Here is a 144179-nt window from a genome sequence, read left to right as displayed (position 1 = left end):
TAGAATCGTAAACAAAATATCGAAATGTATTTCAAATTCATAGCAATTGAATGACCACCAAAACCAAAAAGAAAAAAGAAAGTTTCAAGGAATAAAACACCCTTAACATACCTAGAGCGAATTTTGCATAGACATTGAAATGAAAAGGTAAGGCAAAAAGATATCCAGTGTTATAAATAACTAAATGAACAGAAAACACATTCACAATAATGGATAAAATGACTTCAGGAATCATAAACAAGTTAAATCACAGGCAGCAACAAACCTACTTGAGACATTATTGTTTGACATTGAATAAAAGCTTCTTCTACGGTGTAAATCGAGTTGACGAACAAGCACACAGCAGAAGACGGTGAAATCAAAGGCGAACCCTAGATTCGAAGGTTTGTTCGGAGGAGATTCTAGGGTTTGAGGTAGGAAGGAATTTAATCGGTGAGAAAGGTTGGAACGAAGATTTAATCAGTATAAATAGATAGAAATCGATCTCAATCGGTGAAAAATGAAGGAAAAGACAAAACAATCGGTCAAAAGGTGAGAGATAAGGAAAACCTACGGAAGATGAGGTTTGGTGTTTGAGGCGACGCTCGAGGCAGCAAATAAGATGTAGTTCGGTGAAGAGCTAACACTAGTAAAAAGTGTAGCATATACGCTTCGATTATCCAAAAACTGAAGCGTACAAGGTTATATACCTCGGTCACCATCCAACCCGTGGTGGAACAGCTATATTGCTTCGGTTAAGACAAAACCGAGGCCTATACACCCCTGCTGCTCAGTCTGAGAAGTCTGAAAAGGGCTTGAGAAGTCTGACAACTACCTACTGCCTCGGTTTTCCATGAAACCGATGCCTAAACCCCTTCCTATTGCTTCGGTTAGGATGAGATCGAAGCCTATACACCTCTGCTGCTCACCTGAAAAGACCGGAAAAGTCTGACAACTCCCTACTGCCTCGGTTTGTTAGGAAACCGATGCCTAAACCATGTCCTATTGCTTTGGTCTGCAGGGGAACCGATGCCTAAACAACTGCACACCTGCTCCAACTACTGGTACGCCTGCTCCAGCTTGTACTTGCCAGACCTAGGGCATCGGTTTAACACTGAATCGAGGTCTATTAGCCACACGTTCTACACTGTTCTTGCTTTTAATCGATGTTGTATGTTGATATTAGCTCGCGTGTGTGAGTAACCGAGGTAGTAGCTCATCTTCATATTTTCAAATCTCGCAGAACCTCCATTTACGTCGACAGCTTCTTCTTCCTCGTATACGGTCTTCTTCATCCTCGTACACTAGTGCCACTCCTTGGCTCGTTGCGCCACCGCTTTGCTGCCAGTTGTCTCGCCTGCCTCTGTCTTGGTAGTGCCACTACTCGTCGTCGTTCTTGGTCGCGCCTCCTCCCTTCGCTGTCACGCCATTGGTGCCTCGCCGGTGCTACCTTCGCCAATGGTTCTGCTAGTGGTCTCGCCTACCTCGATCTTGCCAGTGCTCGCGCATTCCTACTCGTCCTCGTTCTTGGTCGCGCCTCCTCCCTTCACCGTCGCGCCACCGTTGCCCTGCCGGTGCTTCCTCCGCCACTGCTGCCTCCGCCGGTACTGCCTCCTACCTTGTTTCAATCTTGTTGTCTGCATTAAGGTTAGTTCATTGTGTTTTTGCTGATAATAATTGGTGGAGGCTGAAAGAGAAACAAATTGTATATATTGGTTGTTTTGATTTTTTTAATTTTGTTGGCAATGTATTGCCTGTTTGTTGTTGGCAGTGTATTGGTTGTTTCGCAGTTGGATTGTTAGGATAATGATGGAGGATCATCTAAGCTTAACAGAGGACCTTTAACAAGAGCCATGTCCAAGAGAATCCAAGAGGAAGAGGGAGCATTCAATACCTTACTTTTATGGAGTATTACTTACTAAGTCCTCTTTCTCTTTGCTAAATACTTTTACATTGCTTTTGTAGAATATTAATAAAAGGGAGGAACCATGTCTATGCAACTCCAAAAGGCTGCCACGTAAGAAAACCAAAGAAGCACAAATGGATGGTTGGTGTCCACGGCCTTTGCACTACGTCAACGCCCAAAGACAACAACTCCATCTTCTTCAAATGCTTTGTTGAGTTGGCAACTATAGCTTGCTCCCCAAGCTTCCTCCATCTGTTTTACAGCATGTGGATCTTTAAAATAACTTGCACAATACGTTTTAGAAGCTCTCCTTCTTCTATAAATAGAGAGTTTCATCACTTGTAAATGTAACTTGATTTGAAGTAAGGAAATGCTGCCAATTTTCAGCTTTTACTCTCAAGTTCACCCTTGTGCATTGTTATCTTGCACCTCCTCTAGCTTCTTTCCCCTTTGGAAAGCTTGCTGAGCTAGAACTCTATCAAACAGCCACTCCAAAACACTTCCAGCATATTCACAAACACCTTGCATGCGTCCATAAACTCCACTGCATTTCATTCAATCCGCTGCCAGTTCTCTGCTTCGGGAAGCTTCTTCTGCATTTCCTGGAGTTGCTTCCATCAGATAAGTAGTGTGTTACGCACTATTCGGAGTTAATTTAGAAATGTACAGAGTAGTGATTGGCACGTTGAATTGTAGATTGTTATTTAAAAAAATAAAAGCTGAGTTTCAACAAACTTTGAAGGCTGGAGATTTGGGATGATTATGGTTCTAAGCCTAACACTTAGAGCGATTGAAAATGTATTTTATTTTTTATTTATTTTTGAAATTGAAAAGAAGAATAAGTCTTTTAGAGCATAGGGATTCAAAGAGTGGAAGCGAAGTTAGTTAAAGAAGTAAAGGGAGAATGGAAGTGCACTGCACTGTGTCCCTTTGTCCCCTTTCAACAACAGATTTTGAAGGCTGAGTATTTTTCAAGGAATTGATTCAAAGAGTGTAACTCAAGGTAGTTAACAAAATATAAGACATAAAAAAATAACAAGATAGATAGATTTTGAGACCAATTGAACGCATTTGGTGTAGATAAAAATAAGGAAAAGTAGACAAAAAAGAGAGAGTTAATTTTGGATAGTTTAGTTTAGAAGAAATAACAAGAAAGAAATTTAAAAAAAAAAAGACTTGTTGGGTTTTAGATGGAAGGAAGGGAGATACGTTAATTTAAACAATATTCAAATAAGGTTTGAGAAACATGTTGTAAACAAGTGAAATAAATTCAAGTATCTAAACCCTAAAGTTAATTGAAATGACATTATTTACCCTTGGTTGAATATATTACATGTTGCATATGTAATTATTTGTTTGCTTGAATATATATTGTTGTTGTGAATTAGCCTTAGTTTCCCGTTTGAGATTCAATACAAAAATCATTTACTATCTCCAGATTTTTTGAACAAACATACTTTTTACAAATGAAAATAGAGGAGATGGTAATAATAATTTACAAGTATTGAATCTTGAATTGTCCGGTTGGACAGTTTAAGAAGAGTAATAACTTTTTCATAGTTTATTATAACATATCAATTTTAATATACATGTCTTAAATTTCACGAAAATTTGTCGTTGTGTTTTGTATTGATCTTCGGGTGCATATTTGATTGTGATTTATAATCACTTTCATTTCGTGTAACCTGAAGACCAATGCGAAATGCTGGCAAAATTTCATGAAATTTAAGATATGTTGTTTAAAATTGATATGTTTAATAAACTAAAAAAAGTGAATCTTCTTGAATGGGATAGGGTCACACCTTGAATACAAACACGATCAAAGTGATCATTCAAGATTATTGAAATTGTGTAAACAATTTCAGTAAACATGCGTACGGATAGAGGGTGGATTAATTTACCACGCATCAGCACTGAGTACGAGAGAGGGTAGAAGAATTTATAGAGTTTGCGCAACGTAATGCGAGTACAAGTGGTGATGATGAAGTGAAGTTTAGATGTCCCTGTGTGAACTGTTTGAATAGGAGGAAGTTGAACGCAACTGATATTGGGGAACATCTTATCTGTGATGGTTTCATACGAAGTTATACAACATGGATATGGCACGGCAAATTAACAGAATTTCCAACTGTCTCTCCAACTGAAAATGTTTATGATTCCACAATGGATATGGAAGATCAAGCAGAAGAAGACAACTTAGAGGACATGATCCGCGATGTTGGCGCAGAAGCTTTTGCCGAAGCGCATGTGTATGAAACGATGTCCACTGATGCGGAGACTCCTTTGTATGTGGGTTCAACTAAGTTCACACGGTTGTCAGCGGTGTTAAGGCTCATGAATTTAAAGGCGAGCAATGGATGGAGTGATAACAGTTTTACAGAATTGTTGCCGTTGTTGAATGAAATGCTGCCAGATGGAAATACGTTCCAATCGTAATTATGATGCAAAAACAATTCGTTGTCCGATGGGTATGGAATATAAACGGATACATGCATGTCCGAATGATTGCATATTATATAGGAATGAGAATGAAGTTTTGATAAAGTGTGCAAAATGTGGGTTATCACGATACAAGTCAAAAAACAACGGTGAAGATGGTGGTCACACAGAAAAGAATGGTTTTGCTTTGAAAGTAGTTTGGTACCTTCCACTAGTTGCCAGACTTAAGCGTTTGTTCGCGAATCCCAAAGACGCTAAAAACCTAAGATGGCATGCAGATGAGAGAACAACTGATGGGTTGCTTCGTCATCCAGCTGATTGGTACACTACTAAACATCCAGGGAAAAACAAAAGATGGAGTGAATGCGCGTTTGGATTTGGTTGACATGAAGATCCGAGAAGAGTTGCCACCGAGAGAGATTGGTAAACGTACTTATTTGCCCCCTGCATGTTACACAATGTCCAGACAAGAGAAGATAAGTTTTTGTCTTTGTTTAAAGAGTATCAAGGTACCACAAGGATACTCTTCAAATATCAAGAACTTAGTGTCAATGCAGGACTTAAAGCTTGTTGGACTGAAGTGTCACGATTGCCACGTCTTAATGTTACAGTTGTTACCAGTGGCAATTCGTGGAATTTTGCCCAAAAAAGTTAGGCAGACCATAACTCGATTGTGCTCATTTTTCTCGTCAATTTGTAGTAAAGTCATCGATCCTACAAAGTTAGATGAACTTCAAAGCGAAATTATCATCATCTTGTGTCAGCTAGAAATGTTTTTCCCTCCATCCTTTTTTGACATCATGGTGCATTTACTTGTTCATTTGGTCACAGAAATAAAGTTGTGTGGACCAGTATACTTAAGATGGATGTACCCTATTGAGCGTGATATGAAGATTTTGAAAGGGTACGTCAAAATCAATATCGTCCAGAAGGTTCAATGATTGAAAGATATATTGCTGAAGAAAGTATTGAGTTTTGCTCTGAGTATATGACTAAAGCAAATCCGATAGGAGTCCCTCGGACAGCATGGTTGAATAGATATTCTATAAGTAAAAGCATCCGAGGTGTGAATGTGGTGACGAAAAGTCGTGAAGAATTGATGCAAACACATCTGTACATATTAAACAACATAGATGAAGTGATCCCATTTTTGGAAGCACACAAAGCCGTTGTAAAGGACAACTATCCACGACAATCAGAGAAATGGCAGTTGATGGAGCATAACAGAACATTCTTGTCATGGTTCAAATCTGAAGTTTCAAAAGAATCACGGTCCTCAGAGACTTTGTTGTGGTTAGCAAATGGCTTGAAGTTTGATGTTGTATGTTGTACAGGCTACGAAATTAATAATTGCACATTCTATACAAAGACTTTGGATGATGAAAGCACAGTACAAAATAGTGGCGTCAGTCTAGAAGCTGAGTCGCTACAGTTTTCCACATCCAAAGATCAAAATCCTGTAGTTGGATCCATGAGATATTATGGTAGAATTGAAGAGATATGGGAAGTTGATTACACTAAGTTTTCCGTTGCACTCTTCAAATGTAAGCGGGTAGACAATAAGAGTGGAGTCAAAATAGATGAATCTGGTATGACACTTGTTGATTTTCGAAAGGTTGGTTATGGAGACGAACCGTTCATCATGGCATATCAAGCAAGTCAGGTTTTTTATGTCAATGATTCTGCGTCTGACCATTGGTATGTTGCTCTCCAAGGAAAAAGGCAAATTGAAGATAAAGAAGAGAATCTAAGTAATCTTCATATCGCTGACAACCATCCATTTAAAACGATAATAAATTTGGATGACGACCCTCTTATTGATGATATACAAGCAATACGAGAAGATCACAATGAGGGAATATATATATATGACCAATCCATATGATTATGTATGAATTTCATGTTTGTGTAAATATTTATGGCTTTTGTTAAATAATATATGTTATTTTATAAGTGTTTTATTTATCTTTCATCTTATTTATTGTGACAGATATATGGCTGAGTCACCTCATTCGTCAGGCGATGAAGTCCCCACCACTTCTAGACGGATGAGAGGAGCAACGAGGTTACGACAGCTTATACTTATAAGAAATGCAGGTGAGAGGACACCTGTCATTATTGACGTGGTCACTGGAGTTGCATCTGGCCCAAATGCAGATGTATTTAGGTCTTACCTTGGAGTACTAGCACGTGATCGTATCTCTATACTTACTCCATCCTTTGACCATGTTTCTGAGGCTGATCGGAATCTTATCTGGCAAGATCTATTGGTAAGTTAAGCAATATTGCTCCAAATTCTATATTCATTATATTGATAAATCTGTATTGATATAAGGTTATTACTTTCTTTGTTGCAAATAACATTTGATATGCCAAACGTCGAGAGCTTAAGGAATAGGTGTTTATCTGCAATTGCAGAAAGATTTCGAGGGTTTAAGACAAAATTGACGTCTAGATATATATTTGGACCAAAAAGTAATGAAAATCCATGTTCCAAATATTCAGCAATTGACGAAGAAACATGGCGTCAGTTTGTAGAGCTTCATTCATCCGAGGCGTGGCAGGTAAGTGCAATAAAATCATTCAATTCATCATTCATAATTTTGTACTATGACAATTGTTTCATTTTGTCACAGGAAAAAAGGTCAAAAGCACAGGGAATAAGCGCTCAGAATAAAAATCGACACCTACTGTCTCGTGGTGGATATAGGAAGCTTGAAGAAAAAATAATGAAGCAGAAGTTAGATAGTGGACTTCCACTTTTTGAGGGTGGTGACCCTCCTTCTCCTCCTTCACCACCATCTCGGCACGAGAAGTGGAAGTTAGCCCGTATAAGACCATCGGGCTCCTACACTTTCGAGTCTGCCAGAGAAATATCTGAAAGAATTGTAAGTTGTCATTTCTTATATTTTTACATTAATTTTGTTATATATATTACATAGATCTTTCTAATGATTTTGAACTTTTGTTATGTGACAAGACTCCTTGGTTGAGCAGAGCTTCCAAGGTCAATTCACACAAGAAGGTCGTCAGGATATTCTTGCCACAGCTATTGGACGACCTGAGCACCCAGGACGGGTGTGTGGTGCTGGGACTGGCATAGGCATACGACAGTTTTTTGGGTCTTCCTCACGTCCATATTCATACGAAAAGATGAAGGAGGACATAAGAAAAGAGATGACGCAGGAGATCACAAAGAAGGTTCGGGCAGAGTTGTATGATGAAGTTGCTGAAATGGTTGCGCGCCAGTTCCAGCAACATTATGAAGATTATGGCAATCGTCCTCCGCCATCTCCTGTAGCGGAACTTGTTGTGCCCTCTACAGGTAAACTTATTTATTTTTGGTTACTAATTTACTTTTTGCATAACCTAACATTTAATTTGACAGGTAGAAGCAGTAAAGGAAGTTGTTCAGCTGCCGGTGCCCCAGGGGACGACATGGATGAAACTCGTCCATGTCAGTTATATAATCTTTCTGATACTGGGACCATGCTAGTGGCTCGTGGTACAGTTTATGAGACAGCCACTGTAGTGCATGGTGTACAACTTTCAGAAGATGAGTTCAAGGTCACGGTGGATGAATTTGTCATAGGAGATGTCGTTCTTCCTGTGCCTACAGATGAGTTCTTCACTGTGGAAGAAGCATTTATGTCCTTTGTCGCCTGGCCTAGACATTTGGTTGGTGATGTATCTAATCCCCCGGTAAACACTCGTACTATATACTTCTCAATTTTAATATTTACTTATAATTGACGTTATAACATAACCATTTTTGCATTTAACAGCAGATAGGTCAAGAGGGAAGTCCTACACCGAAGAAGACTCATTTATCTGAGGATGACCCTCTTGGTGCATTAGACGAGCTTGCTAAAATCATTTCAGATGCGCCGATGATTTACACTGGGATTCTACTACATTTGGAAGAGAAGCTCAGATCCCATTGTACTTGCATCATCAAGATGTTAGGGAGCTTGCGTCGGGTAGAGAAGAAATTAATATTACACTCATTCAGTTGTGGATGATGTAAGTTTATGAAAACTTTTTTATAAAAATTCTATTTTATCGACTTACTTATATCAGATTATTTCTTCATTTTAGGTATATGTTTGATGTTAGTAACAAGAAGGGGTTCAACGATGTATATGGGTTCATTGACCCCTCCACTAGTGCAGAACGGGCTATAGACGTCCGTTCTGTGGGCCTTTTGACGTCCGACTGATGGACAAATTTATGAACACCAAAATATGATGTCACAAACTTGTTTTTCAATCGGCAAGTGTGACCGAATCGTTCAAGTAATAAACTTGGTAAGACCAAGTATCGTTCTTCCCAAAGGACTCACGGCCTAGTTTAGTTGTGTGGTTTCTTGATTAGCTAAGACTTAAAGACGAAATATTTGGAGTTTAATATGCAAGACAGAAAATAAACATGTATGCATGAAGTTTTGATCAATGGCAAAACGCAAAAGATAAACACTTTCAATGATATTAATGTATGAATATGTTGTTGGGGGTCAATTTCATCTTATCCACTCTCATATATTTTAGGAATTCAACATTCAAATCATCATTGTTAATGCCACTCTCTAAAGTACCTTTCTAGAAGGCTTCTCCCTAATCACGAGTTCATACAATTCCTAACATTCCTAATGATCAGTTCATAAGTGCAGGAGCTTAACGACAACCAATACCATATTGGGAGAAATTCCCCGGATCTAGACTTCCCCGTACGTGCCCGTATCGACAAAACCAATAATCATGCATCGAATGAGTTAAACAATGCAAGCATTAAGCAAAGAGGAAAAACCCTAACTAATGATGAAAGAAAGCATAAGTCTTAATTAAAAGATGTAAAAACAGATTCCATATATGAGAGCTTCACAAGATTACATTGATTCCCCAACAAACATACAGAGTTTAGTTCACCATATTCATGGTGAATCTAGATGAATTACAATGAAAGAATGAAAGAATAAACCCTAAAAGGGTGAAGAGGAAGCCTCAGCATCCAAGATCCTCCTTCAAAGGGGTGGAAGAGAGAGTGTTTGCTTCGTTTCTGCCAAAGATACCTAACCCTAGGAAACCCTAAAGCTTAAATACCATTCGTAAATTACAAAAAATTAGGTCCAAGCCCATTAAAGTGCCGCTCAGCGGTAAGTGCGTGTCTTGTTTTCTCCCCTCAGCGGCCATTTTGCCCCTCAGCGGATCTCCCGTGAGTGCCTGAGTGCCGCTCAGCGGTAAACTGCCGCTGAGCGGTGACTTTGGCTTCTCCTTTTGCACTTTTTGATGTCTTTTCTGATTTCATCTCTCTCCTTCTTCACTTCTTTCACCAAATTCACCTTAAAACCTGCACAAAAACACTGAAATCAAGCATAAACCTGTCCAGCTCTCTTATTTCTAAAAATATGAAGAAAAGCATGATTTCAAGCTAGTTTCTAAGTGTAAAGGTTGCTTTTAGTGTCAATTTTAATCATAAAAATAACAGTTTTTCAACTGTTATCACAACCCCAAACTTAAAACTTTGCTTGTCCTCAAGCAAATAAGATGTAACTCAATCTTCAACCAATTCATATGATGGTTCACTCATTCAAAAATCCTCTTTTTCAAGATAAGTAACAACTTCACTCAAACTTATGACCAAGAATTCAATCAAGATGTGCACATGCTTTAGTGTTCACAAAGTCATTTAAATTCCAACAAATGCTATTTTTCATGAATGATCAATCAATTAAGCATGGATGTTCATGTGTTCATGGAATATTTCCTCACTAAGTCAAGTGTTTTACTCACACTCAAGTGTATAAGAGGTAATCACTCATTCACTCTACTATCACAATGTCACATGAATCAATTTTGCCTTTCATTTTACCACAATCAAAAACATTCACAAGGATGCATCATCACAAGGACTTTTCTATGGCTTATAACGTGGCTGGGCTAACAAGAAAATTGGTTTTTCTAGATCACAAAACCCTTGAGTTAAGAGAATCATACAACACAATCATCTTATTCTTTCCCAACTTTCTTTTGCCTTTGCATTGAGCTTTGCTTCTTTTTCTTTTCTTTTCTTTTTCTTTGCATATTCTTACTTTTTAGCTCTTAGCTCAATGCTTTTCATGTTTTCCCAACAACCCCAAACTTGAACATTTAACAATACCACACAAGATCTTCTACTTAACTCAAGGTAAAGATTTTTCAATCAAAGGTTTCAGTGTATGTTCAAGGCTAAGGGTTCAAAAGGATTGAACACAAAGTGTTCTCTTTTAGTGGGCTAATTTTTACAAATTTGGCCAATAAAAAGGTTTCCAACAAACGGCCTTGATCATATGAGGCAAAACAAGCAATTGATTCAATCATAGAAAACCTGGGCAAAATCATTCATGCTTTCAAAGTAATAGCATTCAACAATAACAACTCTGGAGCTCAAAAGCTCACATATCAGCTCATTCACATTTGACATACACATCCTGCTTAATTTCACAATCACAATCATGATATCATGCATTTGTTCACAAAGCTTGTGAATCACCTGTATAAGCATTTTAATGTGCACATCATCTCAACATCAATTAATCATAAGCATCATTCTGTATTACTTATCACACAATCACAGTTAATAGCAAACCATCACAAGAAACCAGGTTTTCAATAGAGTACATCAAACCCTAATCTAAAAACAAAAACAAATAAGTTCAGAAAACTTAAACCACAAAAGCATAATCATATGATAGCATTTATCAGTAAATGCTATCTCAGCTCCTCATCAGTCTGAGCTGTCCTCTGTATCTTCCTCTTCCTCTTCATCTTCATCATCTTCAAATGCATCCTCCTCATCAGCTTCATCTTCTTCCATATCTCTAGCTGAAGCTTCAGCTGCTCCAGCTCCTCCTCCATGCACTGGTTCTTTTGGCCAAGCTACCACATTATGGAATTCATCCATAGAGGTGTATCATACATCCCCACAATCATCTCAGCAGTGGCCACCTGCCCTCTGTGAATGGACTGCAACTGAACACCTATAAGAGACATATACATGTCCCTCATCTGGAATGGTTTTGCTTCATGTGTATCAGCAGATGTCTGGCTCTATGCTGGCCCTCTCTCTCTACGAGCCCGGCGTGGTGGAACTGGCTGAGCTGCATCCTCACCTCCACAGTACTGTCTGTAATAGGCCTCATCAATAGCTTTTCTTGGCCTCTCAAATGGTGGAACAGAAGTGTCCACCCCAGCTAGCTTGCAAAGGTGAGTGATCAAAGAAGGATATCCTAGTGGTGCTTTGTTGTTTGAGGTGTTAGCACATACACTAATTTCATCAGCTATCACCTGCCCAATATTAACATTTAAATTTCTGATAGCACAGTAGATGAATAGTGCCCTGCTGAGAGTAATATCTGACACATGTGAACATGGCTGAATGTTGGCATGAGAAAACGCCATCCAATACTTTGCAAGAGGAGTCAAATTCGTCCTCCTAATGTTAACCACTGAGCCAGATCTATTCCTTTGGAAGTGTCCTCCAGGTATACACAATACTCTCTCCACATCCTCATAACCAGCACCTTCCTCCATGCAAAGAGAAAACTGGCACTGTTCACCAGCCCATACAGTGTCCAGGAAGTTATTAATAGAATCAGGATCATACCTGATAGCATGGCCTCTGACATAGCCCAAATAATTCTCAACTGGATAATCACCAATCTTCTTTGCATTGGTGTAGAATTCCTTTACCACAGCTATGTTGGCAGGTGCAGGATAAGTGGCTAGCTTTCCCCAGTCATTCCCTAACACTTGCTCTCCAAATTGAGGAGCAAAGTTAGGTATCATTCCAACCTTTCTCTCCATCAGAAGTCTCCTGTCCTGAACCAACCTTAAGTGCTTCTCATGTTTCCTAGAGAGGAACCTGCTAGATTGGGGTTGCTCTGGTTCCTTTTCCTTTCACTTGGTTGCCATGGTTTTCAATCTTTTTCCTGATGAGGATGCCATTCCTACATTCAAAACACAAACAAAACCACAGAACATGATGTTAATCATTAGTAAAACACAGAACACAACTCCTTTCGAAGCTAAACCACCGCTGAGGGCCAGAATTTCCCCTCAGCGCCACCAGTGCCACATTCCAACACGCAAAAATTCAGAAAAACCAAATCTGGCAGAGTGCCGCTCAGCGGCATTTTACCCCTCAGCGGCATTTTACCCCTCAGCGGTAACTCTGCAGATTTTTGAAAATCTTGTTTTAAAGTTGTCCTAACTCCACCCAAATGCAATTTTCAGTTTTCCAGTTCATAATCATGCAGTTTAATCGGTTCAAACATCAAATATATCATCAAATCATGCATAGAAATCAAAACCCCTAAATATTCATGCTTTGACAATCACATTCAAATTCAAGAACCCTAGAATGAACAAAATGCATTTTACTTACTTGGGTGGAGATACTAGATGCAATAAGAATGCTTCCAAGCTAGAATGCTCTCTTCCAACCCCAAACTTTGATGACACACTAGTGAACAAGTGAGTGAAAGAGAAATTTTCTTAAGAGGTAAGAGTGAAAAGATGTGGAAAACCTTGGAGAAGGTATGTGGAAGTGTTTATGCAGAGAAAAGCCTGAAAGTATGAGACTTTGCGCAGCTTAGAGTTTAAAAATACCCTAATGGGCTCGGGTCCCGCTAAGGGGAACTAAAGCCCATTCTGCGAGAGTACCGCTCAGCGGTAAATTACCGCTCAGCGGCACTTTCGTGATGTGCTCTTCTCCTTCTTTTCTTAACCTACGTGCCTCCCATACATGCCCCTCACTGGTTCCCTGCAATTCAATGTTTAAAATGCTTATGCAAACCCTAACTAAAATAAACAAACAGAAATATTCAATCAACTGGGTTGCCTCCCAGGTAGCGCTTGTTTAACGTCACGAGCCTGACCCAAAATCCACCAACACCCTTTAGTAGGTGCAAAATTTTCTTACCAACACCCATCAGTAGGTGTTACATCCATAGTATCCTTCAGTAGATACTTAACCACCTAGCATCCTTCAGTAGATGCTATCTCCAACAAAATAATTACAAAAATAATGTTCACAAATTAAAAATTACAAAACCAAATCAAAAGTCTTTAAATTCACTGGGTTGCCTCCCAGCAAGCGCTCTTTTAATGTCATTAGCTTGACCCAATAAAGTTCAAGTTCCATCTTCTTTATAGTTGATGTTGTCATTCCACCAACTCCTCAGCTGTTTCCTTTGAACTGTTTTGGTCCTTCTAGAATATGGAGACTCTATCTCTATCATCTCCTTCTCTTTAAAGCCCTTCACAACCCACAACTTGTTCTTGATTCTTACAGGTGTGCCAAGTTGGAGTCTTCTTTTCTTCCAGTCTCTAGGAATTTCTTCTCCTCTTCCAATCTCTTCTTCCTTGGGTACCTGAAACAACAAACAATGGTTACCTGAAACCTCAAGATTTTCCTCTTTACGGCTAGTCATGGGTGCATCTCGAAATGCAGCTTTATAACTAGCTTCTTCCTCCTTTGCTTGCGTCTCATCTTTGAAGACATCTACCACCACTCTCTCCTCTTTGTCCTGAAGCACCACTATACCTTCATTTACATCTATGATAGCCCTGGCCGTTTTCATAAACGGTCTTCCAAGTATGATAGGTATCTTCTCGGTCTCCATCTTCATCACCACAAAGTCTGCCAAGAACTGAAGTTTGCCAACACAAACTATAATGTCCTCTACAATCCCACATGGCTCCTTTGAAGATCCATCGGCCATTACTATTTTAACCTTTGCAGGTTTCACTTTAACATTGCCGATTTGCTCCAGTAAAGAATAAGGTATCAAGTTAACACTTGAACCTAAATCAAGAAGAGCTTTCTTTACCTTTTTCTTCCCTATAGTACAAGGGATAGAAAAACTGCCTGGATCTGATGCTTTAGGAGGGAATGACTCTTTCTTAACAGTTATACACTCTTTTACCTCATCATCTCTACGTCTCTTCTTTGTAGAGATTTCTTCATCAGATTTTGTGTAAACTGCAATTTTCTGTAGAATCTGTTCCCAAGGTGCTTCATTATCCACCATTCTGAATAATTCTGTGAAGTCCATTTGTTTCTCTTGATTTATTGGAAAAGGAAAAGTACTTTTGCTCTCTATTTCTCTTCTTTCCTCTGTTTCTCCTTCTTCTAACTCAATTGTCTCTTCATTCATACTCTTTACCACTTTGCACTCTTCTCTGGGTTAACCTCAGTATTAGCCCCAAAATTTATGTTTGGCCTTTCTTCCAATTGCTTGGTAATCTGACCCATTTGAATCTCCAAATTATTTATAGCAGCTTCAGTGCTCTTTTGAGAAGATTCAGTTTTCTGTATGAATTGCTGAAGAGTTTCTTCCAACCTTGTTGATCTTTCATTAAGCATAGATAACTGTTGCCAAAAGGTTGGTTGTTGCTGCTGCTTATTATATTGATTTGCTTGCCCAGTTTGTCCTTGACCAATGCTTGGATGTGGTTTCCACCCTTGATTGTAGTTCCCTTGACGGTATGGAAATTGATTGGCCATAAAATTAACGTCCTCTAAAGCTTCAACTGGAAAGGCACATTGACCATTGATATGATCACCTCCACATAATTCGCACAACTGGGTTTGTACCTGTGCAGCAGTTTTCAACTCTTTAGGTAATTGTGCAAGAGTTTTAGTCAGAGTCTCCAGCTGTTGAGTTAGAATTTTATTTTGAGCTAGCAAGGCATCATGTGTCTGTAATTGGAGAACCCCTTTTTGTTCCATAGGAGCTCCTCTCTCACTATGCAGCTCATTATCACTAGTAGCCATGTTTTCTATAATTTCTGTGGCTTCCTCTCGAGTTTTCCATTTAATATTGCCTCTTGCTGAGGCATCAAGCATCATCTTGGTTTGTGAACCAAGCCCTCCAAGGAAAGTTAAGACTACTTCCTGTTCTTCAAAACCATGCGTGGGTGTTTTTCTTAGCAGACTTTTGTATGTATCCCATGCATGCCCCAGTGATTCTTCCATGCCCTGCTTAAATGAAGATATCTCTTGCTTGCCTTTTGTCACCTTTGATTGTGGAAAGTACTTGTTCAAAAACTTTGTTACCACTGCTTCCCACTCTGTGAAACTTCCTTCTGGAAAAGAGTTCAACCAAAGCTTAGCATTGCCTCCCAATGAGAAAGGAAACAAACTAAGTTTGATCGCTTCATCTGGCACCCCATTGATTTTGACTGTGTTGCAAATTTCATTAAATGTAGTAAGGTGCTCATATGGGCTTTCATGAGATAACCCATTAAATTGATTGCTCTTTACCAGTTGGATCAGTGCTGGTTTGACCTCCATATTGGCTGCATTGACTCTAGGTCTAGCTATGTTGTTAAAGTGCTGAGGTCCAGCTATATTGGTGTAATCAGCAAGAGTTCTTCTGATGTTATTGTTCTCCATATTTTCTGTGCTATTGTCAGAACCTTGTGGTGATGGTTGCAACAAAGTTTCCGGAGGAGGGAAAAGTTCTCTAGATGTTCTGATTCTTCTCCTCCGTCTACTGTCTTCTAATCCTTCAAGCAAAGGTTCTGTTGTTTTCTTGCTCCTAGTTCGAATTGCCTCCTGCATACACAAGAACACAAAACCCTAGAAAAGATTTGGTTAGCACAAAAAGATATAAGAGAAGATATAAGATTCAGAAAATAAAAACAGAAAACAGAAAAACAGAAAACAGAAAAATAAAATAAAATAAAATCAAATAAAATACAAACTGAAAACAAAAATAAAAATAAAAATTCGAAATTTAAATTAAAAATAAAATAAAAAAAATAAGTCAAAGATAATCAATAATCACACAAATTAACCAGTTAAACCACGAGTCCCCGGCAACGGCGCCAAAAACTTGATGGACAAATTTATGAACACCAAAATATGATGTCACAAACTTGTTTTTCAATCGGCAAGTGTGACCGAATCGTTCAAGTAATAAACTTGGTAAGACCAAGTATCGTTCTTCCCAAAGGACTCACGGCCTAGTTTAGTTGTGTGGTTTCTTGATTAGCTAACACTTAAAGACGAAATATTTGGAGTTTAATATGCAAGACAGAAAATAAACATGTATGCATGAAGTTTTGATCAATGGCAAAAAGTAAAAGATAAACACTTTCAATGATATTAATGTATGAATATGTTGTTGGGGGTCAATTTCATCTTATCCACTCTCATATATTTTAGGAATTCAACATTCAAATCATCATTGTTAATGCCACTCTCTAAAGTACCTTTCTAGAAGGCTTCTCCCTAATCACGAGTTCATACAATTCCTAGCATTCCTAATGATCAGTTCATAAGTGCAGGAGCTTAACGACAACCAATATCATATTGGGAGAAATTCCCCGGATCTAGACTTCCCCGTACGTGCCCGTATCGACAAAACCAATAATCATGCATCGAATGAGTTAAACAATGCAAGCATTAAGCAAAGAGGAAAAACCCTAACTAATGATGAAAGAAAGCATAAGTCTTAATTAAAAGATGTAAAAACAGATTCCATATATGAGAGCTTCACAAGATTACATTGATTCCCCAACAAACATACAGAGTTTAGTTCACCATATTCATGGTGAATCTAGATGAATTACAATGAAAGAATGAAAGAATAAACCCTAAAAAGGTGAAGAGGAAGCCTCAGCATCCAAGATCCTCCTTCAAAGGGGTGGAAGAGAGAGTGTTTGCTTCGTTTCTGCCAAAGATACCTAACCCTAGGAAACCCTAAAGCTTAAATACCATTCGTAAATTACAAAAAATTAGGTCCAAGCCCATTAAAGTGCCGCTCAGCGGTAAAATACCGCTCAGCGGTAAGTGCGTGTCTTGTTTTCTCCCCTCAGCGGCCATTTTGCCCCTCAGCGGATCTCCCATGAGTGCCTGAGTACCGCTCAGCGGTAAACTGCCGCTGAGCGGTGACTTCGGCTTCTCCTTTTGCACTTTTTGATGTCTTTTCTGATTTCATCTCTCTCCTTCTTCACTTCTTTCACCAAATTCACCTTAAAACCTGCACAAAAACACTGAAATCAAGCATAAACCTGTCCAGCTCTCTTATTTCTAAAAATATGAAGAAAAGCATGATTTCAAGCTAGTTTCTAAGTGTAAAGGTTGCTTTTAGTGTCAATTTTAATCATAAAAATAACAGTTTTTCAACTGTTATCACCGACCTCCAACAGACGTCTATGCGGGTGACGTCTATGTAGACGTCCGTTGTGCCAGGCCGGACGTTGATATAGACGTCCGTTGTGTCAGGCCGGATGTTTATATAGACGTCCGTTGTGTCAGGCCGGACGTCTATATAGACGTCCATATAGACGTCCGGCTTCTCGACCCTTGACGTCTACTTGGCTGTACTGTTAGTGGTAGGGCTGGGGGGTTGGACGTTCGTTTGTGCACTGCCGGAACGGCCTAAGAATGTAGCCCAAAAACAGTCAAAGGGAGGGAAATCGAGGAGGGAACGGCATAAAACGTAGCCCAAAAATAGTCAAAGAATCCGCCCAAGAACACGCAAGAGACTGCAAAAAAACGTACCGAAAACGATTTTTAATCGGTTCAAATCAAAGGTATTTCATCACAAAGCAATGTAATCGGATTGAAAGTTAATTTAAACGGTCCAAAAAAGAGAAAACACACCTAGAAAATCAATGGAGCAGACAGCGTTCGCGGGGGGAAGACGAGCGTAACTGCTCGCGGGTTCGCGTTTACAATATTAATACTGTTATAGACGTTCGCGCCCTCCCAGGACGGACGTTCAAGTGGCTGACACATGGGGAGTTGAAACGTTCAGTGTTCAGCCTAGTGAACGTCCGCCACCCTCCCACGGACGTTGATAACAGTTGAACAACTGTTATTTTCATGCTTAAAATTGATACTAAAAGCAACCTTTATACTTAGAAACTAGCTTGAAACCATGTTTTTATTCATATTTTCATAAATAAGAGAGCTGGACAGGTTTATGCTTGATTTCAGTGTTTTTGTGTAGGTTTTAAGGTGAATTTGGTGAAAGAAGTGAAGAAGGAGAGAGATGGAATCAGAAAAGACATCAAAAAGTGCAATAGGAGAAGCCGCAACTGCCGCTCAGCGGCAGTTTACCGCTGACTGGCACTCAGAAGCTCGCGATGGATCCGCTGAGGGGCAAAATGGCCGCTGAGGGGAAGAAACCAACTCACGCACTTACCGCTGAGCAGCACTTTACCGCTGAGTGGCACACTTATGGGCTTAAGCCTAAATTTTCTGTAATTTTAGAATAGTATATAAGCTTTAGGACGTCCTAGGGTTTGTATCTTTGGCAGAAACGAAGCAAACACTCTCTCTTCCACCCCTTTGAAGGAGGATCTTGGATGCTCAGGCTACCTCTTCACCTTTTTAGGGTTTTATCTTTCATTCTTTCATTATTGTTCATCTAGTTTCACCATGAATATGGTGAACTAAACCTTGTATTGTTGTTGGGGAATCAATGTAGTCTTGTGAAACTCTCATATATGGAACTTGTGCTTATATCTTATATTTAAGACCTATGCTTTCTTTCATCATTAGTTAGGGTTTTTCCTCTTTGCTCAATGCTTGCTTTGTTTAACTCATTCAATGCATGATTATTGGTTTTGTCGATACGGGAATGTACGGGGAAGTCTAGATCCGGGGAATTTCTCCCAATAGTATATTGGTTGTCGTTAAGCTCCTGTGCTAAAAGAACTAATTATTAGGAATGCTAGGAATTGTATGAACTCGTAATTAGGGATAGGCCTTCTTGACAAGGTAATTTAGAGAGTGGCATTAACAATGATGAATTGAATGTTGAATTCCTAAAATATATGAGAGTGGATAAGATGAAATTGATAAACCCCAACAACATACTCATCCATATATTCCATTGAAAGTGTTTGTATTTTGTTTTAGCCATTGATCAACCTCATGCATACATGTTTATTTTCGTCTTTTGCATAGTAAAATCCAATTATTTTGTTCTTAAGTCTTAGCTAATCAACGAATCACATAACTAAACTAGGCCGTGAGTCCTTTGGGAGAACGATACTTGGTCTTACCGAGTTTATTACTTAAAACGATTCGGTCATACTTGTCGATTGTTCAACAAGTTTGTGGCGCCATATTTTGGTGTTCATAAATTTGTCATCAGACGTCTATAATACTATAAACGTCCGCGCCATCCCAGGACGGACGTTCAAGTGGCTAACACATGGGGAGTTGAAACGTTCAGTGTTAAGCCTAGTGAACGTCCGCCCCCCTCCCACGGACGTCTATAATATTATAAACGTCCGCGCCCTCCCAGGACGGACGTTCAAGTGGCTGACACATGGGGAGTTGAAACGTTCAGTGTTCAGCCTAGTAGACGTCCGTCCCCCTCACACGGACGTTCATAATATTATAAACGTCCGTCTCGCCCCAGGACGGACGTTCTAAGGGCTGACCATGGGGACTGAAACGTTCACTTGTTCAGCCTACTAGACGTCCGTTCCCCCCAGACAGACGTTCATAATATTATAAACGTCTGTCTCGCCCCAGGACGGACGTTCTAAGGGTTGACCATGGGGACTGAAACGTTCACTTGTTCAGCCTACAAGACGTCCGTCCCCCCCAGACGGACGTTCATAATATTATAAACGTCCGTCTCGCCCCAGGACGGACGTTCTAAGGGCTGGCCATGGGGACTGAAACGTTCACTTGTTCAGCCTACTAGACGTCCGTCCCCCCAGACGGACGTTCATAATATTATAAACGTCCGTCTCGCCCCAGGACGGACGTTTAAGGGCTGACATGGGGAGCCTAGTAGACGTTCGTCCCCCTCCCACGGACGTCTATAATATTATAAACGTCCAGCTCGACCAAGGACGGACGTCTCGAGTTTCACTTATTTACGAATATGCCACCGGTCAATTATATACGTTGGGGCTTTTTTGGACGGACGTCTATGGGGGGACGTTAAAAGCCAATTCTGCACTAGTGCTCCATACTCATGAATGAAATAAATTTGATGATATCCAAACATACATCACCACCTGCTTTGGAATGGGGAAGGAGATATATTTTATCCCTTATATACTTGGGTAAGTGAAGTTTGTTAACTTTAAAGTTTCATTTATTAATTTTAGTATATGACAATTAAGTTATTACCAATTTAAGGTGTCATTGGCAACTACTTGTGATCTCCATACCGAAGAACACTACTGTCTGGTTTTGTTCATTACAGAAGTCTCCTCCCCGCCCTCTTAGACATGTAGTAGATTGGTAAGAATCTCAATGTTTCGACTTTTTTGTTTTATAAATGTATACTAAAGGAATTTCTTTCAATAGTTCCCTTGCAACACATATGATGTTATCTGGGAGATCTACTGCTATAGCTAAAAAGCTTGCATGAGTTGCCCTTAAGGTTTGGTATTTTAGTCAATACTTTGTTACATTTGGTTCCATTCAAATGATGTTACTTAACATTTTATAATTATGATGATATATTGTAGTGTAATAGACAAATGGGGTCATATGAATGTGGTTACTACGTTATGTTTTGGATGATGACCATCATTCGTGCACATTACACCAATGGATGGGAAACGATAATATTTAGGTTTGAATTTTATTTTCTCTATAGTTTGGATTTCATATACACTAATTGAAATCATTGTGTTTTATGCAGAGATTTAATAGGACTGCTCCAATTCCAGAGAAGTCAATTCAACTTGTGAGGAAAACACTTGCTAAATATGTAATTCATTTATATAATAGTATGTAGTAGATATTAGGATATAGTAAGTTCTAAGTTTATGTTTCTAAGGTGTTTTGTGCTTTTCTACATTATTATAAGTTTAACTTTGTACATTGCATTGATTTATGCTTGAAACTTGATTTATGATTACATTGGATTGATTTATGCTTCTAAGAAGTTGATTTATGATTCCATTCAATATATTTATGTTTTAATATAATTTTCATTTAAAATATACGTTTATGCATTATTCTGGACTGTTCTGGCTATAAAAATATATGCAGGTCTGTTTCTGTGGTTGGGAATGTTGCAGAAACAGACCTCATTTAAAAAAAACAAGGATATATGCCTCAGTTAACGTCATAACCGAAGTAGAAAGACCCCTTATGGCCTCGGTTATGGTCACACCCGAAGCAAAAAGTGTTGCGGATGAGAAAAAAAAAGTCTATTGTCTCGGTTCCAGCTACAACCGAGGCAGTAGAGTGGGACATACTGCCTCGGTTCAAGGGAACCGAGGCATAAAGTCCTACGAAAAAAAAATTAAAAAAATCAAAAACTTTACTGCTTTGGTTAAGGCTGAACCGAGGCAAAATCCTCTCCTTTTATGCCTCGATTCTGAACCGAGGCCAAAAATATTAGACTTTTTGCCTCGCTGAATATGCCTCGGTTCGAAAACCGCTGCCTATAGACAAAAATAACCGTTGTCGTTTCCCCTGACTGTACTAGTGTAACGCTAAATCGAGAGTGCTTCGAATGAAGATGGATTCGATGATGGTGAGGGAGGAGTGATCTTGGAGGAGTACCGATTTAGAGATGAAGAGAGGAAGAAAGGAAGGAGAGGAACGAGAGTGAAAGGGAACGTGAAATTAGAGATAGAGAGGCAGAAATATTATGACTGATTTCTAAAATCAAGAAATTTCTACACCTTATGACAGGTGTTCAAATCTACGTAATATTAGATTTTGAATTTATTTACAAGTTTGCCACCGCATTTCATATTATAACTTATATACAAAACTACGTCATAATATGTCTCATACTTATTTACAAGTTTGTCAGCACGTTTCATATTATACCTAATGCACAAAAATACATTATAATATGTCTTACTTTTATTACGATTCTGCCATCCGTCAGATAATTTTTATCTGTCATAAAAGTATTTTTCCATTAATTAAATCTTATCATGACTAAATTAGTTGTATTCAAAACTAAGCTGTCAATAAATTTCATTTAAATGTTGTGAAAAAGTTGATGACTGGGGAAGAAGTTTTAGTCGGCGTGCTTTCATGAAGTTGAGTATGGTTCTGTAGAAGCAAAAGTTTGTATCTGTTTCATACAAAGATTTTGCTTTCGATGGCGGCGCTGCATGGTTTTGCAAATACGATGAATTTCCTCTGCCTTGTTAAGTCAAACAATCTCGTGTTCTCAATTATGGAAAGTCAATTAAAGCACTAATACAATATGATAGGAATTATCATTGAACCAACCAACTGGGAATATAAAAGGAAAATAAAAAAGTTTAAAGAAGAGGAGAAAAGAATGTTGTCAGAGAAGGAAGAATTTTCAGAAGATACTGATACCATATTTTTCATGTTTTTTTCAATACAAAATCTTCCCACTTATCAATGATTTTTTTTTATGTGCCATGTTTGACATGTGTATTTTCTGAATCAATTAGGTCATGAATTATTTAATAAGGATAATTGACTGTTTGAAAAACAATTATTCTAACATAATAGTCATTCAAATCAATTGTGTCAGATATATTTTTAAACTGAAAGAAAAAGTTAGTTTAATTTGATTTTAAATGGGATTAACCAATCATTTTTATTTAATTTTAAAAAATAAAAGTGATTAAAAATTTAATTTGAAAATAATTATTTCAAAAAATAAGTACATAAATAAATTTAATTTTAAATTTTAAATATTCTAATTTAATAAATAAATTATAATATAAATATATTTTTTTAATAAAATAAAAATGTCATAAAAAATTTTGAGCTATGATTTTTTTTTAAACGAACTGACCCTCAATCAATTTGTGGAACGAACTCATTTTAAGTTGTGAATTAAATAGGTTAAGATAAAGATATACTCATTTTTATGTAAGTTTTTTTTTTAACTTAATATGTAAATGAATTTGAGTTAACGAATTTAAATACATTTGAAGATAAAATTTGTGTTGTTATTTTAAAGTAATTTAAACGTGGAAGTGAAAAAAATTGAAAATAAAAAAAATTGAAAATAAAATTTATGAAATTTTTGTGTGTGTGTTTAAAATTTAGTTGTATTTTATTTAGATATACTATGTGTATGACCCTGGATGATTTAAATGTGTGTTTAAAATTTAAAAAGAAAATTAAACCAAATTAAACTCAATTGAAATTGAAGAAAAAGTTATTAGTTTTAAGTTAAACAAAGTTTAGAGTAAATTTTGCTTTTATCTAGATTTATCCTAGTAAATTACATTGATATGATTAATTGGATAAGTAGCTAAGTAGGTAGGAAATAGCAGGAGAAAAACGAGGAAGTAGAAATGTGAAAACAAATATTATTTCTTGTTATTTTCGCAAAAGAGTGTGGAAAATTCGCCAAAGAAAAATACCCCTGAAGACTTTTTTGATAATATTACCAAAATATAATTGGTTATTGACTCAAACTCTAATGAATATATCTTTTGAGCTTAAAAAAATTAAAATTTTAAAAAACGAAAAGTCAGTCAACACAAATAATGTAGTTCAACGAATAAATTATGCTTCCGTTATTGTAAAATGCCAAAACTATTACAATAATCTATTTTATTGGATAAATATGACCAAAATTTCATCTTATATTCGAAAAATAAAAATAAAAATATTATTCATCGATTATAATCAACAGGGAACAGTACAATTAACGTCATATCATAGATTAACAACTCAAATTACACAATAATAAAACCTTGACCAGTCAAATAAAAATCTAAAAACTACAAGCAGAAATCTAAAATGGATTATTAGAAACAAAATTTATTTGATGAAATAACTTTAATTCGTGTTTTGAATTTTTTTTAATTAAATTGCATTTTCGCATGAAAATTTGGAGTGAGCCACGTAATTGGAATCAATCGCATCGTATATGATAAACATTCAATTAAGCAACCAAGAATAATAGTAAGAAAACGCAACACGCTAACACTAACGCGTATAATTTAAAAAATAACGAGTTTTTTTCCATATAGATTTAAACTAATTTATACATAGATTAAGGATAAAATTTTAAAAATAAGATGGAATGTCTTCAAAATAGCTAACTATACCATTATCTTAATATTTAATTTCTAGCTTCTCCTTTGAAATTTAAACACTTAGATTCGTGTTTATTTATAATAAATGCCTCCGTATGCATTAATCGCGCTCCACAATTGGTGAATATACTTAATATTTCATGATGTTTTACCTAATTAAGAAAACAAATAGAATATTTATTAACGAGAATAGTCCAAACCCTAAACTTCCAATCGGTTATTTAACCCTAAACCTTTTATTTAATTATGAAAAGTGCATATGTGATGTGACATCTTTCAATAGTGGACAATTTTGAAAAATTATTAAGAAAAGACATATCCAACTTCATGCTAGATCCTCGTCATCAATAATGTGTCTTCTATATAAGAAACTCACGTTCATTCAAAATTCGAAAAACAGTACTTTCGATTTGAAGACAATAATTACATAATTTGTTATTACTTGTTTGTTTGAGTGTGATCCTTCTACATGGCATACCCAAACCCTCATTATCCACCGCAGCCCACCACCTCCGTTCCGATGCCGGCGGTTCCAACCACCGTGATCGGGCCCCAGTTCTGCGCTCCGTACCCCGTGGATCTGGCGGTGGTGAAGAAGGTGATGACCATCGCCGACGGCAACTTCGTGGTCACCGACGTCAACGGCAACCTGGTCTTCAAAGTCAAGGGCTCTATCATGAGCCTCCATGACCGCCGCGTCCTCCTCGACGCCGCCGGCCACCCACTCGTCACCCTCCGCCGCAAGGTTTTTCATTCTTCTTTTCTCCTACTCCCTACAAACACATCACATATTCGTTTCGATTATGAGGTTAAAGTTAGTGAAAATTAATCACACACACTCTTCTTTGATATAGGCTTTATTATGTTTTAAAAAGTAGTTTTTAAAAAGAAAGACAGTACATGTCATTTAATATATTATATAAAGCAAATTCTAAATATTAAATATGATTAAAAAATTAGAATAAATATGTCGTATGCTAGTAAGGTGAAATTGTTACGGTGATTTTGGCAAGGTGAATGAATGAATAGGATGGTTAAATAAGGTTATAAAAATATAGTTTGTTGTTTAAGTGGGTTTATCCAATTATAAAAGTTGGTGAAAAATGGTGTTGTTGATGCAGATGATGACAGCACATGATCGGTGGCAAGCTTTCAGAGGGGAAAGCACAGACGCCAAAGATCTAATATTTTCTCTGAAGCGATCGTCCTTTATTCAGCTTAAGACGAAATTGGATGTGTTTATGGCTAATAACACAAGAGAAGATATTTGTGACTTTAAGGTCAAAGGTAGCTGGTTTGAACGATCTTGCGTTGTTTATGCTGGTGAATCTAACAACATCATTGCCCAGGTAAAACTTTCCTCATTAAATAGCCAAATCCATATTCTTTTAAACACATTTTTCTCCCCCACGATAATTTTTTTTTTCTCGAACAAGATATATATGTGTTTTTCATCTCAAGTTTAAAGATGACCTTTTTTTTTATTATAGAAAACTGTTTCTTTAATCTTTATAATTTTTTTAAAATTGTTTTAAACTTGTATCCAAACATTAGAGACTTATCAGTAATCGGAGGTAGATTTTATTAATTAGTTTCACATAAACTAATTTATTTCAATGCTATTTAATCATATTGGTAACTGAAAATGTTTTGTTGGAATGGTATTACAGATGCATAAAAAGCACACAGTTCAGAGTATTTTGATTGGAAAAGACCATTTCATGGTGACGGTTTATCCGAACATTGATTATGCTTTCATAGTGGCGTTAATAGTGATTCTCGACGAGATTAACGAAGATGCAAGAGGAGAATAGAGAAATGGTGAAACAGCTTTGTACTTTTTCATTTGGATTTCTTATAAAAAGGAGCAGTATCATTCTCAACGAACAATCCTTAAATCAGAAATCCTACTGATGTTCGTAATATGTAAGCACAAATATTCATCCCTTTCGCGAACCCAATCCTTTCATATGTTCATATATCATTCATAAATTTGATTGATTATATACTTTTTTGACCTAGAATAAAATTATATTTTCTAGTAGAAGCACAACTACAACGTATACATAAAAACATCCATGAATAATAATATAAATAATATTATTCATAAATAAAAACATAAATTAAAATATAGAAAATTCCACTGCAATCTTTTATATTCATAAATATCCAAAATATTATTATTTAATGTTAGCAAAATCACATGTGCATAAAAGTATCATTATTTTAATATTAGCAAATTTACATGTGTTACCTGCGTTCACTTTCACATTTTTTTTACTACAGCAAAAATTTTATTAAACTATAAAATAATTTTTACAAAATAGTGATAAGAAAATCTCACAATATACTCTGATATTTTTCTAAAATTGAGTCTTACTCATAATTGAAAGACTTTAAATAGCCATATAACACTTACAATATTATGGGAAATAAAAATAAAATATCAATTATTTAAAAATAAAATATGTTTAATCTATCATAAAATAATATTGTACCTAGATAAATCGGAAATCATAATTACATATGCCTATTTTATCTCTATCAAATCAAACTAAATATTACTATACCCAAAAACTAATAAAATAATATTTAAACAAAATTATTAATAAAATCCTAAAATTTAAGTTTATCCCAACAAATAGTAATTATAAAACAATCATTTTTATAATTTTAGTGTGTAAATAATTTTTTTATTATAAATAATTATTTTAATTTTGAAAACTAGTTATTAAAAAAGTATAAATATAAAACGATTTTTTTTATTATAAATAACTATTTAAATTTAAGGGTTAAATATGTTTTTGGTCCCTTAACTTTCAGCGAAAATTGGAATTAGTCCCTCTTCAAAACTTTGGACTAATTTAGTCCCCAAACTTTAAAAATATGTGAATTTAGTCCTTTTAACCAAATTTTGTTAACTTTATTTGATGTTTCAAACGCATTTATCAGTGAACGTTGAAGCAAAAATGTGTCAAACAGTGTAAACAACTCAAATGCTATCATGAAACGCACTTGAAACATCAAATAAAGTTAACAAAATTTGGTTAAAAGGACTAAATTCACACATTTTTAGAGTTTGGGGACTAAATTAGTCCAAAGTTTTGAAGAGGGACTAATTCCAATTTTCGCTGAAAGTTAAGGGACCAAAAACATATTTAACCCTAAATTTAAAAGAGTAAAACTAGAAAAAAATATGTACACAAAAAAGTGAATCTCTTTTATTTATTAATGGTAAATGCATTTTGTGAAGGTTTCAGTACAATCAATAATTTAATATTATTTAGTAGGGTCAAAATTAGTTTAAATATGCATTCTTTTTCCAAAAACCTCTGTTAAAAATAAAATTATCATAAATTTTATGTGCCAAAACGAATTATACTTAAATAAAGTGATTAATCTTAACAATATTATCAAGAAATTCAAACTCAAAATATTAACTTCATTATTAATGTTTATGTAAAAATAAAAACTCTCATAGTCTTCAAATGAAACATTTTTCTTTACTCCCAATAATTTATATTCTTTAGAAATCAAGATCAAGAAATTTTTTTTTTCTTCAGCTCACTATACTTTTTAAAAAACAAAACTATGAAACAAACATTAAAACTACCAATATTTTAGAATAATTAAATCAACTTTTATTTTTAGTATTTTTTTTATGTTTTTCTTCATCACAGTAGTCCATATGAATAAACGTTTTAGACTTCAATTTATTATATATAATAGTATTCACAACATTTATTTCATTTATGGAGGAAGTTCTAAAAGTAAGTTAATTACATTTGAAAATTATAAAGATTATAAAAGCTTCATTCATTTAGTCGCACAATTGATAAGTTTTCAAAAACAATCAATTGATAGACTGATTATTTGTGGTTTGTCAAGATGAATGGGTGTGAATTTTAGTTGAAGAATCAAACTTCACTTTTGCAACAAAAAAGCAAGGGTCCTTTCCCCAACCTTAAGTTCGTCGTTCCTGGCCAAGATAAAATTCGTAATTGGTATGGAATTAGGGCTTTCAGACAAAATTTTGTTTTCTTTTATAAAATAAATCCTTAATTTTGGAATTCTTGTACAGGTTTACATAAAATTAGAAACACCAAATTATTGCAAGAAACGACAAAATAAAAATAAGAAATAAAGGATAGGTAAGCATAAAAAATTTAGAATCACTTACTTAAAATGTTAATGAATTATAATCTATATATATGAACGCAAATTTACTATGAATAAGTTGTTTTTCTTACTCTGGTGGAAAGAATTTCAAATATTACAATTCGATCATAATTGCCATAACTCTGTTATCAAATCAAACGTTATATATTTTAGGTTAAACTAGGTTCCTATTTTTGTGGGTTGTTCGAGTTATATCCTGTCTTTTCATTTTTGCCAATTTGGTCCTTTTTTATTGAAAAATTGACTCAATTGAACCTCTGCCGTTACCCTCATAAGTAAGAAAAAACTTAACCCGATTAAGTTGATTTAACGATAAGGACCCAATTGATTCAATTTTTCAATATTAAAGGCTTAATTAGCAAAACTTAAAAAATGGGAATGTAGCTAGGACAACTCCACAAAATGAAACCTCTGAATGGGTTTAACCTATATTTTACTACTTTATATAACGTATTAAAACCACTTATACAACAAACTCTTCTCGAATCTATCATTCAACAATTTTTTCTGAACTTGGATAATCACAAATATCGTTTTCTTCTATAACGAGAGAGGATAAATATTACTTTTGTTTGAAGAGTGATGTGACACAATAATGGTAACAAGATTTCAATGATAGTCTTGGAATATGAAGAATACTTTCTAATTCTCTCAGTTGCACATTGTAGTATAGGTATAGGATATGTAATGTGACTACTTTATATACTATTTGATTGTTTTTTTGTGTTTCATGTTCTAACTCAGTTTGTGGTAAAATGTAATAAAAAGATCCATAGGAATAATGGTTGATAAAGGAAGACTAGACTTGTAGTAGTGTTGGTAGATTATTTCAATTGATAGAAAAATATGGCTTAATACCTGTTTTTGTCCCTCTTTATAAGGGAAATGTTCAATTTCGTCCTACCTTTTTCAAAATGTTCAATGTGGTCCCACTTTGTGAAAAAAGTGTCCAAGTTAATCCTTTTTGGTCACGGCGTTAAATATTTAACGATCCTGTGCAACGTGGCTGTTTACCTTCATGACGTGGCAGTGAAAGTGTTTTTCATTAAAGTTGACGTGGCAGGAAGTGATTAAAAAATTGTGCTCCGGCCCCAATCTCATCTTCTTCCTTCCCCTCCTTTCATCTTCTCGTTTTCACCATTGACGCCGAATCTGTGAGTCCTAAATTCCCATTCCTCTCCCTTTCGATTAATGACACAATCATGTTGGACCAAGCTTTGAAATTTTCCTCTTTCATTTTTCTGTCGCTTTTATTTTTTGAACTGTATTGCGACCTTTGTTAAATACATTATTTTATGGCTTTAGTTATTTTATTAACCCCTTATGGTGACTGCAGTATATCATAACCAGAAAGCATAATACTTGGAAAGTTTGATGAAGAAAGCATGTTCCTTTGAAGTAAGTAAAGAGTGTCCTGTGAGATTCTTAAAATATAATGGAAGAGAGAGAGAGAGAGAAACAGAGAGATGCAGAGCCTTAAATATGGTGGCATTTACTTTGCCAACGACTCAGGAAAAAATAGGAGGGGGCACATTAAATTGTGAGAATGGAAACAAATGGAAAAGAAAGGCATATTTTGAAGTGTGACAAGAAGAGAAGGGCAGTGAGACAAGAAAAGGAGTCCAGGTTCCAGGGTTTTATATTTATGAGTCTGGGAGGGTAAGTTGGTACGCTGCCAACCACATTTGAAATTCAAATAGTATGAAATGGCTTTTGGAAAGTTTCTCAGTGGTTGGTGTGAAATTGTGAATATAGTGATTTGATTGAGTCTTGCTAACTCGTGTCATTCATTCTCTGTTCAACCAATTATGTTTGGTAATTGGTTTCTCAACAACACATCTATGTGCTGCAAAAAGTTTGATTTCCTCAATATCAAACTCATCGTCACTTTCTTCCACATTCAAAGGCAGAGATATAGATGTAAGTGGACATACTTGTTAGAAATCAAACCCTCTTTGGTATAAATCCATACAGGGAAGTTCATACATCACTATGAAAGTATATTCATGATTCATAGAATCTATAAAAATATATTTAACGCCGTTGCACAGGATCGTTAAATTTTCCTCTCAGCAGGTAACACCTCCAATTTCACATCACCACCACCACCTTCATCTTCGTCATCACCACCTTCCTCCTCCCCCACTACTCTGAGCCGTTACGAGAACCAAAAGCGACGCGACTGGAACACGTTTGGGCAGTACCTACGGAACCACAGACCCCCACTTTCACTCTCACGATTTTGAATACCTATTAGACGCAGAAACTTCAGAACCCCAAAATCCCAAACCTAAAAAGAAAACAGAAAAAATTCAGAATATTTAGAAATTGAGATTGGAATTCAAAATTACCCTATTGTAGCAACAAAGGTCGCAATACAGTTCAAAAAATAAAAGCGACAGAAAAATGAAAGAGGAAAATTTCAAAGCTTGGTCCAACGTGATTGTGTCATTAATCGAAAGGGAGAGGAATGGGAATTTAGGACTCACAGATTCGGCGTCAATGGTGAAAACGAGAAGATGAAAGGAGGGGAAGGAAGAAGATGAGATTGGGGCCGGAGCACAATTTTTTAATCACTTCCTGCCACGTCAACTTTAATGAAAAACACTTTCACTGCCACGTCATGAAGGTAAACAGCCACGTTGCACAGGATCGTTAAATATTTAACGCCGTGACCAAAAAGGATTAACTTGGACACTTTTTTCACAAAGTGGGACCACATTGAACATTTTGAAAAAGGTAGGACGAAATTGAACATTTCCCTTATAAAGAGGGACAAAAACAGGTATTAAGCCGAAAAATATTTACCCACAAACATTTTATAGATGAATTTTTGATCATTAATAAATTGTTGATAATTTAATTCGTATATGGATTTTAATAAATCAATGATTTTTATAATATATGGAGCCATGATACGGAATAATATTTTTATTGTTTCTTATGGGTTTATTTACATCCATACATAATTTAATTTAACTAAAAGAAATTATGTAGAGAGTTATAGATGAATAAATTATCCACCTGTATAAATAAATTATTCAGGATTAAGAACGTAATTATATTATAAAAAATTAATCTATTAATAAGTTATTATAACTTGCCTATAATGGTATTTAATGGTTAAAAATTCTTATTAACTATCGTGAGCTTTGAAACCTCTCTAAAATACCATGGGTTTCAATGCCTATATGTAGATTATCATGATTTTTAAAATTTTCATAAACTGTCATGTGTTTCAAAACTTGCATAATGTACCATAAATTTCAAAATTATTAATATTAATTTATTTTTCTACTCATTTATAATTTAAACATTCATATATATTTTTTCGATCACAATTGTTTACATGTATTTATTTATCTATAATTGATGAAATTATCCATAAATGGATATAACACTCATTAATTTAACAAGTTATACATATAGAACTAAATTTAAATATATACCAAAAAATATCAAGTCTATGTATTTATATAAAAACATCATAGTTGTATGTCAGTAACAAACACACACAACCTGCTGTATACATTGGAGCAGTGAAAGAAAAATATATTTGGAAGGTTTTCATATTCAACTGCTTTTAGTCTTACTGTTTCATGAAATCAATCTATTTTTAACTTTTTGGATTCCTCTTCCCATTCTCATTCTTAAACTTACCTGATCAATAAAAGAAGCATATGATCATGATGAAATTGAACAACCATGATGGGTTGGAATAGTTTTCAAAAGGATCTCTATCGATCATCGTTGTAAAACTTTCTTCCTAGACATGTTTGTCAGCATGCACCTATTATGAAAGATCCATGGGAATAGCCCTATTGACAAATGTATAGCATAATCTCATAGTCTCTTATTTTAATTTATTGTATTGAAGGATGTAACTTATCGTACTCTCACATCAGATATCACTTGTTGCAAGGGTAGCCATTATAATTTATGCTGGTTTAGCTTGGCAAGATGTGTGGAAAGAATTTTACTAGTACTTCAGGGAAAGTAAATTTGTAAGTTCATACTCAGCATTACAACAAGTAACTATTCATCGTATTCATTATATAAGCATTACCAATGTCATAGACTTTTTTTAATTTTAATATCGTGATCTTTGCTAAATGAAATGCTAACGTAAATTCAACAATTGCTGGTCTTCTTGGCCAAGAACATGACTACATTAGAATGCAGTTCTTAGACTTCATGTTCATGATTTACAGTGTCCATTTTTCATAAAATTGGAACTTTTAGGTGCTAAGGTTGGGTTTTTATATTGCAGATTCCTATCACCTCCATTGATTTTATTGTACTTTCCACATTTGCACCATTCTGGGTTTACAACGACATGACAACACAAAAATGGTAAATTACTTGCCATATATAAGTTCTTAGTTCACTTTTACTAGTAAAAAAACTGGATTTGAAATCGCACAACAGGCTTCGGTTGAGGCGGAACCGAATTCTATAAGAAAACGGTGGCATTTTCGTAGTTTAAGTTAACCTTTCTGACCCGGTTTAAGGGGAACCGAGACATATAGACAATATGACCTCAGTTCAAACCTTCGTAGGGGATCGTCCTTAGCACAGTAAAGGCGCGACGATGGAGCGACAAGGGCAAGGTGATGGTACGTATGGCGGTGCCATGACGAGGGATTCTGCGTTTGGCAACGAGGGTTTCGTTTGGGGATTTTTGGGTTCTCTGTGCTCTCATGAGATTAATGATTTTTGGTGATTTGGGGAAGTGGGCAAGCCCATTTAGCAACAGGGTTGAGCTTGCTCTGAAGCTGAAGGGAGTCCTGTTCTCATCCACAAGGGATACCCTTTAGCTGAGTCGCTTCTTATTGTTGAATACATCGATGAGACTTGGAATAATAACCCCCTCTTGCCTTAACACCCTTATGACAGAGCCTTGGCACGTTTTTGGGCTAAGACCTTAACGATAAGGTGTGTTTTACCTTATATTTCTAACACTATCTTCAATTTCAAAACTCATCATTCATTTTTATTTTTGTAGATTTTGCCTGCAATATGGAATGTGTGCTAGAGTGATGAGAAGGGGCGAGAAGGTAACGGAGGAAGCCATGAAAGCTTTGGAGATCCTACAGGAAGCACTAAAGGAGAAGAAGTTCTTTGGAGGAGAGAGCATATGATTGGTAGATATTGCTGCCAATTTCATTGGATATTGGGTTGAAATATTGTAGGAAATTGCAGGGTTGAAATTGCTTACCCTTGAGAAATTTCCGAAGTTATATATATGGAGCCAAGAGTTTGTGAATCACCCTGTCATCAAAGAGGGCCTGCCTCCCAGAGATAAATTGTTTGCTTTCTTCACAGCTTTTGCAAAGAAATAGAACAATTTAAGAGGTCGAATTCATAATAAATTTCCAATGTTTTTGAATCACTCTGTAACCACTCTTTGCACGCACTTCTACTTCCCCATGCTCCACAAGGTGTGACCAGGAAAAAAAAAAGTAAAAATCACTCTACTGCCTCGGTTCAGGTCCCAACGGAGGCAGTAGAGGACAAGATACTAACTCGGTTCACAACCGAGGCATAAGAGGAAGACTTTTTACCTCGTCAATATATGCCTCGATTGAGGAACTGCTGCCTATGGACAAAAATAATCGATGTCATTTTCTTTGACTGTACTAGTGTACATTCCTAGTCCTAGTTATACACTTCCTCCCTTCCATGATAACTGCATTTTTAGTCATCTAAATAAATGTAACGGAGGGAATAAAAGATAGCACATATTTTAACGCTAATCCAATTTGTAGGTTTGACAAAGGTTGGCTTCTTCCCATATCATTGATACCAAGTTTAGGGCTTGGTTTATACCTTCTCGTGTGGCCATCATTATCAGGAGTGGCCATTTCGTAAACTCCTGTTGAACCAGAGTGAACTTACATGTGATGGCTGCCAATAATACAACTGCACACATTCTATGCAACAAAAATGGATTTGGTTTCAAGTTGGTTCAATGAAGTTAGTATGACAATATCCATAGTTGTACTTTCCCGCATATGAGATACTCAATTAATTATCTTTTAAATCAATTACCATATTATAATTGATTATGGTCTTATATGTTTAAATAATTAGTAATTATGTTACAAACCAAACAAAATAGTGATAAAAAAGAATGGAGAAAAATGAGGGCACTGTGATTTGTATGTTATTTGCAATGAAAAGAAAACTACGATAGCAGGAACCCTCCAATTGCCCATAGCATAGCTCCTATAACAGAAAATTAGAGAATCACATAATGCCCCTCTCCTTTTGCTTTATCAGACTAAGTACTTAATGTTGCTTGTGTGGTTTCAATATCGAACGAACAACTTCAGACTGATACAAACTAATACTGAATGTTGTTTGTGAGGTTGCAAAAGACTTGTCGATGATAACGTATTTCTGGCATTGACAAGTTTCATGACTCTTAACATACTCTTTTACAACTTTTTTCAATCCCTTCCAATACACATTTAAGGCTAAAAGCCTGACACTACTAATGTTGAATTTACGTTAGCATTTAATTTAGCAAAGATCACGATAACCAAATTGAAAAAGTCTATGACACTACTAGTGCTTATATAATGAATACAATGAATAGTCATACCAACTTGTTGAAATGCTGAGTATGAAATTACAAATTTGCTTTCCCTGAAGTACTGGTAAATTTCTTTCCACACATCTTGTCCAGCTAAACCAACATAAATTATGATGGCCACCCTTGCAACAAGTGATATCTGATGTGAGAGTACGATAAGTTACATCCTTCAATACAATAAATTAAAAAGAAGAGACTTATGCTATACATTTGTCCATAGGGCTATTCCCATTGATATGTTAAACATTTTCATATTTATTCTTTGATTAGTCTGAAGTGGTTATTTGTTAATTATATCGTGCGTTGTATATTACAAGTCCACATCCTGTTGATCTGATAATCGCAAAGGAGAGAAGTAGAGCAGATAATTTCACTGTGACAGACATGAATGGCAACATAGTTTTCACTGTTAAGAGCAATATCGTAAGCATTGTAAAACCCTGCAAACACAGCTCTTGTTTGACTCTCATGGAAACCCCATTGTTCATCTTCGCAGATCGGTTAGTTTAGTTCATACATAGCTTCATTTTCTTCCTTTTACACATGAATTTGTACTCTAATCAAACAAAAGCTCGTCTCATGAAATCATTGATGGAAATTCAAGTGTGATTATTAGTCACATTGATTAAAAACGAAAAAATTGGACACGGATAATGTTGTTCCCTACAAACTGTAGAAGGCTTACTTTCAGTTAATTTGCCTCTGTTTTGACACCAGAAACATATTATTGGCCTTAGTCTACTTTATCAAACCAGTTAGACCTTTAGAAATTATCAGAAACAAGAAAGAGAGTAGTGGATCTCCTTGTCTTGAATGTTTGAAGAATAAAATTCCTTGATAACTTCCATTTACTAAGATGGATCCTTAACCCATTTATCATAGAATTCAAGTGCATTAGCATTTAGTATAAAAGGTTTGTTGGTTGAAAGTATTAGCAAAACTCAACTTGTTTTGTTATAATTTGTTACAATTTATAGACTTACATCTTCACTTTTCATCTTCAAGTCATAAACTCTACCGTTAAAACAAAATTATTTCTTATTATTGTTTAATAATCACTGCACTAACCTCTCTACCTTTGGACTCTAAAACACACAAAACTCTTAAACAAATAAACAACTCATTTAATTTTATTACATTTAAGTTTATTCTAACAAAACCCTCCCAATAATTTAATGGTTATGTTTTTCTTCTTTATTTCCTACATCTCGACTTTTCCATGTGCATCACTCACACTGAGCTTGCTCCTTTCACTAACAATAAGGTTCCTTACTTTTTTTCATGGCTGACTTGTTTTTCATTGTGGCCATCTTGTTTTTCATATTGGTTGACTTCTCCTATTGGTTGACTTCTCAATAACTTTGATCAACTTATTCTTGATCTTAACCGTCTTCTTATTAACCATGGCCAATTGACCATGGTCATCTTCTTCTTAGCTTGGTTCCTCTTTACATCTTCATCTTTATCTTTCTCATTCGCTGAGATCTTTTTCATGCTAGTGACAAACATGTGGCTCAAATTCCCAATCTCTAATCGCAACACATTGTGTTCCTTCGTCGTTTCTTTTAGTTGTTTCGTCGTCTCTTCCTTCTCGCGAACGACATCATCTCACAGACAACTAAACTCATTTCATTTCTTTATAGCCACATGAGCAACATTTCTCAATGGGTTGAATGAAACCTATAATTTCAACTTCGTATATTCTGTGGCAACGCATGCTTGACGCTGTGCAAGAACTTTCTGGTGTTTCTCGTTTTCCTTTTGTTTAAAATCACTATATGCTTCCTCCTCCTTAGTAGTGCATAAAAGACGTATAATATAATGTGTTCCCAAATCTTCCTTTTTCCCGTTTTTCTCCTCAAGAGCATCTCTTCATCATCATCGTCATCATTATTGTCATCTTCATCGTCATTCGTCCTCATCATCCTCCTCGTCTTCATTGTCTTCAGCATCGTCTACTTCATCCTCATTGTTATACTCTTTATCATCCTCCCTCAAAAACATGATCTCGTTCTCCTCCACTTGCTTGCTCAATTTCTCCTTAACCTTCATCTTTCAATCCATAAACTTGAGCATATTTGCCACACAATTTCCAAATTCTTTGCTCACCAAGCTTACCTCAAACTCCACCGAACTCTCTACATTCTCCTCCGAGCTATATAGACACCACACCAAGCTAAGAAAATTGGTCCTATGCTCCACCGAGTTACTTGGGCTCAACACTAAGCTACCAACATGCTCTACCGAGATCTCCATTGCGCTCTTTGTCGAGCTTTCTACACGTTCTTATAAGCTCTCTATCAAACTCGCTACCAAGCTCTCTGTTGAGCTCTTTTTTGATCTCTCCAACAAGCTTTGCTCTGATTTCTTCACTTAGCTTTCTATATGCTCCTCCAACTTATGTGAGCTATCCAAGTACTCAAGTTTTTTTTCCGAGTTCACCCCACTACTCAGTTGTTTTGTCAAGTTCACCGTACTACTCGACAATCTTATTGAGTTCTTCTTGCCCCTCGAGCTTGTCATATGCTTCTTCGATCTCTCAATGCACAATGTCTGCCTATCCAAATGCCTCACAAATCTATCAGTGTGTCTTGTCGTTTTGTCCATGCTACTCGACTATCTTGTTTAGTTCTTTTTTATGCTCGGTTGTATTGCTGAGTTCTTCATATGCTTCACTTCATTGTCTAGTATATCTACATATCTTACCATCCTCTCCAACCTACTCCATTGTCCAGTTGACCTCTGTTTGTTATTAAAAAACACGCCAAGTTCTCCTTATGCTCGACCCTTGAGGTACGTGTCATCAACAATATTCATGCTTCTTCTACAACTTGTTATGTGAGGTTGATTGTTTAATCCTTTCCATTATCAGATCGACACTCTCTTGCAAAATGCCCAACCTTACCACAATTACCACATTTAAAGCACTCCATCCCTGAGCTGTGTGACCGAGCTCCCCGAAAACCCCACAACGGCTTCAAATAATCAATTATCACTTATGATAATTGATTATCATGGGCAGTTGAAATATGTCTTTTCAGTTTTTGACCTTTCACGAAGCTTAGGCTATAAATAGTGTTTTCCACAACTCTTAGAAGACAACTTTTTATTTGAGAGTATTAGAGTTGTGTGCCTATGTGTATGAAAAGAAAAATAATCCATTTGAGAATAAAGAAAAAGTTTTGAGGAAGTTCTCAAGTGTTAGTGTGCTCTAATCAAGTCTTGTGAAAAGGAGAAGCTTGCGCTTAGTGGGTCTAAAGTCGAAGCAGTTCTCTTCAAGTTGATTGAGCAGGTTCTTTCATTTGTGTGTCGAAGAAAGGGGTTCTCTACCTTTTATCATTTGTATTAATCTATTTGTAATACTGAAACGCTATTTTAGTGAAAAAGGTTAATCAATGTTTATAATTAACGACTGGATGTAGAATCTTTTAATTCGAAACAGGATAAAATCATTTGTGTTGATTTTCTTTGACTCTACACTTTTAGCACTTAAACTATTTGATAAAAGTTCTTAAAGAGAATACAATTTTTTAAAAGAACCAATTCACCTCTCCATTCTTGGTTCTTGACCTTCTTGGGTCTAAAGTCGAAGTAGTTATCTTCAAGTTGATTAAGGAGGTTCTTTCGTTTGTGTGTAAAGGGGTTCTCTACCTTTTATCATTTGTATTAATCTATTTGTAATACTGAAACGATATTTTAGTGAAAACGGTTAATCACTGCTTATAATTAACGATTGGACGTAAAATCTTTTAATTCGAACCAGGATAAAATCATTTGTGTTGATTTTCTTTGACTCTACACTTTTAGCACTTAAATTGTTTGATAAAAGTTCTTAAAGAGAATAATTTTTTTTAAAAGAACCAATTCACCTCTCCCTTCTTGGTTCTTGACCGTAACACGTTCTTTAAATCCTTTCCACTACGCGATACCAATCTTAACAATTGGTATCAAAGCTTGCTTTGATAGTTTTTCAAATTTTCAAAAATGGGTGGACATAACCAAATGTATGCAGAGAGTACTTCAATTGATAGACCTCCTTTGTTTATAAGGGTAAATTATGCTTTTTAGAAAATAAGAATGCAAATTTTTTTGGAGTCTACTGATAGAGGTATTCAGGAAGCTGTTTTGAATGGACCTTTTGTTCCCACTATTACTGTAAATGATATGCAGGTAGAAAAATCATATTTACAATGGTTTGTTGAAGAAAACAAAACGAGCTCAATTTGATATAAAAGCTCGTAATATAATATCCTTTGCTTTGGTATTAGATGAATTTTATAGGATTTTAGTGTGCAAAACGGCTTAGGAGATGTGGGATGTTCTTTAAGTAACCCATGAAGGAACTGATGATGTGGAGTGTGCTAGGAAGAACACCTTGATACAAGAGTATGAGATGTTCAACATGCAACAGGGTGAAACCATCGATGATGTGCAAAAACGCTACACACATATCGTCAACCATCTTTTTGGTTTAGGTAAGAAATTTGACACTGACGAATTAAATGTTAAAATTTTGAAATCTTTATATGTGGCAACCAAAGGTTACTACGATAACTGAGTCCATGTCTATGGTTGTGCTTTTTGGAAAGTTGAGAGAGCATGAGCTCGAGTTGAATAGACTAAGTGCTGAGCAAGACTAAGGAAAGAATAAAACATTGACCTTCAAATCTGAACTTTCAAAAAGTAAGAGTTGAGAAAAGGATGAGGAATCTGAAGATGGAGAGTTAGACGATGAAAATATGGTTCACATGTTTAGAAAATTCAACAAGTTCATGAAATCTAAAGGCAAGGAACAAATTAAAAAGGACTGGAAGAAGAAACAAAGATCTTCTTCAAATTACAGGTGTTATGGTTGCGGAGAAAAAAAGGCACTTTAATGCGGATTGTCCAAACATCAAAAAGGGTGAAGAAAAGAAGTTTTTCAAGAAGAAGAGCTTACATTGCTTGGGAGGATAATGCATCAAGTACCTCTAGTTCAAGTGATTCTGTTGAAGAAACAAACTTGTGTATGACAGTTAATATTGATGGCACTACAAGCCAAAATAAGTTATTCTAGTTCTGAAACTTCTGAAATTGACTTGCAACAAAACTTTTCTTGATTTTGCTAAATGAATCTAAAAAAATGGATGTGCTCATAAAAATTTGAAAAATATTGTAAAGCGGTAAAACTATGACAATAATCTATTTTATAGGATAAATATACCAAAATTTCATCTTATATTCGAAAATTGAAAATATAATTCATCTATTATAATAGACAGGGAACACTACAATTAACGTCATATCATAATTTAACAACTCAAATTACATAATAATAAAAACCTTAACCATTTAAATAAAAATCTAAAGACTAAAATCAGAAATCTAAAAATGAATTATTAGAAACTAAATTTATGTGATGAAATTAATAACTTTAAGCAACTAAGAATAATGCGCGTAAGAAAACGCAACACGCTATCACTAACGCGTATAATTTAAAAAATAAAAATAACGAGTTTTTTTGCCTATAAATTTAAATTAATTTGTACATCGATTAAGTATAAAATTTTTAAAATAAGATGGAATGTCTTCAAAATAGCTAACTATACCATTATCTTAATATTTAATTTCTAGCTTCTCCTTCGAAATTTAAACACTTAGATTCGTGTTTATTTACAATAAATGCCTCTGTATGCATTAATCGCGCTCTACAATTGTTGAATATGTACTTAATTATTTCATGATGTTTTACATAATTAAGAAAACGGGTTAAATATGTTTTTAGTCCCTTAAGTATTACATGATTTTGTTTTTAGTCCCTACTCAAAACTTTGATGGTTTTTAGTCCTTATAGTTTTATGTTTTTAGTCCCTTAAGTATTACACGATTTTGTTTTTAGTCCCTACTCAAAACTTTGATGGTTTTTAGTCCTTATAGTTTTGAAACTCTGACTATTAGTCCTTAAAATTGGACGGTGTTAAGTTTTAGTGGATGTGTCAAACGGCGATGCCACGTGATCATTGAGCTGCTCTCTTCACTCTCTGCCACGTTGGATGTTTAAGTGTTGAACTGAGATTAAGTCTGTTAATTACGTTCTGAAGGTTGAAGTTGGTAGCGACATGTTGTTTTCTCTCGGCTTCACTCATAATTTCTTCTCTGTAAGGCTTCTGCATCATTATCTTGCAATCATAGACAACTCGGACAAAAAATCGGATGCCTGAGACTCCCAATTATAGACAACTCGGACAAAAACTCACTCTTACCTTGACCACTATGATTACACCTCTTCACCGCAACAGTGTCACCACTCTCAAGCAGCACACCCTTGTACACGGTCCCAAAAGCACCATGACAAATGACCCTATTAGCACTGAACCCCTTAGTGGCAAATTTCAGCTCCTTGTAGCTAAACTCCTTTGGCATTCTAATAATCTCCAACTCAATAGATTGATCAAATTTCTTCATTCGCTTCACCTTCTTAGAATACACCCAAATGAATGCACCAGCAAAGAGCGTAAGAACAAAAGCACCAGCAGTCACAACCCCAGCAACAGCCTCCACAGTACCGTTCCTAGAAGACTTACTTTCCTTCTGCTCAGGTGCTGAAGTGGCGGAGGGTGCTGACATGGTGGCAGGAGCCGCCGCGGAATCGAAAGAGGAATTGAAACTCCACCACTCAACATTGTGCACCTCCGTGCTACCTTTGGTAGACCAAGAAAACCCCACATACATGAAATCATTAACATACATACCGACATCGAGATCCACCTTCAAAATCGGATCTTTCGGCCTCACAGTCGAGTACGAGACCCACACGCGCAACCCTTTGCAGACCGAGGAAGCCGTCGGAATCGCCGACAGCGATGGAGCCCGGCGAGATGACAAAGGCGAGGCCGCCGCCGACGGAGGATGGATTGAGGTTGGTGACAGAAAAGGAGAAGAAAGTGGAGAAGCTCGCCAGAGAAGGGGACCATTGTTGCCGGAATCTAATGGGGTCAGAGTAAAGTGCTATGCCAGAAGCGGAGTTTGGGACGGCGGGGTCACCGTTGAGGCTGACAGTGTTGTTGTTCAAATGGGCATCGCCGAGAAGTTTCAGTGTACTCATGGTTAAGGTTCCAAAGTCAAACTGGGTGGCGAAGACAGAAGAACAGGCATTGAGAAAACACAGAAATACGATGAAGAAGGGCGTTTGAGGAAGAACGAGAATGGCCACGTGTTAGATTCTTATTGGTCAGTCAGCAACGTGGCAGAGAGTGCAGAGCGCAGCTGGGCATCGCCGTTTGCCACATCCACTAAAACTTAACGCCGTCCATTTTTAAGGACTAATACTAATAGTTTCAAAACTACAAGGACTAAAACCCATCAAAGTTTCGAGTAGGGACTAAAACCAAAATCGTGTGATACTTAAGGGACGAAAAACATATTTAACACTTAAGAAAACAGATAGAATATTTTTTAACTAGAATAGTCAAAACCCTAACACTGTGTTTGGATGAAATGATTTTACGGTTGAATAAGTAAGGATAGAACGGATTTGCGAAATGTTTCACCTTCGTTTGAGTAGATAGTTGAAGAACATGATTTGCGAGATATGGACTATTTTAAAATCCGGGAATTTGCTTGGATTTGGAGTGATTTACTATAAAAATCTCAACTTTACTCTCAACCTTTTTTAAAATACCACGTCCAAATTAAAAGCTACGAAGGTTTTTTTCTTTTTGCAGGTTGGAGACATGTTAGTTGAAGATGAAGAGTAGAGAGGTTGAAGATAACAAAGATGACAAAGATGAAGAGAACTTGCAGGAGGTTGAAGAACACATGTATTCGGTTTTTCACATGGTGTATTAGATTCCACCTATAAAGTATTCGGTTTCACTCTACAGAAGAAATGCACACATGTTGTATTCAATTCCAATGCTCATGGATTCAGTTCCACTCCAAAAAAAAATGCACATGATGTTATATTCGTTTCCTGCTCATGGATTCAAGTCCTTCAAGACTTGGGTTCTGTTCTATCATGTACAATAACAATAACAATAACAATAATAATAATAATAATAATAATAATATATAATAAATAATATATATATATATATAATAATAATAATAATAATATATATATATATATATAATAATATACATAATAACTTTTATAATTATTTATAATATTAACAATTATTATTTTATATTACTCATGTTACTAAAATATTTTCATAATCTTTCATTTTTATCAATTAAATCATTTTTTATTTAATAATCTTTCACTTTATTAATTAAATCATTTTTTTTATTTATCAGTCTTATAATAATTTTTACATATTTTACTTTCAAATTCATTTTTACTCTTCCGTAAATTTCTTAAAAAAAATAATTATTAACTTTTGGATCTATCCATTCTCTCACACAACAACTACCAATAGATTATTTAACTTAAAAAACATTTTAATTTTTATTTCTTCGTTTGATGTGACACCTTTGAGAAATGAACCATTTTGAAAAATTATTGTAAATGATCTATTTTACTAAGAAAACACATCCAACTCTAGCTAGACCTCATCGTCAATAATGTGTTTTCTATATAAGAAACTCACGTTCAATCAAGATTCAAAAAACAACACTTTCGATTTGTAGACATAATTACATAATTTGTTTATTACTTGTTTGTTTGTGTGATCCTTCTACATGGCAAACCCAAACCCTCATTATCCACCGCAGCCCACCACCTCCGCTCCGATGCCGCCGGTGCCGACCACCGTGATCGGGCCACAGTTCTGTGCTCCGTACCCCGTGGATCTGGCGGTGGTGAAGAAGGTGATGAGCATCGCCGATGGAAACTTCGTGATCACCGACGTCAACGGCAACGTGGTCTTCAAAGTCCAGGGCTCCCTCATGACCCTCCGTGACCGCCGTGTCCTCCTCGACGCCGCCAGCCACCCCCTCGTGACCCTCCGCCGCAAGGTTTTTCATTCTTCCTTTCTCTTCCTCCCTCCCAACACATCACATATTCCTTTCAATTATTGGGTTAAAGTTTATACTCATTGAAAGTTAATCACAAACAGTCTTCTAAGATCTAGGTTTCGTTATATTTTAAAAGGTATTTTTTAAAAAGAAAGACAGTACATCTCATTTAATATATTATATAAAGCGAAATTCTAAATATTAAATATGATTAAAAAATTAGAATAAATATGTGGTATGCTAGTGAGGTAAAATTGTTACGGTAAATTTTGCAAGGTGAAAGAATGTATAGAATGGTTAAATAAAGTTATAAAAATATATTTTATGCTGTTTAAGTGGGTTTATCCAATTATAAAAGTTGGTGAAAAATGGTGTTGTTGATGCAGATGATGACAGCACATGATCGGTGGCAAGCTTTCAGAGGGGAAAGCACAGACGAGAAAGATCTAATATTTTCTCTGAAGCGATCGTCCCTTATTCAGTTTAAGACGAAATTGGATGTGTTTTTGGCTAATAACACCAGAGAAGATATTTGTGACTTTAAGGTCAAAGGTAGCTGGTTTGAACGGTCCTGCGCTGTTTATGCTGGTGAATCTAACAATATCGTTGCCCAGGTAAAACTTTTCTCATTAAATATCCAAATCCATATTCTTTTATTAATTAGTTGCACATAAATTAATTTTTTCAATTCTATTTTAATTATAAGTATTGGTAACTGAAAATGTTTTGTTGGAATGGTATTACAGATGCATAAAAAGCACACAGTTCAGAGTATTTTGATTGGAAAAGACCATTTCATGGTGACGATTTATCCGAACATTGATTATGCGTTCATAGTGGCGTTAATAGTGATTCTTGACGAGATTAACGATGATGCAAGAGAAGAATAGAGAAGTTGGGAAACCGCTTTGTACTTTTTCATTTAGATTTCTTATATAAGGTGCAGGATCATTCAAACAATGCTTAAATAAGAAGTAATCCTATTGATGTTCGTAATGTGTAAGCACAAATATTTATCCCTATGTTAATCCAACAGGTAAATAAGGTAAATAAGAAAAGTGAAATATTTGGAGAAAAAACACAATCACATTCTTTAAATAATAGATATAATAGAAATAGGTTATGTTACTACCGAGGGCGGAGTAGCCGACCGGGCGTGTTCAGATGTGTCCGATCGGGTCTCTCAAGTCTAATATATCCGATCGGATCTCTCAAGTCTAATATGTCGGATCGGGCAGGCTTCTAAAACTGTTTGCTGGAGACCGCGGTTAAATGCTCATGAATGTGTAATTAATGAGGTAACGGTCGTTGTCGAGTATTTAAGATTAGCATTGAAAGCCATTAAGAGGTAAATTAATGGGTAATATTCTCTGAAATCATATAAATAACAATCGAAGGAGAGGGTAAACTCTCTGTTTTTTGACAATTACATAGACCTGCAAAGACCAATTCTGACTTGAGCGTCGGAGTGTTTCCTGCAGGTCACCCCACTTATACTGAGAGCGAGCATAAGGAAGGCGAAGGGCGAAGGACCGATCGATCGAGGAGGAGTGTTTCCGGGCGGAGGCAGCAGGAGTTTTCCCCCAGTCCCATTCAGCAGAAACATGTTATATTATATACCAAAAAGAAACAGTTTAGATAACATGTTAGAATGTGATTCCTGTGACGTCCCAAAATATATAGAAAATGCATACATATAATAAAGACGTCATCATGCATAATATAGAAACGCAGTCAAGAGTGATTAGGATTACAGTCATCCTCAAAATAGCTTCAGAATTTAAACTTAAACTCTAAAGAGATCTAAGATTTAAGCTGGAAGGGAAACAGTATTCCAGATGACAGGAATAACTAATAATATCAAAGGAGACTAGGCGACAACATTGTCCTCAACTTCCAAAGCCGTCTCCAATGGAACCTCGCCATCTGCTCCCATCCAAGTGGATGATCATCACAAGAAGAAACATACATTAGCAATACAAACAAGCAAGGGTGAGCTAGATATAAAAATCATGTTATCCATTCACATACGACATGCAAAAGTCACTCAAACACGGTAAAATGACATCACAAGACTCGTTACTTTAAAGACCGACTCGTCCAGACCAGAATGATTACCGAGCTATGGCGGGTTATGCACTCGTGGTGGCCTCTACTGCTTTGCAAAGCCGTTGCCAATGGGTTCCACCCTACCACACTCACGAGGTTAGTCCGTTCCGCACCCTAGAGCATACTAGAAGCCTCCAAGCCTAGGACCTCCTGCTACTCCTCACCACATGGATCAATCCTCTCTACTTGAGAATGAAAGACCATTGGCGCGTCAGGAAAGTCCCCAAGACTGAGCTACCATGATATCATTCTACACATCACCAGGGCACCACCATGTATCCTCTCCTTGAGGATCATGGAATTATGTCCATGAACCATAATGTCACTTTGAAACTTAACCCATACATGATTATCTAGATACCATCATATTATCACAGTGCATCCACACACATCCCATACATTCACACACTAGAATCAATCAAGAGAGTAAAAGGAAAGGCTTGTCCCAAAAGAATTCGCACAGCGCATCCTAATCGCAGGGCGAGACAGGAGGCTCTCGCATAGCGCACACCTTAATTCGCATATCGAATTAAGTCGCAACATACATGAGACTTCAACCTCTCACATAGCGCATCCAGGTCGCTATGCGAGAACCTAGACAGAGACCAACCTCCCCAAAGCTCTCGCTATGCGCCCCACTCGCCCTTCGAATTAAATGAGTAATGATCCCAAACCACCACCAGTCGCATAGCGACAGGATTCGCCATGACAAGTCCATAAACAAAGAGCATCACCCTCTGGTAATTCGCACAACGCATCACCTCGCACAGCGAGTTACCAAGACAGTGAGCACCCTTTACAGGGTCTCGCTATGCGAGACAACTCGCATGGCGACCTTGCATCATCTGTAGAACGCAAATTTTGCAGACTCACACCCTCACACCAGTCCTCACCATTTTTAGGACCCTTGGATAACTTCTAAGGCCTCAAATTCGAGTATTAAGCTTAATTATACTGACCTAGATAATCCTAATCCTCCCCATTACTAATCTGAAGTGATTAAATCCAGTTTTATCTTTTAAAACATCAATTTCTGCAACTTATGGACTCAATTCCACTTCAACCATTTGCTAGAGACTTTACTCAGTTTTGTGATCCTAACCAGTTCCATTGACTCATCTAAACTAGCCCAAACTGCCCAATTGGTCACCGGAGAAGAACCCAATGTCTGAACGCATCAAACTCACCTTCGACGCCAGCATATATGACTAGTCACAACTGACTGGACCAGGCCAAGGCTGCTCTATGATCAGGGATGTGCCAACTCAGGTTTTTAAGGTTCCTCTATCCTACCAACAAGTACTCTCAACAAACCACATTTAATTTGTCTAAACCACCCAAACTGTCCTATGGTACTCTAGACCTCAATTGCTCAATTTCAATACTCCACTTCCCTCACAGTAACCTAAAACAGTACATGTACCCACTCACTATCCATTTTAACTATTTCCCAGAGTTCTTACTCCAATCCAGAAATCCAATACAACCAACACATGCTCATCCAAGTCAAACAAGGTTCAATACACCATGGATACAAACTTTCACATATTTAACAGATTCCAATCAACATGCTCACCATCAAAAATATGCTTAACAGTAAGACAAAAACCTAATTTATCAAACATATACATCATACATTTCAACAACACAAAGAAAAATGAATAGCTAGCTTCCCTTACCTTGAAGTTGAGCAGTATAGCCAACTAGAGTGCCCTAACCGTGCCTTCACAGAGAGAACCCAAACAGTGCCCTACAACCACCTAAATGGTGATGGAAACAGCTCTTAGAGCTAGAATAGACAGATAATCAAAAGGAGCACCATGCAACCAGTAAAGTTGCATGCCCTAAGTTCAAGAAGAGTGGAGAAATTGACTTACCCGTCCAAATGGAAATCTAATCGGATAGAAGGGAAGCTCTCAACTCCGTGAGTGAAAGAACACCACCTAATCGAAAATGCAACGGTTTAAATGAGTGTAAGGGTAGAGAGAAGGCAGAGCAAGAAGGAAGAAGAAAGCTGAGTTTAGAGAGAGAAAGGGAAAAGCAGAAATGAAGGGAAGGACCCTTGTTAAGGTGAGGTTCCCTTAGTTTTGGCTTGGCTGCCTCCAACTAGGGCCCAATAGCCCCTTATTCATTTATAGGCCCTTACAGAAACTATCTTATTACATATGAAACAACAACAAAATCTTAATAAATAAACAGAAAAATATAAAAAAAAATTGACATTTTTTCCTTTAAACTAATGCATTTATACTAGTTATTCCAATTAATGTTTGAAGCTTTCAAACTAATTCAGCTTAGGCATTTTGTCATAATGTCTACTAATTGATCTTGAGAGTTATAAAAAGGGATTTTCTCATAATGTTTACTAACGGATCTTGAGAGCTATAAAAACTCTGCTTGACTATCCATCATTCTTGAAAAAAGTGAAGCTTTATACAAAAGTGTTTGTTTTTTCTTGTAGGGTGTTTTGACAACTGTATTATAGAGTTAATATCACTCAAAATCTCAATCTCAATTTCAGTTTTATTTTTAAGCCCAATTTGTTCTAACAATCTACTAAGCCAAATACATTCTTAGAAGTGGCCATGTGGCATCCTAGGAGTGGAGATGATTTTTTTTTGTAGTGGTCACATGTCCCTCCTGTTGGAACAATCGGTACCGTTATAGAGTCGCGCAGCGGAATAAAATATTCGGAAAGCGTGTTACGGTCACAAATCAAGTTTAATGGTCCGTTTTAGAAAAACAATTTTCTTAGAGAAAATTTATCAAACAGTTGATATGCGTAAAAGATAAAGAGTGTAGGGAATAGAAAATCACACAAGCAATTTTTATCCTGGTTCGATTCAAAAGAATCTACGTCCAGTCGTTAATCACTATAAATAGTGATTAACCTTTTTCACTAAAAAGTTATTTAACAGATTACAAGAAATAGTGAATAAAGCAGATAAATAAACCTTCCTTCGACGAACGAACCGGAAGAAGAACACTCTGCCAACTCGAAGAGAACCGCTCCGACTATCGACAAACGAAACACGAGCTTCTCCTATTCACGAGACCAGGCAGAGCACCTTGCTAACTCGAAGAGAGCTTGCTCCGACTATCGACACACGACACGCGAGCCTCTCCTGTTCACGAGACCAAGCAAGGGAACTTGAACTATAGCTTCTGAGAACTTCCTCTGACAAACAGTATTCTGCAAGAGCTTCTGTTCAACAACGTTACCTTCTGATTTCTCCAAATCAAAATATATAGCCAAGTACACTGAATGTCAAAGGACAGCTCCCAACTGCCATGAATAATCGATTATTCAAGTCCGTTACAGGTTTTCAAAGATGTGATAATCGATTATATGAAGTGATAATCGATTATTCAAGTATGACTTGTGATAATCGATTATTGCTTAATCATAATCGATTATTGCAGGTTAAAAATGCAAGTTTTACAAGGTTTACAAGAATTTCCTACTACATTTAATTTCTACAACTTGCTTTTAACTAATTCTAATATCTTCTTCAACTAAAACTTCTTGTAGCATCATCAAAACAAATTTCTTCAAGATTTACCAATACTCCTTATTGGTAACAATCTCCCCCTTTTTGATGATGATCAAAAATTCAATTTTAAAAGCATTTCTAATTTCCTGCACAGATTCCATACTTACAAACATGTTAGTAATAACTGCACTACTTAAATTAGAAGTTTTCTCCCCTTTTTGATCATAAGCAAAAAGTAAAAAAGTGGAAAAACAACTCCCCCTCAAATTTTTCTCCCCCTCAACAAAAGAATTGATGCATTTCAAAACAGAAATAAAATTAAAATTTCATAACATGAAAGAACAGAATACCTTATGGAATATAAGAAAAACAGAAATTCAACTCTAACTAAGAAGTACAAACAATATTAATTAATCCATAATAGAGATAAAAACAAGATATCTAACAAACTCATATATCTTCCCCTGAATGTAATAATCCCCTTTTAAAAACAGACTCAAAAATTTTTTTTTTAAAAAAAAGTTTTTTTTTTTTTTTTTTTTTTTTTTTTTTTTTTTTTTTTTTTACGTTGTGACTTAAGATAATCGATTATTACTTTAAATAATCGATTATTTGCGAGCCAAATTGCCAAAATCCAAATTTTGAGGACGAGATAATCGATTATTACCCTTGGTAATCGATTATTTACGTTAATTTTCGAAAAACACAAAGTTGGGCCAAATTTTCAACCTAAGACACATCTAACATTCATAAATTATTTCAAAGCTCTTAAAAAATACCAGGATACCATAGAGTCTTTTTTTTCCTTTTGAAAAATTAACCTGCAAAACAAAACAATAGAGTTTTGGTCCCCATAATCTCATTTGGGTCCTTTGAGGTTAGAGACAATTTACTTTATAACAGGAATCCAAGCATATTTTCCATTTGGAACATCAAAATGTTTAATTCTACATTTGTTAGAAGTGTGCCCCTTTTTCATACAATAAAAGCATGTGACAACATTTGAGTTTCTATAAGACACAGTTCCTTTTTCAACCCATACCCTACGAGTTCTTTTAATTTGGTTCTTACTTTTAAAAACACTTTTGTTTTTATAAACCTTTCTAACAGTTATAGGCATTTCAATATTATTATTTCCAGTTGCAACTTCAAGAAGATTTTCAAGAATATCAATATCAAGCATATGATTCTTACATGAAAGACATTCAACAGGATGTTCAACATTTGAAGACTCTTTCATTTCCAAGTTGCAAATTTTATTTCTCAAACTTACTTCCTCATCTAATGCCTTCTCATATTTAATTCGCAATTCTTTAAATTCCTTTTTCAAATTTTTATGAGCAACATTCAATTTTTCAGATTCATCAAGCAATTCAATAAAAGCTTTTTGCAAATCAAATTCACTAGATTCATAGCTAGAATTACTTACTTGGCTTCCAGCATCATCAAAATTAGCTGTCAAACACAAGTTTATTTCTTCAACAGAATCACTTGAACTAGAGGTGGTTGATGCATTATCCTCCAAGGCAATGTGAACCTTCTTCTTCTTGTGAATTTTCTTTTCTTTTCTTTCTTTACTTCTTTTGTTGCTTGAACAATAAGCTTTCACATGGCCTCTTTCACCACATCCATAACATTTGAAACTTGAAGAGGAACCTTGATAGTCCTTCTTTTCCTTCAAGATTTTGCTTTCAGATAATTTATCATTGGCCATCAAGCATAGATTTTCTTGCTCATTAGAATCGCTTGAGCTTGAGGAGTTTGATGTAGAGCATGAATTCGAACAAGTCAACTTAGCCACATTCGATACTTCATCATGAGTGACTTTTAAAAATTCCCACATTTCCTGAGCACTTTCATAAACAGAAACTTTGAAAAAATCATCAATGGTTAGTGCAGATAAAATTATATTTCGAGCCTTAATATCAAATTGGGCTCTTCTATTTTCCTCAACAGTCCAGTCAAAATATGATTTTTCTATTTCTACACCATCAACTATACTTTTAGGAATATAGGGACCATTTAGTACAGCTTCCCAGATGCCTCTGTCAACAGACCCCATAAAAATTTCCATTCTGACTTTCCAGAATGCATAGTTATCACCAGTAAAGAGTGGTGGTCTGTTGATGGAAGCACCCTCGGCATATACTTGAGTTTGATGACCGGCCATTTTCGAAAAGATTTGAAAAAATATCAAAGCAAGCTCTGATACCAATTGTTGGAACAATCGGTACCGTTATAGAGTCGCGCAGCGGAATAAAATATTCGGAAAGCGTGTTACGGTCACAAATCAAGTTTAATGGTCCGTTTTAGAAAAACAATTTTCTTAGAGAAAATTTATCAAACAGTTGATATGCGTAAAAGATAAAGAGTGTAGGGAATAGAAAATCACACAAGCAATTTTTATCCTGGTTCGATTCAAAAGAATCTACGTCCAGTCGTTAATCACTATAAATAGTGATTAACCTTTTTCACTAAAAAGTTATTTAACAGATTACAAGAAATAGTGAATAAAGCAGATAAATAAACCTTCCTTCGACGAACGAACCGGAAGAAGAACACTCTGCCAACTCGAAGAGAACCGCTCCGACTATCGACAAACGAAACACGAGCTTCTCCTATTCACGAGACCAGGCAGAGCACCTTGCTAACTCGAAGAGAGCTTGCTCCGACTATCGACACACGACACGCGAGCCTCTCCTGTTCACGAGACCAAGCAAGGGAACTTGAACTATAGCTTCTGAGAACTTCCTCTGACAAACAGTATTCTGCAAGAGCTTCTGTTCAACAACGTTACCTTCTGATTTCTCCAAATCAAAATATATAGCCAAGTACACTGAATGTCAAAGGACAGCTCCCAACTGCCATGAATAATCGATTATTCAAGTCCGTTACAGGTTTTCAAAGATGTGATAATCGATTATATGAAGTGATAATCGATTATTCAAGTATGACTTGTGATAATCGATTATTGCTTAATCATAATCGATTATTGCAGGTTAAAAATGCAAGTTTTACAAGGTTTACAAGAATTTCCTACTACATTTAATTTCTACAACTTGCTTTTAACTAATTCTAATATCTTCTTCAACTAAAACTTCTTGTAGCATCATCAAAACAAATTTCTTCAAGATTTACCAATACTCCTTATTGGTAACACCTCCACCATTGGAGATTATTTGTTTTTAGTGGTGGCTACATGACACTCTAAGAATGGAGAGGATTGTGTTTTGTGAGTGGCCGTATGTCCTTCTATCATTGGAGAGGATTTATAGACACTTGTCCACTTCTTAGAAGATCTCATTTTTGGCCAATGAGAGGAAAGGTGGAATATCATGCTTTTAGGATTAGAAGTAGACACCCTTGGCCTATAAATAGAGGTGTCTCCACCCTTGTATTTCATCTTGGATTAATGTAGTGTTATGCTACCAAATTATGGCCATACACTTCCTAGATCAAGACTAGAGCAATCCTATAGACCCCTCTAGTCACCTTCCTCCTTGAGTTGGCCTTACCTCTCTTGGAGCCATCAAACAACACCTCACTATCACCATTTAAACCAAAACTGTGAGCATATCACCTTGTCCAACCCTAGCTATGTAATCTTGGTTCTTTTTCGACCCCATTTTCGCACTCATCATCCAAGGAAACACCCTCTCCATGCACATCTTCTAGTTTTGACCCAACCTAGCTAAAGAGGTTTCCATCATTTGGTATCAAGAGCCTTGGTTCTTCAAGAGCTAACTTTCCTTGGTTTCCTTATCTTTATTGTTTTTATGTGTTTATGTGTTGTTCTTACTTGGCATAATCTTGTTTCCATTTTTGTTGTTTTTGTGGTTCTACTTTACTCTACTCTTGGAACCATTCATCTTTTCCACTAGGTGTTCTTGTGTTTTTTATGTTCTATGTGCCTTTTTCTATTTTTGAATCATTCCTCACTTTTTTTGTGGTTTATATATGTTATTTGGTGTCATTTTAAATTTTGGATCCATCCATGTTGTTTAGAAATCATGTTTAGTCCTTTACTTGTCTTTATTTCCAAGTTAAACCTTGAAAAAATCACCAAAAATATATGTTTGTGTGTTTTTAAAAACTGCACCTCTTGGGAACCCTTGAGTGCTTTTTCTTTTGTTAATCAACAAATTCATAAAGTTAGGTTTCATACATGTCATTTTTAGTTTCTTGCCAAAATTTTGATTCTAGTAGGAATTTTCTACCATTTTGTGTGTGTGACCTTATAAACCTTTAAAGGCATATTTAAAATCTGATTTGGGGTGTTTTTTTGTGTGCTTTATATTTTGGAAAGTTACAAGAAAAATAAGAGACAAAATAGAAAAAAGAAAAAGTAACAAAAAAAGTATAGAAAACAAAAGTAAAAAAGCAAGGTACATTTCACACTACCACCACAACTTTTTGGTGTGCATTTGTATGATGATTTGGTGGTTGTTTTGCACCTGAATCCACCACATGTGCTCAAAAATTGACTAAAGGACAAAAAACATTTTTTCTACTCTAGTAAATTTTGAGTTTCTGTGATCTTTTCTATAACTTTTCCTTTGAAATTTCTTTTGAGTGTTGAACCTTTATTCTTAAACATTTATTTGCTTGCTTGTCTCATTGCTAATCTTAGTTTTGTCACCTAAAATTTCCGTTTGAGATAGCCTTGTTTATTTTTACCATTTTTTTTGGTGTTGATCTCTTTTAGTGTAGGTTTTTCGTCCTAGAGGCGATCCAAAACCTTGAACTTAGCATCTTAGGTGAAGAAGGCCTTGTGGAGAGCTTGATGTCTTTGTTGAAAACAAGAAGATAAAAGAGTATACACTTAGTGAGGAAGAGAGATTTCATTGTATTTTCTTTGCATTGTAAAATTGTCTTTGCTTTCTCTTTGATTTGTAATATTGGCTTGTTAGGACATTGTCCTAACGAGAACATTGGACACTTATTTTTTAAGCATTATTTGTAGTTGGTGGGTAAGAGAGTACCAAAGTTCCTTCTAATTCATCATTAGGTCGTATAATGTAGATTCATTGCTTTCCTTAATTATGGTAGTTATTGTGTGCCTACTTGAAGTCCAAGTTTGAGTCCCTTTGAGAAGTTTGGTGCTAAGGAACTTGAGGTAAACTTTGGCTAGAAAATACTTAATTTCTAAGCAATTCATTGTGATTCACCTCTCTTTCTTGGAAGGGAACCTAAGTCTCTTTTGCTTCCTTAAATCTCTTAAGGAAACCTATTTGGAATTCAAGTTTGTTTGTTGCATTCCATATTTTTAAAACCTTTGAAAATGCCTAAGACCGTATCCTATGAAATTAGCAGTGATTCTAGTGAAGAGGTAAAATCCACTTTGAAAACCTTGGCCAAAGACCTAAAGTCACAAAATATTTGGCAAAAGCAAGAAGCTATTTTGAATGAAAAAGAAAAGATGGAAAGAGAAGAATATCTTGCTAAATTGGATTAGGAACTAGAATTCTCAATGGAAAACAAGAGAAAACCCAAGAAGAAATAAGAAAGAGCAAGAGTAGAAGTAGAAGTTATACTAGGAGGAGTTCAATGACTCCACCTCTAATCACACATACTTGCTCACATCAAGGAGTAGATAGTAGGATACTCAACCAATATTATCAACCTCCACCACATAGAATGAGGAGAGAAGATGAAAGAGAGAACCATCCTAGAGAGATTAGGGTGGATCTTCCCCATTTACATGGAAAGGAAGATGTTGAGGTCTATTTAGATTGAGAGATGAAGGTAGAGCAACTCTTTGAATGTCATCAAGTGAGTGAAGAAAGAAAAGTCTCCCTAGCCACCCTAAGTTTCCAAGGGAACGCCTTACATTGGTAGGCTTTCCTAATTAGAGAAAGAAGACTCTATAATTTCCCCCCAATTCAATATTGGAATGAGCTCAAGAGTGTCATGAGAAAGATGCACATTCCCTCCTGCTACAACCATGAGTTAATGGATAATCTCCAAAGGCTCCAACAAAAGAGATCTAAGTGTAGAACGATATAGGAAAAAGATAGAGCTTTATATGATGAGAGCGGGAATTAGAGAGGAGAATGAGATCACCATCTCTAGGTTTCTTAGTGGTCTTAACCTTGAAATTAGAGATAAAGTGGAGTTGTTACCATATCAAGATTGGAATGTTTTGGTACAATTAAGCATCAAAGTGGAATAAATTTTGAGAAGCAAACTTCACTCTAGCTCAAATATTAAGAGGGACTACAAGAGGGAGGGAAAACAAGTGGTAAAAGAAGAACCCTCTTGCAATCTGGGGAAAGAAAAGAGAGAAGGGAAGAGAAAGAACAAGGGTGGGAACAACATCTCACATTCGCACTAATGACATTAAATTTTTTAAGTGTCTTGGTAGAGGTCACATTGTTTCACAATGCCCCACCAAAAGAACCATGATCTTAAGGGGTAATGATGCCTATAGTAGCCAATAAGAAGAAAGTGAAAGTGAAAGTGTGTGAAGTGGCACAAAGAAGCAAGTAGAAAGCACAAGTGAGGATGCCCATCCTTGTGAGGGAAAACTTCTTATGATAAGGAGGATTCTCCATAATCAACTTAGTTCACAAGAGCTCACACAAAAAGACAACATCTTCCACACTAGATGTAAAATCTTAGACAACACATGTTCTCTTATTGTGGATAGTGGCTCATGTTTAAATTGTTGTAGCACTAGGTTAATTAATAAGCTTGGATTAAATACTTTTCCTCATCCTCAACCTTAAACTTCAATGGATCAATGAGACAAGGAAATGAAAGTTAATCAACAAGTGATGGTTAAGCTATCCATAGGGAATTATGAAGATAATGCACTATATGACATATTACCTATGGATGCTTGTCACATTTTGTTAGGAAGGCCTTGTCTTTTTTATAAAGAATCTTTACATAATGACTACACCAATGAGATAATCATCACTCATAATAAAACCTAAGCTAAAGTAATGAAGAGATGGAATCCAACTATGCACACAAGTCAAATAGTAACTAAAACTAACCTATGAATGCTATGAAATAATGATGCAAGGAAACTAGAAGTAATTGGATATGGAAACTAGTGATACATGAAAGCAATGAACAATTTAATGAAAATAAATGGTAAATACATATAGCAAAACCAAAAGAATGGAAAATTGCACCATCTAAACTAATGAACCTAGTCTCTATTCTATAGTAATACCAAAATCAAAGAATCAGAACAAGAAGAAATGGTTATAACAGAAATTAAAATAAAATTCTTATAGGATTAGTGCAAAGAATGTTTGATCACAATTCAGGAAGACATCCTGTGAAAAACAGACCCAATTTGGGATCTTTTAGTTCATTTTCAAAACTTGAAAACAATGATCTCCCTCAGTTCACCAAACCATTGTGAATCCAACTCAAATTCATATGTCTAACCAAGATCGGAAACAAAAGCCTATCTTTAATACAATTAAACCTATTATAAAACTTTAATGCAAATCTCGCACTTTCATTTTAACAAACATACACTAAAATTGAATCCTACAATCTAATACATAAGACTTAAAAGAAACTAAAGTGTGCAGAATAGTACATGAATTCTCATTATTACAATCAAAGTAAAAAATCTAACCTAAACTACTTTTGATTAAAACAAACACCTAACAACAACTACCTAAACAGTTTAAACAATTCGTCAAATCAAAACAATGCAAGAACTAAGCAGAACTAATACGAAAACTACAAAAGCAACATGTTCAAACTAAAATTGAAGTAAACTCCTAAAATCTAAGTGCAAAGTCAAAGATAGATGCTAAACTATGAACTATCAGATGCATAAAACTAATATCAACATATAAAAATCAAGGCAATGGAAAATAAAGTTCAATATCAGAATGTGAAATCCAAAATTGCAACCAAAACTCAAATCAACCAAAATATCATAATCTAAAATTGAAACCTATACTCAACTATCAAATATCAAATGCAACAAAACAAAATAATAATGAAAGTTTACCCTAAATTCAACTAATCATCACAAGAAAGCAACTAAAGGCAGAGAACATAAACACTACAGAAAATAATGAAATTACATACGGAAAATTATATACGGATGTAAATCCGTATATAAATGAAGTATTATATACGGAATTTATGTACGGATACCAGAAAAGGCTTTATATACGAATATTATATACGGATATTTATATACGGAATTTTCCGTATATAAATTCTGTATATAATAAAGTTTGCACGTGGTGGCGGTTGTTAACTGCGGATATTATATACGGATGTGGGAAATTATTTTTAAAATTTTTTTTTCTGATTAATTGGATGCTGGAGCTGCATATCACACTCTGAAGAAGCATTTCCCCTTTCTCGAACCCTAGAACTCTTTTCTCTCTCTCGAACTCTCTTGCTCTCAAACCCTCTTCTCTGTGGAGTCATCTTCATCAATCTTTCATCAACCATTCATTCACCTCTCCTCTCCAACCCTAGTGTGCAACATCTCTTTCCTTCACAGAGGGTCGGCTAGTGAGAGTGCTTCTTCGTTCAGTGCGTGTGACCTATCGGAGTCCTGCTACCGTTGTGGATGGTCGTCCATTCCGCCATCATTCTCGGCCAGTGGTAAGTGTTCCCATCCTTCTCCATCTTTTTTCCCTATCTCTGGAATAAACTGAGTGAAATTTGTGATTAATGTCTCAAACCTCAGGAAAACTCCAAAACCCGCCTTGCACTGGCGAGAGCCTTAGTAGGTCTCAAAGCCAGTCGTTCGAAAAAAAGTTCGTGCGTGAAACCCGCTGCTGAGGAGGTCGAGCACGTGGTAGCAGTAATGCTTCTCCCGTGAAGGTTAAAGAAAGTGCTTTGATTCCTAAAGGTGAGATTTTTAAAATGGTACATTCTAAAATTGTAAGACTATTGTTTATTTTGATGCATTTTTGTGTTTGGAATTGGTATTGGTTTGGGTTTTGAGATTTCCAGTGATATCATTTGGTGTTCCAGTGGTAGTTGTAATTACACCTTCATTCTGTGTTTACTGGTTTAGGTTCTTCCTGTATATATGTGATTAGTTTATAGGGTATAAAAATAGGGTTATGGATACTGAATTTGTTGAATCTATAATTTTGTTGAATTTTAGATAATGATGGTGAGGGTACGAGACAAGATGCCTATGGTACTTTTGCAGTTAGAGCACTTTCACGTTTTGTGAACGACTCTGTGAACAGTGACATCCTTGATTTGTACCTCGAGGTGCTTCCCTTTGGAACATAATGCAGTGAGTGTTACAATCAGATAACGTCCATTTCTTTTTGTTTCATACTTCGGTCTGGATCAATTGTGTGGTTTCGTGTTCAGGATTTTAGTAGTTTATAGTATATTAGGTGCAATTTCTATTGAAGGTTTTAGACAAAATCATCATATTCTCTGTTGTCATTAACTAGCATGGCTTTGCATTATACTATAATTGCTCTACGGCCATACCATTATCTCATAGCCTGCACCTTACGGTTATTTGGGTACACTAAATTTTTTATTTTTCTATTACTTCATTGATTTGACTAGAGAGATATATATCTTATGATTTTGGTGTTTGTGAAACATATCCACCAGCTTAGTAGATGAAGATGAAAATAAAAGTTAAATTGAGTTCTTTGAACAAGTGGCCATCTGCCTTCCGTGGGGATGTCCATGGGATTCTGTAGTGGAATGGGGGAAGAGAGAATACATGAATGAGGGAAGGTATCTGGGAGTGATGTTTGGGTAGGAGAGTAATGGTTCTGAGTGTTTGAGTGTGAGGGTGGTGTGAGAAAGGAGAAAGGGAGGGTTAGGATAGAGTAACGGGTATTGGAAGTTTAAGAAGAAAGGAATAGGGGAAGATATGTGGTGGCTTGGTGAACTCTGGGGTACAAGAGTGGGGCTTTCGGAACGGTGAAAGGTAGAGGTGAGAGTAGAGGTGTCTTCAATTTTATTGGGGAGAGTAGTTAGTGGTGAGTTTTAGCTTCTGGTAGTTAAATGAAGAGTGATTAGAACATGGGAGAAGGTGTATGGGTTGGTAGTTAAAGAAAAAGAGGCTGGTTGGGATTGAGATGAAAGAACCTTGTGTGTTAGAATCTCAGCAAGGGTGGTTCTGTGTGAGTAAGGGAGAGCTTTGATATTTTGTTTTGTTAAAGGGAAGGAGGAAGTAATTGGGTAGAGGAAGAAAGTGGATAGAATAGACTCGAGTTTCGTGGAATAATAAAATTCATGTTTTGCATGGAGGAGAGAAGACACGTCCAAGAGCTTTTGAAGTAAAGAAGATTGGAAGCTTTATTCTTTTATTAAAAAAGGGTCAAAAGTATATTTGTGGTGTCTCTAATTGTGGAGAAAAGCAGAGATCTTAATTGAATTAGGTGCAGAGGTTAATGTACTTAAGTATTATATTATATTAATATATATATATATATATATATATATATATATATAAAAGAAGGTGACGTAAGTTTATATATATATTTTTAATATAGTTATATATATATGTATATTAACTTGGGGTTACGTTTCAGGGGAGGGGTTTTCTTATTTTGAAAAAGTTACGGGTTTGTTTTCTTTCAAAGTAAAAGTTTGTTTTGGAAATTCTTGTGAGCGCAATCAATTATCAAGTGATAGTCATTCCACATGTATGAACCTCTATCCATTAACCTTATTTCTTTTTTCTTGCAGCCAATGAAATCACGTAGTGCATCACCTTTAATTTCATTTTTAGTTAGTGAATGATTTCCATATTGGCCGTAGTAAGTTCATAGTTCAAATTATAATATGTTTCCTATTAATGAGAATTAATTTACTGCAACCAGCTCCCAGATTATGAATGATGTATGGGATAATCTGCAATTTTTGAAGTGAGTTACTGTATTGGTATAAAAAATAGCAGAGAAAAAACTTACCTTACTAGTAGTGTTTATTTTAAATGTTAATCATTTGATGTCATGAATTAACTTCTCTTTTTTGTTTTGTATAGTTATTCCTTGCTTGTTAACTGTAATAGATCCTTATAGCTCATGCTATATAATCTTTGGTGATAACGAATTCTCATCCTTATAGCTCATGCAAAAATATTACTCACATTCAGAAACCTTTGGTTTTAATTATCCAGTAACGTGATTTGATTCTGAATAAGATGAATACAATGAGTATTAGGGGCAGGTATTGATGGTTTTGAATTTTCATGTAAGATACATACACTTACATGATTCTTTAAATATAGTACATTGCTCTGCTTGAGTTTCAGAGTTTTGATGTTCAATTGCTTTGTCCATATACTGGTTTGTACTTTTCTTTAAGATTAATCAATGGTTGTTTTGCACAAGCTTATAGCATATGGTGATGTATTTATTAATGTAGCTGTTTTCCTTTCATCTTTGGTCACCTTTTATTTTTGGCATTTTTTTTTTGTTTAAAACTGTCAAAATGGTTACAAAGCCTCCTCGGACTTACATGAATCTGAGTGGTGAATTAGTAAGGAAACAAGATGTGCTATTTTTTTTTTCCTCTCTCTTAACCATGTGGATATTTAACTTTAGATTGTGCAAGTTGTGCTGTCTATATAGCTTGTCAATTTCCACTCACAATAATTTATTGACCACGAGTTCCTTTAATCGCTTAAGCTTATAGTCTACTTTGAAGGGTAGCTTTTCTAATCTGCACATTGAAATTTACTCTTATTAGTTGGCATTTTTGTGAAGTTATATGTACTATCAATAGTTGTAAACAGTTAAAAGATTGATGTTTATATTCTGCAGGTCAATTGCAGCAGAAAACAATTTCCCATCCACCTTGCAGTGCATTTTTGGTTGCATTTATGGTACTAGGATATCCTCTTATTTAATGATTGAGCTTATATTTGCTAATTAATGAGACTTGTGCACTTGAATTTGCAGCTTCATGGTATATAGTTTATATGATTATTGTACATATGAATATATTATCTTATAATTTGTCTCACTTTTCTTTGAGGTTGCTTGATTTTTTTCTTCTATTCTTTAAGTTGTTGAAATAGATTTTGTTACCAAGAAGGAAAGCTTATAGTACCTGCATAATTGTGTAACAATTTGCTTCATGGTATTTTGTACTCAATGATTTTAGTCTTCTGGTTTCAACATCTTCTTTCTGTCTGATAGTGTATCATTTGGCATAAATCCAGATTCGTATAGATCATTCCATGTTGTTTATAGTTTCAGTTTAAGCATTTATCAAGACAAACATGCAAAAAGTTTACTCCCTGAACCCATTTGATATTTGTTTTCTGCTTTTGCAGATTTGCTTTATGTTTTCTCGAATCTGTCAAGGAATCTAAATTTCATTGAGCATACACACATTGCTGGTTGGAAATTGTAAGTGAATTTGATTATTATGCATCTGAAAATTTTTTGTAGACTATATTCTGCATGTTTTTCTCCCCTGACTTATATTACTTATTCTATGCAGGAATCAAAGAGCAAGGCCCATCATTATTGATCCTGCCCTTTACTTATCAAAGAAATCTGATTTAGCATTGACCACTCAACGAAGAACCCATCCCACGTCTTTTAAACTGTTTAGTGGTATGTCCCTATCGATTATCTAACATTTAAAAAACCTATTTTAGAGACAGTGAGTTCTGAGCTACTTGTTAATTTTTATTGGAACTGTTGATTAATAGTTGTTTAACTCTGAACTTGATAATATATTGGGGCTTTCTTAAGAGTCAGCAAATTACTCTTATTAGGTTGAGCTTCATTAAACTAAATATTAGACATCATTCCATTAAAGTGTTATACCATGAGTTTGAGGAATTTTAAGCATATGGTGAACATCACAATTTCTTTTTATATAATTTATATATATATATATAAAATAACATATGCAGAGAAATTAGAATATATAGTGAATATTGGTTTAGATAGGTTAACATTAATTTTTATATTTATATTTATTAGTCTAATCCAGAAAGTTTGTCAATAGAATAAGAACTTTTATTCTGCTTGTATATTGTGCATGGAGAACTGCTATATACAGGGCATTTATTTAGCTCTTCTTAAGCCATTATATACGGATTTATCCGTATATAATTTATATACAGAAATTATATACGGATAAATCCGTATATAATTTATATACGGAAATTATATACGGATTTATCCGTATATAATTTATATACAGATTTATCCGTATATAATTTCCGTACATAAATTATATACGGATAAATCCGTATATAAACCTAGCTACGACGGTATTATATACGGATTTTTGCCCGTATGTAATCCGTATATAAACACGTATTATATACGGATTTTGGGTCTTATATACGGATTTTTGCTGTATATAATACACTTTTTTCTTGTAGTGAAATCACAACAAAAGAATCAACAAAAACTAAAGGTCTATTAAGAGAGAAATAAGAATTAGAAGAATACATCACCGTGGAAGCAAAGCCGAGACGATCACGGGTAGTCACCATCGTGATTGCTCAATCAACAGCTCGATCAAGAGTCCGAGAGTATTAGAATCTACATTATGAGATGCGCGTAAAAAGCCTAGAATCTCAATCCCTCTATCTATCTACAAAGAGAACTTCTACTGCATAAACTAAAAAGCTCAAGCTATAAACTATAAAGTGTTTTTGTATGTAAGGCTATCTCTCTATTACATGGCAAAGAAAACCCCTTTATATAGGGTCAAAGAAAGAAGGAAATGGGAAACCTTCTTAATGATGCTTCAAGCTTCTCCCTATTGGAAAATCTCTGTTTGCTCTCCTCTCCAAGCCCTCCGATAAACTTCTTCACCGATCAACATCCCTTGGTTCAACTTCACGCTCCTGGTAGGGGACTGAGCACTTGGGAGCTTTCTTCCTCTTGCTTCACCCTTTCTCTATTGTGATCCCTAGCTCTATAGGGTGTTTCTCTTTTCCTTATGAAATGCTCGAGGGTTGATGGAAGTCTACCTAGGATTGGCACTCGCAGGTAGCAACTCCAAACAACAAGCAATGATGGTGCAGCGGAATGAATGAAGATGAGTGGTGTTTTGGTGTGTTTTTAATGGAAATAGTGTGTGCAGAGACCTCTCAGCTCAAAAGGCTTTCCTACTATGGAAGGAAGCTAGAGGAAAGGGTAGAGAAAGTGAAGAGAAAGAGTGACTCAAGAGCATATAGGGCTAGAATCAAATTCTGCAGCATTTCACTAAAGCTCAAAAGTCAAAATTACAAAGCAGAGGCCCTCTTATTTATAGGTGAAGAAGGGCCTCAATTATGTCCTAATTTCCCTCCAAAATTAAAAATAAGAAACGAGCTTGGAGGCCAAGTCAGGTGGGTCACAGAAAGCATGCTGGGTCACATGGACAATGCTGCCAAACCGTGCTTCAGGCAGCTCTGCTGGCGCTGAAGCGCCCCTCTCCTGTGGGCGCCTGGGCGCATGTGAGCTGGGAAGTCCATTTGGTACATCTGCGTTGGAGACCCCCCTGTCTGAGGGCGATGGAGAGGCACTTGTACTGATTCCTTGAAGAATGCTTTTCCAAATCTGATTTGTTGGCCATGGTTCTTGCCTTTATTGTATCCTACAAAACAAAACAACCACATAGTATTAAAAGAGGAATCCTTCTAAGACATAGAGAAAGAAAATCAAGAAAGAGCCTTTAAAAGTTCTTCTTCAACTTCCCTTTCCTAAACTTAGCATGAGTTAGTACTCCTTTGGATGGCTTGCCTAATTAGGTTTCCATCAAGGGTGCTTCTTTCAGTTTGCCAAAATGAAGCATAATCCCAATGACCCCAAAAGCAGCAGCAAAAACACACTAAACAACATTGTCCTACTAAATGGAGCCAAAACCAACGTTCTGTTTAAGCGGGCTTCATCCAATCAACGACAAAATGTCAAGTGTAGCACAACAACCCAACAACGGCCAAACTCTTTTAATCCAATCAGTCCAGGGCTGAGCCTCAATTCTCTCTTGTAGCAGCCCAATTTCAAATGACCAGCCCACTTTGACAAAAAAAAAACATTTCAGCTCAATTGATCAAGCCCAATATGTAGAAAAAATCAATCAACAATTAAAGAAAGGGCATTTTATCAAATAAAGAAATTTAAAACCTATTTAAACAAAAATTAAAGAAAAGAATATTTATTCAAATACTTTCCAAAAATCCTAATTTCCTATTTATATACAAACACTAAAAGAAATACTCCTAAAAGCCCAATTTGAAGTACAATTTTACTAATCTACAAATTTAAAGAAAAATCCTAAAACTAGCTTATTTCTAAAAAAATAGGAATAAAAACAAGCTAACCTAGACTCATAAACAACTAAAAGATTGCAAAATTAGGGAGTTATCACTTCTATTGGAGATGATTTGTTTTTTAGAAGAGGTCACATGGCACCTTAGGAGTGGAGAGAATTTCTTTTTGGTGGTGGTCACATTTATCTCCACCATTGGAGATGATTTGCTTTTAGTGGTAGTCACATGGCACTCTAGGAATAGAGATATTGTATTTTGTGAATGACCACTTGTCCTCCCATCATTGGAGAGGATTTGTGGACAATTTTCCACTTCTTATAAGGCCTCATTCTTGGCCAACCGAAGCAAATGTTTTTGCCTCAGTTCAAAATAACCGAAGAAATAAACCCAAAAAAATAAAATAAAAATTGGGTTTATGGCAGTAGTTATCTTAGAAACCGCTATCATAGACCCTTAAAATAAAATAAATAAAAACTTTCCAACGTTGGAAATTTTTTTCTACCCCAAATTGATACATAATATGGTCAAACCTGAGCAAATCTTATGGTCATTTAAAGATCTGCAATAATTTTTTTATTTTGTTTCAAGGGTTTATGACAGCAGTTCCTAAAAGAACTGCAGTCAAAAAACCATTTTTTCAAATTTTTATTTTATTTATTGTTTTGATTCTTTTGAATCAAGGCAAAATCATATCCCTTTTCTGCTTCAGTTGTTAACCAAGGCCAAAAACCCTCCATTTTTTATCTCGTCTAAATATACCTTGGTTCGAAAATTGTTCTCGTAACCCTTCACTACACTAGTGAACATCAACACATCAATCACGAGCAGATGGGTCATATTGTATTCATAAACTTTCTAAGTAGTCTGGGAAATACAGAGTTAGATGATACAAGAACTTTTGTTGACAGAAATGGCATGGGATGTGGTGGGTATGAGGTATAACTCTCCCTTTTTCTATTAGAAAATTTTAATGCAATAAATTTTGGCTGTTGTAATTTCTCAATTTCTTTAATCAACTCTGTTATTACATTTCCACATTAGTATGGTACATTAGTATTTCTCAATTTCTTTATGGCTTGCAAGTGTGTCACACTTTGATCAAAATCTGCTTCATGATGAATAACTTGAATAGTCTTATTATTAGTCTTCATTTACATTTAGTCTTTCCATTGTATTTAGAACAATTTTCTAATTTAGAAGTAGAATTTAAATGTTTTTCCTTTGTACTAAGGTGTAAAAAGTCATAGTGTTGGAGTGGTGAGTATCATATGTAAAAGATTGCAAACATATTATGCAATAATTTGTAGGTAACACTATCTTACCTACGATTTTTGACCTTATATATGAATTTTGGTCATATGTAATAGCATTTTTTCTTGTAGTGATTAAGGTGAGTTTAATCGAAACTTAACATAATCAAAGCAAGAAAAGTGTCAAGTTCATCTCAAAATTAACTCATATTGAACACTTATTAGTATTCTCTCACATTTCATTTATCTTGATACTTCATGGAAATCAAGCTCTGAAGAAGTGCACTTATTTCCTTCTCATCGCTTTTTCACAAAACGTTTTTTAATCTCAACAAGAAAACTTCTAGCACTTGTTATTTCTTCATAATAGCATCTCTAAAGACCTTTTGAATATCTTGCTTAGTTACAAAAGATTAATATCATTGATAAACATTTTTCAATATCAATTGAAATCATCTACCAACATTACTTCAAGTCTAGTTTTCTTTACCAATCTTTATTTCTATGGAATCTTTTTATTACATTTTACCACAAGAGTTAGAACATGAAACACCAAAAGATCCTCTGACAATCAAATAGTATATAAAGTAGTCACATTACGTAATCCCATACCTATACTACAATGTGCAACTGAAAGAATTAGAAAGTATCCTTTATATTCTAAGATTATCATTGAAATATTGTTACCATTATTGTTGTTACCAGTGAGAAGCATTGATGCTTTGAATAGATTTTGATGATGCACTTGAACCCTTGAAGAATTATTTACATACATTGTTAAAGCATTTTTGTAGAAAACTTTGTATTAGGCTTTTACTTTAACTTATAAATCATTAAGAGTCTTGTAACTTTCTCTTTAGTATAGTTTACTTGCGGCAATATTCGATTACCATGAGGGATAATCGATTTTGGTTGTTGTCACATGTTTTTACTGTATGAAAAAGGGACACACTTCAAATAAATTTAGAATAAAAACATTATGGTGTTCTAAATGGGATATATGTTTGGATTCCTATTATAAAGTAATCTGACTCTAACCTCAAAGGACCCAAATGAGATTATGGGGACCAAAAGTCTATTGTTTTGTTTTACAGGTTAAATTTTCAAAAGGAAAAGAAGGCTCTACAGTATCCTGGTAAATTTTAATAGCTTTAAAATGATTTATGAATCTTAGACATGTCTTAAGTGCCCAAAAATAGTTAAAATAGCGTTTTCAGAAATTAACGTGCAATAATCAATTATTAAGGGTGATAATCGATTATGAAGGTCTTGAAATATTCATTTTGGCTCCAACGTACAAGTTTGAATTGGGAATAATTGATTATCAAGAGTGATAATCGATTATCTTAAAAGTTATAACGTAAAACAAAATTAGGAATCTATTTTAAATTTTAAGGGGAATATTACATTTAGGGGGAGTACTTTTAAAGGGACCTAAATTCTTTTTGAATTAACTAGTTGAGTGGGAGCATAAAAGATTAGATGATTTTTTTATTATGATAAAAAAAGGGAGAAAGGTTTTGATTAACATCTTCTGGACATCTTGTGATAACTGATACATATTTGTGGGGGAGATATATGATTATGTTGATATCTTGTTATTTATCTCTATTTTGGATTAATTACTCTTTTCCACTTAGTCGTCAATTAAGAATAGGACCTTCAAGAACATGACATATCACAAGCCTTCAACAAATTTTTTATCATCATAAAAAAAGGAGGAGATTGTTGCCCATGAGAAGCATTGATGCTTTGAAGAGAATTTGATGAGATGCACTTGAAGCCTTGGAGAATTATTTACATACATTGTTAAAACATTTTTGTAGAAAATTTTGTATCAGACTTTTATTTTCACTTGTAAACCATTATGAGTCTTATAACTTGCTCTTTAGTATAGTTTACATGCGACAATAATCGATTACCATGGGGGATATACGATTATCATGTGTAGAATGAGAAAACACTTCAATTCCGCAATTATCGATTATCTCTCAAGATAATCGATTATCACCGAAAGATATAATTAACTAGGGTTCGACAATAATCGATTATCACTAATGATAATTGATTATTACTATTTTGAAAACCTTATAATAGAGAAAAATAATCATGTGTAGAATGAGAAAACACTTCAATTCGGCAATAATCGATTATCTCTTAGGATAATCGATTATCACTGAAAGATATAATTGATTAGGGTTCGGCAATAATCGATAATCACTAATGATAATCGATTATCACTATTTTGAAAACCTTACAATAGAAAAAAATAATTAATTATCACTTTTGGTTATAGGAATTGGTATCGTGCATCGGAATGTTTAAAAGTGTGTTCGGACACAAAAGTAAGAGGGGAGGGGTGAATTGGTTCTATTAAAATTTTCGTTTTCCCTTTAAAAAATTTCTTCGAACAGAATACATAAAGAGAAGAAAGGATAGAGAACATTTCCAAATCCAATTGTTAATCTCTGCAAAAGAGGGATTAATTTTTCCACTAAAATAAGTAACAATTTACAATATAAAAATAATGATTAAGATTAGAAACCACCTCTCTTAACAGATAAGAAATGAAAGACAATTTCTTCTGACGTACAAAAGGATGAAGAGGTTGACTATGATTTGTAGGTATACTCCACCTAGGGATGGCAAAAAAATCCACAAGCACATGTATCCGCTGGTAAAATCCGTGACAGGTGGTTATTATCCGCGAATATTTACTACTCATGGGTAACGGATAGCGGATATTTTAATACCCGCTTCTAAACGGGTCGGGTACAAGTAGTATACTACCCGACCCGCAGGTACCCGTTACCTGCAAAAACTAATAAAAAAATTAATTTATATATTTTTTAATTAAATTTAATTAAAAATAAAATAAAATTATATTTTATTAGGTTAAATTTAATTAAAATTAAATTTTAATTTATATTTAATTTAATTTATATTATATGTATATTTTTTGTAATTTTATTTAAGTTTTATTTTAAAAATATATAAAATATTTTTTATTTTTGGCGGGTATCCGCGGGTTTTAAAATATCCGCTTGAATTTTCTAAACAGGTAGCCACGCGTGTAGCGGTACAGCTTTATCTAGTGGGTCGAGTTGCGGATAGGCAATATCCATGCCTGAACCGACCCGTTGTCATCCCTAACTTCATCACTTAGACACACTAAAGAAGAACATTTCCTCCTACAAGCACCAAGTTCATAAGCTCCCTTTTCACAAACACGCATAGTTTCCCTAAAACACATTGCTCTAATATTCTTAAGTGAAAAGTTACACTGTAATAAATTGTGAAGACCTCTATTTATAGCCCAAAGTTCAAGTACAGTTAGAAACTGAAAAGACAGATCGCAACTGTCAATAATAATCGATTACTAAAAGTGGTAATCCATTATTTTTGTTTGTTATAAAGTTTTCAAAATAATATATTAGTAATAATTAATTATCGTGAAAGAATTCAAACTTTTAATGGAATTAAGAGAAAAATTGTCAAAGTTTTTATGGTTATTTTCGTTTAATTTATTAAGATTTTTTTGTCAGTAACAAGTTAACTTTCTCTAATTATATAAGACAGTTTCGATAAACAAGAATCACACTCTAATGTTATCAAAAGAGTTTGTTTTTGGTATGTATGATTATATATAACCTATTTCTATTATTTAAGTAACGAGATTGTGTGTTTTTCTCCAAATATTTCACTTTTCTTATTTACCTTATTACCTTAGATTAACATTGGATAAAAAAAATATTATTTGATACACATGAATAAATGTTTTACATCTATTTGACACTATCTTTATTTTTTTTTTCTATTTTTTTTTTAAAACTACAAACCTCTTTCTATTTTTTTTTAAAAACTACAAACCTTAAAGTTTTATGATTATTTTATTCTTATATCTAAAAGTGTATCATGGTGGGATAAATATTTGAGCTTATACATTACGAACATCAATAGGATTACTTCTTATTTAAGCATTGTTTGAATGATCCTGCACCTTATATAAGAAATCTAAATGAAAAAGTACAAAGCGGTTTCCCAACTTCTCTATTCTTCTCTTGCATCATCGTTAATCTCGTCAAGAATCACTATTAACGCCACTATGAACGCATAATCAATGTTCGGATAAACCGTCACCATGAAATGGTCTTTTCCAATCAAAATACTCTGAACTGTGTGCTTTTTATGCATCTGTAATACCATTTCAACAAAACATTTTCAGTTACCAATACTTATGATTAAAATAGAATTGAAAAAATTAATTTATGTGCAACTAATTAATAAAAGAATATGGATTTGGATATTTAATGAGAAAAGTTTTACCTGAGCAACGATGTTGTTAGATTCACCAGCATAAACAACGCAAGATCGTTCAAACCAGCTACCTTTGACCTTAAAGTCACAAATATCTTCTCTTGTGTTATTAGCCAAAAACACATCCAATTTCGTCTTAAACTGAATAAGGGACGATCGCTTCAGAGAAAATATTAGATCTTTGTCATCTGTGCTTTCCCCTCTGAAAGCTTGCCACCGATCATGTGCCGTCATCATCTGCATCAACAACACCATTTTTCACCAATTTTTATAATTGGATAAACCCACTTAAACAACACAAAATTTATTTTTATAACTATATTTAACCATTCTATACATTCAAAATTACCGTAACAATTTCACCTTACTAACATAACACGGATTTATTCTAATTTTTGAATCATATTTAATATTTAGAAATTCGCTTTATATAATATATTAAATGAGATTACTGTGTTCCTTTTTAAAAACTATTTTTTAAAATATAATAAAGGCTAGATCGAAAGAAGACTGTGTGGGATTATCTAAAAGAGGGAACTAATCTCAGAGTGTTTAGTTAATTCAAGCATGCGTGATTAACTTTCACTAAGTATAAACTATAACCTAATAATTGAAACGAATAAGTGAAGAGGTGGGTGAGACGAGGAGAAAGGAAGACTGAAAAACCTTGCGGCGGAGGGTGACGAGGGGGTGGCCGGCGGCGTCGAGGAGGACGCGGCGGTCACGGAGGGTCATGAGAGAGCCCTTGACTTTGAAGACCACGTTGCCGTTGACGTCGGTGACCACGAAGTTGCCGTCGGCGATGGACATCACCTTCTTCACCACCGCCAGATCCACGGGGTACGGAGCGCAGAACTGGGGCCCGATCACGGTGGTCGGCACCGCTGGCATCGGAACGGAGGTGGTGGGCTGCGGTGGATAATGAGGGTTTGGGTATGCCATGTAGAGGGATCACACTCAAACAAACAAGTAATAACAAATTATGTAATTATTGTCTTCAAATCGAAAGTGTTGTTTTTCTAATCTTTAATGAATGTGAGTTTCTTATGTAGAAGACACATTATTGATGATGCGGATCCAGCTAGACGTTGGATATGCTTGCATTTTTTTTCTTAATTAAATAGATCATTTACAATAATTTTTCAAAATTTTTCATTATTGAAGGTGTCACATCATCTGCACTTTTTATAATTAAATACACAAAAATTTATTTGTTTCTTTTCGCCAAAATAACTTGTCTATCTTTTATCAAGAAATAAAAGTTATCATTTTCTTCATTGAATTTGTTGGTTGTAGATTCTTTTTCAATGCGACTGTCGGAATTTTTTTACTACATTTTGTTATACTTGTCTTTGACTTTCAATCAATGATATTATGGGTCTTTACGGTAATTGTCAATTTGTCATCTTTTAAAATTACATTTTTTTCGGTGGGAATTTTCGAAGGGACTAACTTTTCTAACGTGACTTTGTCGTTTTTAAATGATTTTGTCGCTCGTTCTCTCACAATATAGACCGTACTTTCATCCTTTGATGAGTTGATCGCGCTTTTTCAATTCGCACCGTTCGTTCTCCTTCACCAGCAGAGGGGGAAGGTACCTATAAAAGGCACTCTGACGCCAAATTAGGTATGTGATTTGAAAAGCTTTGGCTCTTAATTGAATGTTTAGTGAATAGTTATCACTATTTGAGTATTTGAGAATATGAGTATGAGTTGAGTGTGAGTAGAACATAAGTAGAACGTACATGACTTTTAGCTTTGACTATGTATTTATAGGTTATCACAAGCCTAATAAAATATAAAAAAACTTACCTTAAAATCCGGTCGGTTGCTCATAAACAGCTTTATGAATATCTTTATTCACATATCTTTGATTATTTTATCCTCTACTGGATTATTAGCCCAATAACTTAAATGCTGGCCCAATTGTGGCCCAACATCATTTAACCTGGTTTGACTTGGTTGACGAGCGTTGTCCCGATTTGACCTTGTTGACGAGTGTTGTTGTTGACAACCGCTGCTACAGAGATAGACCGATCGGTCTTGGATGCTAATCGTTCGGCCTAGATATCATAATGCCCTCCAAGTCCGAGTTAAGTTTGGCTTTAGCCAAGGTTAAGTATATGACTTATATGAACTTGGGGAAGGTCGTCCTCGTTCTATTGGGGAGGTTGTTCTGATTGTAATTTGAGTCGTTGCTCGTCTCTGACCGAATGGTGTACTTTAGGAGTTACCTTTTGAACTTTTACTAGGCCAATCGACTTATGATGGGAGTTCTTTTTAGAACTTTTTCCCAGTTGACGAGCGACTTTGATAGCATTTTGTTTATCTGCACTATAAGGCCGACTGACTGAATAATTTTTGGGCCAAATGGTCGAATATTTGTGAGGCAGAATGGCCGAGTACTTGCGAGGCCGAATGGCCGAGGACCTTTGAGGCCTATTGGCTGAATGCATGTGAGGCGGCCGAACGGCCAAATGCTTGAGACCGCTTAGTTTAGGACAAGAGTGAGATTTCACGGAGAACGTTCCTCACCGCTCGGCTTTTTGACTTAGGAGTTCATTTTCGAATTTCCTAGTAGACGAAAGTGTTAGTCATCAGGGACGTCCAACACCGCTCGGTTTAGGACGAGAGTGAGAGTTCACGGAGAACGTTCCTTACCGCTCGGTTTTTCGACTTAGGAGTTAGTTTTGGAACTTCCTAGTGGACGAGAGTGTCAGTTCTCGGGGACGTCCAACACCGCTCGGTTTAGGACGAGAGTGAGAGTTCAAGGAGAACATTCCTCATCGCTCGGTTTTTCGACTTAGAAGTTTGTTTTGGAACTTCCTAGTGGACGAGAGTGTTAGTCCTCGGGGACGTCCAACACCGCTCGATTTAGGACAAGAGTGAGAGTTCACGGAGAATGTTCCTCATCGCTATGTTTTTCAGCGTAGGAGTTCGTTTTGGAACTTCCTAGTGGACGAGAGTGTAAGTCCTCGGGGACATCCAACACCGCTCGATTTAGGACGAGAGTGAGCGTTCATGGAGAACGTTCCTCACCGCTCGATTTAGGACCAGGGGTTCTCGGAAAGTGTTCCTTAGGTTTTGTTGACGCTAGTGATGGCTTACTTCTGAGAGGGATTTACCTCTTCAGTCTTCTGGTTCACGAAAGGGATTTACCTCTCAGCCGAGAGGGATTTGTCTCTCGGTCATTTCTTCAATGAGAGGGATTTACCTCTCGGTCTGTTCTTCAACGAGAGGGATTTACCTCTCGTTTCTTGCACTCCTCTTGGCTGAGTGGTCTGCATGGTCCTGTCACCTACGTTGTTTAGCCGAACGGCTGAATACCAATGAGGCCGAATGGTCGAATTGTTGCACGGTTGAACACTTGATGTCAAATTTGGCTAACTGGTGAGTGCATTATTGGACCCTTAATAAATCTTGAACAATATTATAATATTGAATTAAGACATTTAAATTAAATTAAATAATAAAATGAATCTATATCAAAATAATTATCTATAGAGCCGTAAAAGCTTGTTGGCGTTGATGGTGAGACTTCATCCTTGTCCGGTTCCTTATGGTTATAAGAGATGCCCCTCGGCCCCACGGTGAGCGCCAAAATTTTTCTGTGGGAATTTTCGGGACCGAGAGACTAATCTTTCTAACTTGACTTTGTCGCTTCTGGATGACTTTGTCGCTCGCTCTCCTGCAATATAGACCGCATACTCATCTTTCGATGGGTTGCTCGCGCTTCTTCGGTTCGCACCGTTCGCTCTCCTTCACCAGCAGAGGGGCGAGGTACTTACAAAAGGCACTCCGACGTCCAAGTTAGGCGTGTGATTTGAAGAGCTTTGGCTCTTAATTAAATGTTTAGTGAATGGTTATCACTATTTGAGAATATGAGAATGAGTTGAGTGTGAGTAGAACGTAAGTGGAATGTACTTGGCTTTTAGCTTTGGCCTTGTATTTATAGTTTATCACAACCCTAATAAAATATAAACAGACTTACTATAAAATCCAGTCGGTTGCTTATAAAGAGCTTTATGAATATCTTTAACCACATATATTTGATTATTTTATCCTCTACTGGATTATTAGCCCAATAACTTAAATGCTGGCTCAATTGTAGCCCAACATCATTTAATCTGGTTTGACTTGGCTGATGAGCATTATCCCGATTTGACCTTATTGACGAACACTGTTATTGACGAAAACTGCTACAATAGATAGACCGATCGGTCTTGGATGCTAACCGTTTGGTCTAGATATCATATTATACACATTTCATAATAATTATATTTTAAACATCGTTTCATTATCAATATTATACAATTTGTAATCAATTTTTCAAATATCATCACTAAAGTTTATATTGTTTAAAATAATTTGAAATAGTTACCATATGGATATACTATTTTTTAATAGTTATTACAAATATATATAACTTTCAGAAAGGTCGCGTAAGTCTTACAAAAATTTAATAGTGTACAGGTTCCGCACCACAGGAAACGAATAATATAACCCACATGAGAAAATAAAAATAAAGAGTATTTTGATCACATGTTTAATTAATATGTGAAAATAAAAATAAAAGCAGGAGAATTTGGTTTGAAAGAAAGAAAAAATACACAAGAAACTAAGAAATAAAATTTAAAAGTTTTTTAAACTTAAATAACAGATTGGAAGTTTAGGGTTCGGACTATTGTCGTTAAAAAAATATTCTATTTGTTTTCTTAATTATGTAAAACATAATGAAATATTAAGTATATTCAACAATTGTAGAGCGCGATTGTAGAGCGCGATTAATGCATACAGAGGCATTTATTATAAATAAACACGAATCTAAGTGTTTAAATTTCAAAGGAGAAGCTAGAAATTAAATATTAAGATAATGGTATAGTTAGCTATTTTGAAGACATTCCATCTTATTTTTAAAATTTTATCCTTAATCTATGTATAAATTAATTTAAATTTATAGGAAAAAATATCGTTATTTTTTATTTTTTTAAATTATACACGTCAGTGTTAGCGTGTTGCGTTTTCTTACGCGCATTAGTCTTGGTTGCTTAATCGAATATTTATCATACGCGATGCGACTGATTCCAATTACGTGCTCAGTCCAAATTTTCATGCGAAAAATGCAATTTAATTAAAACAATTATTTAAAACACGAATTAAAGTTTTCCTCAAATAAATTTAGTTTCTAATAATCCATTTTAGATTTCGGATTTTAGTCTTTAGATTTTTTTATTTGACTGGTGTTCTGTTATTATGTAATTTGAGTTGTTAAACTATGATATGACGTTAATTGTACCGTTTCCTGTCTAATGAATAATATTTTTTATTTTTCGAATATAAGATGAAATTTTGGTCACATTTTTATCCTATAAAATAGAATATTTGTGATAGTTTTGCCATTTTAATATTACGGCTTTGATCTACATTATTTGTGTTGACTCACTTATCTTATTTTAAATTTTATTTTTTTTAAACTCAAAAGATATATTCATTACAGTTTGAGTCAATAACCAATTATACTTTGGTAATATTATCAAAAAGTCTTCAGGGGTACTTTTCTTTGACCAATTTTCCGCACCCTTTTGAAAAGTAATAAGAAATAATATTTGTTTTCACATTTCTACTTCCTCGTTTCTTCTCCTTCTCTTTCCTACCTACTTAATTATTTATCCAATTAATCCTATCAATGTGATTTAATAGGATAAACTAGATCATGAATTATTTAATAAGCATAATCGACTGTTTGAAAAATTGTGTCCGATCTATTTTTAAACTAAAAGAAAAATTAGTTTAATTTTATTTTATATGGAATTAACCAATCATTTTATTTAATTTGAAAATAATTATTTCTGTGTAAGTTGCTTTCTTTTTAAAAAAAACAAAAAACTTTATCCAAATGAATTTGAGGGAGGAAAAGGACAATTTGGGTGGATTTAAAGGTGTCATTTGTGTTATTTTCTTTTAAAAGATTTTGATGTGAAAGTGAAAAGATTTAAACGTAAAATTTAAGAAACTTGTGAAAATTTTTATAAATATGATTAAAAAATATTTTAATAGATTAAAATATAAAATTACTAATTTATTTTTATAATTAAAATTAATATATATAATCCTATCTTCAAACGAGATTTAGGAATTAGTTGTATCATGTATATTTATATGTATACGTATACGGAATCGATTCATGATTCCTATAATCAATTTCAGAATTAATTCCCTGACAATGTAAACATAATAATTGGACATTGTGTTAAAGGAGGGAAACTTTTATAAAAACATATTTATTACCCACAAATCCCTTCCTCCGAACGAGATGACATAGGGTGTTAATCGCAAGTCAGCCCTTTTCATGATTCCTAAATCCTTGGATACAAACGTCACGGGCACCCGTTAATCATAGCTAATAATTTCACTTCACATAAAATCCCTGGATACGAATACACCCTAAACAATTGATATTATTTCTTTAATAATTTTATTTTATTTAAATGCACTATATGTATGACCCTGGATGTTTAAATGTGTTTGAAATTTAAAAAGAAAATTAAACCAAATTAAACTCAATTGAAATTGAAAAAAAAAATCATTAGTTTTAATCAAAGTTCAGAGTAAATTTTGTTTTTATCTAGATTTAAAACATAATTAATTTAAAACTTCAGCTAAAAGTGTAACATATTTTCATAGTCCATAACAACATGAGTCTTATAAGATAAATATAAAATTATATGAGCCGATAACCTATGACACAATAACCGTAATAAATTTTGCCAACAAAATTTTTATCTCCATTTTAAATTGAATTATGTTTAACTTAATCTTAAAAATGGACTAAGAAAAATATCTTAATCGAGAAAAATGACGTGTGTGGATGAGATTTGTGTGGAATTTAACAGAAGTTTAGCAATGCTAATTGTGGAGGTCCACGTTGGTATATTTATATATTCCTTTCTTCAAATAGCTGTGAAGTTTATCATTGTTCTTTTAATATACTATTATGCTTGTCGCTATTTATATGTCTTACCAATGAAATAATTTTGATGATACTACGAAGTGAAGAATATGAAGACTCTTGATGCATCAAGTTTAAAAGTATATTTGCATAATGATTAGCGAAGAAAAAGAACAAGAGTAAGATTCAGACCAAACTGCAAATAAGAAGACGAAGACTGAACGGTCGCTACAAGTCAACGGTCGAACGCATATGAAGACCGAACGACTACAATCAGATGAAGGCCAAACACAGCTAAAGACAGAACATTGTTCATGGTCGAACGCAACTAATAAGACCGAGCGGTAACCACCGAATGGTAGACTTCATGACCAAGACCAAGCAGTCAGGACACGAGCGTTCCCAAGCAGTCAGGACACGACTGTTTGTGACCAAGAACATAGGACCGAGCGGTAAAGTTATGACCAAGACCGAGTAGTGGAAGGCATGACTGAGAGCACGTAAGACATGTTGAGACCAAACAGTTCGGACCGAGCAATATGAAAGGCAGTGAAGAATCAAGGCAAACACTGAAAAGTTGTAAGGAACCTAGACGAACGACAAAAGGTGATAATGACTTGAGCCGAACGCATTAGAAGCCCGAACACAAGTTGAAACACATACCGAATGACAGAAGGCCATGAGGGCTCAAACCGAACGCTAGAAAATTGTGAGGAACCAAGCCAAACGACAGAGGGTGATAAGGGGTTTGATGCAATCCTGCCCGACATAGTCCTTCTTTTGTATTTTTACCTTTCATAGCATAGCTTGTAAGGGGCATGGGTTACTATAAATACCCAGCTCCTCTATTGTAATTGGAACTTTTGAGATTAATGAGAATAAAGTTTTCTGAATCACGGAAACTATTCTCTCTTGAAAGTCCCAGGCTAGAAAGTCCTAGGGATCTGCCTCTAGCCACCTTCTTTGCACACTGCCTCCATTTTCATTGATTTCCATGGTGCTCCACTTATTTCTCCATTTTCATTTTCCTTGATTTCCACGGTGCTCCACTTATTTCTCTCACCTTCTCGTTGCCATTCTTTGCTGCCACCTCACATCAGCACTCCAAGCTGCCTACACCTTCAGCAGCCACGCGTCCTCTTTCGTATCTTCATCAGCACATCACTCTTCACTTTTTTTCATTCGCGTTTCTCTCTTGTAAGACAGATTCTTTCTCGAGAGTGTTCTTCATCATCACCAACAATTCTTCATCACAGATCCATCTCTTCTCCTCAGTAAGTATCAGATTCACCAATTTCTTCATCTTTCTTCCACTGTCACCAAATCATCTGCACATTTGGCTAGGGTTTCTTCATCTTTCATCATTTTCTCTTATTTTAGCCGATTAAAATCACTCTTGATCCGTTCCAAACCTTTTCCACCGTTCAATCTTCATTTTGAACCGATTAATCGGTTCATATTGGGTTTCCTTCCATTTCTAGGGTTTCTATCGAGTTTAACCCTCTATTTCTTGTTCTTCTTCGAGTTTTTGTCATTTTCCGCTGTGTTCATCTCTAGAGGAGGCCTCGAGGACTTCGAATCGTGTTTGCACAACACCAGTAGAACTTCTCCTCGGAGCCGCTCTTCCATCAGTTGGCACCAAAGCTTCGGTTTCGTCCACTCGTCAAAGGTAAGTATCTCGTTTCTCTCTGTTTTGAGTTTCCTTCAATTTCTGAATTGTTCGGTTCAATTTCTGAGTTAAGTTTGATTCGCCTCCCTATTTTATTCATTGTTTGTGTTGTTTCAATTTTGTTTTCAATGTTTCGCGTCTCTGTTGAATTTTCTTCACTTCCGCGTTGTTCAATACATGCGTTTAACTATCTTGCGTTGTTTCGGTATGTCTTGTGTTGATTCATCTTGTTTTTGTCTTGTTTTGAGTTCTATATTGTGATTCGGTGCATCTATGTGTTTTTCTGTGCTTTGAGTCAGTGTTTCATCATTTTAAATCGGTGCATTCTATTTTGAGTCAATTTCATTTTGAAATCCAAATTCAGTTTGTTTGGTCATGTGCTCAGTAATTAACTGATGTAGTTTTCTTCAATTGTGCTAAAATCATTGTCAATCTGCTTTGAAATTGTGTTGGTCTGATTCAATGATTTGTGTGTGCCCTATATCAACTAAAGAAAGGCAGTGAGATGATAAATCTAGCCTTGGTGATAGTGAGCCAGTGCATAGTTTCTAATAACATTTCTTATCACTGAATGCAATCTATTTATGCAAATCTGAGTTCATTTAAAATCTGTTGATGTGTGTTCAAATTTGTTTTGGATTTTATTTGATGATGTGAAGGTTAGGCATACCAAATGAGCAATGAAATGCCTTGGCATAGCTCGGTTGCTAAACGAGAAGTACACCTCACTGTTTAATTCATTTTGTGAGCTTTTCACCATGCTCAATTCTTTGCAATTTCTGGTTTGAGCTTGATTGTCAATTAGCTGTTGTTTCCAGCTTAGCTAAATTTGATTACACTTCCTAGAGTCATTTGTGTCATGCATTTGGTGTTTTTAAAAATTATGTAGTTTTCTTTGTGTTGAATCAAGTGTTCATGACTCATCTTGTGAAGTTGAATTGGATTGGAATAGAAATCAAATTATATGCTGTGAATTGTAGCAAAAGAAAGTGAAAGTATAAAAGCATGAGTTCTTGTGATTTGAAAAGAAAAAAAACAATTAGAAAGAAGTATTGACTGAACCACATAAAGAGCCAAAGTGGCAAGTGCAATTCACAACATTGTTTCACTCTTGATGTTATCTCCTATTTCTAGTTCATCATTTAATTTGATTGGAACAAACATTTTAGAGAAATTGGCAATGCATTATTTTATTTCAGTTGCAAAACTGTTTGGTCATGTATGATTCAACTTGCTTGGTCTTTCTTGTGTTTTTAATATGTTCTAGATCCTTTGGTAGGTTCAGTTTGTGTGCCTTCTTCTTGAATTACCTTGTTTCTTGCTTTTCCTTGTTGAACCTCTAGTCTTGTCTCAATGCATGTGCATTCTATTCTGCTGTTCTTAATTTGAACTTTAATTGCTTTCTTCATCTAATCTAGAGTTTGTCTAAAGTGGTTGTTGTACTGTGTTGTCAATTCCTTTGCTTTAGTGGTTGTCATGTTCTGTTCTACCTGTCTGTCCATTACTTTGATCTTTGCCTAGCCATTTCTTTATTTCTTGAGAAGTTGTTCACTCTGGTTTCTGGAATTTGAAAGAAGGTTTGTGTGCTTGGTAGCATCTTAGGTGGTGGTGGTCTGATAGATTCTCCAGCCTTGAACTTCCAAGGGAGAATCTCCCTTCCAAACCTTTCATTTGTGTGATTTAAATTTCTAAAGAGAATCTTAAGTGTTGTGAGTCTTGTGAGGCTGATTTAGCCTAATTTCCTTGGAAAATTTGTGAGAGAAAATTGGGTTTTACTCATATGTGTTGCTAACTGTTTTGTGATTGTTCATTGTGGAGGGAAAAAAGTTTTAATGATCAAATTGGAGCATTTGTGCTTGTTTAAGCTACTATTGCATTCATTTTACATTATAAATTGTTGCTGAAATCATTGAGATATTAATGTTTTGAATGTGATTGCTGACTTGAATACCCTTACATACCACCTAGTTAGTTGTGTTAGCTGTGTATGAACTAATTTGTGCATGAACTGATTTGTTTGGAATAATTAGATTGTACATCTGCTGTTTGGAGTAAAATTGATTTCATGATTTTTAAGAGCCATATCTGATTTGAAAAGCTAACCAACCAGTTTATTATTACACCTTCTATTTTGTTCCTGGTTTGGTATTTTGATCTGTGCCATAAGTTTGGTATTATAGTATTTGTAGATTTGGATTAACTAATCTGAATTCTGAGTTAGGAATTGCAAATATTATTCTGAATTGGAATTATTTCTGAATTACATTAGATTGATCTGAGTTTGATTAGCTTAGGGTGGTTGCTAAAATCAGTTTGGTTCAGCTTTGACTTACACCTATTTGCATCTGGTTTAATATCCATTTCCATTTGTACCTTACTGGAATTTGGTTTGAAATTTTAGCGTGCAGAGCTTATCTGTTTGGGAGTTTAGTTGGAATTACACAGCTAGAAGCAGTCTTGTAAATAGGGAAGTTGCTTAGTTTACCTAATTCTAGTTTGCTTAGCTATTTTTGAATTTCATTTGATATTACTTTGCATTGTGTACTCTGTTGAACTAGTTGTGAATTTTCTGTGTAGTTTGGGAAAAGCCATACTGATCGTACTTTGGGCTTACAATTTAAGAGCAATAAAGATCTTTGAGCTGCACCAATTGTACAAGACCAAGAAAGGGAAGTTCTTACTGTTATGTGTTTTCATTGTGCAATTTGTTCTTTGTTCTAGCTAAGGGAATTTTGATTGCAGCTCTACATTTTCCCTTCGGTAATGATCGAAGACTTTTGCCCTTCGAAAATTACCGAAGGCTTTTGGCCCTCGGTAATTACCGAAGGGCGGAAGCCCTCGGTAAATGTTAGCGACAAGGGATTTATCGAGGGCTCTTTGGCCGTCGATAAGTCGTCTGTAAATACCCTTTTCTGACGGCTTCTGACTATTTTCGAGGGCTTATGGCCTTCGGTAATGCCCTTCTTTTTTGTAGTGTTAAGTACTGGTAACCCACTACAGATTCAACTTTTAACAAAAAAAAATAATATTCACGTATTTGTTAATACACTACAAAAAAAAGTATTTATTAGTATAAATTATTTTATATCGATTAAACTGTAGTGTTAGAAATCTTTTCATTCATGTTATTTTCTTTTAACACAGCGATGCATTGATATACTAACATGTCACTCGTAAACGAAAACGACACTAGTTATTTTTGTACGCAACGATTTATGAATTGAGGTATATACACGCAAAAAGGGATAGTCTTTTTGTTTCGATTCTGAACCGAGGCAGTATGTAGAGGTCTTTTGCATCAATTGGTTTCGAACTGAGGCGATGGTTTTTTTTTCACAAATTGAGTCTTGGGCTTATTCAAAATATTTTTTTTCTTTTTTTATTTGCAATGAGACAACAAAGGCAGCAATGAAACGGTCGCAGATGACAATGAAACGGCCAAAGGTGGCAACAATGAAAAGCGTAGTTTGCACGAGAGAAATAGAAGCAACAACGTTCGCGCGACAAAAATTAAGACCACACCAAGCACTTTGCACGAGAGAAATGAAGGCCATAAACCAACAACTTTGCCTGAGAGAGAGAACAGTTGAGCAAGGAAGAATAACAAGTGGTGGATACAGCAACAACGACCAATGGTGAAGGCAACAACGACGAATAATGAAGGAGGCAACGCGATGGCTAATGGTGGAGGCAGTGATGGTGGAGCGACACGAAGAAGTTGTTCACACGAGATGAGAAGTGGTTCTCTGGCAGAAGAAGAAGAAGAAAGAGTGAAACATGCTTACTGTTTTACTCTTCTGGAATTTAACTATCGAAGAGGCTATTACCTCAGTTATAAACACAACCGATGCATACAACTTCTAGAAAAAATTTAAAATAAAATTGTAAATGGAAAATTTGAAATATCTACTAATTTGAAAATTTGAAGAGGCTGCATACATTTTAACCCTCTCGACACTTCTTAATGGAGGAATCATGTCTTCCTTTTATATTCATATTGTTACTTTATTTTTTGATTTATATTAGTTTTAGAATTGGTATGACATTTTTGCTTATCTATATATGTTTTATCTAATAATTATAAGGTGATTTGGGTGCCTGATAATGAAAGTTCTAGGAATATAGAAATATTCGAAGAATCTCAAATCTTAAGGATTCAAAGCTAAATCCAAAATAATGCCAGAAAATTTTGAGAAGAAGAAGATTGTTTTTGTTGTCGTAAGAATCGTCCTCCCCTCCCTTTGAGCTGAGTATTTATTATTTGAAAAACTAAAAATCATATAACAAATTCTACAACCTTCTAACAGAATTGCAGAAGAATGTAATTAAGCTATTGGCTGCCACGTGGAGCCATGTTGCTTGTTATTGAATTCCTATATGAATTCCCCTGCCTTAAAAAAAAAGTCATTGTCCTTAAGGATGAAAATCTAGATACTTCTTCAAATAAAAAAAGAATTCCAAGTGGCATCTTCTAATAATTGGTGCTTCCACTTGACTAATACTTTGGTGACAACTTTTTTGTCCCACTTGAGAGTTGTTCGATCAGAATTTTCCGAGGTTCTTTGCCCCTCATAACACCGTCAAACTCTACAGGAAGTGAACTACTACAGGTGTGTGGCTCACCTGCCTTTTAAGCTGCGAAATGTGAAAAACATCATGAATTTTTGACCCCTGTGGAAGCCTCAGCTTGTAAACCACCACTCTAATATGATCAACTATTTGAAATAGTCCAAAATATTTAGGGGCTAGTTTGAGATTAGATCTGAATGCCACAGAAATTTGACAGTATGGATGAAGCTTGACATACACAAAATCACCAATATCATAGGATTTGTCACTCTTATTCTTATCAGCCAATTGTTTCATTCTATCTTGAGCCATTTTCATGTGGAACTTGACTAACTTAAGGCCTCCTTCCATTTGGCTAAATTGTATGAGTTAGCTTCTACTTCAAACATTCCTACTAAATTTTCTCTTAAATCCCCGAGTACATACATAGCTACCAAGGTCATTTTGTCTACACCTAAACCTCTGAACAAACCAATAGACTCATAGATTACCCTACACTCTAATAAGAAACTCACTCCTGCTTTTATGAGTGAGAGGAGATCTAAAGGCTCTTTGCTATTTTCGTGATGAACCCTATAGCCTGCACATGCTTTGACACAAAAGAAATTGGAGATTCATGTTCTGAATAGGAAACCTATTTCAATTCCACTCAACACACACCAAAAAGACATAAAAGATAGTAAACTGAGTAATTCTGTATTGCATTTGGTAAACTATACAATCAAAACCTCCAAAGAGAGCCAAGTTCTCCTTCCAGAGGATAAAAATGATCTTGTCTATACAAAGTAATCAATTCTAAATCTAACTAATACAAGATACATAAGGAGGATAAAAATGATCTTGTCTATACAAAGTAATCAATTCTAAATCTAACTAATACAAGTTTTATAGGAGCTCTGTTTCTCGCCCAAACTGTTATTACAGTTATAACGACCTAACGTCTCTCCCCCTATTTATTCTCTTTTTTCTTCCTTTCATAAACTCTCCATATCCTATCAGCTTCTATGTGGATTGTAACAAAAATTCTTATTGCCTTCTTGTAAAAATATTATTTGTTCAAAATACTTACTTTTTTAGATGTTCCAATAACTTAAAAATATAGTTCTCAATTAACTTAAGTCCTTAAAATCTAAAAATTTTAGAGACTAAAATAATTTATATATTAAGAGAGGAATTGAAATAAGTAATTTATATAATGAAAATAACAAAGATAATAATTAACAAGTAATTACTATCCGTATATAAATATCGGTGGATAATTTAGATTTTTCTTAAATGGAAGACGATTGCAACAGCAGATACGATTGCAGCAGCAGAGACGGTTATAGAGCAAGTAGAGAGAAAAAGGGAATTAGGAGGGAAGATCCGTACCATAACGTTCTCTCTTCTTTCACACGTTTGCTCTTGCCCATTCCTTGCTCTTGTCTCCTTTTAACACGTAGCCATTTTCCTGTAGGCTTGTGTTTGTTACAATGAGATAAAAATGACTTAGAAAATAAGTGCATATGTTTATTTCAATAAGTAAACATAGAATAAGTTGAAGTTTAAAATTCCTTCTTCTTTCTAAAATTTATAATTGAAATTGAACTATGCATAAGATGCCACTCATTTAATAATAAAACTTTCATATAGTAAAGAATTTACAAAATGTCAAAACAATTAAAAAAATTCAAAAAGAAATTGAGATATTCGAGTATGATTCAATCATGTGGTAACTCATCAAAGTTGAAGAGTTAGAATTAGAGCCACAATGAACGCATGATCGATGTTTGGAAACACGGACACCATGTACTTCTCTCTGCTAAACATAGTGCCAAGCTTTGTATTTATCTGCAACAACAACCATTTCTATGAATAAGTACGTGTCAAGCATATTAAAATATATATATATATATATATATATATATATATATATATATATATATATATATATATAATATGTGATGTGTGTAAAACAAATAATCATATTGTTTTTCTTTCTCTCTATCTCGGGAAATTAATCAAAATAATAATTTTGTATTAAGATTAAATTACCTGGGCAACAAGTATGTTGGAATCGCCTATGTAAACATCCCAAGAGCGTCCAGACCAACTTGATTTGATTTTGAAGTCACAAACATCAGTGACATTATTTGCCAAGAACACGTCGAATTTCAACCTTAGCTGAAAAAATGAGGAATTGTGTCTTGTAAATATCAGATCCCTAGATTCTTCACTTTGACCTCTGAATGCTTTCCAAACATTATTCTGAATCTGTATTATCCAGCAAGTTCAAACTTAACTTTATGTTACCATAAACTTAAATATAATAATAGAATTTAATGAATTGTTTATATTGGCTTAGAAAGGATTCACAAGTTAAACATAGTATTGTTGTGATTATTAGACAATAATAGGTAATAATTATGTTTTAATGATAGAGTTTATGGTTTGGAGATGAAAAGCTAAGATGTAAGTTTATAAAATGTAAGTATTTAGTTGATATACATAATCAGGAAACAAGTAATAATAGAAGGAAGTAAACAAGATTTTCACATAAAGGTTTAGTTTTGCTAACACTTTCAACCATCAAAATTTTTATAGTAAATGTTATAATGCAATTGGATTCTATGATAAATGGGTTAAGGATCCATCTTAGTAAATGGAAGTCCGACCAAGGAATTTTATTCTTCAAAGATTTAAGACAAGGAGATCCTATGCTCTCTTTCTTATTTCTAATAATTTCTAAAGGTCTAACTGGTTTGATAAAGCAGACTAAGGCCAATAATATGTTATCTGGTGTTACAATAGAGACAAATTAAGTGAAAGTAAGGCTTCTACATTTGTAGGGAACAACATTACATGGTGTTCAAGTTTTTCGTTTTTACTCAATGTGACTAATACTCACACTTCAATTTCCATCAATGATATTAAAGAGTAATGCAAATTCTAGAAGAATGTAGAAGCACCTTAGATAGAAGAATTGAAATGTAATACAAGTTCTAGAATATTCTAGAAAAACCTAAGATAGGAAGAAAAATCAAGAATATTCTACATAGGTAAAAATCTAGAACATTCCACATAAGTTGTGGCTAGTATGTTCTAGAATAATCTATGGGTCTATAAATACCCATGAACTCTACCATTTGAAAGATGTAGCCAACATCTACCATTTTGTATGAAGCCAACATCTACCATTTGTATGAACCAACATCTACTACAACTAAAGACGACTACAACACATCTTTCAACTACTATTTCTACATTCTACTATCTCTACATTTTCTCTACCACATCAACTACTCCTTTCACAACCTTCAAAATACTAACAGTGGTACCAGAGCTACGTTCGGTCATCTATTGGGTGTAGATAAAATTTTCAACTACCTCAAACAAAACTATAACTCATTCTACTACTTCCAAATATATTCTCCACACATGGCTACTACCACTAGTAAAAAATCGGGTTTTTACAGCGCACATTATGCCACGGTTCAACGAAAACCGCAGCATAATGGTGCGCGGTGGCAGTTTTGTAAATAAAACGAACCTATATGCCGCGGTTCTACTGGGAACCGCGGCATATACCCCAGTCAACCATTGCCTTTGACGCCACGTATGAATAAAAAATTAAATAACAGAGTATATGCCGCGGTTCTCTGGGGAACCGCGGCATATACCCCTGTAACGTCTCAACTTCTCTGCCAGTCAGAGAATTTCAGAAGTTACAGGGGGTATATGCCGCGGTTCCCCAGAGAACCGCGGCATATACCCCCTGTAACTTTTCGAATTCTGTGAAAGGCAGTTGGGGAGACAGTTGTGTTGAACACGTTTCAGGGGTATATGCCGCGGTTCTCTGGGGAACCGCGGCATATTCTCCTATATGAAATTAATTTAATGTTTATTTGAAATATTTCGAGGTTTATGCCGCGGTTGCCCGCTGAACCGCGGCATATAGTTTGAAAATAATTTCAAAAATGCCATTTCTGATAATTTTTTAAATTAGTATATGCCGCGGTTGGGTAGTGAACCGCGGTAGATTCCCCCGTTCAGAGTTAAAAAACAAAACTTGGAACAATGCATCGTCTTCCTCGCGCGTTCTCTCTGTTTTCGCGTTTCTTCTTCCTCCGAACCACCCTTCATCTCAGATTTTGCGTTTTTAACCGTTTAAACTCAAAATTGTTCGGTCATTATTCGTTTTTGACGATAAAAACGAGTTTTAGCCGTTCAAAATCGTGATTTCCTGGCGTTTTTCACCCTCTCCGCCGCCGTTGTGTTGCGTTTTTCACCCTCTCCGCCGCCGTTCCTCTTCCAGGTATTTATGTCCATTTGCATTTTTAACGTGATTTCTTCATTAACTTTAATATTTAACTTTAACAAATTTTGATTTTTTAACAAATGTTGAATTCATATACACTAATTAAAATGAATTGTCTTTTGCAGAGATTCAAGACTACTACACCAGTTCCTGAGAAGTCACTACTATTCATTAGGAACGCTGCTGCTAAGTATATAGTTAGATTATACAATAGCTCTTAGATTTAGATTTAAACAATGCATTTGATTAGATAGAATTTTCTTAGACTCTCTACTTTATTTGATGTTGAAATACATTTGAACATGTGTTTGTTATGTTGAAATTGAATTTCTGTAAATGTTTTTATATGCAGGTCTGTTTTTGTGGTAGTGGATATCACAAAAACAGACCTGCAATTTTAAAAAACTGCAGGGGAATATGCCGCGGTTCTAACCACAACCGCGGCATATAGTGCATTTTTTAATTTTTTTTTTAATTTTTTTTTAAAAAAAAAATGAATTTAGGCAGCGGTTCCCTAGACAACCGCGGCATATTCCGCAGCCTATATACCGCGGTTCGAACCGCGGCATAAAGTGTCTGACTTACTACCGCGGCTGAATATGCCACGGTTCAAGAACCGCGACGTATAGTGAAAATCAACCGCGGTAAAAGCCCCTCGCTGCACTAGTGTACTAATCAAACATCATCAATTCCAGTACCTATTTTCAAAGGAGAAAATTATGATTTTTGGAATGTCAAAATGAAGACATTCTTCCGCTCTCAAGATTTATGGGATATCATAGAAGAGGGATTCACTATTCCAGAAGACACCTCTACTCTTACTGCAGCTCAAAAGAAGGAGTTGAAAGAAAACAAGCAAAAGGATTCAAGGGCTTTATTTGTTCTTCAACAAGCAGTTGATGACACAATTTTTCCAAGGATAATTGGTGCCACAAGTGCAAAACAAGCTTGGAACACAATACAAGAGGAGTTTCAAGGAAGTGACGAGGTACGCAATGTTAAACTTCATTCTCTAAGACGAGAGTTTGAATTATTAAGAATGAAAGAATCTGAGACCATTAAAGACTACTATTCTAGAATAAAAGAAATAGTTAGTCAAATGAGAGCTTATGGGGAAAATATTCTTGACAAAAAGATCGTAGAGAAAATTTTAATTTCTATTCCCCAAATGTATGATGCAATCGCAACCGCGATTGAACAAACAAAAGATTTGGCTACATTGTCAGTCACACAACTAATGGGCTCTCTTGAAGCTTATGAACAAAGATTGAAAAGGCATGAAGAAGACTCGGTTGAAAATGCCTTTCAATCAAAACTAAAATTACGGTCTCAGAATAAAGAATATGAAGGAAATAAAAGTAGAGAAGAAATTTCTAGAAATAAAGAAAATCCTAGAAGCTTCTCTATGACTCGTCAAGAAAAATATCCTCCATGTGGCATATGTAAAAAGACAAGTCACTTGGAAAAAGATTGTTGGCATCATGGAAAACCTCAATGCAAGTATTGCAAGAAGTTTGGTCACATAGAGAAGTATTGTCGTAGTAAAAATAGACATCAAGCAAACTTTGCTGAAGAAGATAATCAAGAGAAACTCTTATTCTACGCCAATCAAGAATCTCCTAGTAGAGAAGGAAGTTGGTACTTGGATAGTGGATGCAGCAATCACATGGCGAAAGATCAAAGCATCTTCAAAGACATTGATAAATCTGTCAATGTCAAAGTTCGGCTAGGAAATGGCACCATAGTGGAGTCTCGAGGCAAAGGAACTGTCATGGTGGAGACAAAGAAAGGTACGAAATTCATCAAGGACGTTTTACTAGTTCCAAATCTTAAAGAAAATCTTTTAAGTATTGGCCAAATGATGGAGAATGGATATTCTCTTCATTTTGAGAAAGATACATGCAAAATTTATGACAATAAAATGATAGAAATTGGCCAAGTAAAAATGGAGAAGAGAAATAGAAGCTTTCCTATAAGCTTCAAACCTGGAACTAATATTGCCATGAAGGTAGAAGTTGATGACTCATGGCTTTGGCATAGGAGATTTGGCCACTTCAACACACATGCCTTAAAGCTTCTATATACGAAAAACATGATGAGAGATCTTCCATACTTGAAGGAGAATAATGAATCATGTGAAGGATGTCTCCTCGGAAAACAACATCGATTACCATTCTCGACAGACAAAGCATGGAGAGCAAAAGACTTATTGGAGTTGATTCATACCGATGTTTGCGGACCGATGAGAACACCTTCACATCATAACAACAGGTATTTCATCCACTACAATAAAACATGGAATTACCGACGGCTTTTTATCGACGGACTTAGTTCCGTCGGTAAATGATGCATTACCGACGGCTTTTACCGACGGATGCAAAAAAATGTATTTTACCGACGGATATGGGCCTTTGGTAATTACCGACGGCCAAAAGCCTTCGGTAAAGCCTTCGGTAATTACCGCCGGCCAAAAGCCTTCGGTAAAGCCTTCGGTGAAAAGAGCGGCAAAATTCCCGCCCATTTTTTCACTCTCTCTACGCAAAGTTTATACATTTTTATCACTCACAAATCGCTTTCTCTGCTATATTTCTCACCTTTTCTCACCTTCTGCCACCATTTTTCTCTACTGTGCAACCATCTTCCCACACTGTCACCGGTGCCGCTGGGAGAACGCCACCGCAGCCTTTGGGAGGACGCGACCGCTGCCATGGGAGGACGTCGCCGCTGCTGTGGGAGGACGCCGCCGCTGCTGTGGGAGGACGCCGCCGCTGCTGTGGGAGAAGTGCCGCTGCCGTGGGAGAAGCACCGCTGCCGTGGGAGAAGCCGCCGCTGCTGTGAGAGAAGTGCCGCTGCCGTGGGAGAAGCGCCGCTGCCGTGGGAGAAGCGCCGCTGCCGTGGGAGGACGCCGTTGCTGCCATGGGAGAAGCGCCGCTGCCGTGGGTGAAGCGCCGCTGCCGTCGCTGGAGAGGACCACCGTTGCCATGGAAGAACACCACCGTGCAAGCTTCACTGACATTAGGGATTTTTTCAATTTTAGGGTTTCTAAAACAATTAAAGAACCAAAGTGTAGCCTCTGATTTTGGTTTTGGAATGAATAAAATTGTTGTTTTGGTTTAGGAATGAAGAAATTTGGGTAAAAAAAACTGAAAAACGAAGGATACAGGAGAAGGGAAAAGAGGAAGAAGATGAACCAGATCGACGTATTTACCGACGGACTTACCGAAGGCTTTTGGCCTTCGGTAATTACCGAAGGATTTTGGCCGTCGGTAAAGCCTTCGGTAAATACCGACGGCCAAAAGCCGTCGGTAACTGTTACCGACAACGATATTACCGACGGTCATTTGTCCGTCGGAAAAATCGCATTACCGAAGGCTTTTGGCCGTTTCCGAAGGATTTTGGCCGTCGATAATTATTGTTTTTTTGGTTGTGATCCTCTTCATTGATGACTTCTCTAGAATGACATGGGTCTATTTCTTAAAGGCAAAGTCAGAAGTTTTTGGAGTATTCAAGAAATTCAAGGCCCTTGTTGAGAAGCAAAGTGGAAAACAGCTAAAAATACTTAGAAGTGATCGTGGCAAGGAGTACACATCTCGCGAGTTTGACAAATTCTGTGAAGATGAAGGCATAGAGCGACAACTTACAGTCGCATATACTCCACAACAAAATGGCGTGTCAGAGAGAAAGAATCGCACAGTTATGGAGATGGCAAGATCAATGCTGAAAGAGAAAAGTATGCCTAACACTTTTTGGGCTGAAGCAGTTTACACTGCAGTTTATATTCTAAACAGATGTCCAACTAAAGCAGTCCAAGACAAGACTCCGATTGAAGCTTGGAGTGGGAGAAAGCCATCGGCTAAACACCTACGAGTATTTGGGTCTATTTGCTACATACATGTTCCTGATCAAAGGAGGCACAAGCTTGAAGACAAAACTATACGAGGAATATTTTTGGGATATAGCACACAGTCAAAATGCTATCGAGTTTACAACCTACAAACAAAAAAGCTCATCATCAGTCGAGATGTTGAAGTTGATGAAAATGCTTCTTGGAATTGGGAAGAAGAAAAAGTTGTTAAAAGCAACATTCTACTTCCAGTGCAACAATCTCAAGAAGAAACTCAAGAAGAGGTAGAAAATTCAGAAGCATCAAAGCAGGAACTATGGTCAAGGAAATGGAGGAAGAAGATCAAATTAAAGATATGTTACCAAGACCAAGATTTGAACTACTGCACACAATGCTTGGAGTTACCGAATTTGCATTAAGGAGGAGTATTAAAGAGTAATGCAAATTCTAGAAGAATGTAGAAGCACCTTAGATAGAAGAATTGAAATGTAATACAAGTTCTAGAATATTCTATAAAAACCTAAGATAGGAAGAAAAATCAAGAATATTCTACATAGGTAAAAATCTAGAACATTCCACATAAGTTGTGGCTAGTATGTTCTAGAATAATCTATGGGTCTATAAATACCCATGAACTCTACCATTTGAAAGATGTAGCCAACATCTACCATTTTGTATGAAGCCAACATCTACCATTTGTATGAACCAACATCTACTACAACTAAAGACGACTACAACACATCTTTCAACTACTACTTCTACATTCTACTATCTCTACATTTTCTCTACCACATCAACTACTCCTTTCACAACCTTCAAAATACTAACAAATGATTTCATGAGACGAGAGTTCTTGTTTGATTAAAGTACAAATTCATGTGTAAAAGGAAGAAAATAAAGCTATGTATGAACTAAACTTACCGATCTGCGAAGATGAACAATGGGGTTTCCATGAGAGTCAAACAAGAAACTGTGTTTGCGGGGTTTTACAATGCTTACGAGATTGCTCTTAACAGTGAAAACTATGTTGTCATTGGTGTCTGTCACAGTGAAATAATCTGCTCTACTCCTCTCCTTTGTGATTATCAGATCAACAGGATGTGGACCTACAATATGCAAGGCACGATATAATTAACAAATAACCACTTCAGATTAATCAAAGAAGAAAATGTTGAATATATCAAACTATCTATCAATTATATATGCTTATGATCATATTTTGGATCCCATAAAGTAAACGATTATCTGAACCATGCATAGAGGCTCATATATACCTGGAGCACAGTACTGATGTGCGATGATGGGAGTGCCAAAGGGTGGTGATAATTGGTTTGCCATATTTGATTGTTGAACTTCAAGGATGTTGCAGAAGAATATGAATTTAATTTGTAGAATCAAAAACTGAAGCTTTGTTATATATATGTATGTATGTGTGGAATCGTGAAGCATGTTAAAGGGACAGGTTTTCTTTGAGGGAAAGGATCAACTTCTTGTGATGACTAATCGTTTGAATAGCAGTTTTTGACTTCTCTACGTGTGAGAAAGTTCAACTAAGGAACAAGACAACGCTCTCTCCCTACATAAGAACAAGTAAATGTCAACCTGATACTAGATTACTTAGAATAAGAAAAGAAGAAAATAACAAAGAGAATATTCCACATACACAAGCCGTATAAATCAAGTCGTGAAAAGGTAAGCTATTGATAGGGGGGAAATGAGATATTAACATCAAAATTTGACACAGTTGAGGAATCCTCTTCCACGTGCTTTTTTAATTGTTTTGAAGTTGCGCTTGTGTGGAAAAAGGAAGATTGAAAAATGAGACAAATGGAGTGCCGGGGATTTGCTTTTGAATTTTCATTCGGACCTTTTCTCCTTTCCCATACCCGTTCCTTGATTATGTTGATGCCTCTCCCTTATAAAAACTACCACGAGACACACACACGCTCCCACTCTTCTTCTATACATTTTCCCCTTAACTCTCCTTCTTCCTCACCAAAGGAACACCCACAGGCACCTAACCTTCATCCATTCTTCTCTTCCATTGTCACCCACTCACGGTTCAGAACCTCCATCATCATCCCAAAACATCATCACACAGATCCGCTTCTCCAACTCTTTGATTTCTCTTCCTCCACTATCTTCTTCTACTTCCATACACGCAGAAACGTAGAGGTAGAGTAGGGAATCTAGCCCTAGCCCTAGCCTCATTCTCTACGGATCAGTCGTCGCCTCGACACCATTTGCCAAAGCTTCTGTCATCCTCCGGTATCAAAACCGGCAATAGCGGCGGCTTCTCCAGTAGTGCTAGGAAGGGGTCTAACAACAAACTCTACTTCACACCACCGTGAGCACTCCTTGCACACTCACCTTCCATTGTCAGCCTTTAGTTGAACCGGGCCTTCGATCTCGCCCTGGAACTACTTATAAGAAGCACAAAGGAAGGTTCTATATTGATAGAGAAAAATGACCATTTGTTAATAGATGAAAAAAAGTACAGGAATGCGCAAGAGCACACATGAAAGAAGGAGAACATTAAATGGCGTCATTTAATACGTGAAAAAGCAGACTTTTGGTATGATACTGTCTAGGCTCCACAACGTCTAATCGAGCTCAGTGAAGTCTTCCTGAACTTAACATCATTCATCTCGAGCTCCATGAACCCTAGTCGAACTTAACATCATTCCTGTTGAGTTCCATAACGTCTGGCCAAGCTCTTCATTTCAGGTCGGAATAGTAGTGGTCGTCCTCGCTATGTTACCGTTTTATTCATTTCTTTATTTCGACACTTGACATTTTTATATAGCACTCCTACACTCCACTTGAGTTCATTGCACGTCCTCCATAGAAAGAGTCTGACCTGAACACATGTAATGAAAATTGGTAGATGTTGTAGTGTGTTGGTTGTGGTTAAGTATAACAATGATGGATAAATCGGACATGAAACATGAGTGGGAGCAATGAACAATGACTTGGTAGCAGCGTGGGACTTTTTGTATAGATTTAACATAATTTAATCCAACCAAGCTTTATACAACTACCAACTATATGTTCTTCTTATCTACCACAAACATCATTACAATTACCATATCAAAACACAAACCGGTTGAATTGGGTGACTATTGTGAAAAAAAAATTGAAAACCAGGGACAAAAACATAAATGGGGAGCACTCAACAAATAGATGGTAGCACCATTGGATGTATTCAACCTAGGCTGAGCTACATTCGACCTTGGTTAAGATGCATCCGACTTTGGCTAAAATGCATCCAATCTTGGCTGAAATGTATCCGACCTTAATCTAGTTATATCCAACTTTAGTCGACTATTATTTGACCTTGATCGAGTTGTATCCGTTGACTAAGTTATATCAGACTTATTCTTATCTACATATATCAAGTGACTTTGTAAGAAAGGATGTTTTGCGTTAAAGATCATTTTGTGTGATGAACTAGGGTGTTGAGATGCATCCGACTTTGATCAAAATGCATACAACCTTAGCTGAGATGTATCCGACCTTAACCTAGTTATATCCAACTTTAGTCGACTATTATTTGACCTTGGTCGAGTTGTGATGGAAGCAGCCTCCACGTTCAAGACTGGAGTGGCTCCTTGGACAGAATGACGCAGCGGAATGAAGAATGGTTTGAAGGAGTTCGGCGCATGCAAGGTGTTTGTCAAAATGCGTGACAGTGTTTGGATGTGTGTGTGAGGTAGAGTTCTAACTCAGATGGCCTTCCAACGGGGAAGGGAGCTAGAGGAAGACAAGCTAAAATAGCTTTAAGCAATGAACTTGAGAGAATGGCTGGATTTCAGCAGCATTTCATTATCAAACTCAAGTTACATTTACAAGTGATTTGGCTTCTCTTTTATAGATGAAGAGAAACTTGCCTAGCAAGCTACTGGACATATTAGCAATGTACATGAAGCTCTATAAGAAGTGTGCAGGAGAAGCTATACAGCTGGCCACATGTTCCATACGGTAAACATTGAAAACATGCTTTAAAAGAAAGTGGAAACGTTGGTTTGCTTGGTTGGCCGTATGTTGTATATCAACTTTGCTTTTCCAATCCAAAAAGCACTTCCTTTCTTCCTTTCTTTACCTCCTTTGCTTCCCTTAGTTCACCAAGCTTCTTTGGTTGATTGGCTATGGTTTTCCACTCTTATTAGTGACCTACAAAACAAGTATTTAGTTAAAGAGAACATTCTAAGACTTAGAAAGAAAATATTAAGTCCTTTATTCAACTTCCCTTTCTTGGTCTTAGAGTAAAGTTGATACTTCTTTAGATGGAAAGTCCCTAAAGGGGTTGCCATCATTCCCTCCCTCTTTAAAAACGATTTGTCCTCAAATCGGGAAGAAAGAAAGAAGCACAACTTTGGTTTTTATGTTCCTCCGGGATCAAAAATATATCTACAAAAGATTGCAAAAATGAGTATGATGAAGAAGATGTAAACAAAGATAAGAAGACAAAAGAAAAGTCTTGTATTTTTGAAAAAGATTTTCAGAAATTTAGGCTTGGAAAAATGGAAAATTCCATAGTCCCAAGTTATTGGATTTTTATCTTGAGTTACTTGTTTACACAAAGGTAACATTAACTCAAGGTTTGAATTGCCATATTTTGAAAAGGATTGCACAGAATATGGGATGGCAATTGATTTAAAAGATAAATGAATAATGGAAGAGTGCACAATAAATGGAAAAGAAGTAAAGAATGAGAACCCTTCCCTTTTAGGTTCCATGGTGATGGTAAGAGTAGGAGTTGCCAGCATTAGCAAGAGCTCCTTCTCTTTACTTTCCTCTGCTTTCTTCTTTTCTTCTTCTCTTTTCTTTTCCTCTTTCCTTGTCTCTCTTTCCTTACTCTCTTCTTCTTCTTTCTCTCTTTCTTGTCTCTCTTCTTCTCTCTCTTTCTTGTCTCTCAACATCTCTTTTTAGCTTTAATTCTATTTGCTTAGCTTGCACCTCCTTAAGGTTAATCTTAAATTCTAGTTCTCTAATAAGGAAACCATTATCATTTAAGCTTTCAAGAAATATTTTTCCTTTTTCAATGTAATCTCTCAAGAATTGGAGGTTTCTCTTAATAGTTGAAGGTACAAACTCTTTTCTCATGCAAGATTTTAATTCAGACCAATTATGAATGGGAGATTTTCTACCTATCCTAACATGATATTGTCTCTCATCCCACCACTCTCTTACTTGCATTTCAAATCTAGATGTGTAGAGACTAAGGACATAAGATTCACTATTGCTAGAATGAAAATAGGATTCAGGTTTACTTTTTCTAGCAATAAATGGATGCATGTCATTAATGTCCTTTTCCCAAGTTAGGTATGTTAATGCACCAATATCCGCACCAAAGTATGGAATATTTGCCCTAGCTTGTTTATACAATTCACCCTCAATCCGAACAAATTCATGAGAGGAACAAGTCCTTCTTCTAGCTTCATCAAGTTTTCTTTTAATTTCTTTGAAACTAATGGATTGATCAAAACTAGAAAACCAAGAGGACCTATATGAACAAGAAGACGGATAAGAAGTATAACAAGACATCAAAAACTTTTTTTTGATTTTTGTGAAGGATTTCTAGAAAGATTCTAGAGGTAAAATGAACCAAATAGCTCCCAGGAAGAAGAGATGAGTCACAAATGGACAAGCTTAAGAACCTTGTCCTTCCTAGCCAGAGTATCTTTGGTTGTTTCTTACCTTAGTGTCTAGGTAGAAATCTTTCAAAACTTTTTAAATGCAAGAATGCTATGCACCTAGAAACCAAATGAAGGTTTATCTAAATGAAACGTGCTCCTATGTATCACGGAGACTTAAAACATAAAATTCAGCAAGCAATGTAAAGTAAAGCAAATGGAAATGAATGAGACACGGCCCTAAGTGAAAGTGCAAGTGACACTTGGAGCCACTTGACACACTTTCACACTAAGAAGTGGAAACTAACCTATTACAATGTTTGATGGTGCACTTGGAATTGCTTGAAAAGCATTTTTCCAAGTCACTTTAAGTTGAAAATGAACACAAAATTGAAAGAATTGACAAAGGTTCCGTGATACCAATCCAAATTTACAATTGAAAATTGTGGAAAAATGGAACAAAAACTAAGTGTAGCTGCTGTTTCAGATTGTTGGACTGTCAAAAATGGTGTGTTTTTGCTACTGCCATGGTGCTAGAACAGCAAGGATAAAGTGCTCTTGGAGTCCAAGCTTTTGGCCACTTTAACAAGTCTTCCACTCCCTAAGATGCTACCCCTTTGGAGAGCAATCTGGATGTTTAAGACTTCACCACAGCATCACACATCCATACAAAACCAGCAAAAACAGTGAGCATCAAACACGTTACTGCACCAGATTTACTTTCCAAACCAGACTGCACTTTGGCATTGTATCAAACAGGTTATGTGCAGAAATTCCAAACAATGTAAAACAAGTAATTAAAGGCTGGAAAGGAAGGATGACACGCAAAATGAACTTAAGAGATGCTCTAGAAAGGATTAAGAAACCAAGAAAATCAAAACATGCTGCAAAGACATCAAACTCAATGATTTCAGAAATTTGGCAAAAGTGTTTGACAGAATCCCTCAAAGAAAAAAAAAATCAGCTTTTGGCCAAAATCCTGATGCTGGTGCAGCAAATTTTTCGAAACTGGATTGTACTGGTCCAAATGCTTTTTCTAAACTTGGTTAATGATAGTTTGATGTATGATTTAACAGTAGTGGTACCAAGCTTTTGCTACAATCCATATACCAATGGCAAATGCACAAAAACAAATTCAAGCTATGTGCAGAAACTAAAATCTGACCAAAAACACTTTAAAATGGATGATTTGAGAGGCAATTTTTCACAGCTATGTTTAGACACCAAATTTGATGATTGGAGCAACTTTATATGCATTATTTGAAGGTGTTTAAACTGTCAAACAACAAAGAAATATGCAGCAGCAGAAATTGACTAGTTCACTTCCAATTTCAACAAAATGTGATGCTTGGAATGGTGATTTTGCATATGGACTGAAAAATGATCAAATGAACAGTGTAAACAAGTTGAAAATGACCAAATACACTTGTTCAAACAGTTACAATGCACAGAAACAAGGGGAGGCAGCAATTGGCAGTGGCAGTTGTGACTTATGCAGAATAAATGCACAAAAACTACACCAGAATTAGAAATTTGGCAAAAAGAAATTGGAAACTGTAGTGGTGAAAAAGAACAGCAGTGATTCAAATGCTCAAATGCCACTTCAAACAAGTTTGTATCATCAAATGGAATATGTTGAAACACTTAAACAGCCACAGCAAAATCCATAATAGTTTTGACTGGTGTACTTTCAAATTTAACCAAATTTGATGACTAAAACTGTGATTTGATACAAAGGCTGGAAAATTACCATTTGAACAGTAACAACAAGTTTGAAATGGTCAAGTATTCTTGCACAAACAATCCAACACCACAGAGGCACACAGATTCTCAAAATCACTCTAATAGTTGCCAAAATATGCAGAAAAATTGGACAAAACTGCACCAGAAATTAAAATGCAACAGAGTCAAAGCTGGATGAATCAACAATCATGCAAGAAAGGTCCTAAACAACTAGATCTAATTGTAGAGTATCAGCTAGAGGAACTTTAAACACCTAAGACACATCAAAGAAGTCAAGCACGGTGCAGAAGCTTGGATAAAACAGTAACAGTGATGTGAAACCAGATTTCAAGCAACTCAACCACTCATTTTTCAATTCTGTGATTATTAGGAGTTGCTATCACTTCAAACACATGTAAAAACAGTAAACAAACTTGTACAAAGCTTGAAAATAAAGAAATCGGGACTGCATCAGCTGATATCAAATTAATCTAGAAATGATGTTTTATGCAGATTTTTCTACTGGAATCAATATTTGCAATGCTAATTGGCTCAAATGATCAAAGCTGGACATGTTGCCATTGCTTTATATGATCAACATAGAGCTAGCAAATGCATTGAACACACTTAAAAAACAAGAGATAATGCTGGAACAGAAGTAAACCAATTAGACAGTGAAAAACAGCAAACACTTGCACAAAACTGGACAAAACTTGGAATGATGATTAAGCTGGATTCAAACGAAAATTAAAGAAGTTGCACCGATTAAAATGGAAAACAAACACTAACGAACAGTGAATAGAATCAAACATTCACTCAAACACAGAATCAAACCAGAAAAACAAAATGGAACAGTGACATATATGAACAGCACAAGACGGAAAAAAAACAGAGGAATGGATACGAGACACTTAGCTCTTGAAGCGTGACTGAAACGACTGGCTCTTGATGCCAAATGATGGAAGCAGCCTCCACGTTCAAGACTGGAGCGGCTCCTTGGACAGAATGACGCAGCGGAATGAAGAATGGTTTGAAGGAGTTCGGCGCATGCAAGGTGTTTGTCAAAATGCGTGACAGTGTTTGGATGTGTGTGTGAGGTAGAGTTCTAACTCAGATGGCCTTCCAACGGGGAAGGGAGCTAGAGGAAGACAAGCTAAAATAGCTTTAAGCAATGAACTTGAGAGAATGGCTGGATTTCAGCAGCATTTCATTATCAAACTCAAGTTACATTTACAAGTGATTTGGCTTCTCTTTTATAGATGAAGAGAAACTTGCCTAGCAAGCTACTGGACATATTAGCAATGTACATGAAGCTCTATAAGAAGTGTGCAGGAGAAGCTATACAGCTGGCCACATGTTCCATACGGTAAACATTGAAAACATGCTTTAAAAGAAAGTGGAAACGCTGGTTTGCTTGGTTGGCCGTATGTTGTATATCAACTTTGCTTTTCCAATCCAAAAAGCACTTCCTTTCTTCCTTTCTTTACCTCCTTTGCCTCCCTTAGTTCACCAAGCTTCTTTGGTTGATTGGCTATGGTTTTCCACTCTTATTAGTGACCTACAAAACAAGTATTTAGTTAAAGAGAACATTCTAAGACTTAGAAAGAAAATATTAAGTCCTTTATTCAACTTCCCTTTCTTGGTCTTAGAGTAAAGTTGATACTTCTTTAGATGGAAAGTCCCTAAAGGGGTTGCCATCAAGTTGTATCTGATGACTGAGTTATCCTTATCTACATATATCAAGTGGCTTTGTATGAGAGGATGTCTTGCGCTAAGATCATTTTGTGTGATGAACTTGGGTGTGAAATAATGTGTTGTTTCATTGTTGGTTTGATAACTTGTTTTAAGTTAAAATATGTTAGAGGATATGATGTGATTTTTATATTGCATGTAGTAATAATGATGTGAGTATAAATTATGTGGTTGTCTAATAATATGAAATAGAATATGTGATATTGTGAAAGTGATGCCTGCGTATGTGATGTGATGGTGTAGATGAAAAGTTTGTATCTCGACCAAAGGTAAAGGGGTTTTGGGAGCTGACCTTGAGGACTCCAGTTGTGATCTCTATGAGAGTAGCAAGGAGTACTGGACTCGACGTAGCAATTTCGGAGATATTCTTGTCTAGGAAAGCTCTTTGAAAAGGTGATGAGAAGTGACACCGTAAGAACTCAACCTAGAGGAGCTTGACTTGGATTAGTCGATGCATAAAAGCTCGAAGTAAAGGTGCTTGGTTAAGAGTGGTTAGCCAAAGGGCATAAAATATGATTATAAGTACTTAAGAGTGAATGGTCAACTAATAAGAACTCAACTAAAGAGACATACAATACACTTATATTAGGTGTTTCTCATAATCTAAAATATAATATTTACATTTTAAAAGACATACAATACACTTATATTAGGTGTTTCTCATAATCTAAAATATAATATTTACATTTTAAAAGATTTATGTTTTTATGTCATTTATATATATATATATATATATATATATATATATATTTATTATAAAATTTTGTTTTATATATATATATATATATATATATATATATATATGCATATAATTAAGATTTATATTAAATAAAAGGTTTTAAATATTAAGTTGTATAGTACCAAATTTTGTGATAAGTAAATTATTTTAAGTATAAATAATATTTTAACTTTATAGAAAAAAAATTGTGTTGTTATATAATATTAATTTTAACTATTGGTAATTTAAAAAACATTGAATTTTAATTTTAAAATAAAGATGAATATGATAGAAATTGATTTTTTTTAAATACATTGTCCTTGGAAAGAAATACCTCAGCATATTTTCATGCAAAGAAAGTTATTCTAATTTTTAACGAATGAATAGTAGTTATTGTAATTTATTAGTATATAAATAAAAGATACATAATCTTCAATAAAGGAAATTACATTAACTATTTATATAACCGTACGTCTATAATTTTGTCAAAATCTGTCTCAGTTTAAGGTTTGATTTGCATCATTCCCAAGCCAAAATTTTGGTTTTGTTTCGTTGATACAATTAATCCAATGTCCGTTCTTGCTCTGTTCCTCGGCAGATCGAAATGGTGAGACAGCCCTTATCCAAGAGAGCTAACAAATACCTCAGAAAATTCAGGAAATGGCCACACTCTCCTTACAAGACCCCATGGCACCACAACTTTGGTCAACAACAAGCCATGCAAAAGCTCAAACAAGCAACCCTTGAAATGGGGTTTTCCCAGGAACCCCAAACAGCTAACCTTCCCCACCCTTTTCTTCTCTCCACTCTCATTGACTCATTCAAAGCTTACAGCTGTGACCCAACTCCAAAAGCTTACTACTTTGTCATAAAAACCTTAACCAACACCTCCCAGTTGCAGGACGTTCCTGCTCTCCTTGACCACCTTGAACACTTGGAGAAGTTTGAAACTCCAGAGTCTGTCCTTGTGTACCTTATTAGGTTCTATGGTCTTTCTGACAAGGTCCAAGATGCTGTGGATTTGTTTTTCAGGATCCCCAGGTTCAGGTGCACACCAACTGTTTGCTCATTGAATTTGGTTCTCTCACTGCTTTGTAGGAAGAGAGAGTATCTCAAAATGGTTCCCGACATCTTGCTGAAAAGCCAGCATATGAACATTCGCATTGAGGAATCGACATTTCGGGTTTTGATCAAGGCCTTGTGTAGAATTAAGAGGGTGGGTTATGCCATTAAGATGCTGAATTGTATGATAGAAGATGGGTATGGTTTGGATGAGACAATATGTTCTTCGATAATATCATCATTGTGTGAACAAGACGATCTGACCAGTGGTGAGGCTTTGATTGTTTGGAGGGATATGAGGAAAGTGGGATTTTGTCCTGGTGTCAGGGATTATACAAACATGATTAGGTTCTTGGTGAAGGAAGGGAAGGGTATGGATGCTTTGGATGTTCTGAACCAGCAGAAACAAGATGGAATTAAACCTGATGTTGTTAATTATACTATGGTCTTGAGTGGGCTTGTAGCAGAGGGGGAGTATGTAAAGTTAGATCAATTATTTGATGAAATACTTGTGTTTGGAGTCGTTCCTGATGTTTATACTTATAACGTGTATATAAATGGTTTGTGTAAGCAGAATAACATAGATGAGGCCTTTAAGATTGTTGCTTCTATGGAAGAGTTAGAATGCAAACCAAATGTGGTTACTTGCAATACTTTATTGGGTGCTTTGTGTTTAGCAGGGGATTTACGTAAGGCAAGGGAGGTAATGAAGGAAATGGGGTGGAAGGGTGTTGGGCTCAACTTGCATTCATACAGAATCATGCTTGATGGTTTGGTTGGGAAAGGTGAGATTGGTGAAGCGTGCTTTTTGTTGGAGGAAATGTTGGAGAAGTGTTTGTTTCCTAGATCTTCATCCTTTGATAATATCATCTTTCAGATGTGCCAAAAAGGCTTGATTTCTGAAGCAATAGAATTGACCAAGAAAATTGTTGCGAAAAGCTTTGTTCCTGGGGCCAGGACTTGGGAAGCACTGCTTCTTAAATCAGGATTCAAACAAGGGTTTTCAGAAACCACAGTTTTTGGTTTGTTGGGCCAAAATTAATTTTGGTTGTCAAACTGGCTCAGGTAACAGAACGTTTATTGAAAAGACTCGCATCTTGAAAGACGAGCTAAACCATATAAGCAGTTAACAAACTGTATACATAATGAAGTCATCAATCGGCATATGGAGAACAAACCTTTAATGGTATGTTTCGATAACGAATTTTTATAGGGTAATTCAGTGTTTTAGCGAACTTTAGAATGCTATGTGGTAGAATACTTTCTTTAGCTACTGTACTTAGAAAGAATTTCAAATTCTAGTAATTTTAAAAGGTATTTTTTATTAACTTCAATTATAGAATTTCAAATTCCACTTAAAATAATTTGGAATTTTTCATTTGCTCTCTCCGGTGCGTTTGTTCTTTCTCGCTTGCTACCTACCCTCTCTAGGTTCACAGCCCTTTGCTCTCTCTCCCTCTCTCTCTCTCAGACACACCGTTCAGAGCACTCTCCTTGCCGTTCATGCAGTCATATCCGGTTCATCTCTGTTGATGTTCGTTTTAGTGCATTTCATCTCTATTAGATATGACGTTTGTTCCTTCAATTTGTGTTTCGTTTTTTATTTCAATGTTTTGTGTTTCAATTTTGATCGCATTGTATGCTTGTGAAAATAAATAATCTTGCTTCACTTGGTGCAAATAAGAATCGATCGCTAACCATTCCGTTCTTATTTAGTCTATACTTTGTTTAATTTTTTCTTATAATACAATCTCTATTCTTTTTGTATAAATTAAAGATATCAAGTTTTCTTCAGCTGCAACAGTAATTTGTTTGTACTGAATTGCTTTGCTATTTCTGAAAGCTATCAAGTTTCTTAGTTTGTTAGTCTTATTAGATTTAACCAACTTCTCATAGGCCGGAAGTTTCCACCATTAATGATTGATTATGTGAGAAAAGAACTCACACATAAGAGGGACTTTGCTTTGGTGTTTTTCTTGTAATAAAAAGGGCGTATGATTTCTTAATAGAACGTACCAAAGTCACTGGTGAAAAAAATTAAGAGAAAATTTGTTTTTTTTTTTTAAATTCTCTAAGTAGTTGTGTTTTCTTATTTTCAGGAGAAGATGTTATTTGTTTCTCCTTGGATTTATAGAGAGAAATATTATAATTTTATTTCCTGTAATAAAATTACATTTTTGTTTATTGTCAATTTTGTTTCTCATTGTCATCTTTTATTTGATGGAAGATCCTTCAAACAAGTTGATGAAGATTCCTTGATGAAGATGATGAAGGCGAGAAGCATGAAGAATAGGAGATTGAGTGGCTTGATGAATGGGTAAGTGATGCATCCTAGAAGGAGGTTAAGCCAACCTTGAAGGAAAAAGTAAAAGTTTAGATGATAATTTTTTGGCAAGTATACCAAATCGTTCCAAGTAATACAGTGATAAGTAAAAATGTATCGTTCTCCCAAGGGAATTTGAGTTACGTTAATCAATTAAAATTATTTATCAAGATCAATTAGTGATGATATTTGTGATTTCAATTTGGATTTTAACATTAAATTAACAACGTAAACAAAAATAAGATTTGAAAAATGCGATAAAAGATCATTGGAATTGGTCTTTGACTAATATTACAGTAAAATCCTGGACAACATATATTCTCTGTTCAAGCATTCACATGAGAGTATCTTGGTTTAATTCCTTAAAACAAGTTCTAAAATTATCTATTGAATTATTAATTCCTTAATTAATTCATCAGATAATTTTTGCATTAAAATCAGATGTTGAGAATGACCAAAAGCACAGAAGCCATTCCTAGCGTAGTTACTTTAAGTTTCTTTTCTTACGTTTCTGGTTCTAAAAATACTTCCCAGTACAAAAGAACCTTTAAGAAGATTAATACTTCCGTATAATCAAGAGTAAGTCAAGAAAAGAACAAGAACAGAAACATATATTGCACAAGAAATTTACATTAATAATTCGTCATACAACCAATTCCAATGAACAGAAAATTTAGCCTATCCTAGACATCTCAAACGTACTCCTTACAGCAATTCCTTGCAGAAAGTGAAGTCTTGATGTCTTGACAGGTCTCCTGATCGTCTTCTGAATTCTCCAGTATTTTTCTGGCTATGTTCGTGTGTCAGAAGATGGTTTTTGCCTTTCTGTCACGTCTTTTTAAAACCAAAAACTTCCTTAATTCGCATAGCGCACAAGTAATGGTGCGTTATGCGAATTTCCATTTCTTGGCAGTGCGAGCTTTGGCTTGCGCTATGCGAGAATTAGCTGACAGACTCCCAATTATACATCATTTCCTGTACAATAATTTACAAACAATCTACTTCCTATTACAACATTTCACTGAGTAATAACATGAATAATTACAAGATTGAGCTCATTTATAAGTGTAAAAACAACTCTTTTTCACACTTATCAACTCCCCCAAACTTGAACTATTTCATGCCCTCAGGAAATCACAGAAAGAAACTGAACAACACAACACAAAAGACATTTGACATTTTGATAGAATGACTTGGCACATCAGAGATAAATCACATGCATTTCCAAAAGATTTCAACAAGTATGACATGAAGCATCACTTACAAAATCACCTGTGCATAGAATATGAAAACCCAGATCAACATTTATCATTACTTGCACTCAAGTGTTTGTCCTCACCTGACAGTAGAATTGACATAGAACTTCATCAGCTTTTGCATTTCATTTAATTCACACCTTCACACACTATTGGTTAAGTCCAAAGGTCTTTTCAGGTTAAAGCTTGGCTTGGCTAGAAAAAGAATCATGGTTTTTCTTGGATTCAAAGACACCTATTAAGAAGAGAACAACTTCAATTACCAATCCAGTACTCAGATCCCAAAATATATCATACAGTACATACCATTTTCTTTCACAGCTCAACCTTTTGTTTGTTTTTTTCATTTTGAGCATCATATTTTTTTTTTTACTTCCCCCAAACTTGAATTCAACAGTAACCTCATTTAAAGAATTGTACATGTTCTCTTCTAAGGTGTAAGGTCGGATCACACAATAGGCTCAGGGTGAAAGAAATAAATCAAGGCTCAAAGAGGTTCACAAATGAATCACAGTGTCTAAAGGTTGGCTATCTGGTCAAGTAGCTATATAATCAATAATCAACAGGGCCTTTTTCCTCCTTAACCAAAAATTGTGTGTATATACGTAGAATCAAAAATCCTGCAAAAGCCAATTCCATATCTAGACAACTCAATCTCTCACAATCATCATATGCTCTCAACACTCACAGATCTGGTCATATTCATACACACAGATAAAAATTTGTTAAGCACAGCCACCACAAACATACATGTCATCATCCTCAAGAATCACATAACTTAATCAGACAATGCCAAATCATTAAATCAAAACACAATTGTCTTTACAACCACAAACACAACTGAACTAAACAAAGTTCCGAACAACTAAACTGAAATACAAAATGACAATCAACATAACAACAAGAGTCGCTCTACCACGACCCATCAGCTCCTGATCTCCACTGACTCTCCTGCGAATGATAACTCTGCTGTGTCCATCTGGGATCTGGCTCCTCTTCCTCCTCATCACCATTGCCTGCCATCATGTCCTCCTGCTCGTCTAGCTCTGGCTCTGATGCTCCTGGATAAGCACTCCCCCACCTGGACTCAGGCCTGCCCTCAGGCCATGGAATCTGCTCTGCAAACTAGGCCCCACTCATTAGTGAGTCGGGAGGAAAATCAGGGATTCCCAGAGACAAGTTATACATGCTATCCTGTAAGGACACCTGACCCTGCCTCAAACTAGTGCACCAGTCGCGGATATCGTCCTGACGAGCCAGACTCTACTGCATGTAGCGAGTGAAAAGATCAGGTGAAGGAACGAACGGTGCTACGGGTGGTCTAGCCGCTCTAACATTCCGGCGTGGAGGGGGAACTGGAGGAGGGGCATTCATAGCAGAGAACTCTCCCCTGTTGGTGCAATTTCTATCAAAGAATTTCTTGTTGAGAGGGGGTTGAAGTTTCAAGGTGATATCAGAAACTCCAGGTACTCCACTGGCCTTGCACAAGGCTGTCACCAGGGCAGGAAATCCAAGCTTACATGTGTCATTATCAGCAATCAGTGCCATCTCTTGGGAGATATAAGCTCCGACATCCATGTCAATCCCTATCATAATACCATACACCATATACGACCTTTCCAGATTGATGTCGGAAGTATGAGAGTTGGGACAGATGTTTGTGAAGGTGAAGAGACTCCACATAGTGGCCAGTGAATTCAAATGTTTCCTTAATATTCTCACTGGTGTCCCACTAGTGCCAAGCTGATAGCCATATCCGGGGAGGCATAAAGTGGAAGCAATAAGGTCATGGTCAGGATAGCTGGACATGAAAGCGCCTAGAGGGCACGGCTGAAACATCAGTGTATTCAGAATCCTGTTCACTGATCGGCGGTCATAGCGTACTAGCTTGCCTCGCACTTTTGAAACTCTAGACTGAGGCTGAGAGTGATCAGGTTCCCAAGCATTTGTAAAGAATTCTTTGACCAAGACTTCATCAATCTCATCTGGAAGGCTGGCGAGAACAAAATTCCATCTTCTCTTCTCCAGTTCTTCTTGGATATGGTCATACTCTCCAGGTTTCAATTCAACCCTCCTCTCAGGTAATAATGCCCTGCCCATGATAACCTGATGAAACCTATCAGAATGTGCCTCTGATATAAAACGGTCCTGATCATAGTTCAGGACAAGGTCTCCTCTTGGGCTTCTGAAGGTTGGGATCTAGAAGAAGACCCTCGGGTGGTCTTCCTCTTCTTTTCTTGTGTACTCTTGGGAGGTGCCATCTACAAGAAATAATGGACAGTGCAAACAATTGTGGAAAATGGGTCAGAGCAAGTGAATGACTCAAAACACAGTTGCTGGCAGATGGAATTCGCTATGCCCAGCGTGTGCTATGCGAATTTGCACTTTCAGTGCCTGCTGTCAAGACTAATTCGCTATGCGACTAGATTCGCTATGCGAAATATGCGAAATAGGTGTCTTTGCTCAGAGACCATTCGCTATGCGACCAGAGTCGCTGTGCGAATTTTATATCAGAAATCAATCCTATAATTCGCTTTGCGACTGTCTCGCCAAGCGAATTTCATGTTCAGAAAATCAGGACTCTAATTCGCTATGCGGATGTGTCGCCTAGCGAGACAAAGTCCAGAGGACTTCTATCAGAGATCAAATGACAGTCATGGATATGCATAAACAGATGGTGCTTGAAAGTGTATATGCACACAATGGTTCAAGAGAGCATTCCAATCAGACCACAACTCCTATCATACTCCTATGAACATTAAAAACAGAGAAGCAAATGGAGAGTAGACAATGAAACCTGTGGAGAGTGACCAAGATCGGAGAGTGAAGAAGCACTTGAAGCAAAGCAGAAAGTGAAATGGTGGCAATGGAGATAAAGTGGAGAAATTGGCAGAGAGGAAGGAGACGTTCGCTGTGCGAAAATGGAAGAGAATGGTGGCTAGGGTAAAATGAAGAATGAAGAATGGTAAAATGAGATGGGGAAGAAGTAGGTTTTAAAAAAAAAACTGAACGAGTAAATTCGCATAGCGCACCACAGTTGTGCGCTGTGCGAATTTTTCTCGTTTTCTGCACAGTTGAATATTTTATTATATTTTTTTTTGAATTTTAGTGTTTAGTCGCATAGCGCACCTCAGCTGTGCGCTGTGCGACTTATTACAATTTTTTTTTTTTTGAACATAATTCGCGGAGCGCATTTCAGCTACGCGCTATGCGAATTAAAGCACAACTCAAATCACTCTCATTTAACAGAGCTCACCCTCAAATTTTTGGTAGCATAGCGCAAAGTGTGCGCTATGCGAATTAAATGCTCAAGTTGCTCTAGTGATTTTATTCGCCTTGCTTATCAAATGCGCTATGCGAATACTTCCTCAAAGAGAAAAATTAAACTTTTAAATCGCAAAGCGAATGTAATCGCTATGCGAAGTTCAATCTCAAAACAATTTCTTTTTCTCTCTCGCATAGCGCATGAAATTCGCTGTGCGAATAAATCACTACTTCATAAAATCATCTAGTCGCATAGCGCACCTCTGCTGTGCGCTGTGCGAATAGAGCGTCAGAACTCATTCCTCAAGCATCTTAGCACTTCCTCTCCACACTCAAACTTAACAATTACAGAAACACAATCAACAAACACAAATATATACAAACATGTGCTAGGGTGCCTCCTAGCAAGCGCTTCTTTAACGTCACTAGCTTGACCCAGACATTTCATGGTTCAGATAAGTGAATAATTGTGGTGAGGCGTTTAACCTCTCCACCCAAATATTGTTTCAATCTTTGACCATTTACAATCCAACTTCTATTTGGATCCCCAGAATTTGGATCCATCAATTCAATAGCACCATAAGGCTTGACTGCCTTTATCACAAAAGGACCAGACCATTTAGTTTTCAACTTACCTGGAAACAATTTGAATCTGGAATTGAACAACAATACCTGTTGTCCAGGTTGGAAGTCTCTCTTTATCAGCTTCTTATCATGGTACATCTTGACCCTTTCTTTATATTTTCTTGAAGAATCATAAGCAGTCATCCTCATTTCCTCCAACTCTTGCAACTGAAGCTTTCTTTTTCCTGCACAAAGAGAAGAATCAAAGTTAAGGAATTTTAGTGCCCAATATGCTTTATGTTCCATCTCAACTGGGAGATGACATGACTTGCCATAAATTAACTGGAAGGGTGTTAGCCCCACAGGAGTCTTTAAGGCAGTCCTATATGCCCAAAGGACATCATCTAATTTTGCAGCCCAATCCTTTCTTGATGATGAAACAGTCTTTTCAAGAATTCTTTTGATTTCCCTTTTAGAAACTTCAGCTTGGCCATTGGTTTGAGGATGATAAGGTGAGGCAATCTTGTGCCTCACATCATAGTGTCTCAAGACCTTAGCCAATTGAGCGTTACAGAAGTGTGATCCTCCATCACTTATGAGGATCCTAGGTACTCCAAATCTTGAGAAGATTTGTCTTTTGAGAAATTTGACCATTGTCTTGGCATCATTCTTTTGGCATGTTGTTGCTTCCACCCACTTACTGACATAATCCACTGCTACTAAGATGTATTCATTGTTGTAGGAAGAAGGTAATGGTCCCACAAAATCCATTCCCCAACAATCAAACACTTCAACTTCTAAAATAGCCTGCAGTGGCATCTCATGTCTTTTTGAAATGCTTCCAGTTCTTTGGCATTTGTCACAACCTTTTGCGTGAACATGTGCGTCTTTGAATAAGGTTGGCCAAAAGAACCCAGATTGAAGCACTTTAGCGGTTGTCCTTTCTCCATTATAGTGTCCTCCATATGGCGAATTATGACAATGCCATAAGATACCAGTAGTTTCCTCTGCTGTGACACACCACCTCAGTAAGTGATCAGCACCCAACTTGAAGAGATAAGGATCATCCCAAAGATAATCTTTGGAATCATGTAAGAACTTCTTCTTTTGCTGCCAAGTCAAGTCATCAGGGAGAATTCCTGCAGCTTTAAAATTAGCCATATCTGCAAACCATGGCCTCTGTTGTATGAGCATCAGACGCTCATCAATAAATTCTCCCTTAATTTCTCCTTCTTTCTTAGTCACCTCAGTGTTAAGGAGGCGAGACAAATGATCAGCAATGACATTCTCGCTCCCCTTTTTGTCTTTTATCTCAAGATCAAATTCCTGTAACAGTAAAACCCATCTTATGAGACGTGGCTTTGAATCAGACTTTGCCAGTAAGTATTTTATGGCTGAATGGTTAGTATAAATGATCACTTTAGATCCTATCAAATAAGGTCTAAACTTTTCAAGAGCATACACAATTGCCAAAAATTCTTTTTCAGTTGTGGCATAATTTAATTGTGCACCATTCAGAACTTTACTGCCATAATGAATAACGTGAAAAACTTTGCCACGTCTTTGTCCCAATAGAGCCCCAATGGCATAGTCACTAGCATCGCACATTAACTCAAAATCTTGAGTCCAATTTGGTGCAACTACAACAAGGGCTGTGACTAGCTTCTCTTTCAATATCTCAAAAGCTTTCAGACACTCATTATCAAACTCAAACTGAGTGTCTTTCACAAGCAAGTTGCAAAGGGGTTTAGCAATCTTGGAAAAATCTTTTATGAATCTTCTGTAAAATCCAACATGTCCAAGAAAGCTTCTTACCCCTTTTACATTTGTAGGAGGTGGTAGCTTTTGAATCACATCAACCTTAGCTTGATCTACACCTATCCCCCTAGATGAGATCTTATGTCCTAAGACAATCCCCTCACGAACCATAAAATGACATTTTTCCCAATTCAACACAAGGTTCGTGGCAATGCATCTTTTCAAGACTACATCCAGGTTCTACAAGCATAAATCATATGATTTGCCAAAGACCGAGAAATCATCCATGAAAACTTCTATGCAATTCTCAACAAGATCAGCAAAAATGGCTAACATGCAACGTTGAAATGTGGCAGGAGCATTACATAGACCAAATGGCATCCTTCGGTATGCAAACACACCAAAGGGACAAGTGAAAACAGTCTTTTCTTGGTCCTCAGGATTTACTATTATTTGATTGTACCCGGAATAGCCATCCAGGAAACAATAATAGGCTTGCCCTGCCAGCCTTTCCAACATTTGATCCATAAAAGGGAGAGGAAAATGATCTTTCCTGGTGGATTGATTTAATTTTCTGTAATCAATACACATTCTCCACCCTGTTACTGTTCTTGTAGGAATTAATTCATTCTTATCATTCTGAACAACAGTCATACCCCCTTTCTTAGGAACAACATGTATAGGACTCACCCAAGCACTATCAGAGATAGGATATATCATTCCTGCTTCAAGCAATTTAAGTACTTCCTTTCTCACCACCTCTTTCAAATTTGGATTCAATCTCCTCTGTGGTTGTGCTATGGGTTTGTAGTCCTCTTCCATCATAATCTTATGCATGCAATACGTTGGACTTATACCTTTCAGATCAGAGATGTGCCAACCTATTGCCTTTTTATTTTCTTTTAAGATTTCAACCAATTTTGCTTCATCATTATTTGATAGAGAATTGCTTATTATCACAGGCTTCTTGGCATTTTCCTCTAAAAACACATACTTAAGATGATCAGGAAGCATTTTTAATTCCATCTTTTCCTGATCATCTAAGTGAGCCTTTTCTAATTTTTCCACTTTCACATCAGTGGATTTCTCTTCTTTCAATTTTTCCAGATGTTGTGAAATCTCCTCTACTTCAGATTCTTCTTCTAAAGTAAGTTCCTCACATGAATTTATCAAGACACGCTCTAAGGGAGATTTCACAAACATCTGACTTCTCACTTTTTCAACAACATCATCCAAAACTTCAACTCTGAAACAATTTCCTCTATCTTTAGAGTGTTGCATAGCTTCTACTACATTAAAGGTAATTGTTTCATCATGTAACCTCACCTTCAGATGACCATCATCAACATCAATTATCACCCTAGCAGTCTTCATAAAAGGTCTTCCAAGTATAAGGGGGACTTCAGTATCCTCCTCCATGTCAAGAATAACAAAATCCACTAGAAAAGTGAATTTGTCAACTTTCACTAAAACATCTTCAATGACTCCATATGGGTACTTGACAGACCTATCTGATAGTTGAAGGGTCATCCTTGTTGGTTTTACTTCCATGTCCCCTATTTTCTTCAACATAGACAAAGGCATTAAATTGATGCTTGCACCTAAGTCTATCAATGCTTTTTCAATGGGGAGTTTTCCAATTGTGCATGGAATCGTAAAACTTCCAGGATCTTTAAATTTTGGTGGTAGAAGTTTTTGGATGATTGCACTACAATTCCCTTGCACCTCAATTGTTTCTTCCTCAATATACTTTCTCTTCTTTGTCAACAAATCTTTCATAAATCTAGCATAAGAGGGCATTTGTTGAAGTGCTTCTGAAAAGGGAATTGTGATTTCCAGCTTTTTGAAGAGAGCCATGAATCTAGAAAATTGACTTTCCTTTTCTTTTCTAGAATAAGTCTGATGGAAGCATCCTTGCAATTCAATCACGAACACTTCCAAAACCAGAGAAGGCAGCGGTTAGTTGGATGACGATGAGGCACGATAAGTGTTTGATGAATGTTTCAATGAAGGTGTATGAGTAGATCAAGGAATCTCAAGCTCCGAAAGCCTTCCAAGAGGGAAGGAAGCTAGAGGAGAATGTGCAGAATAGGCACAAAGTGTTTGAACTCTGAAAGAATGTCTGGAGAAATCTCAACAGCATATCATTATCAATTCAAAGTTGAATTTACAAAGGATGAAGCCCCCTATTTATAGATGAAGGAGAACTTCTAAGACGTGTTATGCAAGCTATTCTAAAGGCACGTGATGCAATGAAAAGAAGCTTGGGAAGCAAGCTAAGTTTGCCAGCTAAGCAGAACTGCAGAGGAAGATGGAGTTGCTGTCTACGGTGTTCATGCATCTGAGCGTAACAACAACATCTTCAATTTTATCTCCTTTGCTTTTCCTTGCTTGGTTACTCCTCCAAGTGTTTTGCCAAGCTTTATTTAATGACCTACAAAACAATGTAAAGTTATTTAAAGAGGAGGAAGATTTTAGTAATTAATACTCCATAAAAGCAAAGTAGTTAGTGCTCCCTCTTCCTCTTGGATTCTCTTAGACATGGCTCTTGTTAAAGGTCCTATGTTGAGCTTGGATGGTCCTCCATCAGTCCCTCCCTCTTGAAAAAGATCTGTCCCCAGATCTTGGGAACCCTGTTGGGCATCGCCTATGAAAGGAATTAGATCACAAATGTTAAAAGTAGGACTGACGCCATAACTTTCAGGAAGGTCTAACTGATATGCATTATCATTTATCTTCTTGATCACTTTGAAAGGACCATCACCTCTAGGGCTTAATTTGGATTTGCGTTGAGAAGGAAATCTATCCTTTCTCAAGTGAAGCCAAACTAAGTCTCCTTCTTTTAAGAGTACTTGTTTTCTCCCTTTGTTGTTGTATTCAGAATACTTTTGAGTTTGTTTTTCAATATGTGTTTTAACCTTTTCATGCAACTTTTTGATGAACTCCGCTTTAGAAAGACCTTCTTTATGAAGAAAAGAAGATGTTTCTGGAAGGGGAAGTAGATCAAGAGGTGTGAGAGGGTTAAAACCATAAACAACCTCAAAAGGAGAAAGTTTAGTAGTTTTGTGAACTACTCTATTATAAGCAAACTCTATATGAGGTAGATGATCATCCCAATTTTTAATATTGCCCTTCAACATTACCCGTAATAGAGTAGATAGAGACCTATTTACTACTTCTGTTTGCCTATCAGTTTGTGGGTGACATGTAGTAGAAAATAGTAGTTTAGTTCCTAGCTTAGCCCAAAGTGTTTTCCAAAAGTAGCTAAGAAACTTAACATCTCTATCAGAAACTATAGTTTTGGGTAAACCATGCAATTTAACAACTTCTTTAAAGAAGAGTGTTGCTATATAGCTAGCATCATCTACTTTGTGGCAAGGTATAAAATGACCCATTTTACTAAATCGATCAACCACCACAAAGATAGAATCAAAGCCCTTTTGAGTTCTTGGTAGACCTAAGACAAAATCCATACTAATGTCTTCCCAAGGGGTACTAGCTATGGGAAGAGGAAGATAGAGTCCATGAGGCATTACTTTAGACTTAGCTTGTAAACAAACTATGCAACTAGAACAATGCTTTTGGACATCTATTCTCATGTGTGGCCAATAAAATTTGCTTTTCAAAGTATGAAGAGTTTTATCAACTCCATGATGGCCCATGAGTCCTCCACCATGACTTTCTTTGATAAGAAGCTTTCGAATAGATCCTTGGGGTATGCATAGTTTTCCTTTATTAAAAAGATACCCCTCAGAAATATAAAATCCATCGAATGGCTTCTTAAGACAAGATGCATAAGTAGATGCAAAGGTAGGATCAGATTCATAAAGTTGTTTAATGTCATCAAAACCTAGTATTTGGGATCCTAGAGTAACTAGCAATGCATGTCGTCTAGATAAAGCATCTGCAACAACATTAGTACTCCCCTTTTTATGTTTGATGACGTATTGAAACTGCTCAAGGTACTCAATCCACTTTGCATGTCGCTTGTTCAACTTTCCTTGCCCTTTAAGATACTTGAGAGATTCATGGTCAGTGTTTATTATAAACTCTTGAGACACTAAGTAATGCTCCCAAGTTTTCAATGCTCGAATGAGGGCATAAAGTTCTTTGTCATAGGTAGGATAATTCAAAGTAGGTCCCCTAAGTTTTTCACTAAAATAAGCTATTGGGTGACCTTCTTGTATAAGAACAACGCCTATTCCTACCCCAGAAGCATCACATTCTACTTGAAAAGTTTTGGAAAAATTAGGTAATGTAGAATGGGTACATGTGTTAACTTATGCTTTAAGGTCTCAAAAGCTAGACTTTGTTTCTCATCCCATTTGAATGGCACATCCTTCTTCAAAAGTTCATTAAGGGGAGCAGCAATAGTAGAAAAATTTTCTACAAAACGTCTATAGAAACCTGCTAGACCTAGAAAACTTCTTACTTCTCCCACTGTTTTGAGGATAGGCCATTCTTGGATAGCTTTGATTTTGCTAGGATCAACATGTACTCCTTCTTTCCCAACTTTGAAGCCTAGAAAAATAACACTCTCTTGACAAAAGGTACATTTGTCAAAGTTGGCAAATAAATGGTGTTGTCTAAGCAAAATCAATACTTTCCTCACATGATGAAGATGTTCTTTAAGACCTTTGCTATAAATTAAAATATCATCAAAGTAGACTACAACAAAACTGCCTATGTATTCCTGAAGGACATGATTCATTAATCGCATGAAGGTACTAGGAGCATTGGTTAAGCCAAAAGGCATGACTAACCATTCATAAAGGCCAAATTTGGTCTTAAAAGCGGTTTTCCATTCATCTCCTTCTTTAATTCTGATTTGATGATACCCACTTTTAAGATCAATCTTGGTGAACATGCTTGCTCCATGTAATTCATCTAGCATATCGTCCAATCTAGGAATAGGGTGCCTATACTTGACTGTAATGTTGTTAATAGCCCTGCAATCTGTACACATTCTCCAAGATCCATCTTTCTTAGGTACTAACAACACTGGCACCACACAAGGGCTAAGGCTTTTCTGTATCCACCCTTTTCCCAATAAATCATTAACCTGCTTCTCTATCTCTTTGGTTTCTGTGGGGTTAGTCCTATAGGCTGGCCTATTAGGAAGACTGGCTCCTGGAATTAAATCAATTTGATGTTCAATTCCCCGAAGAGGTGGTAAACCACTTGGAACCTCTTTAGGAAATAAATCATTAAACTCTTTCAAAAGCTTTTGTAACCCCTTTGGATGAGAATCAAGTGGATGATTTATGGAAAGAAGTGCCTCCTTACAATAGAGAAGAAAGTGAGGTTGTCCAAGGAAAAGATTTTTGGAAGTGTGTGGTGGGACAACTTCATTGGTTGAGGCACTTTCAACCAAACTCAACTTCGTCTCTTTGGAAACTTTATTAGAGTAAAGTTTCTTCTCACCATCCAACTTCTTCTTAAGTATTATCTGATCCTCTCGCACTTGTGATGGTGTAAGAGGACTCAAGATAATCTTTTTGCCTTTATGTTGAATGGTGATCTTGTTGGTGACTCCATCATGCAAAGCCTGTTTGTCAAATTGCCAAGGCCGTCCAAGTAAAATGTGACCCGCTTCCATTGGAACAATATCACAAATGATTTGGTCTTCATACTTGCCTATGGAAATGGGAACACTTACTTGTTCCGTAACAACTATTCCTTCATCCTCTTTTATCCATTGAAGTTTGTAAGGTTTAGGATGAGGAGTAGGAGTTAAGCCTAGCTTTTCAACCATTCTAGTGCTACAACAATTACAACAAGAACCACTATCCACAATCATAGAACATGTTTTATCAAGAACTTTGCAGCGAGTGTGGAATAGGTTTTCTCGTTGAGTTTGTTCTAAGTCAACATGCTTTGCCTCAAGGAGTCTCCTAACCATGAGAAGATCTCCATCGCAAGGTGGAGCTTCATGTTCCTCTTCAGATGAGGACAACTCAGACACACTAGAGGATGACTCCTCACTATTACTTTTATGTTCAAGGATATAGGTTGACTTTTTAAAGTGACACTCAGTTGAATAGTGTCCTCTGGCCCCACATTTGAAACATCTAGTCTCCCTACCCCTGGTATCTCTGGGTGGCTCTCTTGGAATTCTTTGTTCTTTTCCTTTAGAGCTTTCTTTTTCCCTTTTTAGCTCTCTATCTTTGCTTTTGAACTTATCTTGTGTCCTTTCTTGCTCTCTCTCCTTGGTTTCCTCATATCTTGGAAAGCTACCCTCCCTCCTAAGATCTCTCCTATATGATGATGTGGTAGGGTAGGTTCTTTTTGCGGAAGCTGTTCTCCTGTTTTGTTCTTCCACTCTCACACATAGCTGGACAAAATCATTTAGATCTAAGTAAGGTAAGAGTTCTACCTTATCTCTAATCTCATAGTTTAATCCACTCTGGAATCTAGCTATGGTGAATCTCTCCTCCTCTTTGATTCCCGCTCTCAACATGAGTAACTCTAATTTTTGCCTATATTCTTCAACACTCATGTTTCTTTGTTGAAGTCTATGGAGCTTGTCCATGACTTCTCTAGCATAATAGGCTGGGACATGTCGCCTGTGTAAGGCTGCTTTCAACTCATTCCAATATTAGATTTTGTAGTCGCCATTCATCCTTTGGTCCCTTATGATGGATGTCCACCAATAAAGGGCTGCACCTTGAAAGGTTAAGGTGGCTAGGGTCACTCTCCTCCTATCATCTATGTTGTAGCATTCAAAAATTTGTTCAACCTTCATCTCCCACTCAAAGTATTCTTCAACATTATCTCTACCATAGAAAGGAGGAAGGTCAAGCTTAGGTTCTACATGATGTTCTCTATGGTTGTGATGTCGCCTAGGAGGGTGTTGATAGTGATCATAAGGTTGGTAAGTATGGTGATCACTATGGTGGGAATGATCATCTTGATCATAATTTTGCCTATGAGAGTGATTTCCCTGTGTGTGCCTGCTTTGATTGATAGTAAGAGTGGCGACTATTTGCCTTAGCTCATTCAACTCAGTCTTGGTTCTATTGAGCTCTTCTCGCAACTCTATGTTCTCTTGATCTTGAGTGACATTACCTTGAACACTAGAGTGACTCATGCTTGTGAAGTAGAGAAATTGTTTTCACAATGATTTGAAAACCTTGCACAAGTATGAATCAAAACTTTTGAAAAGAGAATTTGAGGTGTTTTTGGTAAATGACTTCGATAGAGATTCTAAAGGTGATGAAACCGAATAGCTCCCAGGAAGGAGAGGTGAGTCACAATGGACAAGCTTAGAAACCTTGTCCTTCCTTAGCCAGAGTGTCTCCTGACGCTTCTCACCCAAGTTTCTAGATAGAAGTCATTCAAAACCTTTTTGAAATGCAAAGATGGTATGCTCCTAGAAACCAAACGAAGGTTTAACTATGTGAAACGCGCTCCTAAGTATCACGGAGACTTAAAACATAAAAGATAATCAAGCAAGAAAATAAATGAATGGAAATGGAAGACAATGATAACCGGCCCTATGTGAAAGTGCAAGTGACACTTGGAGCCCCTTGACACACTTTCACTCTAATAAGTGGGAACTAACTATGACAATGTTGCTTAGTAGACTTGGAATTGCTTGGATAGCATTTTTCCAAGTTACTTTAAGTTTGAGAAATGTAAAGCAATTAAACTCCAAAGGTTCCGTGATACAAAGCTGAAAATTGGAGAAAAATGAGCTATTCTATGTATACAAGGAAGGCTACCAAATCTGAATGTAGTTTAGCTCCAAAAGTATGTGAAATTTTTGGTGTGAAGGGTGGGGAAATGCTGCTAAAAACTGCACAAGAATGCAGCTTGGAGAACAACCTTTGTAGCCAATTCTACAAACTCTCCACTTCCTAGTATGCTACCCTCTTGGAGGAAGCTTGTTGGAACTTGGATCACCTCAAAATGAAGTCACACTCCACTGTCAAACACTGAAACCATGAGGTGATGGAAAATCTGCTGCACTAGAAATTAGTTAACCAAAAACCAGTTTTTAAACATAGTTTGGAAGCCAAAAATGATGAATGCAAGTGATATACGGCTAGAACAAAAGGTAGCACTCAAAAGGAACCTAGGATAGGGTCTAGAACAGATTATAAAAGCAAGAAAAGACTCAAAACAGTGAGGAAAATCTGTGCTGTAAAACTGTTTGATGTAATTTCCAAACTGTTTGTCAAAATGCCACAAAGAACTGTAGAACTTGTGTTTTCTGGTTTTTTGATGTGTAAACTGGATTGCAGGGATTTAATTGCCTTTTTCAGATTGGTTTACACCTGTGTATGGATTTAATTGTGTTTGGGACAAGATCCCCAGCTTTTGCCAAACCAGTTTACAATTTGAATCTAAGATGGTGGCTAAAAATATGACAACAGCAGTAAAAGTGGCTGAAAAATAAGAAACAACAGTATGGAATTTGAATGGCAGTGAAGTCAACTGCTCAATGACACTTCAAGCAGCTTTATAGCATCATAATAGGTGTGTCCAAGCACTCAATCAGCAAAGAAATTGACTGCTGTAAAAGATGACAAGTGCACTACTTAAAAATGAGGAAAATTTGGTGATGCAGCAAGTCAATACCAAGTTGGCTCAAAATTTACCATATGAACAGTAACCAACCAATTTTAATTCACCAAAAATGACTCGAAACTCAATGAAACTGATCTAAAACAGACAAGATCTCAATATGAGTTGTGCACTTGCATATTTCAAGTAAAATGATGGTTCAAGATTTGAAATGATACCTTGGCTATGAAAAGAGCAATTGGACAGTGCAAACAGGTTTTAAATGATCAAATGAATGTGTTCAAACAGTTGCAATGCACAGAAACATACACATGCCCGAAATCATAGTCAGAGTTGCTAATTATGCAGCAAAAAAAACTAGAAATCTGCATTAGAATTGAAAAAATTGCATAGAATCAAGGCTGGCTGGATCAAACAAGATAGAAGAATGGTCCTATGCACTAGATCTAGCTTAGAAAAGATGAGCTAGAAGATTAAAATGACCTAAGACACAAGCAATGATATCAAGTACGGTGCAAAACTTGAAAATATTGTGACATTACCGAAACAGAGTTTTAAACAACTCAACTACTCTTTTTGTGATTTTGTGAGTATTGTGTGTTGTTATACTTCTAGCAATGCTTAAGAACATCACAAAAACTCGTACAAAGCTTAAGAATCACTAAATCTGAATCAAAACAGATTACAAAATATAAACCCAGAACTTGACTTTTTTCTGCAGAATTTGGAACCAAAAACAGTGTGCACTGCTGTTAACTCAAATGATCAAGCTGATTTGATGTCATTGCTTTATAGGATCAACATAGAGCTTAGTAGATGCACACGACTCAAAGAAAACGAAAAAAAAAACGAAGCTGAAAACAGTAGCAATTACTTGACGGAATTAAAACTGCAGTGATTTTCTGCACATGACCGTGATACAAAACGGAAATGATGAATTTAGATGAATTGGATTCAATTAAAAGAATTGCACCGATTAAAATGAAGAACAAACACTAACGAACAGTGAATAGAATCAAACATTCACTCAAACACAGAATCAAACCAGAAAACAAAATGGAACAGTGACATATATGAACAGCACAAGACGGAAAAAAAAAACAGAGGAATGGATACGAGACACTTAGCTCTTGAAGCGTGACTGAAACGACTGGCTCTTGATGCCAAATGATGGAAGCATCCTTGCAATTCAATCACGAACACTTCCAAAACCAGAGAAGGCAGCGGTTAGTTGGATGACGATGAGGCACGGTAAGTGTTTGATGAATGTTTCAATGAAGGTGTATGAGTAGATCAAGGAATCTCAAGCTCCGAAAGCCTTCCAAGAGGGAAGGAAGCTAGAGGAGAATGTGCAGAATAGGCACAAAGTGTTTGAACTCTGAAAGAATGTCTGGAGAAATCTCAACAGCATATCATTATCAATTCAAAGTTGAATTTACAAAGGATGAAGCCCCCTATTTATAGATGAAGGAGAACTTCTAAGACGTGTTATGCAAGCTATTCTAAAGGCACGTGATGCAATGAAAAGAAGCTTGGGAAGCAAGCTAAGTTTGCCAGCTAAGCAGAACTGCAGAGGAAGATGGAGTTGCTGTCTACGGTGTTCATGCATCTGAGCGTAACAACAACATCTTCAATTTTATCTCCTTTGCTTTTCCTTGCTTGGTTACTCCTCCAAGTGTTTTGCCAAGCTTTATTTAATGACCTACAAAACAATGTAAAGTTATTTAAAGAGGAGGAAGATTTTAGTAATTAATACTCCATAAAAGCAAAGTAGTTAGTGCTCCCTCTTCCTCTTGGATTCTCTTAGACATGGCTCTTGTTAAAGGTCCTATGTTGAGCTTGGATGGTCCTCCATCAAAGTCTTTGGATACGGTAAAGGATTCAAAACTTGTTTTCCTTTATGACTCTCTTCCACTGCCTTCTTTTTATCTTCTTCTTCATTAACTTTCTCTTCTTTCTCTTCCTGCTCTTCACTGAATTTTTCTTTTTCATCCTCTTTCTCACAACTACACTTTCTAAAACTTTACCACTCCTTGTAGTAATAGCTTTACAATGCTCTTTTGGATTTGTTTCAGTGTTAGCTCCAAATGTATTTGCAGGCTTGTCTTCTAATTTCTTGGCCAACTGACCAATTTGAACTTCTAAATTCCTTATAGAAGATTTTGTGCTCTTTTGATTTGATATGGACATTTGCATGAATATTTGCAAAGTTTCTTCAAGTTTGGATGTCCTATCAGAAAGAGTAGGTTGTTGTTGAAATTGTTGTTGTGGTGGTCTACTAGAACTAGCCTGACCCATGCTAGGATGAGGTCTCCATCCTTGATTATAATTTCCATAATTTCCTGAACGACCTTGATTTCCCATATAATTAACCTCTTCCTTCGCATTGGATTGAATAGCACACTGTCCATTTTGGTGCTCTCCACCACAAAGTTCACAACCTTGCACAATTTGATTATGTTGTGCCTGTGATACAGTTTGGAGTTCCTTTGGTAGTTGTGACAACTTTTTCATTACTGATTCAAGTTGTTGAGTCATGATTTTATTTTGGGCTAATAAGGCATCTTGGGATTGCAATTCAAACATTCCTTTCTTTTGCGTTTGCACTCTCTCACTCTGAACATCATTATCACTCGATGCCATATTTTCAATTATTTCCTGTGCCTCATCAGGTGTCTTCCACCTAATGTTACCTCCAGCAGAGGCATCTAGCATAAGCTTTGTGTGAGATTTTAAACCTCCTAAGAAAATGTTTAATTGAGTGGGAATGTCAAATCCATGAATTGGAGTTTTTCTAAGCAACCCCTTGAACCTCTCCCATGTTTGACTCAACGACTCTTCATGCTCTTGTTGAAAAGAGGATATTTCTTGTTTGCCTTTATTGATCTTGGATTGAGGAAAATATTTAGTCAAAAATTTTGCCACTACGTCATCCCAAGCAGTCAGACTCCCTTCAGGAAAAGAATTAAGCCAAAGCTTTGCATTTCCAGCCAAAGAAAAGGGAAATAGACTCAATCTAATTGCTTCATCTGGCACATGTAAAATTTTTACAGTGTTACAGATCTCATTAAAAGTTGTCAGATGATCATAGGGATTTTCGTGTGACATTCCTGTAAACTGATTACTTTGAACAAGATGAATCAGTGCAGGTTTCATTTCCATATTAGCAGCATTCACCACAGGTCGGGCTATACTGTTGAAAGATGAAGGTATAGACACAGAAGCATAATCTTCCAACGTACGCCTACCTTGTTCCTCCCCATTATTTCCCTCCATATCCTTATCCTTTTGATCAAATGAAGAAAAAGTATTGAAGATATCAGATAAGCTAGCTTCTCTAGCTTCTTTTTTTCTATTTTCTCTCCTACGTCTACTGTTATTGCTACGGGCTGTTCTCTCAATCTCAGAATCAAACAATAAATTTTCAGATTTTGTTCTCCTACTCATTCAGAGAACGAAAATCTTAAGATCTCAACCCAAAGAAATAACAACAGAAACAATACACAATGTATATATATATACAGATATACAAAAATTAAAAACAATGGATTTACAGATAATGGAACATAATTGAAATTGATAAACAATAAATGACTGAAATAACAATAACAATCAAATTCCCCGGCAACGGCGCCAAAAACTTGATAACTTTTTGGCAAGTATACCAAATCGTTCCAAGTAATACAGTGATAAGTAAAAATGTATCGTTCTCCCAAGGGAATTTGAGTTACGTTAATCAATTAAAATTATTTATCAAGATCAATTACTGATGATATTTGTGATTTCAATTTGGATTTTAACATTAAATTAACAACGTAAACAAAAATAAGATTTGAAAAATGCGATAAAAGATCACTGGAATTGGTCTTTGACTAATATTACAGTAAAATCCTGGACAACATATATTCTCTGTTCAAGCATTCACATGAGAGTATCTTGGTTTAATTCCTTAAAACAAGTTCTAAAATTATCTATTGAATTATTAATTCCTTAATTAATTCATCAGATAATTTTGCATTAAAATCAGATGTTGAGAATGACCAAAAGCACAGAAGTCATTCCTAGCGTAGTTACTTTAAGTTTCTTTTCTTACGTTTCTGGTTCTAAAAATACTTCCCAGTACAAAAGAACCTTTAAGAAGATTAATACTTCCGTATAATCAAGAGTAAGTCAAGAAAAGAACAAGAACACAAACATATATTGCACAGGAAATTTACATTAATAATTCGTCATACAACCAATTCCAATGAACAGAAAATTTAGCCTATCCTAGACATCTCAAACGTACTCTTTACAGCAATTCCTTGCAGAAAGTGAAGTCTTGATGTCTTGACAGGTCTCCTGATCGTCTTCTGAATTCTCCAGTATTTTTCTAGCTATGTTCGTGTGTCAGAAGATGGTTTTTGCCTTTCTGTCACATCTTTTTAAAACCAAAAACTTCCTTAATTCGCACAGCGCACATGTGTGTGTGCGCTATGCGAATTTCGTGTAACCGCTGCCTCTCAACTGATGTTATTCGCACAGCGCACAAGTAATGGTGCGCTATGCGAATTTCCATTTCCTGGCAGTGCGAGCTTTGGCTTGCGCTATGCGAGAATTAGCTGACAGACTCCCAATTATACATCATTTCCTGTACAATAATTTACAAACAATCTACTTCCTATTACAACATTTCACTGAGTAATAACATGAATAATTACAAGATTGAGCTCATTTATAAGTGTAAAAACAACTCTTTTTCACACTTATCATTAGAAAAGAGACAACTCCAAGATAACTTAGAAGAGTGAGTCTTGCAATTTTGGCAAAGTTTCATTAATGCCATTAAAGTTCTGCGAATACAAAAGGGGGAACTTCTCCTTTTATAGGTCAATGAGAGCTCTCTAGAAAGAAAAAAGTACATGAACTTGAAAAGAGCCTAGAAGCTTCCTTGTCCAAGGGGATGAATTGGAGCTTCTCCCTTAAGTGACCGACCATGGGGGATGTCCCTTCAAATTACAAAGGCTCTTCAAGGCCCAAATCAAGCTCAATCCAAGAAACAAGCCCAAAACTTCGTTCAAGACAACATCTCGTCAACTTTGACCTTTCCTCGTTGTTTTGCTCATAACTTTCTCCACAAAGCTATTGTTAAAAAAGATGTGCTTCGTTTCTCACACCAAGACGGGGGTAAATTGGTGATGTATAAAAATGATCGCTTTTGCAATCTTTTTCGCAAAACTGTAAGTCTTTAAACTTTTCTTGAATCGCAAGTAAAAATGTGTGCAATGTAACAATATGCGTATTCGAATACAGATATTATGCAATCGATTAAATGCAGAGAGTTAGGGAGAAGAAGATTCAAACTCTGAGTTTTTATACTAGTTCGGCTAAGCCTACATCCAATGTCCTTCAGATCAACCTTAGACCGGAAACCAATTTCACTATAAGATCTCAGTTTTTACAACAAGGTTTTTACAGTGACCTCACTCGTCAAAATGTAAACAACCTCTCTAACTTACTCATCTAAAATAGCCAATAACAACAGACAAGCAGCAAGAACAATTCTCTCCTGCAGTCAACCCCTTTGAGATCCCCCTCAAAGTCAAGAACCACACGTTCTTCTTCCTGTATACACCACAGGGAAACAGCAACACTAAAGTGTTTGCAAGAGCTTCATAATCCAGCAGTATGCACCTCTGTTGTGCAGAATGATCAGACAGTTTGAATCAATCAATCCAGCTTCTCAAGCAACCTTCAAGATTTGAACACCACAACAATTCTTGGTTCTTGGAACGTTTTCCTCTTCTATAAAACTTTAAAGCATCTATAAAACTTTAAAGCATTTATCTGAAACACATATGAAAGTGTGAAAATCAATTGTCTTATAGAAATTCAAATCATGAGTCTATATATCGTTTAACTCAAATCAGATGCGTTTTAATCGATTATGCTATTAATCTAATTGATTTCATCTCACAGTTATAACTGATTAACAATAGTCAAACTCATTAATTGAATGCACAATTAATGTAATCGATTTGCATTTAATGTTTGGTCAACATATTTAAAAATATGATTGTTGTGACCATTACGTCAAGCAATGAAACAATTTTCAAATCTTTAACAAACTTAATTGAATACAAGATGCATGTAATCGATTAAGTTTTAACACTTAGTATATTTTTGGAAACTTTTCTTCTCAAAATCAATCACAACACACTTGAAAAAGATTTGTGCAAATACACGAGTTTTAATCTATTTAACCACTAACGTAATCGATTTAAAACCTGTTGTTTTGCCACCTATTAAAGCTTAAGTTGTCTGGTGACTTTAATTGATAATCACACCATTGTAATCGATTAAGTCATACAAATATGCTTGGTGCATGTGGTTTTTCCATTTCAAAACTCATACTATGCATGCACAAATATAATCACATTTCCAACACAATAGTATGCAACATAATATGTTCACAGTTATGCTTGTACAAATCTCAAAGTAAGCATATAAGCATATAACATATATAACACAATACATATACATGTGTTTTTATTAACTAAGTGTTGTCATCATCAAAATTAAATATCACAAAGATTGTGGGTTCATCTAAACTTCTTGGACGAACGGCTCCAAGAAGTGACTAAAGGCGCGATGCGGACTCCTTTGAAGCTCCCTCCGACGAGTAAAGACGCAGCGGAATGATGAGTAACACGAGATCGATGAATGACTAGAAATAAATCTAAGGAAAACTGAGAACGAACACAACAAAACCCTAGACCGAGGTTTAATCGATGGAAAACCTTAGAAACACGAAGGAAATCCTAGAATGGTGAGGAATCACTAAACTGACTGATTTATCAGTGGAAATGGTGTTTTAAACGGTGGAAAGGGAAGAACGAAGGTTGGAGAGGTGTTTAATCGTCAAAACTCAAAGAAAATGATGAAAAATGTAGAAACCCTAGCGGAGGGTTTAGATATATGAATGTTTCGGTGGAAAATGGAGTATAGAGGAAATGGAGATGATTCTGTGACTGAAGAAGGCTTACCGTGATGATGAAAGGCTCTCGAAGAAGATGAACGCTCCCGCGGACATCAAAGGCGAGAATGAAAATGGAGGTCCTGCGAGTGAGAAATGCTCTCAGCGAGAGAAGATGTTGATGTGATGAAGTGAGAGCGTGAATCACAAATGACGATGTGGCGAGGAGTGATGACGTGGACGATGTGGCGAGGAGTGGTGACGCGTGCCACAAGGAAGAAACATAGTTGTTGAGGCGCGCCACACAGAGGAAATGGATTGGTGGAGAAGTGACGTCGTGGAGGAAAGCAATTGGAAGCACAGTGAAAAGCTAATGGAAAATGAGAAATGGAAGTAGTGTGCTAGAAGGTGGCTAGAGGAAGTCCTTGGACTCTCTAGCTTGACTTTCAAGGAGAATTATTCTGATTTCAGAAATATAATTCTCATTCATCTCAAAAGTGTCCATTACAAAGAGAGGAGCTGTGTATTTATAGTAACCCATGCTCCTTGCAAGTTGATACACGTATACAATAAAATGTAAAAATACAAAAAGAGAACACTAAAGAAGGTACGTCAAGCAAGATTCCATCAAATTGTTTTCTGTTTATACTGTCCAGAACTTTCTTCTTATTGAAGGTCATCGAGAGAGAGCCTGAGAGTTTCCTCTAGCCTCTCTCCCTAGCTAGGCTTCCATTCCTAGCATTTCTCCACCCATCTACATCACATTTCAGCACCCAAATCTCTGCCTCCATTTCATTTCTCAAACACCGAACACCACCGCTTAGAGAGTTCCTTCAATACCTTTTGATTCCTTATATTTTCATTCCACCGAACACACCTACTCTTTCAATCCTTCTTCATTCCACTGCGTTCTTTCATCTAGTTATTCACATAATTGGTTGCTTGCATCGAACATTCAGTTGTGAAAATAGTAGCAACTGCGTCCATATCTCGTTCAGAGAAGAAGATCTGGTTGATAGCTTCCACCACCAAAACCAGTTGGATCCTTCCTCCATCACCTCTTCTGTTAAACTTTAAAGCATTTATTTGAAACAGATATGAAAGTGTTAAAATCAATTGTCTTACAGAAATTCAAATCATGTGTCTATATATAGTTTAACTCAAATCGGACGTGTTTTAATCGATTATGCTATTAATCTAATCGATTTCATCTTACAGTTATAATAGATGATTAACAACAGTCAAACTCATTCATTGAATGCACAATTAATGTAATCGATTTGAATTTAATGTTTGGTCAACATATTTAAAAATATGACCGTTGTGAGGGTTATGTCACGCAATGAAACAGTTTTCAAATCTTTAACAAACTTAATTGAATACAAGATGCATGTAATCGATTAAGTTTTAACACTTAGTATATTTTTGAAAACGTTTCTTCTCAAAATCCATCACAGCACACTTGAAAAAGATTTGTTCAAATACACAAGTTTTAATCGATTTAAAACCTGCTGTTTTGCCACAGTTTAAAGCTTAAGTTGTCTGATGACTTTAATTGATTATCACACCATTGTAATCGATTAAGTCATACATATATGCTTGGTGCATGTGGTTTTTCCATTTCAAAACTCATATTATGCATGCACAGATATAATCACATTTCCAATACATTAGTATGCAACATAATATGTTCACAGTTATGCTTGTACAAATCTCACAATAAGCATATAACACATATAACACAGTACATATACATGTGTTTTTATTAACTATGTGTTGTCATCATCAAAAACAAATATCACAAAGATTGTGGGCTCAGCTAAATCTGTGCTCCCCCTATCAACAATCTCAACAGCTATAAATGAGATTATTCTTTTTTTTGTTGGAAATTAGACTCAGAGTTTTCATTTGAGCTAGATGCACTTGAATTTCGAAAAATGTTGACACAAGGACAAGTCTTAAAAAAGGGCAAGATAACTCGGCCAAAATACATGGCCCAAAGCAAAATATTTTTGTACATCTTTACAAAGTTTAAGAGAAGGGAAGAACAAGCTTGAAAGCACCATCTTTCATAAGAGTAGAAGTCCTTGAAGTTCATCTTCTTCTTCCAATCTCCTAACCCGGTTCAAGTTTTAGCTCCCTAGAAGGATCTCCACCAAGCTCCTTTGATGGTTTCTATTAGTATTTGTTTAAGAGTTTTGCCAATTTTAGAATGCAAAGGTCAGTAGTTAATGTAGTTGTTATTAGACAATAATAGGGAATAAATGATGTCTTAAGAGTAGAATTTATGGCTTTACATGTGAAAAGCCAATATATAAGTTTATAAATTGTAAGTGTGTGATTGACACAATGTAAAGCATATTCAAAACATCTGAGTATCATTTTCTAATAAAAACTACAAGACAGTAGTATAAAAGAGATCTACCTTAAATTTTTGTTGTCCATTCCCAGAAAAAATAGGTGACTACTTTGATTAATTAGTACATATCAATAGAAACAGAAAGCTTTAGAACATTGTACAATATCATCTCATTGACACAACTGGGCATTTAATGAAAATAAAGTGGATTAGTTGGTCATCTGTTAATAGCGGGATCCAGAAGAACTTCAAGATTGTAGTGTAATATTTATTTGGTATGTTCCTCAAAAATCTAAAATTTTATCAATTCAACCAGTACTCTCGCACATTCTTGCTTAAGAAGGAAAGTAAGGACACAAAATGAGAGCTTTGATCAGTGGTTAGAATATCTTCTCACAAGATACACACAAAAATTATACATAAAACATTTTTTAAAAACGTATGGGATTTTTTCGTTATTTGTTTAAGTTTTGAAAGATAGTTGTTAGTTTTAAATAAATCCTCTCAAGAAATTGAAAAACTTAGTTATTTCTAAAATAAATTGTGTCCAGAATAGTAGAAGTCTCTGCATGGGGTTGAAGAAGGCTGGTTTTACGATGAAAATGAGCAAAATTGAATTCACCAACAGAAAAATATCAGCACCACAACGCTGCAGGGAATTCAGCTTGATTCTTAGAACTCTTGCAAGATTCTGTTTGGCTTGATTTTAAATGAGAAACATTTTTATTTTGTATGCACCTACTTTAGTATGTAATGCTAAGATAAAAGCTTGTTTTTCACAATGATTGATAGCTAAATCAGGTACATATATAGCGCAGAGTGCGGTTGAGAGTGGTAGAAACAAACAAAAAAGATTCAAATTATGCCTAAACGCATCCTAATATAGACCGTTTCATATATGCCAGATGAATGGGAAGAAATCTCGTGGACTATTCTGCAACACGTTTTCATCTTCTTTTTCAAAGGTGAAACGCGTAAAATGAAACCAAATCAGTACAGCCGTAGCTATAATGATTGAAGAGGTAGAGATGAATCACGTCCAACTACCCTTTCTGGATCAAAGTTGTTGGTTGATTTGGTAAGATGGGAGAGAGAAAATTGATGGCAGAAGTCTTCTATAATTGTGGGATAATTTCGCTGAGATGTGTTCTTAGAACAGCTGAAGCCCAGACATTTGAGAAACGTAGTTTCAAACACTTGCCTCTAACCCACCATTGTCCACCTCTACTCATCTTCGATCTTTGTAGCTAAGCTTTTCGTTCGTTTGCTTACGCGTTTCGTTAGAAAGAAAATTATAACTTTTGAAGAGAGCACCAAATTGTATATTTTCATTGCTTTCCATTTCAAATTTTTACTTTTGATATCCCTTTGTTCTTTTGAGAGGATTTGAGGAAATAGATATGAGAGAATTTGAAGATAATTTCTTTTGTCGTTTTTTTAGTAAATTTGGAAATAAATGAGAGTGAATTTGAAAATAAAATTTGTGAGAATTAGCATAGAATTGTATTGACGTGACAAATTAAAAAAAAAAATTCAAATTCACTCCCATTTATCTTCAAATTCAAAATACGTAGAAAAAAATTATATTAAAACTATTTTCACTATTAATATAAAAAATTCAAAAACACTATAATTTTATATTGTTTGGCTTTAAAAAATGAAAATTGTTGTTTTATTACACTGAATTCTTATTGATTCTATGTTTTCTTCATTTTAATTTTTATTGTTTATAAAAATATTACTCTTTAAATATTTAGACAAATATATAAGTATATAAATATGATGGGTACCATCAACTTTATTATTATTGCACCCGATTGTTGTCCAATTTTGGACTCTGAGACACTTTCCCTTCATATTTCGGTAATTTTCTTCCCTTGTAAGGATCCGAGGCATTTTCATACTGCAATTTTCTTCCCTTCATACTCCATTTTTTCAACAAAGGAGGGTGCAACTCACATCACCTTCAGGTCCCAGCAATAGGAAACTACTAGTTCCGAATAAAATTATGTTTACATGTTACTAAAAATTTGAATTCCAATTTTATGAAAGAAAAAGATAATCGAAGAGAGACGTCACATCAGTCAAAAAGTTGTGTTAAAAAACAACTATCAATCATGGACTTATTTAATCTAATTCACTTATTAATAAATTAAAAAAATTTGAAATTAATATTGTTTATAATAGATGAAACGGTTTGACTCACTACTTGATTTCATTAAAAGTTTTTTTTTAATTTCAAAAAAAATAACATTTTTTTCCTAATTCAAATCTAAATAATTTTCAGTTCAAAATAATCTTAAATTCTAAAGACAATCCAAATTCAAGAAAATACAATACTATCCAAAATTATTTTAAACTCTAACTTCAATCCAAAATCAAACACAACAAACAGAACAAATAAGTAACTAACATTTATAATTTTTGTGTCACTTATTCTTTTATAAGATTACAGTTTTAAATGAATAAATTATTGTCCAAGTGACAAATATTTTTGCTCAAGCGAGTAAATTCTCACTTGGACAACACTCCCATTTTCTTTGTTTGAGTCATTTGGAAAAAATTAAGATTCTCGATTCGTTAACCGTCAGATCAATTTAAAATTTCGAAAGTTTATCGTAGACATATTTTGTTTTACTTTGACGAGACATATATTTTATTAGAGGTACGTAGTTAGAGCACTTTTTCATGCAAGTTTTCAGTAGTTTAGGTTGTCGACAACTTTGACCTCTGTTGCTTGTTTTGTACATAACTTTTTTTCATAATTACCAAATTGAGTTATTTTCATCTACATGAGGAGATAAATCTCTCTAAGTGTTGAAACAAAGATGTAATTCTTTGAAACTCTCTTGTATTGGTATTATTATCTTTACCAAAGTATGCTTTTATTTCATGTTTGTGAATTAGTTTATAATTGTTTTTGGATGAATTGATCACTTAACTTATTTCATTAGCTTGGGATTGAGTGAAAACTGGTTTCAAGTTGGATATGACACTTATGATTCTACCTAGTGTCAGCACATCTCTATGTATCTGGATAATTGAGTGTAGAGAGTCTGCAATTGTATATTTGATTTTTTTTTAAATGTTTGAAATACACTATTTTATTATGACATTAATTTAATTGTTATATGTTTCTTTCATAAACTAGCTTACTCTCCCTTGTGTTTTTACTTCTTGTGTTTGTTGTTTTTCTTTTGCAATGATCATCTTTACCAGTGTAAATAGATGAAGAAATAAGTGTGAATTTATCTCTAAAGGAAGATGTTGATACACTTAAATAAACATATAATCGTGAAAGCTAGGTTTAGCTTCTATCTTTCAAAAACTTTATAGTTTTATGGTAAACTTTGTTTGAAATTGTTGATGTAGAACTTGTTATTTGTTAGTATAATTATTACCATAACTATTATAGTATAGTTATGTGTCTCTTTCTAACTACTTATGTCATCAATTAATAAGATATGTAATCTATTGTAATGTACAAAGAATATTTTTTTTTTGAACTTTTTGTGAAAATGTATGCTTGTGTTAAAAAGTTTATATTTGGGCTTCCTAATTTTTTACATTTATAGATTATTTAGCGGTAGCTATTTCCTTTTTGGTTGGATAATTAACTATGTTTCTGAGTTTTATTTTATTTCAAACTAAATTATTAATTATTAATTATTAATTAAAATTATTTACACGTAATTAATAACATGTAATCTACTGTAATATAAAAAGGATTGTTCTTGTGTCAGTGTCAGAAAATTGAAAAAAATCTTTTTTTAAATTTTTGTAAAAATACATTATAGGTTGCCTTAGATATTTGTGTTTTCTAATTATTGAATTTATATATACTCAATATAATTAGAATACATTTGCAAATCATATTTACTCAATTAAATATGGCAATTGATCTTGGCTTAAATCTGAGGACAGTATCAAAATAAATAATTCAATGGAGATGCAAAGATTAATACACATAATATATTGGTGGCAATTGTTTTCTGCACCTTATCATTTTCTTCATTTGCACCCTATCAGTTTTTTAACTCCAGTTTTGTCCTTTACGAGTTTTATTTGAAGCGTTTGGGAGGGTGCAGTCCAGATAATGAATGTGACTGATCGGAAAATAGATTCCTTACTGACCAAAAATAGATTTCGCAAGGAGAAAAATGCTGTCTGAAAGGAAAAAAAGTGTTTTCCAAAAATAAGATTTCGGAAGAGAGAAGTTGTTATCCCAAAAACGAATTTCAGAAGTGAGTTTAAAACAAAAATCAGAGAACAATTTTGGAAAAAGATTTCCAGAAACATATTTTCCTTTTTCGGAAACAAAGTTCCAAAATATATTTTTCATTTCAAACCTGAAAAGGAGATTCTGAAAGCAATAAGTCATCATTCAGAAAATAAATTTTGAAAATCAATTTAAAAAAATTCATAAGAAATTTCCTGAAAGAAATTTCGGAAACAAAATTTCAGAAGTATTTTCTATTTTCTGATTAAATATATTCAAAAGTAACTTTCAAATAAAGACAAAAGCGGAAATTTAATAAATTGCTAGGGTGCGGGAGGAAAATGTTAGGGTGCAGAAAGCAACACCCCATATAGGTTAACAAGCACTAATACCCGTGACGAATACAGATTTTAGGTGAGGATTGTTTTATATATAGTAAAAACTTATAGAAAGATTAGCTTTAATGATATAATAATTCCTAAGTTATAGAAGAATTAACTTTTTTTTCTAAAAATAATAAACTAATCAACTAATCATTTACATCAACCTACTCCTTAAACAGTTTTTAAAAATCTTATTAAAACAAAGAAAATTATGCTTATCACAGCTCAATTAATAGTATAGTTTAAATAATTAAAATTGAATATATATTTACATAAATAATAAACATTTACTGAAAAAGAGTAATGCTAATTCCCTATTACTATACCATATTTCAGTAGAAGGTAAATAGATTATAATATATAGTGGATTTTCACTGATTATTCAAAGATTCAAGTTCTATTGACACCCTCATAATTCATAGAATAAGAGCTAATGAGGAACCAAAGTAGTGGTAAAAGAAAGAAAGGGAGTGTGTATTGAAATTGATGTTACCAAACACGTTTTGAAAGTGATTAGTTTGTTGAAGAAGATTTTTATAAATTGCATGAAAATTGGAATCCTCGTCACACCAAAATAAGATGGAGAAGATCTTGTCTGATAAAATGTAGTACAAAACAGTATTTTTTTCACTGTATTGATTAGTTGATTCACATGCTTATTGAGGTTTCAAATTTGTTGTATGTATATGTGTGGAAGAGAGTTGGTGTTTTCTTCTCTCACATATGGCCCCTGCATTTACCTCACTTAATATGGTTCTTATTTATGGACCACAAAGTTTCTATCAACCTTTATGAATTATGAAAATGAAATCTAAAGGGGAAAGTAATTCTGAAAGTGATTCTTATGTGCATAGGGTTTTCACAAACAGTATCCAATATACTTTTTCTGACATTTTTTAGAAATTATTTTTTAATACACATCAATTTTTTATATTTATTTTAAATTATTATTATTTTTATTTTTTATTTTCTTTTTTATTGAAAAATACAAGAAAATTATTTTTTTTATGATTATTCTATCCTTATATTGTGTTAAATGAACCTAAAAATATGTTATCATATCATTACTCATTTTTTAATATATTTTATGTACAAAAATAATGATAATGTGACACATTTTTATATTTATTTGATAAAGAATAAAATAATTATAAAAAATTATTTTTTAAATAAAAAGATAAAAAATAATATCAAATAAATGTAAAAATTTGATGTGTCTCAAAAGTATAATTATTGTATATACAATGTCATGCTTACACCCTTAATATAAATATATCATTCTTATGAAGTAAATAATTCACTGAAATATATTTTCAGAATAATTAGTGATTGTGCCTTTGTGCTTCAAGATTAAAACAAAATCATGATCCACTAATTTAGCTTCGTGTCAAATTAAACAGTAGTGTCAATTATTAAATAATTTTAATGTGATTTTTTCATAGTACAAAGGAAATGCTAATTTGGTGAATAAATCTGTAATTGCTTATTTAAAAATGCTGATAATTGTCTATAAAATTTTTTATGTAAAAATAATTTATAAAAAAATATAACTTTTTTTTACATTAAATATATTGTTTATCTTTAAATTATTATAAAAAATTATACTCATCTTTAAATTAAATTATAAAATATTTATTCTTTGTATTTTATGAAAGTGAATATAAAACACATGTTTTCCCACCAACAATAAATAGAATATTTTTCTGTAACAAACGCACTTTCGTAATTAACTAAAATGTAACATCTACATTACATTTATTATTGAAAATAATATTTTACATTAATTCTCATACTAAATACTTTATATTTAATTTAGAAACTAAATACAATTTTCAATAGTGATTAAAAGCCAAAAAGAAACATATTTAGTTTTTTTTATTCTCTTTTAAGATACATTATCAATGGACTTATTATTATTATTATTATTCATCTGTAAAGCATAAAAAGACAATATTTTTATGTTTTCTATAACATAAATATTGACAAACCTACCTATTAGATAAGGCTATTTATGTTAGAGCTACTGTGCACTAAATTATAGACCTACAATACGGATGCAAATAGGTTGAGTCCCATGACGAGCTTTTGACCAAACTTCATTCGTTAAATTACAGTTGTCAACATGTACCAAAATATACGAATTAATTTTATGTAACACGAGTTTAAGTTAAATTGAGTTTAAAAAAATTATATTTTTTTTATGTAAATTAAATTTAAATTCAAGTTATATGGGTTGAACTCATGATAGACTAGGTTCTACCAATCTATCTATTTAATTTTATTTTATTAAATTTTAATTTTATAAAAAAATATTTATTATTTTGTTTTTGTTTGAAAAAATTATTTAAATTTCTTATTTTCAAAATTAATTAAACACACATTTAGTGAAATTTGTTTAGATTTAAATTATAAAAAGTTTGTAATTTTTTTATTAAAAAAATTATAATTAAGTGATCCAGTGAGTCAACTCGTTTACCCATTAATCCGTGGTAGGTCGAATCGGATTCGAATTTTTCTATCTGACTAATAAATGAGCCGGATTGGGTTGACTCATTAAATGATTAAATGACCAATCCGTGATGGATCGGGTGGCCATTTTGACAGCTCTAGATTAAATATTGATTTGCCATATAAATAAGTTAAAAATTATTCTAAACGCATATTAATTCATAACAAAACTTTAATTATGACACTTAAACCTATGTAGAATCAACAAATTAGTGGTACTGAACTTTCCCTTTAAATAAAATGTGAAGTTCAAGTTGTTTATAAAAAGAACAGGTGAAGGATATTATCATAATTTGAAAAAGAGAAACTATTGAGTTAAATATAATATACTATTATCAAACACCTTTTAAAATTTTGAAATTCTATACATTTAATAACATACTTGAAAATTTTCAACTCATTTATCTTTATATAGTCCAGTATTTGCTACTTTTATACCATTCAATTTATTAGCTTACTTAAACCTAAATTAGATAATATATTCACAAAATTATATTTAAGTTTTTAAGAAATAAACTTAAACTTAATTTATATATTATAAATTTATTTGAATGCAATGATATGATAAATCTAATAAATGATAAATAAAAAATATTATTAGGATACTGGTAACATCTTAAAGAAAACATGAATTGAAGTAATAGAAACTAACTCAATTTATGTAGAATTGGGATGTTTTAATAAGAAGTGGTTTGATGTATGCAATTATGTTTTAAGTGGAAGTTGAAGTTTAGAATAGACAACAATTTTGATTTGAGTATTGTTGTTCTTTAGACGAAGGAACGAAATTTACTTTGACAATATTATGGCAACGTTCTTTGCTTAAGTCATGGACTTAAAAGTTTGAATAGATGAGTGATCACTTAAGTAATAAAAATTTAGTTTCTAGTAGTTTGTAGCATTAGCATGAAAAGTCATTAAGCTTCAAATTTGAAATGACATAGGTTATCACAGTATAACACTACTCATAACACAAACAAAATAAAATCAGAGTTCTTCTCTAGAAAGAAGAAACTCAAGCAAGTAAGTCTTGTTTAGGTGTCATGTATTAATAAAAGTATTGTAGTTAATCTTAAATCAAATTAAGCGTTTAATTTTTATTAATTAATTATAATTTATATGGTTTTGTAATGAATAAAGAGTTATGATTACGATATAAGAATAAAAATGTTAACGTGAAATATTAAATGGTCATTTGTAACGTCTCGACTATTATAAAAATATTTTTTATTGGATTAAAAATTAAAATTAATTTGTTTGTGCAACCGGATTTTATTAAAGAAAATCATTTATCATAACATAATATTAATATATATATATATATATATATATATATATATATATATATACTTAAAAACATATATTTTGTAAAATATTAAAAAGTCTACATTACAATAAAGGACTATTTATATATATTTAATAGAATTAAATATGTTTTTAATTCTTAAATTACATGAAATTATAATTCATTATCTCTCAAACTTTGATATATTTAATTCACAAACTTTAAAAATAACTGATATAGTTCTTCTAAATCAATTACGTTAATTATATTTATTAATTTTTAAAGTTTAGGAACTAAAATGTATCAAAATTCAAGAAGGGTGAATTTCAATTTCGCTTATAAATTCAGGAACTAAAAATATATTTAATCCTATTAATATCTCTTACATTGTGTTCACATTGAGGGAATGTACTCTTTACGCGTTTTTAATAGCGACGATTTGAAGTGAATTTTGTGTTTACATGGAGAGAAATGCTCAGAACGATTTGAAGGGAATTGCAAGATGATGCACTTTTCAATCACCTGCGAATGTGGTGAGATTTGGAGGATCCAAATTAAAAAGTCTAAACTACCCTTCTATCTCAATATAATTTCACTTGCATTCTTGGTACGTTAATATAATCGATTCTAACGAATAAAGAATCGATTCCAATTCGATGGTAAATTAAGAAAGTTGTAGAGATTCTTGAGGCTTTTGAGGCTGCTTCACGCAATCATTGCACAGAGAAGATGAAGAAGAAAGTAGTTGATGAAGAACAAGAGTGTTTGAAGCTCGAGAAGATGAAGAATATGAAACTGTATGCGATTCCACCCATATGATAAAGAATAAGGGAAGTTGTATTTGGTTCCCATTGCTTCGTATTTGGTTTCCCCATTGTTGAGAAGAGGCGTATTTGATTCCGAAGGTGTGTATTCTGTTCCCAACGTTGTGGTCCCCATGTTGGACGGTGTATTCGGTTCCAGAGTGTGGGTGTATTCGGTTCCCTTGAAGGAATTTGCTTGGAAGCTTCATCTTTATGGTGCCATCCTGTTTTACGAAGGTGGAGGTTGCAAGGTTGGTGGTATGAGAAGGGTTGGGAGATGATGATGGGTGATCGGAGAGCTGACGGAGTGGCGTGAGAGGATTGGGATATGGAGATGGTTTTTTGCTATTTTATTACAGACAAACCACTAGAATCACTTTCCTATTCTTTTCCCCTTTCATTTTATCAACCTGGGAATGGCAAACTATCAATTTCATGAGATTTTGAAAACCATTTTCCTTTAAATTCTATTTTCTAAAAGAATTTTAAATTTATAATCAGTTTTAAGTTTCTACTATATTATTAGTTTCTAAGATCCTTAAACTGTTTTAAATTTTTGGTTATATGATACTGATACTAAATTATAATTTTTTTACATTTTTAAAATTAATTTTAATAATTACTGTTAATTTTTTATTCTTTATAAACATTTTTACAATTAAATATAACATTAACAATTATCATTTTATATTACTTTAATAACTATGAGCATTTTGGTAATCTTTAATTTCTACCAATTAAACAAATTTTTTTATCTATCACATCAATCAAATCATACCCTAATTCTCACAAATTTTACTTCTAAATTCACTCTCAGTTACCTCCAAATCCACTCAAATAGACAACAAAAATTTATCTTCAAATCCTTAAATCCGACACTCTCCCCAAATCATCTCCTCCAAGTGAACAAAGCCTTAAGGATATTAATATAAATTCTTCATGAGTCAATATTCTAAAAAATATCTTCCAAAATTTATCTAAACAACTCATACCAAGAAAGTTCTTCTTCTTATACAATAGCTACATATGAAAGAAAAATGTTAAATGGAGTAAAGTCTTTGTAAGATGTAATTATCAATCTTAATAAACTTAACATTCTTTACAAATAATGGGGTGACCTAGGACTTGACTTATAATAAAATTTAATTTCATTTTATCATACATAAGATCTATATTCCACTTTCTATGGTCCATTATGAATATCAAAATTTATTTTAAGAAATGATTAGGTAGTTGGTCATTTTCCATAAAAATATTAGTATAATCATAATTACTTCTTTGATGATTTTGAGCAGGTACTTAGATAATTTTTAGTTTGACCTATTAATATCCTAATTCAGAGTATTATTTTGAATTATTCAAATATTCACTTACTTGCATAAACCTACCATCACTACAAGAAAAATCACTATTACATACCGCCAAAATCCGTATATAACATCAAAAATCTGTATATAAAATGATTTTACATACGAATTATATACGGACAAAAATCCGTATATAAAATAGGCGTAGCTAAGTTACATACGGAAAAATCCGTATATAAATTACATACGGATAAATCCGTATGTAATTTACATACGGATATTATATACGGATAAATCCGTATGTAATTACATACAGTATGTACATATGTATCTATTGTTTATAACATATTTAATTAGATTGGTTTTTTCTGATAGTTATATAATTAATATTAAAATTTTTACACATTAAAACTTCTCATAAAATTTTAAATAATTACTACCAAATTATAAATGTTAAGAATTTATAATATATAATTGTGTTGAAAATCAAATAATTAAAACATGAAAATTTTATTTGAATACTCTATAAAGAGAGTTCAAAGAAATAAATACAACTACTTAATATTAATATCTCATAACACTCAAATTTAACTTTTACAATAATTTAAATCTAAAACAAACAGGTCCTTGTATAACATAGAGTTGAATATTAACTTAAACTATAATTTACACCTAAAACAAAATCAAGTCCTGACTTAGAAAGAAACTCCAAAGTAATTGCTGATAGCTCTACAAATGTTGCACATATAATTATTGGGTGGAAGACCTTTTTCAAGTTTGATGGCAATCTGAAAACAAAGGAATAAGAAAAGGCATAATTATAGTTAGTTCTAATAAAATGCAAATACAATGTTGCATGACAATATAACATTTTTGGTCCATCTAAATGAGCCATCAAAGCAATCAGCCATAGAGGTTGCTAATGCTGTGAAGAATCAAGCCAAAGAACTTGAGTAGGCATTATCTTTCTATAATAGGTACATTATCTGAATATTCTTGCTTTGAGAAAACCTTAACCGTAACACCCTAAAGAAACATGAATATATTTTTGTCTGATGCACAAAGTAAATTTCAATTGAACACTTTAAAAAAGGACTTTAAATGATAGTAATTTGAATTGCAACATAACCAATAGTGTAATGTATACAAAAAACTTAAACATGTTAAGGAAGATGAAATTTAAAACAGAAATTACATGAAGAGGAAAGAGCATACCAATCCATACTACAAAGCATGATATACACAGTTCCACAAGATCCTGCAAACCAACAATACAAAGCTAAATAAAAAACACTCAAGTTGATATAGCATGCCAATGGACAATAACTACTTTTCACATCAAATTAAGGTGATGGGCCTAATAAAGAAGCAAACAAATTTCAAAAGTACAGAGTAATCACCCTTACTTTTATACTAGTAATCACCCAATTTTGACCCAATCTCTTTTTTCTTTTCCTCTTTGCCAAATTACACTCCACATTAACTCTCAAACCAAACCAACAAAATGATTCAATCTCTTTTTTCTTTTCCTCTCTGCCAATACAAACTTAATATAAATTATGCCAATGACATAATCATAACACCACCTGCAGTTCCAATTTTAAATTATATACGTCATGTAATGTAACTTAAAAAAAAATTACATAACCAAAAAACAGAACCAAGAATTACCACTTGACAACTTCCTCATATAAGCAACCTAAATACTTTACAGCCCAATAAGATCAATATAGCTTAAGCAAAAACGTATTCCATCCTTGGACATTTAAACAGGACAGTCAAGAACATCCACACCATTTGAAATAGCCTTCTCATATGCTAAGTCAGTACAAGAAGGATTAGTCTCCACTTGCTCCATATCTTGGAATAACCAAAGTGTTAACTGAAACATGAACAAAATGAATGTATGTGGTTCACAATGATGTAATCTCCACTAGCATAAAGGTATTATGAAATGAATTTACCATGAATACACTAAAGAACAAGATGAATACATAATTATAGAAGCATAAAAGCACATAATCATAAAAGCAAAAGAGCATTGATTTTAACACACTTTTCCTTGGAGTATTGAGGCCTATGTGAGCAAAGCAGTCTACACAAAGAAGAATAGAAATCAGTAATCATTTAAGGGGCGAAATTTTATACTCACGCCTATATGTACTCTAAAACATTGGAGGAGATAACTTGCCTCGGAAACACTTTTTCAACTACATGTCGGGGTATATAGTTGAATCTATAATGATTGAAACATATATTTTCAAAGTTATTAAAGTTCAAACTTCATTATCTTGACGTCATTAGTAAGGATCAACTTATCAAAGTTGAAACGATAAATTAAAAGACAACATATCTAAAATTGTTTCTTTATCTGATAACATATGATTAGTTTCTGGACTAAATGATCATGATCTATTGGGCTATTGGACATAGTAAATTCCATACAAAAGAATAAGAAAGTATACCACAAACATTTTTTCACAAGTATATTATAGCCTCCAATGGATGAGAAGGAAAGCTCAACCTATTTAATCCTTGGAATCAGCTTCTACACAAGATGCAAAGAAAACAACTAGGTGCTTGGAAGTTAAGAATTTGAGAGTCCAAGTTATCTTTTATAACAATAAGAATAACATAAACTTATCTTGAATAAATATTCATTAAATAGAATAATATAGGATTTACATTATCGAACAACAATAGTTCAAAGAAACAAAGTTCATTTGTGAAGACTATTTAAAGAATGCATGCATACCAGAATTGGTATAATTAAAGGAGCTTGATTTTCCATGGCTTAAAACTTTAAATCATGAAAACCTGAAAAGCCAACAAATTGCTTAATGAGATTATAAAAATCTCTTATTGGATAATGAAGAAAGAAGCTTTGACTCAATGAACACGGTCTTAACATACCATTGAGTATAACATTGCCAATACACCCATGGACAAAGTCATTTATCTTAATTAGATTATTTATACCATAGAGATGCATATAAAATATTGGCATGTTACCAAAAGTTTCTCTAACAGATAACTTGATTATATATTTTAAAGGAATTTAGTTTAAAGCACAATAATTTTATAAAACCTATAATATAAGAACCATAATGAGATTATAGGTTATTATCTTCATGTAGATAAAAGGTCAAGATTGATGAAATAAAAACAAGTTACGTTGAGATCTTGGATTTTGTTAGAGGAAAGGAATAAGAGAGCAAATATATTGCTTTATTTCAAACAAATGAAAAGTAGATTTTATCAACCCTTGAAGAAAACCTTCACTTTATAATGAGATCCAGAGCCACTGTCACTATAGTACAATATATACAAATGAATTAAAGAAACAATAATTGGACTTTAACTTCGAATCACATTTAAAATATACTTCATGAGTTAGTACCCACACACCATAATCTATGTTTTGTAATGTATGGGAGAAAACAAAACTCATATTACACCTTTCATTTTCTTTATATTTTGGTTGACAAAAGTAGTAATACATTTATTAGAAAATGAGAAAATTTACCTCATAATCAACCCCTTGAATATAGATGTAGTTCGGGTTTATTGTTGAGAAAGCCAACCCTTTTATCTACAGTATTAATGAAATCAATTACAGTCATTTGTGGCTGCAATAATCAACAACTAACACAATAATAACATCAACAGTAACCTTATCTTAGTAAGTGAAATCAACTATATGGATCACACACTAAGTTAAAAACGAAATTCTAAAGGATATTATTATCTACCGTGAAACCAAAAAAGTAATTTTATATAGAAGAATATTGACATCAATGTTCACCAAAAGCAAAATTCCTTTTTTCATCCTTCTCCAGTTCTGGTTATCCTCCACCCACCTCGTAACCACCAATGGATGTCCAAATGTGATTCTTTCCAGTGAGCTTTTTTGGCCTCAACCTACAGCGGTGCTGCGAGGAAATGAAGTTATAATATGTCATTGGAATCAACAAAGAATAATAAAAAGGTACAAATTAGAGA

At 35.0% G+C, this 144179-nt stretch overlaps 8 protein-coding genes, 1 long non-coding RNA gene, 1 other non-coding gene and 1 pseudogene across 14 annotated transcripts; 6 read left to right on the top strand and 5 right to left on the bottom strand.

The window, feature by feature from the left end:
* The first annotated feature begins 24738 nt into the window (after positions 1-24738).
* LOC124846799 (protein LURP-one-related 10-like) lies at positions 24739-26307 on the top strand. Its single transcript, XM_047324151.2, has 3 exons — positions 24739-25096; positions 25473-25700; positions 26022-26307. Exons 1-3 carry the CDS (start codon positions 24821-24823, stop codon positions 26163-26165), a joined length of 648 nt encoding a protein of 215 aa, XP_047180107.1. The 5' UTR covers positions 24739-24820; the 3' UTR covers positions 26166-26307.
* A 6932-nt stretch (positions 26308-33239) lies between these two features.
* Positions 33240-33976, top strand: LOC124846798 (putative glutathione S-transferase; annotated as a pseudogene).
* A 9663-nt stretch (positions 33977-43639) lies between these two features.
* LOC124846800 (protein LURP-one-related 10-like) lies at positions 43640-45061 on the top strand. The gene is made up of 3 exons (XM_047324152.2): positions 43640-44065; positions 44452-44679; positions 44812-45061. The coding sequence occupies exons 1-3, from the start codon at positions 43790-43792 to the stop codon at positions 44953-44955; spliced, it is 648 nt and encodes a 215-aa protein (XP_047180108.1). The 5' UTR covers positions 43640-43789; the 3' UTR covers positions 44956-45061.
* Positions 45062-57948: 12887 nt separating this feature from the next.
* Positions 57949-68070, top strand: LOC148202212 (beta-glucuronosyltransferase GlcAT14A-like). Of its 5 annotated transcripts, none has more exons than XR_015784995.1 (7): positions 57949-58263; positions 58349-58513; positions 58775-58912; positions 61416-61477; positions 61931-62006; positions 62101-67264; positions 67770-68070. XR_015784995.1 is itself a non-coding variant. In XM_088109789.1 (7 exons), exons 3-7 carry the CDS (start codon positions 58908-58910, stop codon positions 65838-65840), a joined length of 312 nt encoding a protein of 103 aa, XP_087965915.1. In that variant the 5' UTR covers positions 57958-58263; positions 58349-58513; positions 58775-58907; the 3' UTR covers positions 65841-68070. The 5 variants fall into 5 exon arrangements, 1 of the variants encoding a protein (XP_087965915.1); XM_088109789.1 differs by having other exon boundaries at positions 57958-58263; positions 62101-62216; positions 65788-68070; XR_015784997.1 differs by having other exon boundaries at positions 57953-58263; positions 58775-58887; positions 62101-68070.
* Positions 68071-70073: 2003 nt separating this feature from the next.
* Positions 70074-71523, bottom strand: LOC124846797 (protein LURP-one-related 10-like). Its single transcript, XM_047324150.2, has 3 exons — positions 71113-71523; positions 70456-70683; positions 70074-70323 (listed from the first exon to the last, which is right to left on the bottom strand). Exons 1-3 carry the CDS (start codon positions 71386-71388, stop codon positions 70180-70182), a joined length of 648 nt encoding a protein of 215 aa, XP_047180106.1. The 5' UTR covers positions 71389-71523; the 3' UTR covers positions 70074-70179.
* Positions 71524-85247: 13724 nt separating this feature from the next.
* Positions 85248-93174, bottom strand: LOC148202211 (protein LURP-one-related 15-like). The gene is made up of 4 exons (XM_088108595.1): positions 93049-93174; positions 92696-92880; positions 85668-85886; positions 85248-85463 (listed from the first exon to the last, which is right to left on the bottom strand). Exons 1-4 carry the CDS (start codon positions 93110-93112, stop codon positions 85353-85355), a joined length of 579 nt encoding a protein of 192 aa, XP_087964721.1. The 5' UTR covers positions 93113-93174; the 3' UTR covers positions 85248-85352.
* An 8934-nt stretch (positions 93175-102108) lies between these two features.
* On the top strand, positions 102109-103998 carry LOC124835566 (Pentatricopeptide repeat (PPR) superfamily protein). The gene has a single exon (XM_047310521.2). The coding sequence runs from the start codon at positions 102207-102209 to the stop codon at positions 103704-103706; it is 1500 nt and encodes a 499-aa protein (XP_047166477.1). The 5' UTR covers positions 102109-102206; the 3' UTR covers positions 103707-103998.
* A 5953-nt stretch (positions 103999-109951) lies between these two features.
* Positions 109952-113359, bottom strand: LOC148202210 (uncharacterized). Its single transcript, XM_088109038.1, has 2 exons — positions 112958-113359; positions 109952-110413 (listed from the first exon to the last, which is right to left on the bottom strand). Exons 1-2 carry the CDS (start codon positions 113357-113359, stop codon positions 109952-109954), a joined length of 864 nt encoding a protein of 287 aa, XP_087965164.1.
* Positions 113360-114303: 944 nt separating this feature from the next.
* Positions 114304-118361, bottom strand: LOC148202209 (uncharacterized). Its single transcript, XM_088109559.1, has 3 exons — positions 116672-118361; positions 115221-116054; positions 114304-114476 (listed from the first exon to the last, which is right to left on the bottom strand). Exons 1-3 carry the CDS (start codon positions 118359-118361, stop codon positions 114304-114306), a joined length of 2697 nt encoding a protein of 898 aa, XP_087965685.1.
* Positions 118362-123131: 4770 nt separating this feature from the next.
* On the top strand, positions 123132-123238 carry LOC148202208 (small nucleolar RNA R71). Its single transcript, XR_015785367.1, has one exon. It is a non-coding gene; the product is annotated as a small nucleolar RNA R71 (small nucleolar RNA).
* A 17430-nt stretch (positions 123239-140668) lies between these two features.
* On the bottom strand, positions 140669-142717 carry LOC148202207 (uncharacterized). Its single transcript, XR_015784615.1, has 3 exons — positions 141849-142717; positions 141393-141435; positions 140669-140965 (listed from the first exon to the last, which is right to left on the bottom strand). It is a non-coding gene; the product is annotated as an uncharacterized LOC148202207 (long non-coding RNA).
* Positions 142718-144179: the final 1462 nt, after the last annotated feature.

The sequence above is a fragment of the Vigna umbellata genome, chromosome 3 (assembly GCF_029865625.1).
Source record: "Vigna umbellata cultivar VRB3 chromosome 3, Vumbellata_1.0, whole genome shotgun sequence".
NCBI classification, from domain to species: domain Eukaryota; kingdom Viridiplantae; phylum Streptophyta; class Magnoliopsida; order Fabales; family Fabaceae; genus Vigna; species Vigna umbellata.
The sequence above is the reverse complement of the archived record's forward strand: the minus strand, read 5'-3'. Positions and strand labels throughout refer to the sequence as shown.

Bases quoted from the DNA above. Each gene is read 5' to 3' on its own strand.
- LOC124846797 (XM_047324150.2), bottom strand. From the start codon at position 71,388: ATGGCATACCCAAACCCTCATTATCCACCGCAGCCCACCACCTCCGTT. The intron at 70,684-71,112 runs GTTTTTCAGTCT...TTGTTGATGCAG, and splicing joins TCGTCACCCTCCGCCGCAAG to ATGATGACGGCACATGATCG. The intron at 70,324-70,455 runs GTAAAACTTTTC...ATGGTATTACAG, and splicing joins CTAACAACATCGTTGCTCAG to ATGCATAAAAAGCACACAGT.
- LOC148202210 (XM_088109038.1), bottom strand. From the start codon at position 113,359: ATGACCCTTCAACTATCAGATAGGTCTGTCAAGTACCCATATGGAGTC. The intron at 110,414-112,957 runs GTAGAGGAGATT...ACACCCTTCCAG, and splicing joins CTTTAGAAGAAGAATCTGAA to TTAATTTATGGCAAGTCATG.
- LOC148202212 (XM_088109789.1), top strand. The intron at 62,007-62,100 runs GTAAGTGAATTT...TATTCTATGCAG, and splicing joins CACATTGCTGGTTGGAAATT to GAATCAAAGAGCAAGGCCCA. The intron at 62,217-65,787 runs GTATGTCCCTAT...TTTTGTTGACAG, and splicing joins GTCTTTTAAACTGTTTAGTG to AAATGGCATGGGATGTGGTG.
- LOC124846800 (XM_047324152.2), top strand. From the start codon at position 43,790: ATGGCAAACCCAAACCCTCATTATCCACCGCAGCCCACCACCTCCGCT. The intron at 44,066-44,451 runs GTTTTTCATTCT...TTGTTGATGCAG, and splicing joins TCGTGACCCTCCGCCGCAAG to ATGATGACAGCACATGATCG. The intron at 44,680-44,811 runs GTAAAACTTTTC...ATGGTATTACAG, and splicing joins CTAACAATATCGTTGCCCAG to ATGCATAAAAAGCACACAGT.
- LOC124835566 (XM_047310521.2), top strand. From the start codon at position 102,207: ATGGTGAGACAGCCCTTATCCAAGAGAGCTAACAAATACCTCAGAAAA.
- LOC124846799 (XM_047324151.2), top strand. From the start codon at position 24,821: ATGGCATACCCAAACCCTCATTATCCACCGCAGCCCACCACCTCCGTT. The intron at 25,097-25,472 runs GTTTTTCATTCT...TTGTTGATGCAG, and splicing joins TCGTCACCCTCCGCCGCAAG to ATGATGACAGCACATGATCG. The intron at 25,701-26,021 runs GTAAAACTTTCC...ATGGTATTACAG, and splicing joins CTAACAACATCATTGCCCAG to ATGCATAAAAAGCACACAGT.
- LOC148202209 (XM_088109559.1), bottom strand. From the start codon at position 118,361: ATGGACAAGCTCCATAGACTTCAACAAAGAAACATGAGTGTTGAAGAA. The intron at 116,055-116,671 runs GTGGGTATCATC...CTTTTCAAGTAG, and splicing joins CACCAAGATTGATCTTAAAA to AATGTGATGCTTCTGGGGTA. The intron at 114,477-115,220 runs GTCATTTTATAC...TTCCTTTCATAG, and splicing joins TGATCGATTTAGTAAAATGG to GCGATGCCCAACAGGGTTCC.
- LOC148202211 (XM_088108595.1), bottom strand. From the start codon at position 93,112: ATGGCAAACCAATTATCACCACCCTTTGGCACTCCCATCATCGCACAT. The intron at 92,881-93,048 runs GTATATATGAGC...TGCATATTGTAG, and splicing joins ACATCAGTACTGTGCTCCAG to GTCCACATCCTGTTGATCTG. The intron at 85,887-92,695 runs GTAAGTTTAGTT...TGGATAATACAG, and splicing joins TTGTTCATCTTCGCAGATCG to ATTCAGAATAATGTTTGGAA.